Below are 144179 nucleotides of genomic sequence, written 5' to 3' on the forward strand. Positions count from 1 at the left end.
CTGTATGTGTAGGAAGCTAATAAAAATAGTGTATGCTACTAAAGTTGTAACTCGTGTCGTGAAGATTTATTTATGAAGAGTTATGTGAACTGATTAATAATATATTTGACAAGATTATTGATTCAGACAGCGTTGGCCAAAACTTTGAATCTAAAAAGTTTATTAAATGTGTGATTCTGATATCGATTAGATCAAGATAACGTGTGTCGATATAATTTTCTGAGGAAAAACAAACGAAATTTAAATTGGGAAAAAGTTACGAAAACCAATTGGCCCAAGTGATGTAATTCTTTGCACACGACTCAACTGATGTTTTGCAGTTTCGTTCAAGAACCATTCTAGGACAATTTAAAAAAGAATATAAATAATTTTTGAAGTGAGTGTAACTGACGTAGGTGACGAAGTCTGCACATGGTCATACATATATCAAACGAAAATTTAATATGTCGTTACAACCGCACCGTGGCGACCTTAGAAACAGGACTTGTGTGTAAATAAGGCACACAGGTACGAAACGAAACATCAAGAGTCCTTCGGAAGTCAATGCGAGTTTTCGTGGAGCCTTCACCAGCCAGCGGCGACTTCGCGGGTGTGGGCATCTGACGGAGTGCAGCCAAGCAGTACGGTCACGCAGTTGTTCCACGAGAAGGCGCGTCTGTTGGGCAGCAGCTGAACGCTGCAAACCCCGACAACCTTTTTTCTCCCTAAACTAATAGGCCCAGTACGTCAGCTGCGGGGCGTTCCTCCGGCTGGTATTAGAGGTGTTGCTGAGGGCTTCGCCTGTCTACGGCGGTGCCGGGCGTGGTTGCAGCCAGCGACGTTTTCGGTGTTCGACTCAGCGTCCTGCCGGTTGCGGAAGCGGGGTCGCAGCATCTCAGCGGCTGCATCGACGGCTGTTACATCTGCAGCCCATAGCAGCACACTGATCATCGAGAACTACAAATTACAATATTAGTGTCCGGTGAGTTTGTTTCAAGTTGGAAGTGGAGTGTTGTATATAGGGAGTGTGCTTTTACAGGATTGTTGATTACAAATCTGCGTGAGTAAATAGTTAATATTTTAAATAATGTCGGGAAGTGAAATGTCAGACGAAGAGCAATCTATGTCCGATAGGAGCATGAGAGCCCTTTTTAGGGCGATCGCTAAATTGAAACAATCTAACGAAGAATCTACTGCTAGATTAAAAGAGGAATTAAAACAGGCTAACGAAGAATCTGCTGCTAGATTGAAAGAGGAACTAAAACAGGAATTAAAACAGTCTAACGAAGAATCTATGGCTAGATTAAAACAGTCTAACGAGGAATCTACTGCTAGATTGAAACAGGAACTAAAACAGGAATTAAAACAGTCTAACGAGGAATCTACTGCTAGACTTAAAGGGGAGTTAACAAAATCAACAGACAGGTTGCAAGAATATCTTAATGAAACCAGTCGAGAATTAAGGGATAAAATAGAGTCTTCTAAAGTTGAAATGCAGGAAAAACTAGTAGGACTTAGTAATAAGATTGCTGATAATTGTAAAAGGTTAGAAGAACATATCCAGGAATCGCGCGAGGAAAAAGCTCGCATGCGACACGATATTACTGACTTATCCGAGAGACTAGATAGTGTCAATATCTTAGTTGTAAATGAAATACAGAAAAATAACGATATGTTACGAGATGAATTTTCTATGCAAACAGAAACTGTTCGCAGAGAATTATTGAAATCTATTAAAGAGGTCTCTACCAAACCTGTAGAGATTTCTTCAATAGATAATGTAGAATTAGAGACATTAACTCATCAAGTAGAAAAGGACCATACCGAAATCGAAAACATGAAATTTTTAATTACTGACATATGCAGTAATCTTGAGACTGCCAAAGATAATAACATTGATGAAGGTACAGAGCGTTCACATCGTAAACACAGTGAAGAATCGATATTAGCTAATCGCGTATCCAATACAGAAATGCGGATACAGGAAATTACTAAACGGTTATCGGAATTAGATAATAACGAGAACATTTCAGGTAGCAGAGGTAATAACACAATCAGAGACAACAGTCGCATCGAATTTGCTAGCACGGACGACAACAATATGAATAAAGCAATCACGGCAAGCCAATCCGATGCATTTCCATCTCTGCAATCTAAACAAAATCCGACTATTTCTCTCGCAGAATGTCTGGATGACATAACGACACATTCAAATGTAGCAAGTCGATTTCCTGTATTCAAACCAGGAGGCGAACTGCACCCTATAATCTTTATAAAAGCTTTTGAAACATCATTATCTCCTAAATGGAGTAATGAAAAACGCATTCAATTTGTAATAGGACATTTAGAAGCAGAAGCTGCGGAATGGGCAGTACTGCATAGAAATGAATTCAGGGATTGGGATGATTTTGTTAAGCAGTTTAAACAAAATTATTGGTCAAGAGGAAAACAACAACACTTAACTTTAGAGTTGTTAGACCCTCCTCCATATTCTAAACGGTGGGGAGGTTATAGGAATTATTTTGAATGGCATTTAAACCGTGCTAAGTTAATTGAAGAACCAATTATTGAAAGTCATTTAATACGAGTCCTAATTAGTAGGTTACCGTATTACGTAAAGGAAAGAATGATAGAAAGAGAATGGTCACAGCCGTGCGAATTGTTAGGATATTTAGAGCAGTTAGATATACTTAATAGAGAAAGGGAAGACGAGAAGTTTAGATTTGGTAGAAATGACAATCCTCGAAATAATAATAATAATAATTCAGAACCACGAAAAGCTAATAACAACAATCATAGCCGGTTCTGTTATATAAAACGTCAATCTAAAGATAAAGAGAGCCAACAAAATCGTGGTAATAACCCTAAAGTGCGGAAATTACACAGTAACGATCATGAGATAAAGCATCCTCAAGTAATTAATGAAGGTCAAGTGGTAGGTGACGTCATCATAGAACGTTCGGAAAACTAGTAAAGTCCTTTAGTACGGGTCAACTAAAGGGAACTATTGGTCAAGATTATCCAAGACCCAATTGCAATTTATCATTAAGCTGCCAAAAGGACGATGACTGGCAACAAGATTTACTTCAGGAAGAGAATCAGATAAGGGAGAATGTAACATATAAACCCGTTATTAAAGGTTATATTAAAGATACCGAAGTAAATATTATAGTTGATTCGGGTAGTGAAGTGAGTATTTTATCCAAAGAATTATTTCAGCTTAAAAGGAAATATTGGAATTTCCCGACTTTACCTGTAACTGGGGTGAAAATTATAGGAGTTACTGGTAAAAGAAGTCAAAATATTACTGAGGAAGTTTATGTAACTTTTGAAATTGCTAAACAATTAATTGCTCACTCTGTACTCGTCGTAGCCAACTTAAATGTGGCCATAATTTTAGGTATAGATTGGCTGTGTAAATATAAAGCTATATTAGATTTTAAAGATTCTTCCTTAACCATCCATAAGGAGGCATGTACTTTTAAGGTGAGGTTCTCTAACAGTCAAGTACCTGAAAATTGCTACGAGTCCTTACAGATTAAGTACGCACCGACCATGAATCTATTAACAGATTTTAGTGATCTTGGGTATGCAGTATACCAATGTCAGGCTAGTAATAGTATCGAAACCGAAGTGAAAGAAAAATGTTTATCTACGAATTGTCTATCCGAGCAAGAAAAGGAAGAGTTGGAATCTTTGATGTTAGAATTTAGAGCCGTCTTCTCAGATGAACCGGGGAGAATTAAAGATTACGTTTGTAAACTTAAGATTAAAGATAAGAAACCATTCTTTAAGAAACCTTATCCTATTCCAGTACAATTCAAAGAAGCGGCTAGTAGAGAAATAAGTAAGATGCTAGAGCAAAACATTATCGAACGATCATGTAGCGCTTTTAACAGTCCGTTGTGGGTAGTTAAGAAAGCCACTGGTGGGGTACGACTAGTTCTGGATGCCCGTGAATTAAATAAAATTATAGAGATGGAAAGAGACAGACCTATTCCTATGGAGGACGTACTTCTTAAGATCGCTGGTTCTCGTTATATGAGTACAATGGATTTAACCGCCGGCTACCATCAAGTAACATTACACCCGGATTCACGGCAATATACGGCTTTTCTTTTTGAAGGCAGATCATATCAGTTCCAAGTTTTACCTTTTGGACTTAATATATCAGTGTCAACTTTCATTAGGGCATTAGATTCTGCTTTGGGTCAGCAATTGTTACAAAAGATTATTTTATATGTAGATGATATTTTGGTAGCTACTAAAACGTGGGAAGAACACGTAACGATATTACGGGAATTGTTTAACCGTTTAATTGACAGAGGAATTACTTTAAAATTATCTAAGTCTTACTTCGGAAAGGAGGAAGTGAGATTTTTGGGGCATATAGTGGACAGTAAAGGTATTAGGCCAGACCCAGCACGTATTGAAGCTATTGCTCAATGCCCGAGTCCTAGAAATCGGAAACAATTGAAATCATTCTTAGGAATGGTAGGATTTCTGAGAAGATTTCTTCCAGGGCAGGATATTGTTAATCCTACATTACTAGATTTATTGAAAGAGAAGTCAGTATGGCTCTGGGGACAAAAGGAAGAGGAAGTTTTTAATAAGATAAAAGGAGCGTTAACAAAAGCCAAAATGTTATACCACCCAGATTTCAATCAGGACTTTGGTATGTGTACGGATGCCTCTGATTATGGTGTGTCTTGTGTAATATTCCAAGGTGATCTGACCAATGAAGAGGGATTATATCGGCCTATTGGATTCGCTAGTCGAACTTTAAATAAACATGAAAGAAATTATTTTGTATCCGAGAAGGAAGCTCTCGCAGTGGTATGGGGTTTTCAACGATTTAGAGGATTATTAATGGGAAGAAAAACAATTGTATATACTGATCATCAGGCTTTAATCTTTTTGAACAATTGCCGGTTACTTCACCGTAGGCTATTACGTTGGGTATTATACTTGCAAGAATTTCAGTACGAAATTAGGTATATAAAAGGATCTCAGAATGTAGTTTCAGATGCTTTGTCAAGGCTTCCCGTAGGAATGGAGAATATTAATATTGCAGAAGAACCAGGAACAAATTACCATGTTTATTTCCTTTTAACTAAGGAGAACGAACGTAAGGTTAAACGGATAGTAACTGCTGTTAGATGCAATCAAAGAAATGACGATCAATATAGGGACCTTATACAAAACCTTAATAATGGGGACGAAACAGTTAACACCCGGGGTGTGTGGTTATATTTTAACGACTTGTTGTATTGGAAAGCACAGAGGGAACACCAGAGATGGAAAATCTGCATTCCGGAAACTGTTGTGGACGAGTTAATTACTTATATTCATGAAGGTTACGGGCATTTTGGAATTCATAAATGTATTAAACATCTAATGAAGTATTATTATTTCAAAAATATGTCACGTATTGTGAGAAGTATTATTAGGGCTTGTGAAACCTGTCAAAAGGTTAAAGTTAATAACAAATCCAAGCGTTATAAATTATATGCTGTAATTCCTCGAGGTTTGTGGGATCTACTATCATTAGATTTTTTCGGCCCTCTGCCTCGGAGTTCAGGAGGATTAACATATGTGTTTGTTGTAATGGAATGTTGGTCCAAACATGTGAAACTGTATACTTTGAAACGAGCGAATACAGCAAGCGTTATACGCTGCCTCACCCGAAATTACTTTGTTAACTGGGGCATTCCTAAACGACTTATGTCTGACAACGGTAGTGCCTTTATTAGTCAAAGATTTCAAGACATGATAAGACAATATGGAATCAAACATATCTTAATTTCGAAATATCACCCTCAAAGTAATTTAGTAGAAAGAGTCATGAAAGAATTAGGACGATTATGTAGAACTTATTGTGCACATAAACATACTCGGTGGGCCAAACTAATGCCTGAATTCGAAAAGATATTAAATGAATTGCCTCACCTAACGACGGGATTATCACCTATAGAAATTTTAGGCAAACGAATTATAGGTGAGCCTTTACTAGCTGCTTTACCTTGGCCACCAGTAAATGAGATACAACAAGATATTCCAGACGAAAAAGTTTGCGAACAGATTGTAAAAAATGCCGAACGGAGAATTAAAAGTTATAATCAACAGGCTATAGAACCCTCATTTCAGGTAGGAGATCTTGTGCTAGTACGATCTCATCCTAAAAGTTCTAAGATCGATAAGGAATGTAGAAAATTCTTCTTTATCTTTGAAGGTCCATATGTTGTACATAAGATTGTACATCCCAAAGCATTACTTCTTGTGGAACCTTCATCAGGTGTAATTAAAGGATTATATAGTGTTGATCAAATGAAACCCTTCATTCCTAAATAAGTTAATATTTAGTATATGTTATACACGGAAGAGCATTCATAGTTTATTCATGTGGAGTTTTTCGTGATAGTGACGTGTTATTTTAAATAAATGACAGAAAGCTTAAACAAGTGTTCTACAATAATCTACTGGTACTTCAAAAAGAGAAAGATAACCCAAAGGGGGATTTATATGGAAGAAACTTTGCTCTTAGGTCAAAAGAAATTTTGCATATTTTAAATTTACTCGGATAGTAGGAACCAAAGGGGATGGTTAATAGTTTAGGGACCATGGGCGTCCAGAGCTATATGGCTCACGAGAACATAGCAGAGTGCCTTTAATAGAGGTTTGCAATAGTGTTAATATAGAACACACCAAACGGGGCTCTCTCGCTTGTTTCTCCTAAATAAATGGCCATTACCCAACAAGGGGTCCGAAGGTAAAGAAAGCCGTGCCAAGATTCTAAAGAGAGTTTTGCTTGATTTCTTCTTGACCTCAGGCATAAATAAGGCATTAGGGAAGAAAATGACGTAAAGTAAATAGTACTATTAGTTATTGTGAGAAACTTATTAGTAATATACATTCTTGAAAAGAATAACTCTAGTAAATAAATGAAGCTGAAACTAATCTATCACAATTTGAACGCTCTGTCCTAATGTACAACGTTAAAGAACGTACTAAATTAGTATTTATTAGCAACTATTAACTGAAGAGGAGCAATCTCCCTATATTCGGTTACGAATTACCATAAGAGCACAATTAAGAGTAAATGACAAATAGTCACAACGATATCGTATTAAAAGAATTAAATCTCTCTAATAGCAAGGACTCTAGGTTACGTAAAATGTGAGGAAAATGTATTAACAGTTAAATATTGTATATTGAACAGTTTTAATTTCGGTTAAAACCTGACAAACTGAGCTTGTGGGTGGGGTATGTAGTGGGACGAAATTAAACGTCACCCATCCACCAAGTCAGCCCAGTTTGCAGGTGACTATAAGTTTAATTTAGTTTTTGTTTATGTGTTTTCTTATTATTTGTAATAAATGTGAATTATCTAAAAGTTTTGTATTTTTTTATGTGTTTCATGTACGGAGAGATCGGCGCAACGAACGGGGACAGCATCTTCGTTGCCGCGACCAGAGAGGAAATTGCTGGCCGCTATACGTCGCGGGTCGACAGCCAAGGAGCAACAGCAGATCCTGGAACCGAGTTGTTGCGTCGTGTTTCTAAAAATTAAAAATGAATTTTTATAGTCTTTTTTGGTACAACAATGACGTCATAATGAGCTTAGTCTTATTGAAATGTTAGTCACTGTCTGTCAACGCTCAAGTTCACATCTGTATGTGTAGGAAGCTAATAAAAATAGTGTATGCTACTAAAGTTGTAACTCGTGTCGTGAAGATTTATTTATGAAGAGTTATGTGAACTGATTAATAATATATTTGACAAGATTATTGATTCAGACAGCGTTGGCCAACACTTTGAATCTAAAAAGTTTATTTAATGTGTGATTCTGATATCGATTAGGTCAAGATAACGTGTGTCGATATAATTTTCTGAGGAGAAACAAACGAAATTTAAATTCGAAAAAGTTACGAAAACCAATTGGCCCAAGTGATGTAATTCTTTGCACACGACTCAACTGATGTTTTACAGTTTCGTTCAAGAACCATTCTAGGACAATTTAAAAAAGAATATAAATAATTTTTGAAGTGAGTGTAACTGACGTAGGTGACGAAGTCTGCACATGGTCATACATATATCAAACGAAAATTTAATACGTCGTTACACCACAACTCACAGGAGAGGTTCAAATCATAGAAAGTTAGAGTGTCAGTCTTCTTGTACTTAAGTCGTCATTGTGCCATTTGTATTAAATTCGGATGCAATTCCTGTGTTTCATAGTCGTTAAGAAGATCCAAGGGATAAACTAAACCTGAAGTGAAACATTGGAATCTAAAACTGGACTCACAGGAGAGGTTCAAATCATAGAAAGTTAGAGTGTCACTCCTCTTGTACTTAAGTCGGTATTGTGCCTTTTGTATTAAATTCGGATGCAATTTCTGTGTTTCATCGTCAATAAGAAGGTCCAAGGGACGCAGTAAACCTGAAGTGAAGCATCGGAATCTAAAACTGGACTCACAGGAGAGGTTCAAATCATAGAAAGTTAGAGTGTCTGTCCTCTTGTACTTACGTCTGCATTGTGCCTTTTGTATTAAATTCGGATGCAAACTCTGTGTTTCATCGTCAATAAGAAGGTCCAAGGGATACAGTAAACCTGAAGTGAAGCATCGGAATCTAAAACTGGACCTACAGGAGAGGTTGAAATCATAGAAGGTTAGAGTGTCAGTCCTGTTGTACTTAAGTTGGCATTGTGCCTTTTGAATTTAATTCCGATGCAATTTCTGTGTTTCATCGTCAATAAGAAGGCCCAAGGGATACAGTAAACCTGAAGTGAAGCATCGGAATCTAAAACTTGACTCACAGGAGAGGTTCAAATCATAGAAAGTGAGAGTGTCTGTCCTCTTTTACTTAAGTAGGTAATGTGCCTTTTGAATTTAATTCCGATGCAATTTCTGTGTTTCATCGTCAATAAGAAGGTGCAAGGTATACAGTAACCCTGAAGTGAAGCATCGAAATCTAAAACTGGACTTACAGGAGAGGTTCAAATCATAGAAAGTGAGAGTGTCAGTCCTCTTGTACTTAAGTCGGCATTGTGCCTTTTGTATTAAATTCGGATGCAATTCCTGTGTTTCATCGTCAATAAGAAGGTCCAAGATATACAGTAAACCTGAAGTGAAGCATCGGAATCTAAAACTGGACTCACAGGAGAGGTTCAAATCATAGAAAGTTAGAGTGTCACTCCTCTTGTACTTAAGTCGGTATTGTGCCATTTGTATTAAATTCGGATGCAATTTCTATGTTTCATCGACAATAAGAAAGTCCAAGGGATACAGTAAACCAGAAGTGAAGCATCGGAATCTAAAACTGGACTCTCAGGAGAGGTTCAAATCATAGAAAGTTAGAATGTCAGTCCTCTTGTACTTAAGTCGGCATTGTGCCTTTTGTATTAAATTCGCATACAATTTCTGTGTTTCGTCGTCAATAAGAGGGTGCAAGGTATACGGGAAACCTGAAGTGAAGCATCGGAATCTAAAACTGGACTCACGGGAGACGTTCAAATCATAGAAAGTTAGAGTGTCAGTCCTCTTGTACTTAAGTCGGCATTGTGCCATTTGTATTATATTCGGATGCAATTTCTGTGTTTCATCGTCAATAAGAAGGTCCAAGGGATACAGTAAATCTAAAGTGAAGCATCGGAATCTAATACTGGACCCACAGGAGAGGTTCAAATCATAGAAAGTTAGAATGTCAGTCCTCTTGAACTTAGGTCGGCATTGAGCCTTTTGTATTAAATTCGGATACAATTTCTGTGTTTCATCGTCAATAAGAAGGTGCATGGTATACAGGAAACCTGAAGTGAAGCTTCGGAATCTAAAACTGGAATCACAGGAGAGGTTCAAATCATAGAAAGTTAGAATGTCAGTCCTCTTGTACTTAAGTCGGCATTGAGCCTTTTGTATTAAATTCGGATACAATTTCTGTGTTTCGTCGTCAATAAGAGGGTGCAAGGTATACAGGAAACCTGAAGTGAAGCATCGGAATCTAAAACTGGACTCACGGGAGAGGTACAAATCATAGAAAGTGAGAGTGTCAGTCCTCTTGTACTTATGTCGGCATTGTGGCATTTGTATTAAATTCCGATGCAATTTCTATGTTTCATCGTCAATAAGTAGGTGCAAGGTATACAGTAAACATGAAGTGAAGCATCCGTATTTAAAACTGGACTCACAGGAGACGTTCAAATCATAGAAAGTTAGAGTGTCAGGCCTCTTTTACTTTCGTCGGCATTGTGGCTTTTGTATTAAATTCCGATGCAATTACTATGTTTCATCGTCAATAAGTAGGTGCAAGGTATACAGTAAACATGAAGTGAAGCATCCGTATTTAAAACTGGACTCACAGGAGACGTTCAAATCATAGAAAGTTAGAGTGTCACTCCTCTTGTACTTAAGTCGGTATTGTGCCTTTTGTATTAAATTCGGATGCAATTTCTGTGTTTTATCGTCAATAAGAAGGACCAAATGATAGAGTGAACCTGAAGTGAAGCATCGGAATCTAAAACTGACCCCACAGGAGAGTTTCGAATCATAGAACGTGAGGTTTCAGTCCTCTTGTACTTAAGTCGGCATTGTGCGATTTGTATTAAATTCGGAAGCAATTTCTGTGTTTCATCCTCAATAAGAGTGTCCAAGGGGTAATGTAAACCTGAAGTGAAGCATCGGAATCTAAAACTGGACTCACAGGAGAGGTTCAAATCATAGAAAGTGAGAGTGTCAGTCCTCTTGTACTTAAGTCGGCATTGTGCCATTTGTATTATATTCGGATGCAATTTCTGTGTTTCATCGTCAATAAGAAGGTACAAGGGATACAGTAAATCTAAAGTGAAGCATCGGAATCTAAAACTGGACCCACAGGAGAGGTTCAAATCATAGAAAGTTAGAATGTCAGTCCTCTTGAACTTAAGTCGGCATTGAGCCTTTTGTATTAAATTCGGATACAATTTCTGTGTTTCATCGTCAAAAAGAAGGTGCATGGTATACAGGAAACCTGAAGTGAAGCTTCGGAATCTAAAACTGGAATCACAGAAGAGGTTCAAATCATAGAAAGTTAGAATGTCAGTCCTCTTGTACTTAAGTCGGCATTGAGCCTTTTGTATTAAATTCGGATACAATTTCTGTGTTTCGTCGTCAATAAGAGGGTGCAAGGTATACAGGAAACCTGAAGTGAAGCATCGGAATCTAAAACTGGACTCACGGGAGAGGTACAAATCATAGAAAGTGAGAGTGTCAGTCCTCTTGTACTTATGTCGGCATTGTGGCATTTGTATCAAATTCGGATCTAATTTCTGTGTTTCATCGTTAATAAGAAGGTGCAAGGTATACAGTAAACCTGAAGTGAAGCATCGGTTTTTAAAACTGGACTCACAGGAGACGTTCAAATCATAGAAAGTTAGAGTGTCAGTCCTCTTGTACTTAAGTCAGCATTGTGCCATTTGTATTAAATTCGGATGCAATTCCTGTGTTTCATAGTCAATAAGAAGGTACAAGGGATGCACTAAACCTGAAGTGAAACATCGGAATCTAAAACTGGACTCACAGGAGAGGTTCAAATCATAGAAAGTTAGAGTGTCACTCCTCTTGTACTTAAGTCGGTATTGTGCCTTTTGTTTTAAATTCGGATGCAATTTCTGTGTTTTATCGTCAATAAGAAGGACCAAATGATAGAGTGAACCTGAAGTGAAGCATCGGAATCTAATACTGACCCCACAGGAGAGGTTCGAATCATAGAACGTGAGAGTGTCAGTCCTCTTGTACTTACGTCGGCATTGTGCCGTTTGTATTAAATTCGGATGCAAACTCTGTGTTTCATCGTCAATAAGAAGCTCCAAGGGATACAGTAAACCTGAAGTGAAGCATCGGAATTTAAAACTGGACCTATAGGAGAGGTTGAAATCATAGAAGGTTAGAGTGTCAGTCCTGTTGTACTTAAGTCGGCATTGTGCCTTTTGAATTTAATTCCGATGCTATTTCTGTGTTTCATCGTCAATAAGAAGGTCCAAGGGATACAGTAAACCTGAAGTGAAGCATCGGAATCTAAAACTGGACTCACAGGAGAGGTGCAAATCATAGAAAGTGAGAGTGTCTGTCCTCTTTTACTTAATTAGGCATTGTGCCTTTTGAATTTAATTCCGATGCAATTTCTGTGTTTCATCGTCAATAAGAAGATGCAAGCTATACAGTAACCCTGAAGTGAAACATCGGAATCTAAAACCGGACTTTCCGGAGAGGTTCAAATAATAGAAAGTGAGAGTGTCTGTCCTCTTTTACTTAAGTAGGCATTGTGCCTTTTGAATTTAATTCCGTTGCAATTTCTGTGTTTCATCGTCAATAAGAAGGTGCAAGGTATACAGTAACCCTGAAGAGAAGCATCAGAATCTAAAACAGGACTTACAGGAGAGGTTCAAATCATAGAAAGTGAGAGTGTCAGTCCTCTTGTACTTAAGTCGGCATTGTGCCTTTTGTATTAAATTCGAATGCAATTTCTGTGTTTCATCGTCCATAAGAAGGTCCAAGGGATACAGTAAACCTGAAGTGAAGCATCAGAATCTAAAACTGGACTCACAGGAGAGGTTCAAATCATAGAAAGTTAGAGGGTCTGTCCTCTTTTACTTAAGTCGACATTGTGCCTTTTGTATTAAATTCCGATGCAATTTCAGTGTTACATCGTCAATCAGAAGGTGCAAGTTATACAGAAAACACGAAGTGAAGCTTCGGAATCTAAAACTGGACTCACAGGAGGGATTCAAATCATAGAAAGTGAGAGTGTCAGTCCACTTGTACTTAAGTCCGCATTGTGCCATTTGTATTTAATTCGGATGCAATTTCTGTGTTTCATCGTCAATAAGAAGGTCCAAGATATACAGTAAACCTGAAGTGAAGCATCGGAATCTAAAACTGGACTCACAGGAGAGGTTCAAATCATACAAAGTTAGAGTGTTACTCCTCTTGTACTTAAGTCGGTATTGTGCCATTTGTATTAAACTCGGATGCAATTTCTATGTTTCATCGACAATAAGAAAGTCCGAGGGATACAGTAAACCAGAAGTGAAGCATCGGAATCTAAAACTGGACTCTCAGGAGAGGTTCAAATCATAGAAAGTTAGAATGTCAGTCCTCTTGTACTTAAGTCGGCATTGTGCCATTAGTATTAAATTCGCATACAATTTCTGTGTTTCGTCGTCAATAAGAAGGTGCAAGGTATACAGAAAACCTGAAGTGAAGCATCGGAATCTAAAACTGGACTCACGGGAGAGGTACAAATCATAGAAAGTGAGAGTGTCAGTCCTCTTGTACGTATGTCGGCATTGTGGCATTTGTATCAAATTCGGATGCAATTTCTGTGTTTCATCGTTAATAAGAAGGTTGAAGGGATACAGTATACCTGAAGTGAAGCATCGGAATCTAAAACTGCACTCACAGGAGAGGTTCAAATCATAGAAAGTTAGAGTGTCAGGCCTCTTTTACTTACGTCGGCATTGTGGCTTTTGTATTAAATTGCAATGCAATTTCTATGTTTCATCGTCAATAAGAAGGTGCAAGGTATACAGTAAACCTGAAGTGAAGCATCCGTATTTAAAACTGGACTCACAGGAGACGTTCAAATCATAGAAAGTTAGAGTGTCAGTCCTCTTGTACTTAAGTCGGCATTGTGCCATTTGTATTAAATTCGGATGCAATTCCTGTGTTTCATAGTCAATAAGAAGGTACAAGGGATGCACTAAACCTGAAGTGAAACATCGGAATCTAAAACTGGACTCACAGGAGAGGTTCAAATCATAGAAAGTTAGAGTGTCACTCCTCTTGTACTTAAGTCGGTATTGTGCCTTTTGTATTAAATTCGGATGCAATTTCTGTGTTTTATCGTCAATAAGAAGGACCAAATGATAGAGTGAACCTGAAGTGAAGCATCGGAATCTAAAACTGACCCAACAGGAGAGTTTCGAATCATAGAACGTTAGGGTGTCAGTCCTCTTGTACTTAAGTCGGCATTGTGCGATTTGTATTAAATTCGGAAGCAATTTCTGTGTTTCATCCTCAATAAGAGTGTCCAAGGGGTAAAGTAAACCTGAAGTGAAGCATCGGAATCTAAAACTGGACTCACAGGAGAGGTTCAAATCATAGAAAGTGAGAGTGTCAGTCCTCTTGTACTTAAGTCGGCATTGTGCCATTTGTATTATGTTCGGATGCAATTTCTGTGTTTCATCGTCAATAAGAAGGTCCAAGGGATACAGTAAACCTAAAGTGAAGCATCGGAATCTAAAACTGGACTCACAGGAGAGGTTCAAATCATAGAAAGTTAGAATGTCAGTCCTCTTGTACTTAAGTCGGCATTGAGCCTTTTGTATTAAATTCGGATACAATTTCTGTGTTTCATCGTCAATAAGAAGGTGCATGGTATACAGGAAACCTGAAGTGAAGCTTCGGAATTTAAAACTGGACTCACAGGAGAGGTACAAATCATAGAAAGTGAGAGTGTCGGTCCTCTTGTACTTTAGTCGACATTGTGCCATTTGTATTAATTTTGGATGCAATTTCTGTGTTTCATCGTTAATAAGAAGGTCCAAGGAATACAGTATACCTGAAGTGAAGCATCGGAATCTAAAACTGGACTCACGGGAGAGGTTCAAATCATAGAAAGTTAGAGTGTCACTCCTCTTGTACTTAAGTCGGTATTGTGCCTTTTGTATTAAATTCGGATGCAATTTCTGTGTTTCATCGTCAATAAGAAGGTCCAAGGGACGCAGTAAACCTGAAGTGAAGCATCTGAATCTAAAACTGGACTCACAGGAGAGGTTCAAATCATAGAAAGTTAGAGTGTCAGTCTTCTTGTACTTAAGTCGTCATTGTGCCATTTCTATTAAATTCGGATGCAATTCCTGTGTTTCATAGTCGTTAAGAAGATCCAAGGGATAAACTAAACCTGAAGTGAAACATTGGAATCTAAAACTGGACTCACAGGAGAGGTTCAAATCATAGAAAGTTAGAGTGTCACTCCTCTTGTACATAAGTCGGTATTGTGCCTTTTGTATTAAATTCGGATGCAATTTCTGTGTTTCATCGTCAATAAGAAGGTCCAAGGGACGCAGTAAACCTGAAGTGAAGCATCAGAATCTAAAACAGGACTCACAGGAGGGGTTCAAATCATAGAAAGTTAGAGTGTCTGTCCTCTTGTACTTACGTCTGCATTGTGCTTTTTGTATTAAATTCGGATGCAAACTCTGTGTTTCATCGTCAATAAGAAGGTCCAAGGGATACAGTAAAACTGAAGTGAAGCATCGGAATCTAAAACTGGACCTACAGTAGAGGCTGAAATCATAGAAGGTTAGAGTGTCAGTCCTGTTGTACTTAAGTCGGCATTGTGCCTTTTGAATTTAATTCCGATGCAATTTCTGTGTTTCATCGTCAATAAGAAGGTCCAAGGGATACAGTAAACCTGAAGTGAAGCATCGGAATCTAAAACTGGACTCACAGGAGAGGTTCAAATCATAGAAAGTGAGAGTGTCTGTCCTCTTTTACTTAAGTAGGTAATGTGCCTTTTGAATTTAATTCCGATGCAATTTCTGTGTTTCATCGTCAATAAGAAGGTGCAAGGTATACAGTAACCCTGAAGTGAAGCATCGAAATCTAAAACTGGACTTACAGGAGAGGTTCAAATCATAGAAAGTGAGAGTGTCAGTCCTCTTGTACTTAAGTCGGCATTGTGCCTTATGTATTAAATTCGGATGCAATTTCTGTGTTTCATCGTCAATAAGAAGGTCCAAGATATACAGTAAACCTGAAGTGAAGCATCGGAATCTAAAACTGGACTCACAGGAGAGGTTCAAATGATAGAAAGTTAGAGTGTCACTCCTCTTGTACTTAAGTCGGTATTGTGCCATTTGTATTAAACTCGGATGCAATTTCTATGTTTCATCGACAATAAGAAAGTCCGAGGGATACAGTAAACCAGAAGTGAAGCATCGGAATCTAAAACTGGACTCTCAGGAGAGGTTCAAATCATAGAAAGTTAGAATGTCAGTCCTCTTGTACTTAAGACGGCATTGTGCCTTTTGTATTAAATTCGCATACAATTTCTGTGTTTCGTCGTCAATAAGAGGGTGCAAGGTATACAGGAAACCTGAAGTGAAGCATCGGAATCTAAAACTGGACTCACGGGAGACGTTCAAATCATAGAAAGTTAGAGTGTCAGTCCTCTTGTACTTAAGTCGGCATTGTGCCATTTGTATTAAATTCGGATGCAATTCCTGTGTTTCATAGTCAATAAGAAAGTCCAAGGGATACAGTAAACCAGAAGTGAAGCATCGGAATCTAATACTGGACTCTCAGGAGAGCATCAAATCATAAAAAGTTAGAATGTCAGTCCTCTTGTACTTAAGTCGGCATTGTGCCTTTTGTATTAAATTCGCATACAATTTCTGTGTTTCGTCGTCAATAAGAAGGTGCAAGGTATACAGAAAACCTGAAGTGAAGCATCGGAATCTAAAACTGGACTCACGGGAGAGGTACAAATCATAGAAAGTGAGAGTGTCAGTCCTCTTGTACGTATGTCGGCATTGTGGCATATGTATCAAATTCGGATGCAATTTCTGTGTTTCATCGTTAATAATAAGGTCCAGGGGATACAGTATACCTGAAGTGAAGCATCGGAATCTAAAACTGCACTCACAGGAGAGGTTCAAATCATAGAAAGTTAGAGTGTCAGGCCTCTTTTACTTACGTCGGCATTGTGGCTTTTGTATTAAATTCCGATGCAATTTCTATGTTTCATCGTCAATAAGAAGGTGCAAGGTATACAGTAAACCTGAAGTGAAGCATCCGTATTTGAAACTGGACTCACAGGAGACGTTCAAATCATAGAAAGTTAGAGTGTCACTCCTCTTGTACTTAAGTCGGTATTGTGCCTTTTGTATTAAATTCGGATGCAATTTCTGTGTTTCATCGTCAATAAGAAGGTCCAAGGGACGCAGTAAACCTGAAGTGAAGCATCGGAATCTAAAACAGGACTCACAGGAGAGGTTCAAATCATAGAAAGTTAGAGTGTCTGTCCTCTTGTACTTACGTCTGCATTGTGCTTTTTGTATTAAATTCGGATGCAAACTCTGTGTTTCATCGTCAATAAGAAGGTCCAAGGGATACAGTAAAACTGAAGTGAAGCATCGGAATCTAAAACTGGACCTACAGTAGAGGCTGAAATCATAGAAGGTTAGAGTGTCAGTCCTGTTGTACTTAAGTCGGCATTGTGCCTTTTGAATTTAATTCCGATGCAATTTCTGTGTTTCATCGTCAATAAGAAGGTCCAAGGGATACAGTAAGCCTGAAGTGAAGCATCGGAATCTAAAACTGGACTCACAGGAGAGGTTCAAATCATAGAAAGTGAGAGTGTTTGTCCTCTTTTACTTAAGTAGGTAATGTGCCTTTTGAATTTAATTCCGATGCAATTTCTGTGTTTCATCGTCAATAAGAAGGTGCAAGGTATACAGTAACCCTGAAGTGAAGCATCGAAATCTAAAACTGGACTTACAGGAGAGGTTCAAATCATAGAAAGTGAGAGTGTCAGTCCTCTTGTACTTAAGTCGGCATTGTGCCTTTTGTATTAAATTCGGATGCAATTTCTGTGTTTCATCGTCAATAAGAAGGTCCAAGATATACAGTAAACCTGAAGTGAAGCATCGGAATCTAAAACTGGACTCACAGGAGAGGTTCAAATCATAGAAAGTTAGAGTGTCACTCCTCTTGTACTTAAGTCGGTATTGTGCCATTTGTATTAAACTCGGATGCAATTTCTATGTTTCATCGACAATAAGAAAGTCCGAGGGATACAGTAAACCAGAAGTGAAGCATCGGAATGTAAAACTGGACTCTCAGGAGAGGTTCAAATCATAGAAAGTTAGAATGTCAGTCCTCTTGTACTTAAGACGGCATTGTGCCTTTTGTATTAAATTCGCATACAATTTCTGTGTTTCGTCGTCAATAAGAGGGTGCAAGGTATACAGGAAACCTGAAGTGAAGCATCGGAATCTAAAACTGGACTCACGGGAGACGTTCAAATCATAGAAAGTTAGAGTGTCAGTCCTCTTGTACTTAAGTCGGCATTGTGCCATTTGTATTAAATTCGGATGCAATTCCTGTGTTTCATAGTCAATAAGAAAGTCCAAGGGATACAGTAAACCAGAAGTGAAGCATCGGAATCTAAAACTGGACTCTCAGGAGAGGTTCAAATCATAGAAAATTAGAATGTCAGTCCTCTTGTACTTAAGTCGGCATTGTGCCTTTTGTATTAAATTCGCATACAATTTCTGTGTTTCGTCGTCAATAAGAGGGTGCAAGGTATACAGGAAACCTGAAGTGAAGCATCGGAATCTAAATCTGGACTCACGGGAGACGTTCAAATCATAGAAAGTTAGAGTGTCAGTCCTCTTGTACTTAAGTCGGCATTGTGCCATTTGTATTATATTCGGATGCAATTTCTGTGTTTCATCGTCAATAAGAAGGTCCAAGGGATACAGTAAACCTAAAGTGAAGCATCGGAATCTAAAACTGGACTCACAGGAGAGGTTCAAATCATAGAAAGTTAGAGTGTCACCCCTCTTGTACTTAAGTCGGTATTGTGCCTTTTGTATTAAATTCGGATGCAATTTCTGTGTTTTATCGTCAATAAGAAGGACCAAATGATAGAGTGAACCTGAAGTGAAGCATCGGAATCTAAAACTGACCCCACAGGAGAGTTTCGAATCATAGAACGTTAGGGTGTCAGTCCTCTTGTACTTAAGTCGGCATTGTGCGATTTGTATTCAATTCGGAAGCAATTTCTGTGTTTCATCCTCAATAAGAGTGTCCAAGGGGTAAAGTAAACCTGAAGTGAAGCATCGGAATCTAAAACTGGACTCACAGGAGAGGTTCAAATCATAGAAAGTGAGAGTGTCAGTCCTCTTGTACTTAAGTCGGCATTGTGCCATTTGTATTATATTCGGATGCAATTTCTGTGTTTCATCGTCAATAAGAAGGTCCAAGGGATACAGTAAACCTAAAGTGAAGCATCGGAATCTAAAACTGGACTCACAGGAGAGGTTTAAATCATAGAAAGTTAGAATGTCAGTCCTCTTATACTTAAGTCGGCATTGAGCCTATTGTATTAAATTCGGATACAATTTCTGTGTTTCATCGTCAATAAGAAGGTGCATGGTATACAGGAAACCTGAAGTGAAGCTTCGGAATCTAAAACTTGACTCACAGGAGAGGTACAAATCATAGAAAGTGAGAGTGTCGGTCCTCTTGTACTTTAGTCGACATTGTGCCATTTGTATTAATTTTGGATGCAATTTCTGTGTTTCATCGTTAATAAGAAGGTCCAAGGAATACAGTGTACCTGAAGTGAAGCATCGGAATCTAAAACTGGACTCACGGGAGAGGTTCAAATCATAGAAAGTTAGAGTGTCACTCCTCTTGTACTTAAGTCGGTATTGTGCCTTTTGTATTAAATTCGGATGCAATTTCTGTGTTTCATCGTCAATAAGAAGGTCCAAGGGACGCAGTAAACCTGAAGTGAAGCATCGGAATCTAAAACTGGACTCACAGGAGAGGTTCAAATCATAGAAAGTGAGAGTGTCAGTCTTCTTGTACTTAAGTCGTCATTGTGCCATTTCTATTAAATTCGGATGCAATTCCTGTGTTTCATAGTCGTTAAGAAGATCCAAGGGATAAACTAAACCTGAAGTGAAACATTGGAATCTAAAACTGGACTCACAGGAGAGGTTCAAATCATAGAATGTTAGAGTGTCACTCCTCTTGTACTTAAGTCGGTATTGTGCCTTTTGTATTAAATTCGGATGCAATTTCTGTGTTTCATCGTCAATAAGAAGGTCCAAGGGACGCAGTAAACCTGAAGTGAAGCATCGGAATCTAAAACTGGACCTACAGGAGAGGTTGAAATCATAGAAGGTTAGAGTGTCAGTCCTGTTGTACTTAAGTCGGCATTGTGCCTTTTGAATTTAATTCCGAAGCAATTTCTGTGTTTCATCGTCAATAAGAAGGTCCAAGGGATACAGTAAACCTGAAGTGAAGCTTCGGAATCTAAAACTGGACTCACAGGAGAGGTTCAAATCATAGAAAGTGAGAGTGTCTGTCCTCTTTTACTTAAGTAGGTAATGTGCCTTTTGAATTTAATTCCGATGCAATTTCTGTGTTTCATCGTCAATAAGAAGGTGCAAGGTATACAGTAACCCTGAAGTGAAGCATCGGAATCTAAAACTGGACTCACAGGAGAGGTTCAAATCATAGAAAGTTAGAGTGTCACTCCTCTTGTACTTAAGTCGGTATTGTGCCATTTGTATTAAACTCGGATGCAATTTCTATGTTTCATCGACAATAAGAAAGTCCAAGGGATACAGTAAACCAGAAGTGAAGCATCGGAATCTAAAACTGGACTCTCAGGAGAGGTTCAAATCATAGAAAGTTAGAATGTCAGTCCTCTTGTACTTAAGTCGGCATTGTGCCTTTTGTATTAAATTCGCATACAATTTCTGTGTTTCGTCGTCAATAAGAGGGTGCAAGGTATACAGGAAAGCTGAAGTGAAGCATCGGAATCTAAAACTGGACTCACGGGAGACGTTCAAATCATAGAAAGTTAGCGTGTCAGTCCTCTTGTACTTAAGTCGGCATTGTGATATTTGTATTAAATTCGGATGCAATTCCTGTGTTTCATAGTCAATAAGAAAGTCCAAGGGATACAGTAAACCAGAAGTGAAGCATCGGAATCTAATACTGGACTCTCAGGAGAGCATCAAATCATAGAAAGTTAGAATGTCAGTCCTCTTGTACTTAAGTCGGCATTGTGCCTTTTGTATTAAATTCGCATACAATTTCTGTGTTTCGTCGTCAATAAGAAGGTGCAAGGTATACAGAAAACCTGAAGTGAAGCATCGGAATCTAAAACTGGACTCACGGGAGAGGTACAAATCATAGAAAGTGAGAGTGTCAGTCCTCTTGTACGGATGTCGGCATTGTGGCATATGTATCAAATTCGGATGCAATTTCTGTGTTTCATCGTTAATAAGAAGGTCCAAGGGATACAGTATACCTGAAGTGAAGCATCGGAATCTAAAACTGCACTCACAGGAGAGGTTCAAATCATAGAAAGTTAGAGTGTCAGGCCTCTTTTACTTACGTCGGCATTGTGGCTTTTGTATTAAATTCCGATGCAATTTCTATGTTTCATCGTCAATAAGAAGGTGCAAGGTATACAGTAAACCTGAAGTGAAGCATCCGTATTTAAAACTGGACTCACAGGAGACGTTCAAATCATAGAAAGTTAGAGTGTCAGTCCTCTTGTACTTAAGTCGGCATTGTGCCATTTGTATTAAATTCGGATGCAATTCCTGTGTTTCATAGTCAATAAGAAGGTACAAGGGATGCACTAAACCTGAAGTGAAACATCGGAATCTAAAACTGGACTCACAGGAGAGGTTCAAATCATAGAAAGTTAGAGCGTCACTCCTCTTGTACTTAAGTCGGTATTGTGCCTTTTGTATTAAATTAGGATGCAATTTCTGTGTTTTATCGTCAATAAGAAGGACCAAATGATAGAGTGAACCTGAAGTGAAGCATCGGAATCTAAAACTGACCCCACAGGAGAGTTTCGAATTATAGAACGTTAGGGTGTCAGTCCTCTTGTACTTAAGTCGGCATTGTGCGGTTTGTATTAAATTCGGAAGCAATTTCTGTGTTTCATCCTCAATAAGAGTGTCCAAGGGTAAAGTAAACCTGAAGTGAAGCATCGGAATCTAAAACTGGACTCACAGGAGAGGTTCAAATCATAGAAAGTGAGAGTGTCAGTCCTCTTGTACTTAAGTCGGCATTGTGCCATTTGTATTATATTCGGATGCAATTTCTGTGTTTCATCGTCAATAAGAAGGTCCAAGGGATACAGTAAACCTAAAGTGAAGCATCGGAATCTAAAACTGGACTCACAGGAGAGGTTCAAATCATAGAAAGTTAGAATGTCAGTCCTCTTGTACTTAAGTCGGCATTGAGCCTTTTGTATTAAATTCGGATACAATTTCTGTGTTTCATCGTCAATAAGAAGGTGCATGGTATACAGGAAACCTGAAGTGAAGCTTCGGAATCTAAAACTGGACTCACAGGAGAGGTACAAATCATAGAAAGTGAGAGTGTCGGTCCTCTTGTACTTTAGTCGACATTGTGCCATTTGTATTAATTTTGGATGCAATTTCTGTGTTTCATCGTTAATAAGAAGGTCCAAGGAATACAGTATACCTGAAGTGAAGCATCGGAATCTAAAACTGGACTCACGGGAGAGGTTCAAATCATAGAAAGTTAGAGTGTCACTCCTCTTGTACTTAAGTCGGTATTGTGCCTTTTGTATTAAATTCGGATGCAATTTCTGTGTTTCATCGTCAATAAGAAGGTCCAAGGGACGCAGTAAACCTGAAGTGAAGCATCGGAATCTAAAACTGGACTCACAGGAGAGGTTCAAATCATAGAAAGTTAGAGTGTCAGTCTTCTTGTACTTAAGTCGGCATTGTGCCATTTGTATTAAATTCGGATGCAGTTCCTGTGTTTCATAGTCGTTAAGAAGATCCAAGGGATAAACTAAACCTGAAGTGAAACATTGGAATCTAAAACTGGACTCACAGGAGTGGTTCAAATCATAGAAAGTTAGAGTGTCACTCCTCTTGTACTTAAGTCGGTATTGTGCCTTTTGTATTAAATTCGGATGCAATTTCTGTGTTTCATCGTCAATAAGAAGGTCCAAGGGACGCAGTAAACCTGAAGTGAAGCATCGGAATCTAAAACTGGACTCACAGGAGAGGTTCAAATCATAGAAAGTTAGAGTGTCTGTCCTCTTGTACTTACGTCTGCATTGTGCCTTTTGTATTAAATTCGGATGCAAACTCTGAGTTTCATCGTCAATAAGAAGGTCCAACGGATACAGTAAACCTGAAGTGAAGCATCGGAATCTAAAACTGGACCTACAGGAGAGGTTGAAATCATAGAAGGTTAGAGTGTCAGTCCTGTTGTACTTAAGTCGGCATTGTGCCTTTTGAATTTAATTCCGATGCAATTTCTGTGTTTCATCGTCAATAAGAAGGTGCAAGGTATACAGTAACCCTGAAGTGAAGCATCGGAATCTAAAACTGGACTTACAGGAGAGGTTCAAATCATAGAAAGTGAGAGTGTCAGTCCTCTTCTACTTATGTCGGCATTGTGCCTTTTGTATTAAATTCGGATGCAATTTCTGTGTTTCATCGTCAATAAGAAGGTCCAAGATATACAGTAAACCTGAAGTGAAGCATCGGAATCTAAAACTGGACTCACAGGAGAGGTTCAAATCATAGAAAGTTAGAGTGTCACTCCTCTTGTACTTAAGTCGGTATTGTGATATTTGTATTAAACTCGGATGCAATTTCTAAGTTTCATCGACAATAAGAAAGTCCAAGGGATACAGTAAACCAGAAGTGAAGCATCGGAATCTAAAACTGGACTCTCAGGAGAGGTTCAAATCATAGAAAGTTAGAATGTCAGTCCTCTTGTACTTAAGTCGACATTGTGCCTTTTGTATTAAATTCGCATACAATTTCTGTGTTTCGTCGTCAATAAGAGGGTGCAAGGTATACAGGAAACCTGAAGTGAAGCTTCGGAATCTAAAACTGGACTCACGGGAGACGTTCAAATCATAGAAAGTTAGAGTGTCAGTCCTCTTGTACTTAAGTCGGCATAGTGCCATTTGTATTAAATTCGGAGGCAATTCCTGTGTTTCATAGTCAATAAGAAGGTACAAGGGATGCACAAAACCTGAAGTGAAACATCGGAATCTAAAACTGGACTCACAGGAGAGGTTCAAATCATTGAAAGTGAGAGTGTCTCTCCTCTTTTACTTATGCAGGCATTGTGCCTTTTGAATTTAATTCCGATGCAATTTCTGTGTTTCATCGTCAATAAGAAGGTGCAAGGTATACAGTAACCCTGAAGTGAAGCATCGGAATCTAAAACCGGACTTACAGGAGAGGTTCAAATCATAGAAAGTGAGAGTGTCAGTCCTCTTGTACTCAAGTCGGCATTGTGCATTTTGTATTAAATTCGGATGCTACTTCTGTGTTTCATCGTCAATAAGAAGGTCCAAGGGATACAGTAATCCTGAAGTGAAGCATCAGAATCTAAAACTGGACTCACAGGAGAGGTTCAAATCATAGAAAGTTAGAGGGTCTGTCCTCTTTTACTTAAATCGGCATTGTGCCTTTTGTATTAAATTCCGATGCAATTTCTGTGTTTCATCGTCAATCAGAAGGTGCAAGTTATACTGAAAACCCGAAGTGAAGCATCGGAATCTAAAACTGGACTCACAGCAGGGATTCAAATCATAGAAAGTGAGAGTGTCAGTCCTCTTGTACTTAAGTCGGCATTGTGCCATTTGTATTAAATTCGGATGCAATTTCTGTGTTTCATCGTCAATAAGAAGGTCCAAGATATACAGTAAACCTGAAGTGAAGCATCGGAATCTAAAACTGGACTCACAGGAGAGGTTCAAATCATAGAAAGTTAGTGTGTCACTCTTCTTGTACTTAAGTCGGTATTGTGCAATTTGTATTAAACTCGGATGCAATTTCTGTGTTTCATCGTCAATAAGAAAGTCCAAGGGATACAGTAAACCAGAAGTGAAGCATCGGAATCTAAAACTGGACTCTCTGGAGATGTTCAATCATAGATAGTTAGAATGCCAGTCCTCTTGTACTTAAGTCGACATTGTACCATTTGTCTTAAATTCGGATGCAATTGCTGTGTCTCATCGTCAATAAGATGGTGCAAGGGATACAGTAAACCTGAAGTGAAGCATCGGAATCTAAAACTGGACTCACAGGAGAGGTTCAAATCATTGAAAGTTAGAGTGTCAGGCCTCTTTTACTTACGTCGGAATTGTGCCTTTTGTATTAAATTCCGATGCAATTTCTATGTTTCATCGTCAATAAGAAGGTGCAAGGTATACATTAAACCTGAAGTGAAGCATCGAAATTTAAAACTGGACTCACAGGAGAGGTTCAAATCATAGAAAGTGAGAGTGTCAGTTATCTTGTACTTAAGTCGGCATTGTGCCATTTGTATTAAATTCGGATGCAATTCCTGTGTTTCATAGTCAATAAGAAGGTCCAAGGGATACACTAAACCTGAAGTGAAACATCGGAATCTAAAACTGGACTCACAGGAGAGGTTCAAATCATAGAAAGTTAGAGTGTCACTCCTCTTGTAATTAAGTCGGTATTGTGCCTTTTGTATTAAATTCGGATGCAATTTCTGTGCTTTATCGTCAATAAGAAGGTCCAAAGGATACAGTAAACTTAAAGTGAAGCATCGGAATCTAAAACTGACCACACAGGAGATGTTCGAATCATAGAAATTTTGAGTGTCAGTCCTCTTGTACTTAGGTCGGCATTGTGCCATTTGTATTAAATTCGGATGCAATTTCTGTGTTTCATCGTCAATAAGAAGGTCCAAGGGATATAGTAAACCTAAAGTGAAGCATCGGAATCTAAAACTGGACTCACAGGAGAGGTTCAAATCATAGAAAGTGAGAGTGTCAGTCCTCTTGTACTTAAGTCGGCATTGTGCCATTTGTATTAAATTCGGATGCAATTTCTGTGTTTCATCGTCATTAAGATGGTCCAAGGGATAAAGTAAATCTGAAGTGAAGCATCGGAATCTAAAACTGGACTCACAGGAGAGGTTCAAATCATAGAAAGTGAGAGTGTCAGTCCTCTTGTACTTAAGTCGGCATTGTGCCATTTGTATTAAATTCGGATGCAATTTCTGTGTTTCATCGTCAATAAGAAGGTCTATGGGATACAGTAAACCTTTCGTGAAGCATTGGAATCTAAAACTGGACTCACAGGAGAGGTTCAAATCATAGAAAGTGTGAGTGTCAGTCCTCTTGTACTTGAGTCGGCATTGTGCCACTTGTATTAAATTCGGATGCAATTTCTGTGTCTCATCGTCAATAAGATGGTCCAAGGGATACTGTAAACCTCAAGTGAAGGATCAGAATCTAATACTGGACTCACAGGAGAGGTTCAAATCATGGACAGTTAGAGTGTCACTCCTCTTGTACTTAAGTCGGTATTGTGCCTTTTGTAATTAATTCGGATGCAATTTCTGTGTTTCATCGTCAATAAGAAGGTCCAAGGGATACAGTAAACCTGAAGTGAAGCATCGGAATCTGAAACTGGACTCACAGGAGAGGTTCAAATCATAGATAGTTAGAGTGTCAGTCCTCTTGTACTTAAGTCGGCATTGTGCCTTTTCAATTTAATTCCGATGCAATTCCTGTGTTTCATCGTCAATAAGAAGGTGCAAGGCATACAGTAAACCTGAAGTGAAGAATCGGAATCTGAAACAGGACTCACAGGAGAGGTTCAAATCATAGAAAGAGAGAGTGTCAGTCCTCTTATACTTAAGTCGGCATTGTGCCTTTTGTATTAAATTCGGATGCAAACTCTGTGTTTCATCGTCAATAAGAAGGTCCAAGGGATACAGTAAACATGAAGTGAAGCATCGGAATCTAAAACTGGACTCACAGGAGAGGTTCAAATCATAGACAGTGAGAATGTCAGTCCTCTTGTACTTAAGTCGGCATTATGGCATTTGTATTAATTTCGGATGCAATTTCTGTGTTTCATCGTCAATAAGAAGGTCCAAGGGATACAGTAAACCTTAAGTGAAACAATGGAATCTAAAACTGGACTCACAGGAGAGGTTCAAATCATAGAAAGAGAGAGTGTCAGTCCTCTTTTACTTAAGTCGGCATTGTGCCATTTGTATTAAATTCGGATTCAATTTCTGTGTTTCATCGTCCATAAGAAGGTCAAAGGGATACAGTAAATCTGTAGTGAAGCATCGGAATCTAAATCTGGACTCACAGAAGAGGTTCCAATCATAGAAAGTTAGAGTGTCAGTCCTCTTGTACTTAAATCGGCATTGTGCCTTTTGAATTTAATTCCGATGCAATTTCTGTGTTTCATCGTCAATAAGAAGGTCCAAGGGATACAGTAAACCTGAAGTGAAGCATCGGAATCTGAAACTGGACTCACAGGAGAGGTTCAAATCATAGATAGTTAGAGTGTCAGTCCACTTGTACTTAAGTCGGCATTGTGCCTTTTCAATTTAATTCCGATGCAATTCCTGTGTTTCATCTTCAATAAGAAGGTGCAAGGCATACAGTAAACCTGAAGTGAAGAATCGGAATCTGAAACAGGACTCACAGGAGAGGTTCAAATCATAGAAAGAGAGAGTGTCAGTCCTCTTATACTTAAGTCGGCATTGTGCCTTTTGTATTAAGTTCGGATGCAAACTCTGTGTTTCATCGTCAATAAGAAGGTCCAAGGGATACAGTAAACATGAAGTGAAGCATCGGAATCTAAAACTGGACTCACAGGAGAGGTTCAAATCATAGACAGTGAGAATGTCAGTCCTCTTGTACTTAAGTCGGCATTATGGCATTTGCATTAATTTCGGATGCAATTTCTGTGTTTCATCGTCAATAAGAAGGTCCAAGGGATACAGTAAACCTTAAGTGAAACAATGGAATCTAAAACTGGACTCACAGGAGAGGTTCAAATCATAGAAAGAGAGAGTGTCAGTCCTCTTTTACTTAAGTCGGCATTGTGCCATTTGTATTAAATTCGGATTCAATTTCTGTGTTTCATCGTCCATAAGAAGGTCAAAGGGATACAGTAAACCTGAAGTGAAGTATCGGAATCTAAAACTGGACCCACAGGAGAGGTTCAAATCATAGAGACTTAGAGTGTCACTCCTCTTGTACTTAAGTCGGTATTGTGCCATTTGTATTCAATTCGGATGGAATTTCTGTGTTTTATCGTCAATAAGAAGGTCCACGGATACAGTTAACCTGAAGTTAAGCATCGGAATCTAAAAGTGGACTCACAGGAGAGGTTCAAATCATTTAAAGTTAGAGTGTCAGTCCTCTTGTACATAAGTCGGCATTGTGCCTTTTAATTTTAATTCCGATGCAATTTCTGTGTTTCATCGTCAATAAGAAGGTGCAAGGTATACAGTAAACCTGAAGTGAAGCATCGGAATCTAAAACTGGATCCACAGGAGAGGTTCAAATCATAGAAAGAGAGAGTGTCAGTCCTCTGTACTTAAGTCGCCATTGTGCCTTTTGTATTAAATTCGGATGCAATTTCTGTGTTTTATCGTCAATAAGAAGGTCCAAGGGATACAGTAAAAGTGAAGTGAAGCATCGGAATTTAAAACTGGACTCACAGGAGAGGTTCAAATCACTGAAAGTTAAGGTGTCAGTCCTCTTGTACTTAAGTCGGCATTGTGCCTTTTGAATTTAATTCCGATGCAATTTCTGTGATTCATCGTCAATAAGAAGGTCCACGGGATACAGTAAACATGAAGTGAAGCATCAGAATCTTAAACTGGACTCACAGGAGAGGTTCAAATCATAGACAGTGAGAATGTCAGTCCTCTTGTACTTAAGTCGGCATTGTGCCTTTTGAATTTAATTCCGATGCAATTTCTGTGTTTCATCGGCAATAAAAAGGTGCAAGGTATACAGTAAACCTGAAGTGAAGCATCAGAATCTGAAACTGGACTCACAGGAGAGGTTCAAATCATAGAAAGTGAGAGTGTCAGTCCTCTTGTTCTTAAGTTGCCTTTGTGCCCTTTGTATTAATTTCGGATGCAATTTCTGTGTTTCATAGTCAACAAGAAGGACCAAGGGATACAGTAAACCTGAAGTGAAGCATCGGAATCTTAAACTGGACTCACAGGAGAGGTTCAAATCATTGAAAGTTAGACTGTGAGTCCTCTTGTACTTAAGTCGGCATTGTGCCTTTTGTATTAAATTCGGATGCAAACTCTGTGTTTCATCGTCAATAAGAAGGTCCAAGGGATACAGTTAACATGAAGTGAAGCATCGGAATCTAAAACTGGACTCACAGGAGAGGTTCAAATCATAGACAGTGAGAATGTCAGTCCTCTTGTACTTAAGTCGGCATTATGGCATTTGTATTAAATTCGGATGCAATTTCTGTGTTTCATCGTCAATAAGGAAGTCCAAGGGATACAGTAAACCTTAAGTGAAACATCGGAATCTAAAACTGGACTCACAGGAGAGGTTCAAATCATAGAAAGTTAGAGTGTCACTCCTCTTGTACTTAAATCGGCATTGTGCCATTTGTATTAAATTCGGATTCAATTTCTGTGTTTCATCGTCAATAAGAAGGTCAAAGGGATACAGTAAATCTGTAGTGAAGCATCGGAATCTAAAACTGGACTCACAGAAGAGGTTCCAATCATAGAAAGTTAGAGTGTCAGTCCTCTAGTACTTAAATCGGCATTGTGCCATTTGTATTAATTTCGGATGCAATTTCTGTGTTTCATAGTCAACAAGAAGGACCAAGGGATACAGTAAACCTGAAGTGAAGCATCGGAATCTTAAACTGGACTCACAGGAGAGGTTCAAATCATTGAAAGTTAGACTGTGAGTCCTCTTGTACTTAAGTCGGCATTGTGCCTTTTGTATCAAATTCGGATGCAAACTCTGTGTTTCATCGTCAATAAGAAGGTCCAAGGGATACAGTTAACATGAAGTGAAGCATCGGAATCTAAAACTGGACTCACAGGAGAGGTTCAAATCATAGACAGTGAGAATGTCAGTCCTCTTGTACTTAAGTCGGCATTATGGCATTTGTATTAAATTCGGATGCAATTTCTGTGTTTCATCGTCAATAAGAAAGTCCAAGGGATACAGTAAACCTTAAGTGAAACATCGGAATCTAAAACTGGACTGACAGGAGAGGTTCAAATCATAGAAAGTTAGAGTGTCACTCCTCTTGTACTTAAGTCGGCATTGTGCCATTTGTATTAAATTCGGATTCAATTTCTGTGTTTCATCGTCAATAAGAAGGTCAAAGGGATACAGTAAATCTGTAGTGAAGCATCGGAATCTAAAACTGGACTCACAGAAGAGGTTCCAATCATAGAAATTTAGAGTGTCAGTCCTCTAGTACTTAAATCGGCATTGTGCCTTTTGAATTTAATTCCGATGCAATTTCTGTGTTTCATCGTCAATAAAAAGGTACAAGGTATACAGTAAACCTGAAGTGAAGCATCGGAATCTAAAACTGGACTCACAGGAGAGGTTCAAATCATAGAAAGTGAGAGTGTCAGTCCTCTTGTTCTTAAGTCGCCTATGTGCCCTTTGTATTAATTTCGGATGCAATTTCTGTGTTTCATCGTCAACAAGAATGTCCAAGGGATACAGTAAACCTGAAGTGAAGTATCGGAATCTAAAACTGGACCCACAGGAGAGGTTCAAATCATAGAGAGTTAGAGTGTCACCCCTATTGTACTTAAGTCGGTATTGTGCCATTTGTATTCAATTCGGATGGAATTTCAGTGTTTTATCGTCAATAAGAAGGTCCACGGGTACAGTAAACCTGAAGTTAAGCATCGGAATCTGAAACTGGACTCACAGGAGAGGTTCAAATCATAGAAAGTTAGAGTGTCAGTCCTCTTGTACTTAAGTCGGCATTGTGCCTTTTCAATTTAATTCCGATGCAATTCCTGTGTTTCATCGTCAATAAGAAGGTGCAAGGCATTCAGTAAACCTGAAGTGAAGAATCGGAATCTGAAACTGGACTCACAGGAGAGGTTCAAATCATAGAAAGAGAGAGTTTCAGTCCTCTTATACTTAAGTCGCCATTGTGCCTTTTGTATTAAATTCGGATGCAATTTCTGTGTTTCATCGTCAATAAGAAGGTCCAAGGGATACAGTAAACCAGAAGTGAAGCATCGGAATCTAAAACTGGACTCACAGGAGAGGTTCAAATCATTGAAAGTTAGAGTGTCAGTCCTCTTGTACTTAAGTCGGCATTGTGCCTTTTGTATTAAATTCGGATGCAAACTCTGTGTTTCATCGTCAATAAGATGGTCCAAGGGATACAGTAAACCTGAAGTGAAGGATCAGAATCTAATACTGGACTCACAGGAGAGGTTCAAATCATGGAGAGTTAGAGTGTCACTCCTCTTGTACTTAAGTCGGTATTGTGCCTTTTGTAATTAATTCGGATGCAATTTCTGTGTTTCATCGTCAATAAGAAGGTCCAAGGGATACAGTAAACCTGAAGTGAAGCATCGGAATCTGAAACTGGACTCACAGGAGAGGTTCAAATCATAGAAAGTTAGAGTGTCAGTCCTCTTGTACTTAAGTCAGCATTGTGCCTTTTCAATTTAATTCCGATGCAATTCCTGTGTTTCATCGTCAATAAGAAGGTGCAAGGCATACAGTAAACCTGAAGTGAAGAATCGGAATCTGAAACTGGACTCACAGGAGAGGTTCAAATCATAGAAAGAGAGAGTTTCAGTCCTCTTATACTTAAGTCGCCATTGTGCCTTTTGTATTAAATTCGGATGCAATTTCTGTGTTTCATCGTCAATAAGAAGGTCCAAGGGTTACAGTAAACCAGAAGTGAAGCATCGGAATCTAAAACTGGACTCACAGGAGAGGTTCAAATCATTGAAAGTTAGAGTGTCAGTCCTCTTGTACTTAAGTCGGCATTGTGCCTTTTGTATTAAATTCGGATGCAAACTCTGTGTTTCATCGTCAATAAGATGGTCCAAGGGATACAGTAAACCTGAAGTGAAGGATCAGAATCTAATACTGGACTCACAGGAGAGGTTCAAATCATGGACAGTTAGAGTGTCACTCCTCTTGTACTTAAGTCGGTATTGTGCCTTTTGTAATTAATTCGGATGCAATTTCTGTGTTTCATCGTCAATAAGAAGGTCCAAGGGATACAGTAAACCTGAAGTGAACAATCGGAATCTAAAACTGGACTCACAGGAGAGGTTCAAATCATAGAATGTGAGAGTGTCAGTTCTTTTCTACTTAGGTCGGCATTGTGCCTATTCAATTTAATTCCGATGCAATTTCTGTGATTCATCGTCAATAAGAAGGTCCAAAGGATACAGTAAAACTTAAGTGAAGCATCGTAATCTAAAACTGGACTCACAGGAGAGGTTCATATCATAGAAAGTTAGAGTGTCACTCCTCTTGGACTTAGGTCGGTATTGTGCCTTTTGTATTAAATTCGGGTGCAATTTCTGTGTTTCATCGTCAATAAGAAGGTCCAAGGGATACAGTAAACCAGAAGTGAAGCATCGGAATCTAAAACTGGACTCACAGGAGAGGTTCAAATCATTGAAAGTTAGAGTGTCAGTCCTCTTATACTTAAGTCGGCATTGTGCCTTTTGTATTAAATTCGGATGCAAACTCTGTGTTTCATCGTCAATAAAAAGGTACAAGGTATACAGTAAACCTGAAGTGAAGCATCGGAATCTAAAACTCGACTCACAGGAGAGGTTCAAATCATAGAAAGTGAGAGTGTCAGTCCTCTTGTTCTTAAGTCGCCTATGTGCCTTTTGTATTAATTTCGGATACAATTTCTGTGTTTCATCGTCAACAAGAAGGTCCAAGGGATACAGTAAACCTGAAGTGAAGTATCGGAATCTAAAACTGGACCCACAGGAGAGGTTCAAATCATAGAGAGTTAGAGTGTCACTCCTCTTGTACTTAAGTCGGTATTGTGCCATTTGTATTAAATTCGGATGCAATTTCTGTGTTTCATCGTCAATAAGAAAGTCCAAGGGATACTGTAAACCTTAAGTGAAACATCGGAATCTAAAACTGGACTCACAGGAGAGGTTCAATTCATAGAAAGTGAGAGTGTCAGTCCTCATGTTCTTAAGTCGCCTTTGTGCCCTTTGTATTAATTTCGGATGCAATTTCTGAGTTTCATAGTCAACAAGAAGGACCAAGGGATACAGTAAACCTGAAGTGAAGCATCGGAATCTTAAACTGGACTCAAAGGAGAGGTTCAAATCATTTAAAGTTAGAGTGTCAGTCCTCTTGTACTTAAGTCGGCATTGTGCCTTTTAATTTTAATTCCGATGCAATTTCTGTGTTTCATCGTCAATAAGAAGGTCCAAGGGATTCAGTAAACCCGAAGTGAAGCGTCGGAATCCAAAATTGGACTCACAGGAGAGGTTCAATTCATAAAAAGTGAGAGTGTCAGTCCTCTTTTACTTAAGTCGGCATTGTGCATTTTGAATTTAATTCAGATGCAATTTCTGTGTTTCATCGGCAATAAAAAGGTGCAAGGTATACAGTAAACCTGAAGTGAAGCATCGGAATCTAAAACTGGACTCACAGGAGAGGTTCAAATCATAGAAAGTGAGAGTGTTAGTCCTCTTGTTCTTAAGTCGCCTTTGTGCCCTTTGTATTAATTTCGGATGCAATTTCTGTGTTTCATCGTCAACAAGAAGGACCAAGGGATACAGTAAACCTGAAGTGAAGCATCGGAATCTAAAACTGGACTCACAGGAGAGGTTCAAATCATAGAGAGTTGGACTGTCACTCCTCTTGTACTTAAGTCGGTATTGTGCCATTTGTATTCAATTCGGATGGAATTTCTGTGTTTCATCGTCAATAAGAAGGTCCACGGGATACAGTAAACCTGAAGTGAAGCATCGGAAACTAAAACTGGACCCACAGGAGAGGTTCAAATCATAGAAAGTGAGAGTGTCAGTCCTCTTTACTTAAGTCGCCATTGTGCCTTTTGTATTAAATTCGAATGCAATTTCTTTGTTTTATCGTCAATAAGAAGTTCCAAGGGATACAGTAAACCTGAAGTGAAGCATCGGAATTTAAATCTGGACTCACAGGAGAGGTTCAAATCATAGAAAGTTTGAGTGTCAGTCGTCTTGTACTTAAGTCGGCATTGTGCCTTATGAATTTAGTTCCGATGGAATGTCTGTGTTTCATCGTCAATAAGAAGGTCTAAGGGATACAGTAAACCTGAAGTGAAGCATCGGAATCTAAAACTGGACTCACAGGAGAGGTTCAAATCATAGAAAGTGAGAGTGTTAGTCCTCTTGTTCTTAAGTCGCCTTTGTGCCCTTTGTATTAATTTCGGATGCAATTTCTGTGTTTCATAGTCAACAAGAAGGACCAAGGGATACAGTAAACCTGAAGTGAAGCATCGGAATCTTAAACTGGACTCACAGGAGAGGTTCAAATCATTGAAAGTTAGACTGTCAGTCCTCTTGTACTTAAGTCGGCATTGTGCCTTTTGTATTAAATTCGGATGCAAACTCTGTGTTTCATCGTCAATAAGAAGGTCCAAGGGATACAGTTAACATGAAGTGAAGCATCGGAATCTAAAACTGGACTCACAGGAGAGGTTCAAATCATAGACAGTGAGAATGTCAGTCCTCTTGTACTTAAGTTGGCATTATGGCATTTGTATTAAATTCGGATGCAATTTCTGTGTTTCATCGTCAATAAGAAAGTCCAAGGGATACAGTAAACCTTAAGTGAAACATCGGAATCTAAAACTGGACTCACAGGAGAGGTTCAAATCATAGAAAGTTAGAGTGTCACTCCTCTTGTACTTAAGTCGGCATTGTGCCATTTGTATTAAATTCGGATTCAATTTCTGTGTTTCATCGTCAATAAGAAGGTCAAAGGGATACAGTAAATCTGTAGTGAAGCATCGGAATCTAAAACTGGACTCACAGAAGAGGTTCCAATCATAGAAAGTTAGAGTGTCAGTCCTCTAGTACTTAAATCGGCATTGTGCCTTTTGAAATTAATTCCGATGCAATTTCTGTGTTTCATCGTCAATAAAAAGGTACAAGGTATACAGTAAACCTGAAGTGAAGCATCGGAATCTAAAACTAGACTCACAGGAGAGGTTCAAATCATAGAAAGTGAGAGTGTCAGTCCTCTTGTTCTTAAGTCGCCTATGTGCCCTTTGTATTAATTTCGGATGCAATTTCTGTGTTTCATCGTCAACAAGAAGGACCAAGGGATACAGTAAACCTGAAGTGAAGCATCGGAATCTAAAACTGGACTCACAGGAGAGGTTCAAATCATAGAGAGTTGGACTGTCACTCCTCTTGTACTTAAGTCGGTATTGTGCCATTTGTATTCAATTCGGATGGAATTTCTGTGTTTCATCGTCAATAAGAAGGTCCACGGGATACAGTAAACCTGAAGTGAAGCATCGGAAACTAAAACTGGACCCACAGGAGAGGTTCAAATCATAGAAAGTGAGAGTGTCAGTCCTCTTTACTTAAGTCGCCATTGTGCCTTTTGTATTAAATTCGAATGCAATTTCTTTGTTTTATCGTCAATAAGAAGTTCCAAGGGATACAGTAAACCTGAAGTGAAGCATCGGAATTTAAATCTGGACTCACAGGAGAGGTTCAAATCATAGAAAGTTTGAGTGTCAGTCGTCTTGTACTTAAGTCGGCATTGTGCCTTATGAATTTAGTTCCGATGGAATGTCTGTGTTTCATCGTCAATAAGAAGGTCTAAGGGATACAGTAAACCTGAAGTGAAGCATCGGAATCTAAAACTGGACTCACAGGAGAGGTTCAAATCATAGAAAGTGAGAGTGTTAGTCCTCTTGTTCTTAAGTCGCCTTTGTGCCCTTTGTATTAATTTCGGATGCAATTTCTGTGTTTCATAGTCAACAAGAAGGTCCAAGGGATACAGTAAACCTGACGTGAAGCATCGGAATCTAAAACTGGACCCACAGGAGAGGTTCAAATCATAGAGAGTTAGAGTGTCACTCCTCTTGTACTTAAGTCGGTATTGTGCCATTTGTATTCAATTCGGATGGAATTTCTGTGTTTTATCGTCAATAAGAAGGTCCATGGGTACAGTAACCCTGAAGTTAAGCATCGGGATCTAAAAGTGGACTCACAGGAGAGGTTCAAATCATTTAAAGTTAGAGTGTCAGTCCTCTTGTACTTAAGTCGGCATTGTGCCACTTGTATTAAATTCGGATGCAATTTCTGTGTCTCATCGTCAATAAGATGGTCCAAGCGATACAGTAAACCTGAAGTGAAGGATCAGAATCTAATACTGGACTCACAGGAGAGGTTCAAATCATGGAGAGTTAGAGTGTCACTCCTCTTGTACTTAAGTCGGTATTGTGCCTTTTGTAATTAATTCGGATGCAATTTCTGTGTTTCATCGTCAATAAGAAGGTCCAAGGGATACAGTAAACCTGAAGTGAAGCATCGGAATCTGAAACTGGACTCACAGGAGAGGTTCAAATCATAGAAAGTTAGAGTGTCAGTCCTCTTGTACTTAAGTCGGCATTGTGCCTTTTCAATTTAATTCCGATGCATTTCCTGTGTTTCATCGTCAATAAGAAGGTGCAAGGCATACAGTAAACCTGAAGTGAAGAATCGGAATCTGAAACTGGACTCACAGGAGAGGTTCAAATCATAGAAAGAGAGAGTGTCAGTCCTCTTATACTTAAGTCGCCATTGTGCCTTTTGTATTAAATTCGGATGCAATTTCTGTGTTTCATCGTCAATAAGAAGGTCCAAGGGATACAGTAAACCAGAAGTGAAGCATCGGAATCTAAAACTGGACTCACAGGAGAGGTTCAAATCATTGAAAGTTAGAGTGTCAGTCCTCTTGTACTTAAGTCGGCATTGTGCCTTTTGTATTAAATTCGGATGCAAACTCTGTGTTTCATCGTCAATAAGAAGGTCCAAGGGATACAGTAAACATGAAGTGAAGCATCTGAATCTAAAACTGGACTCACAGGAGAGGTTCAAATCATAGACAGTGAGAATGTCAGTCCTCTTGTACTTAAGTCGGCATTATGGCATTTGTATTAAATTCGGATGCAATTTCTGTGTTTCATCGTCAATAAGAAGGTCCAAGGGATACAGTAAACCTTAAGTGAAACATCGGAATCTAAAACTGGACTGACAGGAGAGGTTCAAATCATAGAAAGTTAGAGTGTCACTCCTCTTGTACTTAAGTCGGCATTGTGCCATTTGTATTAAATTCGGATTCAATTTCTGTGTTTCATCGTCAATAAGAAGGTCAAAGGGATACAGTAAATCTGTAGTGAAGCATCGGAATCTAAAACTGGACTCACAGAAGAGGTTCCAATCATAGAAAGTTAGAGTGTCAGTCCTCTTGTACTTAAATCTGCATTGTGCCTTTTGAATTTAATTCCGATGCAATTTCTGTGTTTCATCGTCAACAAAAAGGTACAAGGTATACAGTAAACCTGAAGTGAAGCATCGGAATCTAAAACTCGACTCACAGGAGAGGTTCAAATCATAGAAAGTGAGAGTGTCAGTCCTCTTGTTCTTAAGTCGCCTATGTGCCCTTTGTATTAATTTCGGATAGAATTTCTGTGTTTCATCGTCAACAAGAAGGTCCAAGGGATACAGTAAACCTATAGTGAAGCATCGCAATCGGAAACTGGATCCACAGGAGAGGTTCAAATCATAGAAAGAGAGAGTGTCAGTCCTCTGTACTTAAGTCGCCATTGTGCCTTTTGTATTAAATTCGGATGCAATTTCTGTGTTTTATCGTCAATAAGAAGGTCCAAGGGATACAGTAAAAGTGAAGTGAAGCATCGGAATTTTAAACTGGACTCACAGGAGAGGTTCAAATCACTGAAAGTTAAGGTGTCAGTCCTCTTGTACTTAAGTCGGCATTGTGCCTTTTGAATTTAATTCCGATGCAATTTCTGTGATTCATCGTCAATAAGAAGGTCCAAGGGATACAGTAAACCCGAAGTGAAGCGTCGGAATCCAAAATTGGACTCACAGGAGAGGTTCAAATCATAAAAAGTGAGAGTGTCAGTCCTCTTTTCCTTAAGTCGGCATTGCGCCTTTTGAATTTAATTCCGATGCAATTTCTGTGTTTCATCGGCAATAAAAAGGTGCAAGGTATACAGTAAACCTGAAGTGAAGCATCGGAATCTAAAACTGGACTCACAGGAGAGGTTCAAATCATAGAAAGTGAGAGTGTCAGTCCTCTTGTTCTTAAGTCGCCTTTGTGCCCTTTCTATTAATTTCGGATGCAATTTCTGTGTTTCATAGTCAACAAGAAGGACCAAGGGATACAGTAAACCTGAAGTGAAGCATCGGAATCTTAAACTGGACTCATAGGAGAGGTTCAAATCATTGAAAGTTAGAGTGTCAGTCCTCTTGTACTTAAGTCGGCATTGTGCCTTTTGTATTAAATTCGGATGCAAACTCTGTGTTTCATCGTCAATAAGAAGGTCCAAGGGATACAGTAAACATGAAGTGAAGCATCGGAATCTAAAACTGGACCCACAGGAGAGGTTCAAATCATAGACAGTGAGAATGTCAGTCCTCTTGTACTTAAGTCGGCATTATGGCATTTGTATTAAATTCGGATGCAATTTCTGTGTTTCATCGTCAATTAGAAGGTGCAAGGTATACAGTAAACCTGAAGTGAAGCATCGGAATTTGAAACTGGAACTACAGGAGAGGTTCAAATCATTGAAAGTTAGACTGTCAGTCCTCTTGTACTTAAGTCGGCATTGTGCCTTTTGTATTAAATTCGGATGCAAACTCTGTGTTTCATCGTCAATAAGAAGGTCCAAGGGATATAGTAAACATGAAGTGAAGCATCTGAATCTAAAACTGGACTCACAGGAGAGGTTCAAATCATAGACAGTGAGAATGTCAGTCCTCTTGTACTTAAGTCGGCATTATGGCATTAGTATTAAATTCGGATGCAATTTCTGTGTTTCATCGTCAATAAGAAGGTCCAAGGGATACAGTAAACCTTAAGTGAAACATCGGAATCTAAAACTGGACTGACAGGAGAGGTTCAAATCATAGAAAGTTAGAGTGTCACTCCTCTTGTACTTAAGTCGGCATTGTGCCATTTGTATTAAATTCGGATTCAATTTCTGTGTTTCATCGTCAATAAGAAGGTCAAAGGGATACAGTAAATCTGTAGTGAAGCATCGGAATCTAAAACTGGACTCACAGAAGAGGTTCCAATCATAGAAAGTTAGAGTGTCAGTCCTCTTGTACTTAAATCGGCATTGTGCCTTTTGAATTTAATTCCGATGCAATTTCTGTGTTTCATCGTCAACAAAAAGGTACAAGGTATACAGTAAACCTGAAGTGAAGCATCGGAATCTAAAACTCGACTCACAGGAGAGGTTCAAATCATAGAAAGTGAGAGTGTCAGTCCTCTTGTTCTTAAGTCGCCTATGTGCCCTTTGTATTAATTTCGGATACAATTTCTGTGTTTCATCGTCAACAAGAAGGTCCAAGGGATACAGTAAACCTAAAGTGAAGTATCGGAATCTAAAACTGGACCCACAGGAGAGGTTCAAATCATAGAGAGTTAGAGTGTCACTCCTCTTGTACTTAAGTCGGTATTGTGCCATTTGTATTCAATTCGGATGGAATTTCTGTGTTTTATCGTCAATAAGAAGGTCCACGGATACAGTTAACCTGAAGTTAAGCATCGGAATCTAAAAGTGGACTCACAGGAGAGGTTCAAATCATTTAAAGTTAGAGTGTCAGTCCTCTTGTACTTAAGTCGGCATTGTGCCTTTTAATTTTAATTCCGATGCAATTTCTGTGTTTCATCGTCAATAAGAAGGTGCAAGGTATACAGTAAACCTGAAGTGAAGCATCGCAATCGGTAACTGGATCCACAGGAGAGGTTCAAATCATAGAAAGAGAGAGTGTCAGTCCTCTGTACATAAGTCGCCATTGTGCCTTTTGTATTAAATTCGGATGCAATTTCTGTGTTTTATCGTCAATAAGAAGGTCCAAGGGATACAGTAAAAGTGAAGTGAAGCATCGGAATTTAAAACTGGACTCACAGGAGAGGTTCAAATCACTGAAAGTTAAGGTGTCAGTCCTCTTGTACTTAAGTCGGCATTGTGCCTTTTGAATTTAATTCCGATGCAATTTCTGTGATTCATCGTCAATAAGAAGGTCCAAGGGATACAGTAAACATGAAGTGAAGCATCGGAATCTAAAAATGGACTCACAGGAGAGGTTCAAATCATAGACAGTGAGAATGTCAGTCCTCTTGTACATAAGTCGGCATTGTGCCTTTTGAATTTAATTCCGATGCAATTTCTGTGTTTCATCGGCAATAAGAAGGTGCAAGGTATACAGTAAACCTGAAGTGAAGCATCGGAATCTAAAACTGGACTCACAGGAGAGGTACAAATCATAGAAAGTGAGAGTGTCAGTCCTCTTGTTCTTCAGTCGCCTCTGTGCCCTTTGTACTAATTTCGGATGCAATTTCTGTGTTTCATAGTCAACAAGAAGGACCAAGGGATACAGTAAACCTGAAGTGAAGCATCGGAATCTTAAACTGGACTCACAGGAGAGGTTCAAATCATTGAAAGTTAGAGTGTCAGTCCTCTTGTACTTAAGTCGGCATTGTGCCTTTTGTATTAAATTCGGATGCAAACTCTGTGTTTCATCGTCAATAAGAAGGTCCAAGGGATACAGTAAACATGAAGTGAAGCATCGGAATCTAAAACTGGACTCACAGGAGAGGTTCAAATCATAGACAGTGAGAATGTCAGTCCTCTTGTACTTAAGTCGGCATTGTGGCATTTGTATTAAATTCGGATGCAATTTCTGTGTTTCATCGTCAATAAGAAGGTGCAAGGTATACAGTAAACCTGAAGTGAAGCATCGGAATTTGAAACTGGATCTACAGGAGAGGTTCAAATCATAGAAAGAGAGAGTGTCAGTCCTATGTACTTAAGTCGCCATTGTGCCTTTTGTATTAAATTCGGATGCAATTTCTGTGTTTTATCGTCAATAAGAAGGTCCAAGGGATACAGTAAAAGTGAAGTGAAGCATCGGAAATTAAAACTGGACTCACAGGAGAGGTTCAAATCACTGAAAGTTAAGGTGTCAGTCCTCTTGTACTTAAGTCGGCATTGTGCCTTTTGAATTTAATTCCGATGCAATTTCTGTGTTTCATCGTCAATAAGAAGGTCCAAGGGATACAGTAAACCCGAAGTGAAGCGTCGGAATCCAAAATTGGACTCACAGGAGAGGTTCAATTCATAAAAAGTGAGAGTGTCAGTCCTCTTTTACTTAAATCGGCATTGTGCCTTTTGAATTTAGTTCCGATGCAATGTCTGTGTTTCATCGTCAATAAGATGGTCCAAGGGATACAGTAAACATGAAGTGAAGCATCGTAATCTAAAACTGGACTCACAGGAGAGGTTCAAATCATAGACAGTGAGAATGTCAGTCCTCTTGTACTTAAGTCGGCATTGTGACTTTTGAATTTAATTCCGATGCAATTTCTGTGTTTCATCGGCAATAAAAAGGTGCAAGGTATACAGTAAACCGGAAGTGAAGCATCGGATTCTAAAACTGGACTCACAGGAGAGGTTCAAATCATAGAAAGTGAGAGTGTTAGTCTTCTTGTTCTTAAGTCGCCTTTGTGCCCTTTGTATTAATTTCGGATGCAATTTCTGTGTTTCATCGTCAACAAGAAGGACCAAGGGATACAGTAAACCTAAAGTGAAGCATCGGAATCTAAAACTGGACTCACAGGAGAGGTTCAAATCATAGAGAGTTAGACTGTCACTCCTCTTGTACTTAAGTCGGTATTGTGCCATTTGTATTCAATTCGGATGGAATTTCTGTATTTCATCGTCAATAAGAAGGTCCACGGGATGCAGTAAACCTGAAGTGAAGCATCGGAATCTAAAACTGGACCCACAGGAGAGGTTCAAATCATAGAATGTGAGAGTGTCAGTCCTCTTTACTTAAGTCGCCATTGTGCATTTTGTATTAAATTCGAATGCAATTTCTTTGTTTTATCGTCAATAAGAAGTTCCAAGGGATACAGTAAACCTGAAGTGAAGCATCGGAATTTAAATCTGGACTCACAGGAGAGGTTCAAATCATAGAAAGTTAGAGTGTCAGTCGTCTTGTACTTAAGTCGGCATTGTGCCTTATGAATTTAGTTCCGATGGAATGTCTGTGTTTCATCGTCAATAAGAAGGTCTAAGGGATACAGTAAACCTGAAGTGAAGCATCGGAATCTAAAACTGGACTCACAGGAGAGGTTCAAATCGTAGAAAGTGAGAGTGTCAGTCCGCTTGTACTTAAGTCGGTATTGTGCCATTTGTATTAAATTCGGTTGCAATGTCTGTGTTTCGTAGTCTATAAGAAGGTCCAAGGGATACAGTAAATCTGTAGTGAAGCATCGGAATCTAAAACTGGACTCACAGGAGAGATTCAAATCATAGATAGTTACAGTGTCAGTCCTCTTGTACTTAAGTCGCCATTGTGCCTTTTGTATTAAAATCGGATACAATTTCTGTGTTTCATCGTCAATAAGAAGGTCCAAGGGATACAGAAAACCTTAAGTGAAGCATCGGAATCTAAAACTGGACTCACAGCATAGGTTCATATCATAGAATGTTAGAGTGTCAGTCCGCTTTTACTTAAGTCAGCATTGTGCATTTTGTATTAAATTCGGAAGCAATTTCTATGTTTCATCGTCAATAAGAAGGTCCAAGGGATACAGTTAACCTGAAGTGAAGCATCGGAATCTAAAACTGTACTCACAGGGGAGGTTCAAATTATAGAAAGTGAGATTGTCAGTCATCTTGAAATTAAGTCGGCATTAAGCCATTTGTATTAAATTCGGATGCAATTTCTGTGTTTCATCGTCAAGAAGAAGGTCCAAGGGATACAGTAAACCTGAAGTGAAGCATCGGAAACTAAAACTGGACTCACAGGAGAGGTTCAAATCATAGAAAGTGAGACTGTCAGTCATCTTGTAATTAAGTCGGCATTGTGCCTTTTGAATTTAATTCCGACGCAATTTCTGTGTTTCATCGTCAATAAGAGGGTGCAAGGTATACAGTAAACCTGAAATGAAGCATCGGAATCTGAAACTGGACTCACAGGAGATGTTCAAATTATAGAAAGTGAGAGTGTCAGTCCTCTTGTACTTAAGTCGGCATTGTGCCTTTTGTATTAAATTCAGATGCAATTTCTGTGTTTCATCGTCAATAAGAAGGTCCAAGGGATACAGTAAACCTGTAGTGAAGCATCGGAATCTAAATCTGGACTCACAGGAGAGGTTGCAATCATAGAAAGGTAGAGTGTCAGTCCTCTTGTACTTATGTCGGCATTGTGCCTTTTGAATTTAATTCCGATGCAATTTCTGTGTTTCATCGTCAATAAGAAGGTGCAAGGTATACAGTAAACCTGAAGTGAAGCACCGGAATCTAAAACTGGACTCACAGGAGAGGTTCAAATCAAAGAATGTGAGAGTGTCAGTCCACTTGTACTTAAGTCGCCATTGTGCCTTTTGTATTAAATTCGGATGCAATTTCTGTCTTTCATCGTCAACAAGAAGGACCAAGCGATACAGTAAACCTGAAGTGAAGCATCGGAATCTAAAACTGGACCTAAAGGAGAGGTTCAAATCATAGAATGTTACAGTGTCACTCCGCTTGTACTTAAGTCGGGATTGTGCCTTTTGTACTAATTCGGATGCAATTTCTGTGTTTCATCGTCAATAAGAAGGTCCAAGGGATACAGTAAACCTTAAGTGAAACATCGGAATCTAAAAACTGGACTCACCGGAGAGGTTCAAATCATAAAGAGTGAGAGTGTCAGTCCTCTTGTACTTAAGTCGCCATTGTGATTTTTGTATTAAATTCGGATGCTATTTCTGTGTTTCATCGTCAATAAGACGGTCCAAGGGATACAGTAAACCTGAAGTGAAGCATCGGAATCTAAAACTGGACTCACAGGGGAGGTTCAAATCATAGAAAGTTAGAGTGTCAGTCCTCTTGTACTTAAGTCAGCATTGTGCCTTTTGAATTTAATTCCGATGCAATTTCTGTGTTTCATCGTCAAAAAGAATGTCCAAGGGATACAGTAAACCTTATGTGAAGCCTCGGAATCTAAAACTGGAATCACAGGAGAGGTTCAAAACATAGAATATTAGAGTGTCAATCCTCTTTTACTTAAGACGGCATTGTGCATTTTGTATTAAATTCGGATACATTTTCTGTGTTTCATCGTCAATAAGAATGTGCAAGGGATACAGTAAACCTTAAGTGAAGCATCGGAATCTAAAACTGGACTCACAGGATAGGTCCAAATCATAGAATGTTAGAGTGTCAGTCCTCTTTTACTTAAGTTGGCATTGTGCATTTTGTATTAAATTCGGAAGCAATTTCTGTGTTTCATCGTCAATAAGAAGGTCCAAGGGATACAGTAAACCCGAAGTGAAGCGTCGGAATCCAAAATTGGACTCACAGGAGAGGTTCAATTCATAAAAAGTGAGAGTGTCAGTCCTCTTTTACTTAAATCGGCATTGTGCCTTTTGAATTTAGTTCCGATGCAATGACTGTGTTTCATCGTCAATAAGATGGTCCAAGGGATACAGTAAACATGAAGTGAAGCATCGGAATCTAAAACTGGCCTCACAGGAGAGGTTCAAATCATAGACAGTGAGAATGTCAGTCCTCTTGTACTTAAGTCGGCATTGTGACTTTTGAATTTAATTCCGATGCAATTTCTGTGTTTCATCGGCAATAAAAAGGTGCAAGGTATACAGTAAACCTGAAGTGAAGCATCGGATTCTAAAACTGGACTCACAGGAGAGGTTCAAATCATAGAAAGTGAGAGTGTTAGTCTTCTTGTTCTTAAGTCGCCTTTGTGCCCTTTGTATTAATTTCGGATGCAATTTCTGTGTTTCATCGTCAACAAGAAGGACCAAGGGATACAGTAAACCTAAAGTGAAGCATCGGAATCTAAAACTGGACTCACAGGAGAGGTTCAAATCATAGAGAGTTAGACTGTCACTCCTCTTGTACTTAAGTCGGTATTGTGCCATTTGTATTCAATTCGGATGGAATTTCTGTATTTCATCGTCAATAAGAAGGTCCACGGGATGCAGTAAACCTGAAGTGAAGCATCGGAATTTAAATCTGGACTCACAGGAGAGGTTCAAATCATAGAAAGTTAGAGTGTCAGTCGTCTTGTACTTAAGTCGGCATTGTGCCTTATGAATTTAGTTCCGATGGAATGTCTGTGTTTCATCGTCAATAAGAAGGTCTAAGGGATACAGTAAACCTGAAGTGAAGCATCGGAATCTAAAACTGGACTCACAGGAGAGGTTCAAATCGTAGAAAGTGAGAGTGTCAGTCCGCTTGTACTTAAGTCGGTATTGTGCCATTTGTATTAAATTCGGTTGCAATGTCTGTGTTTCGTAGTCTATAAGAAGGTCCAAGGGATACAGTAAATCTGTAGTGAAGCATCGAAATCTAAAACTGGACTCACAGGAGAGATTCAAATCATAGATAGTTACAGTGTCAGTCCTCTTGTACTTAAGTCGCCATTGTGCCTTTTGTATTAAAATCGGATACAATTTCTGTGTTTCATCGTCAATAAGAAGGTCCAAGGGATACAGAAAACCTTAAGTGAAGCATCGGAATCTAAAACTGGACTCACAGCATAGGTTCATATCATAGAATGTTAGAGTGTCAGTCCTCTTTTACTTAAGTCGGCATTGTGCATTTTGTATTAAATTCGGAAGCAATTTGTATGTTTCATCGTCAATAAGAAGGTCCAAGGGATACAGTTAACCTGAAGTGAAGCATCGGAATCTAAAACTGTACTCACAGGGGAGGTTCAAATTATAGAAAGTGAGAGTGTCAGTCATCTTGAAATTAAGTCGGCATTAAGCCATTTGTATTAAATTCGGATGCAATTTCTGTGTTTCATCGTCAAGAAGAAGGTCCAAGGGATACAGTAAACCTGAAGTGAAGCATCGGAAACTAAAACTGGACTCACAGGAGAGGTTGAAATCATAGAAAGTGAGAGTGTCAGTCATCTTGTAATTAAGTCGGCATTGTGCCTTTTGAATTTAATTCCGACGCAATTTCTGTGTTTCATCGTCAATAAGAGGGTGCAAGGTATACAGTAAACCTGAAATGAAGCATCGGAATCTAAAACTGGACCCACAGGAGATGTTCAAATTATAGAAAGTGAGAGTGTCAGTCCTCTTGTACTTATGTCGGCATTGTGGCATTTGTATCAAATTCGCATGCATTTTCGGTGTTTCATCGTCAATAAGAAGGTCCAAGGGATACATTAAACCTGAAGTGAAGCATCGGAATCTGAAACTGGACTCACAGGAGAGGTTCAAATCATAGAAAGTTAGTGTGTCAGTCCTCTTGTACTTAAGTCGGCATTGTGCCTCTTGTATTAAATTCAGATGCAATTTCTGTGTTTCATCGTCAATAAGAAGGTCCAAGGGATACAGTAAACCTGTAGTGAAGCATCGGAATCTAAATCTGGACTCACAGGAGAGGTTGCAATCACAGAAAGGTAGAGTGTCAGTCCTCTTGTACTTATGTCGGCATTGTGCCTTTTGAATTTAATTCCGATGCAATTTCTGTGTTTCATCGTCAATAAGAAGGTGCAAGGTATACAGTAAACCTGAAGTGAAGCACCGGAATCTAAAACTGGACTCACAGGAGAGGTTCAAATCATAGAATATGAGCGTGTCAGCCCACTAGTACTTAAGTCGCCATTGTGCCTTTTGTATTAAATTCGGATGCAATTTCTGTCTTTCATCGTCAACAAGAAGGACCAAGCGATACAGTAAACCTGAAGTGAAGCATCGGAATCTAAATCTGGACCTAAAGGAGAGGTTCAAATCATAGAAAGTTAGAGTGTCACTCCGCTTGTACTTAAGTCGGGATTGTGCCTTTTGTACTAATTCGGATGCAATTTCTGTGTTTCATCGTCAATAAGAAGGTCCAAGGGATACTGTAAACCTTAAGTGAAACATCGGAATCTAAAAACTGGACTCACCGGAGAGGTTCAAATCATAAAGAGTGAGAGTGTCAGTCCTCTTGTACTTAAGTCGCCATTGTGATTTTTGTATTAAATTCGGATGCTATTTCTGGGTTTCATCGTCAATAAGACGGTCCAAGGGATACAGTAAACCTGAAGTGAAGCATCGGAATCTAAAACTGGACTCACAGGAGAGGTTCAAATCATAGAAAGTTAGAGTGTCAGTCCTCTTGTACTTAAGTCAGCATTGTGCCTTTTGAATTTAATTCCGATGCAATTTCTGTGTTTCATCGTCAAAAAGAAGGTCCAAGGGATACAGTAAACCTTATGTGAAGCCTCGGAATCTAAAACTGGAATCACAGGAGAGGTTCAAACATAGAATATTAGAGTGTCAATCCTCTTTTACTTAAGACGGCATTGTGCATTTTGTATTAAATTCGGATACATTTTCTGTGTTTCATCGTCAAAAAGAATGTGCAAGGGATACAGTAAACTTTAAGTGAAGCATCGGAATCTAAAACTGAACTCACAGGATAGGTTCAAATCATAGAATGTTAGAGTGTCAGTCCTCTTTTACTTAAGTTGGCATTGTGCATTTTGTATTAAATTCGGAAGCAATTTCTGTGTATCATCGTCAATAGGAAGGTCCAAGGGATACAGTTAACCTGAAGTGAAGCATCGGAATCTGAAACTGTACTCACAGGAGAGGTTCAAATCATAGAAAGTGAGAGTGTCAGTCATCTTGTAATTAAGTCGGCATTGTGCCTTATGAATTTAGTTCCGATGGAATGTCTGTGTTTCATCGTCAATAAGAAGGTCTAAGGGATACAGTAAACCTGAAGTGAAGCATCGGAATCTAAAACTGGACTCACAGGACAGGTTCAAATCGTAGAAAGTGAGAGTGTCAGTCCGCTTGTACTTAAGTCGGTATTGTGCCATTTGTATTAAATTCGGTTGCAATGTCTGTGTTTCGTCGTCTATAAGAAGGTCCAAGGGATACAGTAAATCTGTAGTGAAGCATCGGAATCTAAAACTGGACTCACAGGAGAGATTCAAATCATAGATAGTTACAGTGTCAGTCCTCTTGTACTTAAGTCGCCATTGTGCCTTTTGTATTAAATTCGGATGCAATTTCTGTCTTTCATCGTCAACAAGAAGGACCAAGCGATACAGTAAACATGAAGTGAAGCATAGAAATCTAAAAATGGACTCACAGGAGAGGTTCAAACCATTGAAATTTAGAGTGTCACTCCGCTTGTACTTAAGTCGGTATTGTGCCTTTTGTATTAAAATCGGATACAATTTCTGTGTTTCATCGTCAATAAGAAGGTCCAAGGGATACAGTAAACCTTAAGTGAAGCATCGGAATCTAAAACTGGACTCACAGGATAGGTTCATATCATAGAACGTTAGAGTGTCTGTCCTCTTTTACTTAAGTCGGCATTGTGCATTTTGTATTAAATTCGGAAGCAATTTCTGTGTTTCATCGTCAATAAGCAGGTCCAAGGGATACAGTTAACCTGAAGTGAAGCATCGGAATCTAAAACTGTACTCACAGGGGAGGTTCAAATTATAGAAAATGAGAGTGTCAGTCCTCTTGTACTTAAGTCGGCATTGTGCCTTTGGTATTAAATTCAGATGCAATTCCTGTGTTTCATTGTCAATAAGAAGGTCCAAGGGATACAGTAAACCTGTAGTGAAGCATCGGAATCTAAATCTGGACTCACAGGAGAGGTTGCAATCATAGAAAGGTAGAGTGTCAGTCCTCTTGTACTTATGTCGGCATTGTGCCTTATGAATTTAATTCCGATGCAATTTCTGTGTTTCATCGTGTATAAGAAGGTGCAAGGTATACAGTAAACCTGAAGTGAAGCATCGGAATCTAAAACTGGACTCACAGGAGAGGTTCAAATCATAGAATGTGAGAGTGTCAGTCCACTTGTACTTAAGTCGCCATTGTGCCTTTTGTATTAAATTCGGATGCAATTTCCGTCTTTCATCGTCAACAAGAAGGACCAAGCGATACAGTAAAGCTGAAGTGAAGCATCGCAATCTAAAACTGGACTCAAAGGAGAGGTTCAAATCATTGAAAGTTAGAGTGTCACTCCGCTTGTACTTAAGTCGGTATTGTGCCTTTTGTACTAATTCGGATGCAATTTCTGTGTTTCATCGTCAATAAGAAAGTCCAAGGGATACAGTAAACCTTAAGTGAAACATCGGAATCTAAAAACTGGACTCACCGGAGAGGTTCAAATCATAAAGAGTGAGAGTGTCAGTCCTCTTGTACTTAAGTCGCCATTGTGATTTTTGTATTAAATTCGGATGCAATTTCTGTATTTCATCGTCAATAAGACGGTCCAAGGGATACAGTAAACCTGAAGTGAAGCATCGGAATCTAAAACTGGACTCACAGGAGAGGTTAAAATCATAGAAAGTTAGAGTGTCAGTCCTCTTGTACTTAAGTCAGCATTTTGCCTTTTGAATTTAATTCCGATGCAATTTCTGTGTTTCATCGTCAAAAAGAAGGTCCAAGGGATACAGTAAACCTTATGTGAAGCCTCGGAATCTAAAACTGGAATCACAGGAGAGGTTCAAAACATAGAATATTAGAGTGTCAATCCTCTTTTACTTAAGACGGCATTGTGCATTTTGTATTAAATTCGGATACATTTTCTGTGTTTCATCGTCAATAAGAATGTCCAAGGGATACAGTAAACCTTAAGTGAAGCATCGGAATCTAAAACTGGACTCACAGGATAGGTTCAAATCATAGAATGTTAGAGTGTCAGTCCTCTTTTACTTAAGTTGGCATTGTGCATTTTGTATTAAATTCGGAAGCAATTTCTGTGTTTCATCGTCAATAAGAAGGTCCAAGGGATACAGTTAACCTGAAGTGAAGCATCGGAATCTAAAACTGTACTCACAGGAGAGGTTCAAATCATAGAAAGTGAGAGTGTCAGTCATCTTGTAATTAAGTCGGCATTAAGCCATTTGTATTAAATTCGGATGCAATTTCTGTGTTTCATCGTCAATAAGAAGGTCCAAGGGATACAGTAAACCTGAAGTGAAGCATCGGAATCCAAAACTTGACTCACAATAAAGGTTCAAATCATAGAAAGTGAGAGTGTCAGTCCTCTTGTACTTAAGTCGGCATTGTGCCATTTGTATTAAATTCGGATGCAATTTCTGTGTTTCATCGCCAATAAGAAGGTCCAAGTGATACAGTAAACCTGAAGTGAAGTATCGGAATCTAAAACTGGACTCACAGAAGAGGTTTAAATCATAGAAAGTGAGAGTGTCAGTCATCTTGTAATTAAGTCGGCATTGTGCCTTTTGAATTTGATTCCGATGCAATTTCTGTGTTTCACCGTCAATAAGAGGGTGCAAGGTATACAGTAAACCTGAAATGAAGCATCGGATTCTAAAACTGGACTCACAGGAGATTTTCATATTATAGAAAGTGAGAGTGTCAGTCCTCTTGTACTTAAGTCGGCATTGTGCCTTTTGTATTAAATTCGGGTGCAATTTCTGTGTTTCATCGTCAATAAGAAGGTCCAAGGGATACAGTAAACCTGTAGTGAAGCACCGGAATTTAAATCTGGACTCTCAGGAGAGGTTCCAATTGTAGAAAGTTAGAGTGTCAGAACTCTTGTACTTAAGTCGGCATTGTGCCTTTTGAATTTAATTCCGATGCAATTTCTGTGTTTCATCGTCAATAAGAAGGTGCAAGGAATACAGTAAACCTGAAGTGAAGCATCGGGATCTAAAACTGGAATCACAGGAGAGGTTCAAATCATTGAATGTGAGAGTGTCAGTCCACTTGTACTTAAGTCGCCATTGTGCCTTTTGTATTAAATTCGGATGCAATTTCTGTCTTTCATCGTCAACAAGAAGGACCAAGCAAGACAGTAAACCTGAAGTGAAGCATCGGAATCTAAAACTGATCTCACAGGAGAGGTTCAAATCATAGAAAGTTAGAGTGTCACTCCGCTTGTACTTAAGTCGGTATTGTGCCTTTTGTATTAAATTCGGATGCATTTTCTGTGATTCATCGTCAATAAGAAGGTCCAAGGGATACAGTAAACCTTAAGTGAAACATTGGAATCTAAAACTGGACTCACAGGATAGGTTCAAATCATAGAAAATGAGAGTGTCAGTCATCTTGTAATTAAGTCGGCAATATGCCATTTGTATTATTTTCGGATGCAATTTCTGTATTTCATCGTCAATAAGAAGGTCCAAGAGATACAGTAAACCTGAAGTGAAGCATCTGAATCTAAAACTGGACTCACAGGAAAGGTTCAAATCATAGAAAGTTAGAGTGTCAGTCCTCTTGTACTTAAGTCGGCATTGTGCCATTTGTATTAATTTCGGATGCAATTTCTGAGTTTCATCGTCAATAAGAAGGTTCAAGGGATACAGTAAACCTGAAGTGAAGCATCGGAATCTAAAACTGGACTCACAGGAGAGGTCAAATCAAAGAAAGTTAGAGTGTCACTCCTCTTGTACTTGAGTTGGTATTGTGCCTTTTGTATTAAATTCTTATGCAAACTCTGTGTTTCATCGTCAATAAGAAGGTCCAAGGGATAGAGTAAACCTGAAGTGAAGCATCGGAATCTAAAACTGGGCTCACAGGAGAGGTTCAAATCATACAAAGTTAGAATGTCATTCCTCTTGTACTTAAGTCGATATTGTGCCTTTTGTATTAAATTCGGATTCAATTTCTGTGTTTCATCGTCAATAAGAAGGTGCAAAGTATACAGTACACCTGAAGAATCGGAATCTAAAACTGGACTCACAGGAGAGGGTCAAATCATAGAAAGTGAGAGTGTCAGTCCTCTTGTACCTAAGTCGGCATTGTGCAATTTGTATTAAATTCGGATACAATTTCTGTGTTTCATCGTCAATAAGAAGGTCCAAGGGATACAGTAAACCTGAAGTGAAGCATCGGAATCTAAGACTGGACTCACAGGAGAGGTCAAGTCATAGAAAGTTAGAGTGTCACTCCTTTTGTACTTAAGTCGGTATTGTGCCTTTTGTATCAATTTCGGATGCAATTTCTGCGTTTCATCATCAATAAGAAGGTCCAAGAGATACAGTAAACATGAAGTGAAGCATCGGAATCTAAAACTGGACTCAAAGGAGAGGTTCAAATCATAGAAAATTAGAGTGTCAGTCGTCTTGTACTTAAGTCGGCATTGTGCCTTTTGAATTTAAGTCCGGTGCAATTTCTGTGTTTCATCGTCAATAAGAAGGTGCAAGGTATACAGTAAACCAAAAGTGAAGCATTGGAATCTAAAACCGGACTCACCGGAGAGGTTCAAATCATAGAGAGTGAGAGTGTCAGTCCTCTTGCACTTAAGTCGCCATTGTGATTTTTGTATTAGATTCGGATGCTATTTCTGTGTTTCATCGTCAATAAGACGGTCCAAGGGATACAGTAAACCTGAAGTGAAGCATCGGAATCTAAAACTGGACTCACAGGAGAGGTTCAAATCATAGAAAGTTAGAGTGTCAGTCGTCTTGTACTTAAGTCGGCATTGTGCCTTTTGTATTAAATTCGGATGCAAACTCTGTGTTTCATCGTCAATAAGAAGGTGCAAGGTATACAGTAAACCTGAAGTGAAAAATCGGAATCTAAAACTGAACTCACAGGAGAGGTTCAAATCATAGAAAGTGAGAGTGTCAGTGCTCTTGTACTTAAGTCGGCAATGTGCCATTAGTATTAAATGCGGATGCAACTTCTGTGTTTCATCGTCAATAAGAAGGTCTCAAGGAATACAGTAAACATTAAGTGAAGCATCGGAATCTAAAACTGGACTCACAGGAGAGGTTCAAATCATAGAACGTGAGAGTGTCAGTCCTCTTGCACTTAAGTCGGCATCGTGCCATTTGTATTAAATTCGGTTGCAATTTCTGTGTTTCATCGTCAATAAGAAGGTCCAAGGGATACAGTAAACCTGAAGTGAGGCATCGGAATCTAAAACTGGACTCTGAGGAGAGGTTCCAATCATAGAAAGTTAAGGGTGTCAGTCCTCTTGTACTTAAGTCGGCATTGTGCCTTTTGAATTTAATTCCTATGCAATTTCTGTGTTTCATCGTCAATAAGAAGGGGCAAGGTATACAGTAAACCTGAAGTGAAGCATCGGAATCTGAAACAGGACTCACAGGAGAGGTTCAAATCATAGAAAGTGAGAGTGTCAATCCTCTAGTATTTAAGTCGGCATTGTGCCTTTTGTATTTAATTCGGATGCAATTTCTGTGTTTCGTCAATAAGAAGGTGCAAGGTATACAGTATACCTGAAGTGAAGCATCGGAATCTAAAACTATACTCACAGGAGAGGTTCAAATCATAGAAAGTTTGAGTGTCAGTCCTCTTGTACTTAACACGGCATTGTGCCTTTTGTATTAAATTCGGATGCAATTTCTGTGTTTCATCGTCAATAAGATAGTCCAAGGGATATAGTAAACCTGAAGTGAAACATCGGAATGTAAAACTGGACTCACAGGAGGGTTTCAAATAATAGAGAATTAGAGTGTCGGTCCTCGTTTACTTAAGTCAGCATTGTGCCCATTTGTATTAAATTCCGATGCAATTTCTATGTTTCATCGTCAATAAGAAGGTGCAAGGTATATAGTAAACCTGAAGTGAAGCATCGGAATCTAAAACTGGACTCACAGGAGAGGTTCAATCCTTAGAAAGTTAGAGTGTCAGACGTCTTGTACTTAAGTCGGCATTGCGCCTTTTATGTTACATTCGGATGCAAAATCTGTGTTACATCGTCAATACGAAGGTTCAAGGGATATAGTAAACCTGAAGTGAAGCATTGGAATCTAAAACTAGACTAACTGGAGAGGTTCAAATCATAGAAAGTGAGAGTGTCAGTCCTCTTGTACTAAAGTCGGCATGGTGCGTTTTGTGTTAAATTCGGATGCAATTTCTGTGTTTCATCGTCAATAAGAAGGTGCAAGGTATATAGTAAACCTGAAGTGAAGCATCGGAATCTAAAACTGGACTCACAGGAGAGGTTCAACTCATAGAATGTGAGAGTGTCAGTCCTTTTGTACTTGATTCGGCATTGTGCATTTTGTATTAAATTCAGATGCAATTTCTGTGTTTCATCGTCAATAAGAAGGTCCAAGGGATACAGTAAACCTGAAGTGAAGCATCAGAATCTAAAACTGGACTCACAAGAGAGGTTCAAACCATAGAAAGTGTGAGTGTCAGTCCTCTTGTACTTAAGTCGGCATTGTGCGTTTTGTATTAAATTCGGATGCAATTTCTGTGTTTTATCGTCAATAAGAAGGTCCAAGGGATACATTAAACATGAAGTGATGCATCAGAATCTAAAACAGGACTCACAGGAGAGGTTTAGATCATAGAGAGAGTGTCACTCCACTTGTACTTAAGTCGGTATTGTGCATTTTGTATTAAATTCGGATGCAATTTCTGTGTTTCGTCGTCAATAAGAAGGTCCAAGGGATACAGTAAACCTGAAGTGAAGCATCGGAATGTAAAACTGGACTCACAGGAGAGGTTCAAATAATAGAAAATTAGAGTGTCGGTCCTCTTTTACTTAAGTCAGCATTGTGCCCATTTGTATTAAATTCCGATGCAATTTCTATGTTTCATCGTCAATAAGAAGGTGCAAGGTATACAGTAAACCTGAAGTAAAGCATCGGAATCTAAAACCGGACTCACAGGAGAGGTTCAAATCATAGAAAGTGAGAGTGTCAGTCCTCTTGTACTTAAGTCGGCATTGTGCCTTCTGAATTTAATTCGGATGCAATTTCTGTGTTTCATCGTCAATAAGAAGGTGCAAGGTATACCGTAAACCTGAAGTGAAGCATCGGAATCTAAAACTGGACTCAAAGGAGATGTTCAAATCATAGAAAGTGAGAGTGTCAGTCCTCTTACACTTTAGTCGGCATTGTGCCTTTTCAATTTAATTCCGATTCAATTTCTGTGTTTCATCGTCAATTAGAAATCCCAAGGGATACAGTAAACCTGAAGTGAAGCATCATAATCTAAAACTGGACTCACAGGAGAGGTTCAAATCATAGAAAGTGAGAGTGTCAGTCCTCTTGTACTTAAGTCGGCATTGTGATATTTGTATTAATTTCGGATCCAATTTCTGTGTTTCTTCGTCAATAAAGAGGTCCAAGGGATACAGTAAACCTGAAGTGAAGCATCGGAATCTAAAACTGGACTCACAGGAGAGGTTCAAATCATAGAAAGTGAGAGTGTCAGTCCTCTTGTACTTAAGTCGGCATTGTGCCTTTCGTATTTAATTCGGATGCAATTTCTGTGTTTCATCGTCAATAAGAAGGTGCAAGGTATACAGTAAACCTGAAGTGAAGCATCGGAATCTAAAACTATACTCACAGGAGAGGTTCAAATCATAGAAAGTTTGAGTGTCAGTCCTCTTGTACTTAACACGGCATTGTGCCTTTTGAATTAAATTCGGATGCAATTTCTGTGTTTCATAGTCAATAAGATAGTCCATGGGATATAGTAAACCTGAAGTGAAGCATCGGAATGTAAAACTGGACTCACAGGACAGGTTCAATTAATAGAAAATTAGAGTGTCGGTCCTCTTTTACTTAAGTCAGCATTGTGCCCATTTGTATTAAGTTCCGATGCAATTTCTATGTTTCATCGTCAATAAGAAGGTGCAAGGTATATAGTAAACCTGAAGTGAAGCATCGGAATCTAAAACTGGACTCACAGGAGAGGTTCAATTCTTAGAAATTTAGAGTGTCAGTCGTCTTGTACTTAAGTCGGCATTGCGCCTTTTATGTTACATTCGGATGCAAAATCTGTGTTTCATCGTCAATACGAAGGTTCAGGGGATATAGTAAACCTGAAGTGAAGCATTGGAATCTAAAACTATACTAACTGGAGAGGTTCAAATCATAGAAAATGAGAGTGTCAGTCATCTTGTACTAAAGTCGGCATGGTGCGTTTTGTATTAAATTCGGATGCAATTTCTGTGTTTGATCGTCAATAAGAAGGTGCAAGGTATATAGTAAACCTGAAGTGAAGCATCGGAATCTAAAACTGGACTCACAGGAGAGGTTCAACTCATAGAATGTGAGAGTGTCAGTCCTCTTGTACTTGATTCGGCATTGTGCCTTTTGTATTAAATTCAGATGCAATTTCTGTGTTTCATCGTCAATAAGAAGGTCCAAGGGATACAGTAAACCTGAAGTGAAGCATCGGAATCTTAAACGGAACTCACAGGAGAGGTTCAAATCATAGAAAGTGAGAGTGTCAGTCCTCTTGTACTTAAGTCGGCATTGTGCCATTTATATTAAATTCGGATGCAATTTCTGTGTTTCATCGTCAATAAGTAGGTCCAAGGGATACAGTAAACCTGAAGTGAACATCGGAATCTAAAAGTAGACTCACAGGAGAGGTTCAAATCATAGAAAATTAGAGTGTCAGTCCTCTTGCACTTAAGTCGGCATTGTCCCTTTTGTATTAAATTCGGATGCAAACTCTGTGTTTCTTCGTTAATACGAAGGTCCAAGGGATACAGTAAACCTGAATTGAAGCAGCGGAATCTAAACGGAACTCACAGTAGAGGTTCAAATCATTGAAAGTGAGAGTGTCAGTCCTCTTGTACTTAAGTCGGCATTGTGCCTTTTGTATTGAATTCATTTGCAATTTCTGTGTTTCATCGTCAATAAGAAGGTCCAAGGGGTACAGTAAACCTGAAGTGAAGCATTAGAATCTAAAACTGGACTCACAAGAGAGGTTCAAACCATAGAAATTGTGAGTGTCAGTCCTCTTGTACTTAAGTCGGCATTGTGCGTTTTGTATTAAATTCGGATGCAATTTCTGTGTTTTATCGTCAATAAGAAGGTCCATGGGATACAGTAAACCTGAAGTGATGCATCAGAATCTAAAACTGGACTCACAGGAGAGGTTCAGATCATAGAGAGAGTGTCACTCCACTTGTACTTAAGTCGGTATTGTGCATTTTGTATTAAATTCGGATGCAATTTCTGTGTTTCGTCGTCAATAAGAAGGTCCAAGGGATACAGTAAACCTGAAGTGAAGCATCGGAATGTAAAACTGGACTCACAGGAGAGGTTCAAATAATAGAAAATTAGAGTGTCGGTCCTCTTTTACTTAAGTCAGCATTGTGCCCATTTGTATTAAATTCCGATGCAATTTCTATGTTTCACCGTCAATAAGAAGGTGCAAGGTATACAGTAAACCTGAAGTAAAGCATCGGAATCTAAAACCGGACTCACAGGAGAGGTTCAAATCATAGAAAGTGAGAGTGTCAGTCCTCTTGTACTTAAGTCGGCATTGTGCCTTTTGTATTTAATTCGGATGCAATTTCTGTGTTTCATCGTCAATAAGAAGGTGCAAGGTATACCGTAAACCTGAAGTGAAGCATCGGAATCTAAAACTGGACTCAAAGGAGATGTTCAAATCATAGAAAGTGAGAGTGTCAGTCCTCTTACACTTTAGTCGGCATTGTGCCTTTTCAATTTAATTCCGATTCAATTTCTGTGTTTCATCGTCAATCAGAAATCCCAAGGGATACAGTAAACCTGAAGTGAAGCATCATAATCTAAAACTGGACTCACAGGAGAGGTTCAAATCATAGAAAGTGAGAGTGTCAGTCCTCTTCTACTTAAGTCGGCATTGTGATATTTGTATTAATTTCGGATGCTATTTCTGTGTTTCTTCGTCAATAAGGAGGTCCAAGGGATACAGTAAACCTGAAGTGAAGCATCGGAATCTAAAACTGGACTCACAGGACAGGTTCAAATCATAGAAAGTGAGAGTGTCAGTCCTCTTGTACTTAAGTCGGCATTGTGCCTTTCGTATTTAATTCGGATGCAATTTCTGTGTTTCATCGTCAATAAGAAAGTGCAAGGTATACAGTAAACCTGAAGTGAAGCATCGGAATCTAAAACTATACTCACAGGAGAGGTTCAAATCATAGAAATTTTGAGTGTCAGTCCTCTTGTACTTAACACGGCATTGTGCCTTTTGTATTAAATTCGGATGCCATTTCTGTGTTTCATAGTCAATAAGATTGTCCATGGGATATAGTAAACCTGAAGTGAAGCATCGGAATGAAAAACTGGACTCACAGGACAGGTTCAAATAATAGAAAATTAGAGTGTCGGTCCTCTTTTACTTAAGTCAGCATTGTGCCCATTTATATTAAATTCCGATGCAATTTCTATGTTTCATCGTCAATAAGAAGGTGCAAGGTATATAGTAAAGCTGAAGTGAAGCATCGGAATCTAAAACTGGACTCACAGGAGAGGTGTCAATTCTTAGAAAGTTAGAGTGTCAGTCGTCTTGTACTTAAGTCGGCATTGCGCCTTTTATGTTACATTCGGATGCAAAATCTGTGTTTCATCGTCAATACGAAGGTTCAAGGGATATAGTAAACCTGAAGTGAAGCATTGGAATCTAAAACTAGACTAACTGGAGAGGTTCAAATCATAGAAAGTGAGAGTGTCAGTCCTCTTGTACTAAAGTCGGCATGGTGCGTATTGTATTAAATTCGGATGCAATTTCTGTGTTTGATCGTCAATAAGAAGGTGCAAGGTATATAGTAAACCTGAAGTGAAGCATCGGAATCTAAAACTGGACTCACAGGAGAGGTTCAACTCATAGAATGTGAGAGTGTCAGTCCTCTTGTACTTGATTCGGTATTGTGCCTTTTGTATTAAATTCAGATGCAATTTCTGTGTTTCATCGTCAATAAGAAGGTCCAAGGGATACAGTAAACCTGAAGTGAAGCATCGGAATCTTAAACGGAACTCACAGGAGAGGTTCAAATCATAGAAAGTGAGAGTGTCAGTCCTCTTGTACTTCAGTCGCCATTGTGCCATTTATATTAAATTCGAATGCAATTTCTGTGTTTCATCGTCAATAAGTAGGTCCAAGGGATACAGTAAACCTGAAGTGAACATCGGAATCTAAAAGTAGACTCACAGGAGAGGTTCAAATCATAGGAAATTAGAGTGTCAGTACTCTTGCACTTAAGTCGGCATTGTCCCTTTTGTATTAAATTCGGATGCAAACTCTGTGTTTCTTCGTTAATACGAAGGTCCAAGGGATACAGTAAACCTGAATTGAAGCAGCGGAATCCAAACGGAACTCACAGTAGAGGTTCAAATCATAGAAAGTGAGAGTCTCAGTCCTCTTGTACTTAAGTCGGCATTGTGCCTTTTGTATTGAATTCATTTGCAATTTCTGTGTTTCATCGTCAATAAGAAGGTCCAAGGGAACAGTAAACCTGAAGTGAAGCATCGGAATCTCAAACGGAACTCACAGGAGAGGTTCAAATCATAGAAAGTGAGAGTGTCAGTCCTCATGTACTTAAGTCGCCATTGTGCCATTTATATTAAATTCGGATGCAATTTCTGTGTTTCATCGTATATAAGTAGATCCAAGGGATACAGTAAACCTGAAGTGAACATCGGAATCTAAAAGTAGACTCACAGGAGAGGTTCAAATCATAGAAAATCAGAGTGTCAGTCCTCTTGCACTTAAGTCGGCATTGTCCCTTTTGTATTAAATTCGGATGCAAACTCTGTGTTTCTTCGTTAATACGAAGGTCCAAGGGATACAGTTAACCTGAATTGAAGCAGCGGAATCCAAACGGAACTCACAGTAGAGGTTCAAATCATAGAAAGTGAGAGTGTCAGTCCTCTTGTACCTAAGTCGGTATTGTGCCATTTGTATTAAATTCGGATGCAATTCCTGTGGTTAATAGTCAATAACAAGGTCCAAGGGATACAGTAAACCTGAAGTGAAGCATCGGAATCTACAACTAGACTCACAGGAAAGGTTCAAATCAAAGAAATTGACAGTGTCAGTCCTCTTGCACTTAAGTCGGCATTGTGCCTTTTGTATTAAATTCGGATGCAAACTCTGTGTTTCATCGTCAATAAGAAGGTCCAAGGGATACAGTAAACCTGAAGTGAAGCATCGGATTCTAAACTGAACTCATAGTAAAGGCTCAAATCATAGAAAGTTGGAGTGTCAGTCCTCTTGTACTTAAGTCGGCATTGTGCCTTTTGTATTAAATTCGGATGCAATTTCTGTGTTTCATCGTCAATAAGAAGGTGCAAGGTATACAGTAAACCTGAAGTGAAGCATCGGAATCTAAAACTGGACTCACAGGAGACGTTCAAATCATAGAAACTTTGAGTGTCAGTCCTCTTGTACTAAAGTCGGCATTGTGCCTTCTGTATTAAATTCGGATGCAAAATCTGTGTTTCATCGTAAATAAGAAGAACCAAGGGATACAGTAAACCTGAAGTGGAGCATCGGAATCTAAAACTAGACTCACAGTAGAGGTACAAATCTTAGAAAGTGAGAGTGTCAGTCCTCTTGTACTTAAGTCGGCATTGTGCCGTCTGTATTAAATTCGGATGCAATTTCTGTGTTTCATCGTCAATAAGAAAGTGCAAGGTATACAGTAAACCTGAAGTGAAGCATCGGAATCTAAAACTGGACTCACAGGAGATGTTCAAATCATAGAAAGTGAGAGTGTCAGTCTTCTTGTTCTTAAGTTGGCATTGTGCCTTTTGTATTAAATTCGGATGCAATTTCTGTGTTTCATCGTCAATAAGAAGGTCCAAGCAATGCAGTGAACCTGAAACGAAGCATCGGAATCTAAAACTGGACTCACAGGAGAGGTTCAAATCATAGAAAGTGAGAGTGTCAGTCCGCTTGTACTTAAGTCGGCATTGTGCCATTTGTATTAAATGCGGATGCAATTTCTGTGTCTCATCGCTAATAAGAAGGTCCAAGGGATACAGTAAACGTGAAGTGAAGCATCGGAATCTAAAACTGGACTCACAGGAGAGGTTCCAATCATAGAAAAATAGAGTGTCAGTCATCTTGTAATTAAGTCGGCATTGTGCCTTTTGAATTTAATTCCGATGCAATTTCTGTGTTTCATCGCCAATAAGAGGGAGCAAGGTATACAGTAAACCTGAAATGAAGCATCGGAATCTAAATCTTGTCTCACAGGAGATGTTCAAATTATAGAAAGTGAGAGTGTCAGTCCTCTTGTACTTAAGTCGGCATTGTGCCATTTGTATTAAATTTGGATGCAATTTCTGTGTTTCATCGTCAATAAGAAGGTCCAAGGGATACAGAAAACCTTATGTGAAGCATCGGAATCTAAAACTGGTCTCACAGGAGTGGTTCAAATCATAGAATATTAGAGTGTCAGTCCTCTTTTACTTAAGACGGCATTGTGCATTTCGTATTAAATTCGGATGCAATTTCTGTGTTTCATCGTCAATAAGAAGGTCCAAGGGATACAGTAAACCTGAAGTGAAGCATCGGAATCTAAAACTGGACTCACAGGAGAGGTTCAAATCATAGAAAGTGAGTGTGCCAGTCATCTTGTAATTAAGTCGGCATTGTGCCTTTTGAATTTAATTCCGATGCAATTTCTGTGTTTCATCGCCAATAAGAGGGAGCAAGGTATACAGTAAACCTGAAATGAAGCATCGGAATCTGAAACTTGTCTCACAGGAGATGTTCAAATTACAGAAAGTGAGAGTGTCAGTCCTCTTGTACTTACGTCGTCATTGTGCCATTTGTATTAAATTCGGATGCAATTTCTGTGTTTCATCGTCAATAAAAAGGTCCAAGGGATACAGTAAACCTGTAGTGAAGCATCGGAACATAAATCTGGACTCACAGGAGAGGTTCCAATCATAGAAAGTTAGAGTGTCAGTCCTCTTGTACTTAAGTCGGCATTGTGCCTTTTGAATTTAATTCCGCTGCAATTTCTGTGTTTCACCGTCAATAAGAAGGTGCGAGGTATACAGTAAACCTGAAGTGAAGCATCGGAAACTAAAACTGGACTCAAAGGAGAGGTTCAAATCATAGAATTTGAGAGTGTCAATCCACTTGTACTTAAGTCGCCATTGTGCCTTTTCTATTAAATTCGGATGCAATTTCTGCCTTTCATCGTAAACAAGAAGGACCAAGCGATACAGTAAACCTGAAGTGAAGCATCGGAATCTAAAACTGGACTCACAGGAGTGGTTCAAATCAAAGAAATCTAGAGAGTGACTCCGCTTGTACTTAAGTCGGTATTGTGCCTTTTGTGATAAATTTGGATGCAATTTCTGTGTTTCATCGTCAATAAGAAGGTCCAAGGGATACAGTAAACCTTAAGTGAAACATCGGAATCTAAAACTGGACTCACAGGATAGGTTCAAATCATAGAAAGTGACAGTGTCAGTCATCTTGTAATGAAGTCGGCATTGTGCCATTTGTATTATATTCGGATGCAAATTCTATGTTTCATCGTCAATAAGAAGGTCCAAGAGATACAGTAAACCTGAAGTGAAGCATCTGAATCTAAAACTGGACTCACAGGAAACGTTCAAATCATAGAAAGTGTGAGTGTCAGTCCTCTTGAACTTAAGTCGGCATTGTGCCATTTGTATTAAATTCGGTTGCAATTTCTGTGTTTCATTGTCAATAAGAAGGTCTAAGGGATACAGTAAACCTGAAGTGAAGCATCGGAATCTAAAACTGGACTCACAGGAGAGGTCCAACTCATAGAAAGTGAGTGTGTCAGTCCATTTGTACTTAACTCGCCATTGCGATTTTTGTATTAAATTCGGATGCAACATCTGTGTTTCATCGTCAATAAGAACGTCCAAGGGATACAGTATACCTTATGTGAAGCACCGGAATCTAAAACTGGACCCACAGGAGAGGTTAAAATCATAAAATATTAGAGTGTCAGTCCTCTTTTACTTAAGACGGCATTGTGCATTTTGTATTAAATTCGGATGCAATTTCTGTGTTTCATCGTCAATAAGAAGGTTTAAGGGATACAGTAAACCTTAAGTGAAACATCTGAATCCAAACCTGGACTCACAGGATAGGTTCAAATCATAGAAAGTGAGAGTGTCAGTCATTTTGTAATTAAGTCGGCATTATGCCATTTGTATTAAATTCGGATGCAATTTCTGTATTTCATCGTCAATAAGAAGGTCAAAGAGATACAGTAAACCAGAAGTGAAGCATCTGAATCAGAAACTGGACTCACAGGAAAGGTTCAAATCATAGAAATTGTGAGTGTCACTCCTCTTGTACTTAAGTCGGCATTGTGCAATTTGTATTAAATTCGGATGTAATTTCTGTGTTTCATCGTCAATAAGAAGGTCCAAGGGATACAGTAAACCTGAAGTGAAGCATCGGAATCAAAACTGGCCTCACAGGAGAGGTCAAATCATAGAAGGTTAGAGTGTCACTCCTCTTGTTCTTGAGTCGGTATTGTGCCTTTTAAATTAAATTCGGATGCAATTTCTGTGTTTCATCGTCAATAAGAAGGTGCAAAGTATATAGTATACCTGAAGTGAAGCCTCGGAATCTAAAACTGGACTCACAGGAGAGATTCAAATCATAGAAAGTGAGAGTGTCAGTCATCTTGTACTGAAGTCTGCATTGTGCCCATTTGTATTAAATTCCGATGCAATTTCTGTGTTTCATCGTCAATAAGAAGGTCCAAGGGATACAGTAAACCTGAAGTAAAGCATCGGAATCAAAAACCGGACTCACAGGAGAGGTTCAAATCATAGAAAGTGAGAGTGTCAGTCCTCTTGTACCTAAGTCTGTATTGTGCCATTTGTATTAAATTCGGATGCAATTCCTGTGGTTAATAGTCAATAACAAGGTCCAAGGGATACAGTAAACCTGAAGTGAAGCATCGGAATCTACAACTAGACTCACAGGAGAGGTTCAAATCAAAGAAATTTACAGTGTCAGTCCTCTTGCACTTAAGTCGGCATTGTGCCTTTTGTATTAAATTCGGATGCAAAATCTGTGTTTCATCGTCAATAAGAAGGTCCAAGGGATACAGTAAACCTGAAGTGAAGCATCGGATTCTAAACTGAACTCATAGTAGAGGTTCAAATCATAGAAAGTGAGAGTGTCAGTCCTCTTGTACTTAAGTCGGCATTGTGCCTTTTGTATTAAATTCGGATGCAATTTCTGTGTTTCATCGTCAATAAGAAGGTGCAAGGTATACAGTAAACCTGAAGTGAAGCATCGGAATCTAAAACTGGACTCACAGGAGACGTTCAAATCATAGAAACTTTGAGAGTCAGTCCTCTTGTACTAAAGTCGGCATTGTGCCTTTTGTATTAAATTCGGATGCAAACTCTGTGTTTCATCGTCAAAAAGAAGAACCAAGGGATACAGTAAACCTGAAGTGGAGCATCGGAATCTAAAACTAGACTCACAGTAGAGGTACAAATCATAGAAAGTGAGAGTGTCAGTCCTCTTGTACTTAAGTCGGCATTGTGCCGTTTGTATTAAATTCGGATGCAATTTCTGTGTTTCATCGTCAATAAGAAGGTGCAAGGTATACAATAAACCTGAAGTGAAGCATTGGAATCTAAAACTGGACTCACAGGAGAGGTTCAAATCATAGAAAGTGAGAGTGTCAGTCCTCTTGTTCTTAAGTTGGCATTGTGCCTTTTGTATTAAATTCGGATGCAATTTCTGTGTTTCATAGTCAATAAGAAGGTCCAAGGAATGCAGTAAACCTGAAGCGAAGCATCGGAATCTAAAACTGGACTCACAGGAGAGGTTCAAATCATAGAAAGTGAGAGTGTCAGTCCGCTTGTACTTAAGTCGGCATTGTGCCATTTGTATTAAATGCGGATGCAATTTCTTTGTTTCATCGCCAATAAGAAGGTCCAAGGGATACAGTAAACGTGAAGTGAAGCATCGGAAATTAAAACTGGACTCACAGGAGAGGTTCCAATCATAGAAAGTTAGATTGTCAGTCATCTTGTAATTAAGTAGGCATTGTGCCTTTTGAATTTAATTCCGATGCAATTTCTGTGTTTCATCGCCAATAAGAGGGAGCAAGGTATACAGTAAACCTGAAATGAAGCATCGGAATCTAAAACTTGTCTCACAGGAGATGTTCAAATTATAGAAAGTGAGAGTGTCAGTCCTCTTGTACTTAAGTCGGCATTGTGCCATTTGTATTAAATTCGGATGCAATTTCTGTGTTTCATCGTCAATAAGAAGGTCCAAGGGATACAGTAAACCTTATGTGAAGCATCGGAATCTAAAACTGGACTCACAGGAGAGGTTCAAATCATAGAATATTAGAGTGTCAGTCCTCTTTTACTTCAGACGGCATTGTGCATTTTGTATCAAATTCGGATGCAATTTCTGTGTTTCATCGTCAATAAGAAGGTCCAAGGGATACAGTAAACATGAAGTGAAGCATCGGAATCTAAAACTGGACTCACAGGAGAGGTTCAAATCATAGAAAGTGAGTGTTGTCAGTCATCTTGTAATTAAGTCGGCATTGTGCCTTTGGAATTTAATTCCAATGCAATTTCTGTGTTTCATCGCCAATAAGAGGGAGCAAGGTATACAGTAAACCTGAAATGAAGCATCGGAATCTAAAACTTGTCTCACAGGAGATGTTCAAATTATAGAAAGTGAGAGTGTCAGTCCTCTTGTACTTAAGTCAGCATTGTGCCTTTTGAATTTAATTCCGATGCAATTTCTGTGTTTCATCGTCAATAAGAAGGTCCAAGGGATACAGTAAACCTTAAGTGAAACATCGGAATCTAAAACTGGACTCACAGGATAGGTTCAAATCATAGAAAGTGACAGTGTCAGTCATCTTGTAATTAAGTCGGCATTGTGCCATTTGTATTATATTCGGATGCAAATTCTGTGTTTCATCGTCAATAAGAAGGTCCAAGAGATACAGTAAACCTAAAGTGAAGCATCTGAATCTAAAACTGGACTCACAGGAAACGTTCAATACATAGAAAGTGTGAGTGTCAGTCCCCTTGAACTTAAGTCGGCATTGTGCCATTTGTATTAATTTCGGATGCAATTTCTGTGTTTCATCGTCAATAAGAAGGTCTAACTGATACAGTAAACCTGAAGTGAAGCATCGGAATCTAAAACTGGACTCACAGGAGAGGTTCAATTCATAGAAAGTGAGAGTGTCAGTCCATTTGTACTTAACTCGCCATTGCGATTTTTGTATTAAATTCGGATGCAATTTCTGTGTTTCATCGTCAATAAGAAGGTCCAAGGGATACAGTAAACCTAAAGTGAAGCATCGGAATCTAAAACTGGCCTCACAGGAGAGGTCAAATCATAGAAGGTTAGAGTGTCACTCCTCTTGTACTTAAGTCGGCATTGTGCCATTTGTATTAAATTCGGATGTAATTTCTGTGTTTCATCGTCAATAAGAAGGTCCAAGGGATACAGTAAACCTTATGTAAGCATCGGAATCTAAAACTGGACTCACAGGAGAGGTTCAAATAATAGAATATTAGAGTGTCAGTCCTCTTTTACTTAAGACGGCATTGTGCATTTTGTATTAAATTCGGATGCAATATCTGTGTGTCATCGTCAATAAGAAGGTGCAAAGTGTACAGTAAACCTGAAGTGATGCATCGGAATCTAAAACTGGACTCACAAGAGAGGTTCAAATTATAGAAAGTGAGAGTGTCAGTCCTCTTGTTCTTAAGTTGGAATTGTTCCTTTTGTATTAAATTCGGATGCAATTTCTGTGTTTCGTCGTCAATAAGAAGGTCCAAGGAATGCAGTAAACATGAAGTGAAGCATCGGAATCTAAAACTGGACTCACAGGAGAGGTTCAAATCATAAAAAGTTAGTGTGTCAGTCCACTTGTACTTAAGTCGGCATTGTGCCTTTTGTATTACATTCGGATGCAAACTCTGTGTTTCATCGTCAATAAGAAGGTGCAAGGTATACAGTAAACCTGAAGTGAAGCATGGGAATCTAAAACAGAACTCACAGGAACGGTTCAAATCATAGAAAGTGAGTGTGTCAGTCCTCTTGTACTTAAGTCGGCATTGTGCCATTTGTATTAAATGCGGATGCAATTTCACTGTTTCATCGTCAATAAGAAGGTCCAAGGGATACAGTAAACCTTATGTGAAGCTTCGGAAACTAAAACTGGACTCACAGGAGAGGTTCAAATCATAGAATATTAGAGTGTCAGTCCTCTTTTACTTAAGACGGCATTGTGCATTTTGTATTCAATTGGGATGCAATTTCTGTGTTTCATCGTCAATAAGAAGGTCCAAGGGATACAGTAAACCTGAAGTGAAGCATCGGAATCTAAAACTGGACTCACAGGAGAGATTCAAATCATAGAAAGTTAGAGTGTCAGTCCTCTTGTACTTAAGTGGGAATTGTGCCTTTTGAATTTAATTCCGATGCAGTATCTGTGTTTCATCGTCAATAAGAAGGTGCAAGGTATACAGTATACCTGAAGTGAAGCATCGGAATCTAAAACTGGACTCACAGGAGAGATTCAAATAATAGAAAGTGAGAGTGTCAGTCTTCTTGTACTTAAGTCGGCATTGTGCCATTTGTATTAAATTCGGATGCAATTTCACTGTTTCATCGTCAATAAGAAGGTCCAAGGGATACAGTAAACCTTATGTGAAGCATCGGAAACTAAAACTGGACTCACAGGACAGGTTCAAATCATAGAATATTAGAGTGTCAGTCCTCTTTTACTTAAGACGGCATTGTGCATTTTGTATTAAATTGGGATGCAATTTCTGTGTTTCATCGTCAATAAGAAGGCCCAAGGGATACAGTAAACCTGAAGTGAAGCATCGGAATCTAAAACTGGACTCACAGGAGAGGTTCAAATCATAGAAAGTGAGAGTGTCAGTCATCTTGTAATTAAGTCGGCATTGTGCTTTTGAAATTAATTCCGATGCAATTTCTGTGTTTCATCGTCAATAAGAGGGAGCAAGGTATTCAGTAAACCTGAAATGAAGGATCGGAATCTAAAACTGGACTCACAGGACATGTTCAAATTATAGAAAGTGAGAGTGTCAGTCCTCTTGTACTTAAGTCGGTATTGTGCCTTTTGTATTGAATTCGGATGCAATTTCTGTGTTTCATCGTCAATAAGAAGGTCCAAGGGATACAGTAAACCTTAAGTGAAACATCTGAATCCAAAACTGGACTCACAGGATAGGTTCAAATCATAGAAAGTGAGAGTGTCAGTCATCTTCTAATTAAGTCGGCATGATGCCATTTGTATTAAATTCTGATGCAATTTCTGTGTTTCATCGTCAATAAGAAGGTCCAAGAGATACAGTAAACCTGAAGTGAAGCACCTGAATCTGAAACTGGACTCACGGGAAAGGTTCAAATCATAGAAAGTGTGAGTGTCACTCCTCTTGTACTTATGTCGGCATTGTGCCATTTGTATTTAAATCGGATGTAATTTCTGTGTTTCGTCGTCAGAAAGAAGGTCCATGGGATACAGTAAACCTGAAGTGAACCATCGGAATCTAAAACTGGCCTCACAGGAGATGTCAAATCATAGAAGGTTAGAGTGTCACTCCTCTTGTACTTGAGGCGGTATTGTGCCTTTTGTATTAAATTCGGATGCAATTTCTGTGTTTCATCGTTAATAAGAAGGTGCAAAGTATACAGTATACCTGAAGTGAAGCATCGGAATCTAAAACTGGACTCACAGGAGAGATTCAAATCATAGAAAGTGAGAGTGTCAGTCATCTTGTACTTAAGTCAGCATTGTGCCATTTGTATTAAATTCGGATGCAATTTCTGTGTTTCATCGTCAATAAGAAGGTCCAAGGGATACAGTAAACCTTATGTGAAACATCAGAATCTAAAACTGGACTCACAGGAGAGGTTCAAATCATGGAATATTAGAGTGTCAGTCCTCATTTACTTAAGACGGCATTGTGAATTTTGTATTAAATTCGAATGCAATTCCTGTGTTTCATCATCAATAAGAAGGTGCAAGGTATACAGTAAACCTGAAGTGAAGCATCGGAATCTAAAACAGGACTCACAGGAGAGGTTCAATTCATAGAAAGTGAGAGTGTCAGTCCTCTTGTTCTTAAGTTGGAATTGTTCCTTTTGTATTAAATTCGGATGCAATTTCTGTGTTTCATCTTCAATAAGAAGGTCCAAGGAATGCAGTAAACATGAAGTGAAGCATCGGAATCTAAAACTGGACTCACCGGAGAGGTTCAAATCATAAAAAGTTAGAGTGTCAGTCCTCTTGTACTTAAGTCGGCATTGTGCCTTTTGTATTACATTCGGATGCAAACTCTGTGTTTCATTGTCAATAAGAAGGTGCAAGGGATACAGTAAACCTGAAGTGAAGCATCTGAATCTGAAACTGGACTCACAGGAAACGTTCAAATCATAGAAAGTGTGAGTGTCACTCATCTTGTACTTAAGTCGGCATTATGCCATTTGTATTAAATTCGGATGTAATTTCTGTGTTTCATCGTCAATAAGAAGGTATAAGGTATACAGTAAACCTGAAGAATCGGAATCTAAAACTGGACTCAAAGGAGAGGTTCAAATCATAGAAAGTGAGAGTGTCAGTCCTCTTGTACTTAAGTCGGCATTGTGCCATTTTTATTAAATTCGGATGCAATTTCTGTGTTTCATCGTCAATAAGAAGGCCCAAGAGATACAGTAAACCTGAAGTGAAGCATCGGAATCTAAAACTGGACACACGGGAGAGGTCAAATCATAGAAAGTTTGAGTGTCACTCCTTTTGTACTTAAGTCTGTATTGTGCCTATGGTATTAAATTCGGATGCAATTTCTGCGTTTCATCGTCAATAAGAAGGTCCAAGAGGTACAGTAAACATGAAGTGAAGCATCGGAATCAAAACTGGCCTCACAGGAGAGGTTCAAATCATAGAAAGTTAGAGTGTCAGTCGTCTCGTACTTAAGTCGGCATTGTGCCTTTTGAATTTAATTCCGGTGCAATTTCTGTGTTTCATCGTCAATAAGAAGGTGCAAGGTATACAGTAAACCCGAAGTGAAGCATCGGAATCAAAAACTGAACTCACAGGAGAGGTTCAAATCATAGAAAGTGAGAGTGTCAGTGCTCTTGTACTTAAGTCGGCAATGTGCCATTTGCATTAAATGCGCATGCATTTTCTGTGTTTCATCGCCGATAAGACGGACTCAAGGGATACAGTAAAAATGAAGTGAAGCATCGGAATCTAAAACTGGACTCACAGGAGAGGTTCAAATCATAGAAAGTGAGAGTGTCAGTCCTCTTGTACTTAAGTCGGCATTGTGCCATTTGTATTAAATTCGGATGCAATTTCTGTGTTTCATCGTCAATAAGAAGGTCCAAGGGATACAGTAAACCTGAAGAGAGGCATCGGAATCTAAAACTGGACTCACAGGAGAGGTTCCAATCATAGAAAGTTAGAGTGTCAGTCCTCTTGTACTTAAGTCGGCATTGTGCCTTTTGAATTTAGTTCCGATGCAATTTCTGTGTTTCATCGTCAATAAGGAGCCCCAAGGTATACAGTAAACCTGAAGTGAAACAACGGAATCTAAAACTGGACTCACAGGAGAGGTTCAAATCATAGAAAGTGAGAGTGTCAGTCCTCTTGTACTAAATCCGGCATTGTGCCATTTGTATTAAATTCGGATGCAATTTCTGTGTTTCATCGTCAATAAGAAGGTCTAAGGGATACAGTAAACCTGTAGTGAAGCATCGGAATCTAAAACTGGACCCACAGGAGAGATTCAAATCATAGAAAGTTAGAGTGTCACTCCGCTTGTACTTAAGTCGGTATTGTGCATTTTGAATTAAATTCGGATGCAATTTCTGTGTTTCATCATCAATAAGAAGGTCCAAGGGATACACTAAACCTGAAATGAAGCATCGGAATTTAAAACTGGACTCACAGGAGAGGTTCAAATCATAGAAAGTGAGAGTGTCAGTCCTCTTGTACTTAAGTCGGCATTGTGCCATTTGTATTAAATGCGGATGCAATTTCACTGTTTCATCGTCAATAAGAAGGTCCAAGGGATACAGTAAACCTTATGTGAAGCATCGGAAACTAAAACTGGACTCACAGGAGAGGTTCAAATCATAGAATATTAGAGTGTCAGTCCTCTTTTACTTAAGACGGCATTGTGCATTTTGTATTAAATTGGGATGCAATTTCTGTGTTTCATCGTCAATAAGAAGGTCCAAGGGATACAGTAAACCTGAAGTGAAGCATCGGAATCTAAAACTGGACTCACAGGAGAGATTCAAATCATAGAAAGTTAGAGTGTCAGTCCTCTTGTACTTAAGTGGGAATTGTGCCTTTTGAATTTAATTCCGATGCAGTATCTGTGTTTCATCGTCAATAAGAAGGTGCAAGGTATACAGTATACCTGAAGTGAAGCATCGGAATCTAAAACTGGACTCACAGGAGAGATTCAAATCATAGAAAGTGAGAGTGTCAGTCTTCTTGTACTTAGGTCGGCATTGTGCCATTTGTATTAAATTCGGATGCAATTTCACTGTTTCATCGTCAATAAGAAGGTCCAAGGGATACAGTAAACCTTATGTGAAGCATCGGAAACTAAAACTGGACTCACAGGAGAGGTTCAAATCATAGAATATTAGAGTGTCAGTCCTCTTTTACTTAAGACGGCATTGTGCATTTTGTATTAAATTGGGATGCAATTTCTGTGTTTCATCGTCAATAAGAAGGTCCAAGGGATACAGTAAACCTGAAGTGAAGCATCGGAATCTAAACCTGGACTCACAGGAGAGGTTCAAATCATAGAAAGTGAGAGTGTCAGTCATCTTGCAATTAAGTCGGCATTGTGCTTTTGAATTTAATTCCGATGCAATTTCTGTGTTTCATCGTCAATAAGAGGAAGCAAGGTATACAGTAAACCTGAAATGAAGGATCGGAATCTAAAACTGGACTCACAGGAGATGTTCAAATTATAGAAAGTGAGAGTGTCAGTCCTCTTGTACTTAAGTCGGTATTGTGCCTTTTGTATTGAATTCGGATGCAATTTCTGTGTTTCATCGTCAATAAGAAGGTCCAAGGGATACAGTAAACCTTAAGTGAAAAATCTGAATCCAAAACTGGACTCACAGGATAGGTTCAAATCATAGAAAGTGAGAGTGTCAGTCATCTTCTAATTAAGTCGGCATTATGCCATTTGTATTAAATTCGGATGCAATTTCTGTGTTTCATCGTCAATAAGAAGGTCCAAGGGATACAGTAAACCTGAAGTGAAGCATCTGAATCTGAAACTGGACTCACGGGAAAGGTTCAAATCATATTAAGTGTGAGTGTCACTCCTCTTGTACTTGAGTCGGTATTGTGCCTTTTGTATTAAATTCGGATGCAATTTCTGTGTTTCATCGTCAATAAGAAGGTGCAAAGTATACAGTATACCTGAAGTGAAGCATCGGAATCTAAAACTGGACTCACAGGAGAGATACAAATCATAGAAAGTGAGAGTGTCAGTCATCTTGTACTTAAGTCGGCATTGTGCCATTTGTATTAAATTCGGATGCAATTTCTGTGTTTCATCGTCAATAAGAAGGTCCAAGGGATACAGTAAACCTTATGTGAAACATCGGAATCTAAAACTGGACTCACGGGAGAGGTTCAAATCATGGAATATTAGAGTGTCAGTCCTCTTTTACTTAAGACGGCATTGTGAATTTTGTATTAAATTCGGATGCAATTTCTGTGTTTCATCATCAATAAGAAGGTGCAAGGTATACAGTAAACCTGAAGTGAAGCATCGGAATCTAAAACAGGACTCACAGGAGAGGTTCAAATCATAGAAAGTGAGAGTGTCAGTCCTCTTGTTCTTAAGTTGGAATTGTTCCTTTTGTATTAAATTCGGATGCAATTTCTGTGTTTCATCTTCAATAAGAAGGTCCAAGGAATGCAGTAAACATGAAGTGAAGCATCGGAATCTAAAACTGGACTCACCGGAGAGGTTCAAATCATAAAAAGTTAGAGTGTCAGTCCTCTTGTACTTAAGTCGGCATTGTGCCTTTTGTATTACATTCGGATGCAAACTCTGTGATTCATTGTCAATAAGAAGGTGCAAGGGATACAGTAAACCTTATGTGAAGCATCGGAATCTAAAACTGGACTCACAGGAGAGGTTCAAATCATAGAATATTAGAGTGTCAGTCCTCTTTTACTTAAGACGGCATTGTGCATTTTGTATTAAATTCGGATGCAATTTCTGTGTTTCATCGTCAATAAGAAGGTCCAAGGGATACAGTAAACCTGAAGTGAAGCATCGGAATCTAAAACTGGACTCACAGGATAGGTTCAAATCATAGAAAGTGAGAGTGTCAGTCATCTTCTAATTAAGTCGGCATTATGCCATTTGTATTAAATTCGGATGCAATTTCTGTGTTTCATCGTCAATAAGAAGGTCCAAGAGATACAGTAAACCTGAAGTGAAGCATCTGAATCTGAAACTGGACTCACAGGAAACGTTCAAATCATAGAAAGTGTGAGTGTCACTCATCTTGTACTTAAGTCGGCATTATGCCATTTGTATTAAATTCGGATGTAATTTATGTGTTTCATCGTCAATAAGAAGGTATAAGGTATACAGTAAACCTGAAGAATCGGAATCTAAAACTGGACTCAAAGGAGAGGTTCAAATCATAGAAAGTGAGAGTGTCAGTCCTCTTGTACTTAAGTCGGCATTGTGCCATTTGTATTAAATTCGGATGCAATTTCTGTGTTTCATCGTCAATAAGAAGGTCCAAGAGGTACAGTAAACATGAAGTGAAGCATCGGAATCAAAACTGGCCTCACAGGAGAGGTTCAAATCATAGAAAGTTAGAGTGTCAGTCGTCTCATACTTAAGTCGGCATTGTGCATTTTGAATTTAATTCCGGTGCAATTTCTGTGTTTCATCGTCAATAAGAAGGTGCAAGGTATACAGTAAACCCGAAGTGAAGAATCGGAATCAAAAACTGAACTCACATGAGAGGTTCAAATCATATAAAGTGAGAGTGTCAGTGCTCTTGTACTTAAGTCGGCAATGTGCCATTTGTATTAAATGCGCATGCATTTTCTGTGTTTCATCGCCGATAAGACGGACTCAAGGGATACAGTAAAAATGAAGTGAAGCATCGGAATCTAAAACTGGACTCACAGGAGAGGTTCAAATCATAGAAAGTGAGAGTGTCAGTCCTCTTGTACTTAAGTCGGCATTGTGCCATTTGTATTAAATTCGGATGCAATTTCTGTGTTTCATCGTCAATAAGAAGGTCCAAGGGATACAGTAAACCTGAAGTGAGGCATCGGAATCTAAAACCGGACTCACAGGAGAGGTTCCAATCATAGGAAGTTAGAGTGTCAGTCCTCTTGTACTTAAGTCGGCATTGTGCCTTTTGAATTTAGTTCCGATGCAATTTCTGTGTTTCATCGTCAATAAGGAGGTGCAAGGTATACATTAAACCTGAAGTGAAGCATCGGAATCTAAAACTGGACTCACAGGAGAGGTTCAAATCATAGAAAGTGAGAGTGTCAGTCCTCTTGTACTAAATCCAGCATTGTGCCATTTGTATTAAATTCGGATGCAATTTCTGTGTTTCATCGTCAATAAGAAGGTCTAAGGGATACAGTAAACCTGTAGTGAAGCATCGGAATCTAAAACTGGACCCACAGGAGAGATTCAAATCATAGAAAGTTAGAGTGTCACTCCGCTTGTACTTAAGTCGGTATTGTGCCTTTTGTATTAAATTCGGATGCAATTTCTGTGTTTCATCGTCAATAAGAAGGAGCAAGGTATACAGTAAACCTGAAATGAAGCATCGGAATCTAAAACTGGACTCACAGGAGATGTTCAAATTATAGAAAGTGATAGTGTCAGTCCTCTTGTACTTAAGTCGGCATTGTGCCTTTTGTATTACATTCGGTCGCAATTTCTGTGTTTCATCGTCAATAAAATGGTCCAAGGGATACAGTAAACCTGTAGTGAAGCATCGGAATATAAATCTGGACTCACAGGAGAGGTTCCAATCACAGAAAGTTAGAGTGTCAGTCCTCTTGTACTTAAGTCGGCATTGTGCCTTTTGAATTTAATTCCGATGCAATTTCTGTGTTTCATCGTCAATAAGAAGGTGCAAGGTATACAGTAAACCTCAAGTAAAGCATCGGAATCTAAAACTGGACTTACAGGAGAGGTTCAAATCATAGAATGTGAGAGTGTCAGTCCACTTGTACTTAAGTCGCCATTGTGCCTTTTGTATTAAATTCGGATGCAATTTCTGTCTTTCATCGTCAACAAGAAGGACCAAGCGATACAGTAAACCTGAAGTGAAGCATCGGAATATAAAACTGGACTCACAGGAGAGGTTCAAATCATAGAAAGTTAGAGTGTCACTCCGCTTGTACTTAAGTCGGTATTGTGCCTTTTGTATTAAATTCGGATGCAATTTCTGTGTTTCATCGTCAATAAGAAGGTCCAAGGGATACAGTAAACCTTAAGTGAAACATCGGAATCTAAAACTGGACTCACAGGATAGGTTCAAATCATAGAAAGTGAGAGTGTCAGTCATCTGGTAATTAAGTCGGCATTATGCCATTTGTATAAAATTCGGATGAAATTTCTGTGTTTCATCGTCAATAAGAAGAACCAAGGGATACAGTAAATTTGAAGTGAAGCATCGGAATCTAAAACTAGACTCACAGTAGAGGTTCAAATCATAGAAAGTGAGAGTGTCAGTCCTCTTGTACTTAAGTCGGCATTGTGCCATTGGTATTAAATTCGGATGCAATTTCTGTGTTTCATCGTCAATAAGAAGGTCCAAGGGATACAGTAAACCTGAAGTGAGGCATCGGAATCTAAAACTGGACTCACAGGAGAGGTTCCAATCATAGAAAGTTAGAGTGTCAGTCCTCTTGTACTTAAGTCGGCATTGTGCCTTTTGAATTTAGTTCCGATGCAATTTCTGTGTTTCATCGTCAATAAGGAGGTGCAAGGTATACAGTAAACCTGAAGTGAAGCATCGGAATCTAAAACTGGACTCACAGGAGAGGTTCAAATCATAGAAAGTGAGAGTGTCAGTCCTCTTGTACTTAAGTCGGCATTGTGCCATTTGTATTACATTCGGATGCAATTTCTGTGTTTCATCGTCAATAAGAAGGTCTAAGGGATACAGTAAACCTGTAGTGAAGCATCGGAATCCAAAACTGGACCCACAGGAGAGATTCAAATCATAGAAAGTTAGAGTGTCACTCCGCTTGTACTTAAGTCGGTATTGTGCCTTTTGTATTAAATTCGGATGCAATTTCTGTGTTTCATCGTCAATAAGAAGGAGCAAGGTATACAGTAAACCTGAAATGAAGCATCGGAATCTAAAACTGGACTCACAGGAGATGTTCAAATTATAGAAAGTGAGAGTGTCAGTCCTCTTGTACTTAAGTCGGAATTGTGCCTTTTGTATTAAATTCGGATGCAACATCTGTGTTTCATCGTCAATAAAAAGGTCCAAGTGATTCAGTAAACCTGTAGTGAAGCATCGGAATATAAATCTGGACTCACAGGAGAGGTTCAAATCATAGAAAGTGAGAGCGTCAGTCATCTTGTAATTAAGTCGGCATTGTGCCTTTTGAATTTAATTTCAATGCAATTTCTGTGATTCATCGTCAATAAGAGGGAGCAAGGTATACAGTAAACCTGAAATGAAGCATCGGAATCTAAAACTGGACTCACAGGAGATGTTCAAATTATAGAAAGTGAGGGTGTCAGTCCTCTTGTACTTAAGTCGGCATTGTGCCTTTTGTATTAAATTCGGATGCAATTTCTGTGTTTCATCGTCAAGAAGAAGGTCCAAGGGATACAGTAAACCTGAAATGAAGCATCGGAATCTAAAACTGGACTCACAGGATAGGTTCAAATCATAGAAAGTTAGAGTGTTATTCCTCTTTTACTTAAGCCGGCTTATTGCCTTTTGAATTTAATTCCGATTCAATTTCTGTCTTTCATCGTCAAAAAGAATGTCCAAGGGATACAGTAAACCTGAAGTGATGCATCGGAATCTAAAACTGGACTCACAGGAGAGGTTCAAATCATAGAAAGTGAGAGTGTCAGTCCTCTTGTACTTAAGTCGGCATTGTGCCTTTTGTATTAAATTCGGATGCAATTTCTGTGTTTCATCGTCAAGAAGAAGGTCCAAGGGATACAGTAAACCTGAAATGAAGCATCGGAATCTAAAACTGGACTCACAGGATAGGTTCAAATCATAGAAAGTTAGAGTGTCAGTCCTCTTGTACTTAAGTCGGCATTGTGCCTTTTGAATTTAATTCCGATGCAAATTCTGTGTTTCATCGTCAATAAGAAAGTGCAAGGTATGCAGTAAACCTGAAGTGAGGCATTGAAGTCTAAATCTGGACTCACAGGAGAGGTTCAAGTCATAGAAAGTGAGAGTGTAAGTCCTCTTGTATTTAAGTCGACATTGTGAAATTTGTATTAAATTCGGATACAATTTCTGTGTTTCATCGTCAATAAGAAGGTCCAAGGGATACAGTAAACCTGAAGTTAAGCATCGGAAACTAAAACTGGACTCGCAGGAGAGGTTCAAATCATAGAAAGTTAGATTTTCACTCCTCCTGTACTTAAGTCAATATTGTGCCCTTTGTATTAAATTCGGATGCTATTTCTGTGTTTCATCGTCAATAAGAAGGTCCAAGGGATACAGTAAACCTGAAGTTAAGCATCGGAATCTAAAACTGGTCTCACCGGAGAGATTCAAATCATAGAAAGTTAGAGTTTCACTCCTCCTGTACTTAAGTCGTTATTGTGCCATTTGTATTAAATTCGGATGCGAAATCTGTGTTTCATCGTCAATAAGAAGGTCCAAGGTATACAGTAAACCTGAAGTGAAGCATCGGAATCTAAAACTGGACTCACAGGAGAGGTTCAAATCATAGAAAGTGAGAGTGTCAGTCCTCTTTTACTTAAGCCGGCGTTTTGCCTTTTGAATTTAATTCCGATGCAATTTCTGTGTTTCTTCGTCAATAAGAAGGTCCAAGGGGTACAGTAAACCTGAATTGAAGCATCGAAATCTAAAACTGGACTCACAGGAGAGGTTCAAATCATAGAAAGTGAGAGTGTCAGTCCTCTTGTACTTAAGTCGACATTGTGCATTTTGTATTAAATTCGGATGCAATTCATGTGTTTCATCGTCAATAAGAAGGTCCAAGGGATACAGTTAACCAGAAGTGAAGCATCGGAATCTAAAACTGGACTCACAGGAGAGGTTCAAATCATAGAAAGTGAGAGTGTCAGTCCTCTTGTACTTAAGTCGGCATTGTGCCTTTTGTATTAAATTCGGATGCAATATCTGTGTGTCATCGTCAATAAGAAGGTCCAAGGGATTCAGTAAATCTGAAGTGAAGCATCGGAATCTGAAACTGGACTCACAGAAGAGGTTCAAATCATAGAAAGTGAGAGTGTCAGTCCTCTTGTACTTAAGTCGGCATTGTGCATTTTGTATTAAATTCGGATGCAATTCATGTGTTTCATCGTCAATAAGAAGGTCCAAGAGATACAGTTAACCAGAAGTGAAGCATCGGAATCTAAAACTGGACTCACAGGATAGGTTCAAATCGTAGAAAGTTAGAGTGTCAGTCCTCTTGTACTTAAGTCGGCATTGTGCCTTTTGATTTTAATTCCGATGCAATTTCTGTGTTTCATCGTCAATAAGAAGGTCCAAGGGATTCAGTAAATCTGAAGTGAAGCATCGGAATCTAAAACTGGACTCAAAGGAGAGGTTCAAATCATAAAAAGTGAGAGTGTCAGTCATCTTGTAGTTAAGTCGGCATTGTGCCTTTTGTATTAAATTCGGATGCAATTTCAGTGTTTCATCGTCATTAAGAAGGCCCAAGGGATACAGTTAACCAGAAGTGAAGCATCGGAATCTAAAACTGGACTCACAGGAGAGGTTCAAATCATAGAAAGTGAGAGTGTCAGTCCTTTTTTACTTCAGTCGACATTGTGCCTTCTGTATTACATTCGGATGCAATATCTGTGTTTCATCGTCAATAAGAAGGTCCAAGGGATACAGTAAACCAGAAGTGAAGCTTCGGAATCTAAAACTGGACTCACAGGAGAGGTTTAAATCGTAGAAAGTTAGAGTGTCAGATCTCTTGTACTTAAGACGGCATTGTGCCCCTTGAATTTAATTCCGATGCAATTTCTGTGTTTCATCGTCAATAAGAAGGTGCAAGTTATGCAGTAAACCTGAAGTGAAGCATCGGAATCTAAAACTGGACTCACAGGAGAGGTTCAAATCATAGAAAGTGAGAGTGTCAGTCCTCTTTTACTTAAGTCGGCATTTTGCCTTTTGAATTTAATTCCGATGCAATTTCTGTGTTTCTTCGTCAATAAGAAGGTCCAAGGGGTACAGTAAACCTGAATTGAAGCATCGAAATCTAAAACTGGACTCACAGGAGAGGTTCAAATCATAGAAAGTGAGAGTGTCAGTCCTCTTGTACGTAAGTCGACATTGTGCAATTTCTATTAAATTCGGATGCAATTTCTGTGTTTCATCGTCAATTGGAAGGTCCAAGGGATACAGTAAACCTGAAGTGAAGCATCGGAATCTAAAACTGGACTTACAGGAAAGGTTCAAACCATAGAAAGTTAGAGTGTCACTCCTCCTGTACTTAAGTCGGTATTGTGAACTTTGTATTAAATGCGGATGCAATTTCTGTGTTTCATCGTCAATAAGAAGCTCCAAGGGATACAGTAGACCTAAAGTGGAGCATCGGAATCTAAAACTGGACTCACAGGAGAGGCTCAAATCATTGAAAGTGAGAGTGTCAATCCTCTTGTACTTAAGTCGGCATTGTGCCATTTGTATTAAATTCGGATGCGATTTCTGTGTTTAATCGTCAATAAGAAGATCCAATGGATACAGTAAACCTGAAGTGAAGCATCGGAATGTAAAACTGGACTCACAGGAGAGGTTCAAATCCTAAAAAGTTAGAGTGTCACTATTCCTGCACTTAAATCGGTATTGTGCCCTTTGTATTAAATTCGGCTGCAATTTCTGTGTTTCATCGTCAATAAGAAGGTCTAAGGGATACAGCAAACCTGAAGTTAAGCATCAGAATCTAAAACTGGTCTCACCGGAGAGATTCAAATCATAGAAAGTTTGAGTTTCACTCCTCCTGTACTTAAGTCGGTATTGTGCTCTTTGTATTAAATTCGGATGCTATTTCTGTGTTTCATCGTCAATAAGAAGGTCCAAGGGATACAGTAAACCTGAAGTTAAGCATCAGAATCAAAAACTGGTCTCACCGGAGAGATTCAAATCATAGAAAGTTAGAGTGTCACTCCTCCTGCACTTAAATCGGTATTGTGCCCTTTGTATTAAATTCGGATACAAAATCTGTGTTTCATCGTCAATATGAAGGTCCAAGGGATACAGTACACCTGAAGTGAAGCATCGGAATCTAAAACTGGACTCATAGGAGAGGTTCAAATCATAGAATGTTAGAGTGTCACTCCTATTGTACTTAAGTCGGTATTGTGCCTTTTGTATTAAATTCGGATGCAATTTCTGTGTTTCATCGTCAATAAGAAGTTCCAAGTGATACAGTAAACCTTAAGTGAAGCATCGGAATCTAAAACTGGACACGCAGGAGAGGTTCAAATCATAGAATGTTAGAGTGTCAGTCCTCTTTTACTTAAGTCGGCATTGTGGCTTTTGTATTAAATTCGAATGCAATTTCTGTGTTTCATCGTCAATAAGAAGGTCCGAGGGATACAGTGAACCTGAAGTGATGCATCGGAATCGAAAACTGGACTCACAGGAGAGGTTCAAATCATAGAAAGTAAGAGTGTCAATCCTTTTTCACTTCAGTCGGCATTGTGCCTTCTGTATTAAATTCGGATGCAATTTCTGTGTTTCATTGTCAATAAGAAGGTCCAAGGTATACAGTAAATCTGAAGTGAAGCATCGGAATCTAAAACTGTACCCACAGGAGAGGTTCAAATCATAGAAAGTGAGAGTGTCAGTCCTCTTGTACTTAAGTCGGCATTGTGCCTTTTGTATTAAATTCGGATGCAATTTCTGTGTTTCATCGTCAAGAAGAAGGTCCAAGGGATACAGTAAACCTGAAATGAAGCATTGGAATCTAAAACTGGACTCACAGGATAGGTTCAAATCATAGAAAGTTAGAGAGTCAGTCCTCTTGCACTTAAGTCGGCATTGTGCCTTTTGAATTTAATTCCGATGCAATTTCTGTGTTTCATCGTCAATAAGAAAGTGCAAGGTATGCAATAAACCTCAAGTGAAGCATCGGAATCTAAATCTGGACTCACAGGAGCGGTTCAAATCAAAGAAAGTGAGAGTGTCAGTCCTTTTGTACTTATGTCGGCATTATGCCATTTGTATTAAATTCGGATGCAATATCTGTGTTTCATCGTCAATAAGAAGGTCCAAGGGATGCAGTAAACCTGAAGTGAAGCATCGGAATCAAAAACTGGACTCACAGGAGAGATTCAAATCATAGAAGGTTAGAGTGTCACTCCTCTTGTACTTAAGTTGGTATTGTGACGTTTGTATTAAATTCGGATGCAATTTCTGTGTTTCATCATCAACAAAAAGGTCCAAGGTTTACAGTAAATCTGAAGTGAAGCATCGGAATCCAAAATTGGACTCACAGGAGAGGTTCAAGTCATAGAAAGTGAGAGTGTCAGTCCTCTTTTACTTAAGCCGGCATTTTGCCTTTTGAATTTAATTCCGATTCAATTTCTGTCCTTCATCGTCAAAAAGAATGTCCAAGGGATACAGTAAACCTGAAGTGAAGCATCGGAATCTAATACTGGACTCACAGGAGAGGTTCAAATCATAGAAAGTTAGAGTGTCAGTCCTCTTGTACTTAAGTCGGCATTATGCCATTTGTATTAAATTCGGATGCAATATCTGTGTTTCATCGTCAATAAGAAGGTCCAAGGGATGCAGTAAACCTGAAGTGAAGCATCGGAATCTAAAACTGGACTCACAGGAGAGATTCAAATCATAGAAGGTTAGAGTGTCACTCCTCTTGTACTTAAGTCGGTATTGTGCCGTTTGTATTAAATTCGGATGCAATTTCTATGTTTCATCGTCAATAAGAATGTCCAAGGGATACAGTAAACCTTAAGTGAATCATCTGAATCTAAAACTGGACTCGCAGGAGAGGTTCAAATCATAGAATGTTCGAGTGTCAGTCCTCTTTTACTTAAGTCGGCATTGATCTTTTGTATTAAATTCGGATGCAATTTCTGTGTTTCATCGTCAATAATAAGGTGCAAGATATACGGTAAACCTGAAGAGAAGCATCGGAATCTAAAACTGGACTCACAGGAGAGGTTCAAATCTTAGAAAGTTAGAGTGTCAGTCCTCTTGTACTTAAGTCGCCATTGTGCCTTTTGAATTTAATTCCGATGCAATTTCTGTGTTTCATCGTCAATAAGAAGGTGCAAGATATGCAGTAAACCTGAAGTGAAGCGTCGGAATCTAAATCTGGACTCACAGGAGAGGTTCAAATCATAGAAAGTGAGAGTGTCAGTCCTCTTTTACTTAAGCCGGCATTTTGCCTTTTGAATTTAATTCCGATTCAATTTCTGTCTTTCATCGTCAAAAAGAATGTCCAAGGGATACAGTAAACCTGAAGTGAAGCATCGGAATCTAAAACTGGACTCACAGGAGAGGTTCAAATCATAGAAAGTGAGAGTGTCAGTCCTCTTGTACTTAAGTCGGCATTATGCCATTTGTATTAAATTCGGAAGCAATATCTGTGTTTCATCGTCAATAAGAAGGTCCAAGAGATGCAGTAAACCTGAAGTGAAGCATCGGAATCTAAAACTGGACTCACAGGAGAGATTCAAATCATAGAAGGTTAGAGTGTCACTCCTCTTGTACTTAAGTCGGTATTGTGCCGTTTGTATTAAATTCGGATGCAATTTCTATGTTTCATCGTCAATAAGAAGGTCCAAGGGATACAGTAAACCTTACGTGAATCATCTGAATCTAAAACTGGACTCGCAGGAGAGGTTCAAATCATAGAATGTTCGAGTGTCAGTCCTCTTTTACTTAAGTCGGCATTGATCTTTTGTATTAAATTCGGATGCAATTTCTGTGTTTCATCGTCAATAATAAGGTGCAAGATATACGGTAAACCTGAAGAGAAGCATCGGAATCTAAAACTGGACTCACAGGAGAGGTTCAAATCTTAGAAAGTTAGAGTGTCAGTCCTCTTGTACTTAAGTCGCCATTGTGCCTTTTGAATTTAATTCCGATGCAATTTCTGTGTTTCATCGTCAATAAGAAGGTGCAAGATATGCAGTAAACCTGAAGTGAATCATCTGAATCTAAAACTGGACTCACAGGAGAGGTTCAAATCCTAGAAAGTTAGAGTGTCACTCCTCCAGCGCTTAAATCGGTATTGTGCCCTTTGTATTAAATTCGGATGCAATTTCTGTGTTTCATCGTCAATAAGAAGGTCTAAGGGATACAGCAAACCTGAAGTTAAGCATCAGAATCTAAAACTGGTCTCACCGGAGAGATTCAAATCATTGAAAGTTTGAGTTTCACTCCTCCTGTACTTAAGTCGGTATTGTGCTCTTTGTATTAAATTCGGATGCTATTTCTGTGTTTCATCGTCAATAAGAAGGTCCAAGGGATACAGTAAACCTGAAGTTAAGCATCAGAATCAAAAACTGGTCTCACCGGAGAGATTCAAATCATAGAAAGTTAGAGTGTCACTCCTCCTGCACTTAAATCGGTATTGTGCCCTTTGTATTAAATTCGGATACAAAATCTGTGTTTCATCGTCAATATGAAGGTCCAAGGGATACAGTACACCTGAAGTGAAGCATCGGAATCTAAAACTGGACTCATAGGAGAGGTTCAAATCATAGAATGTTAGAGTGTCACTCCTATTGTACTTAAGTCGGTATTGTGCCTTTTGTATTAAATTCGGATGCAATTTCTGTGTTTCATCGTCAATAAGAAGTTCCAAGTGATACAGTAAACCTTAAGTGAAGCATCGGAATCTAAAACTGGACACGCAGGAGAGGTTCAAATCATAGAATGTTAGAGTGTCAGTCCTCTTTTACTTAAGTCGGCATTGTGGCTTTTGTATTAAATTCGAATGCAATTTCTGTGTTTCATCGTCAATAAGAAGGTCCGAGGGATACAGTGAACCTGAAGTGATGCATCGGAATCGAAAACTGGACTCACAGGAGAGGTTCAAATCATAGAAAGTAAGAGTGTCAATCCTTTTTCACTTCAGTCGGCATTGTGCCTTCTGTATTAAATTCGGATGCAATTTCTGTGTTTCATTGTCAATAAGAAGGTCCAAGGTATACAGTAAATCTGAAGTGAAGCATCGGAATCTAAAACTGTACCCACAGGAGAGGTTCAAATCATAGAAAGTGAGAGTGTCAGTCCTCTTGTACTTAAGTCGGCATTGTGCCTTTTGTATTAAATTCGGATGCAATTTCTGTGTTTCATCGTCAAGAAGAAGGTCCAAGGGATACAGTAAACCTGAAATGAAGCATTGGAATCTAAAACTGGACTCACAGGATAGGTTCAAATCATAGAAAGTTAGAGAGTCAGTCCTCTTGCACTTAAGTCGGCATTGTGCCTTTTGAATTTAATTCCGATGCAATTTCTGTGTTTCATCGTCAATAAGAAAGTGCAAGGTATGCAATAAACCTCAAGTGAAGCATCGGAATCTAAATCTGGACTCACAGGAGCGGTTCAAATCAAAGAAAGTGAGAGTGTCAGTCCTTTTGTACTTATGTCGGCATTATGCCATTTGTATTAAATTCGGATGCAATATCTGTGTTTCATCGTCAATAAGAAGGTCCAAGGGATGCAGTAAACCTGAAGTGAAGCATCGGAATCAAAAACTGGACTCACAGGAGAGATTCAAATCATAGAAGGTTAGAGTGTCACTCCTCTTGTACTTAAGTTGGTATTGTGACGTTTGTATTAAATTCGGATGCAATTTCTGTGTTTCATCATCAACAAAAAGGTCCAAGGTTTACAGTAAATCTGAAGTGAAGCATCGGAATCCAAAACTGGACTCACAGGAGAGGTTCAAGTCATAGAAAGTGAGAGTGTCAGTCCTCTTTTACTTAAGCCGGCATTTTGCCTTTTGAATTTAATTCCGATTCAATTTCTGTCCTTCATCGTCAAAAAGAATGTCCAAGGGATACAGTAAACCTGAAGTGAAGCATCGGAATCTAATACTGGACTCACAGGAGAGGTTCAAATCATAGAAAGTTAGAGTGTCAGTCCTCTTGTACTTAAGTCGGCATTATGCCATTTGTATTAAATTCGGATGCAATATCTGTGTTTCATCGTCAATAAGAAGGTCCAAGGGATGCAGTAAACCTGAAGTGAAGCATCGGAATCTAAAACTGGACTCACAGGAGAGATTCAAATCATAGAAGGTTAGAGTGTCACTCCTCTTGTACTTAAGTCGGTATTGTGCCGTTTGTATTAAATTCGGATGCAATTTCTATGTTTCATCGTCAATAAGAATGTCCAAGGGATACAGTAAACCTTAAGTGAATCATCTGAATCTAAAACTGGACTCGCAGGAGAGGTTCAAATCATAGAATGTTCGAGTGTCAGTCCTCTTTTACTTAAGTCGGCATTGATCTTTTGTATTAAATTCGGATGCAATTTCTGTGTTTCATCGTCAATAATAAGGTGCAAGATATACGGTAAACCTGAAGAGAAGCATCGGAATCTAAAACTGGACTCACAGGAGAGGTTCAAATCTTAGAAAGTTAGAGTGTCAGTCCTCTTGTACTTAAGTCGCCATTGTGCCTTTTGAATTTAATTCCGATGCAATTTCTGTGTTTCATCGTCAATAAGAAGGTGCAAGATATGCAGTAAACCTGAAGTGAAGCGTCGGAATCTAAATCTGGACTCACAGGAGAGGTTCAAATCATAGAAAGTGAGAGTGTCAGTCCTCTTTTACTTAAGCCGGCATTTTGCCTTTTGAATTTAATTCCGATTCAATTTGTGTCTTTCATCGTCAAAAAGAATGTCCAAGGGATACAGTAAACCTGAAGTGAAGCATCGGAATCTAAAACTGGACTCACAGGAGAGGTTCAAATCATAGAAAGTGAGAGTGTCAGTCCTCTTGTACTTAAGTCGGCATTATGCCATTTGTATTAAATTCGTAAGCAATATCTGTGTTTCATCGTCAATAAGAAGGTCCAAGAGATGCAGTAAACCTGAAGTGAAGCATCGGAATCTAAAACTGGACTCACAGGAGAGATTCAAATCATAGAAGGTTAGAGTGCCACTCCTCTTGTACTTAAGTCGGTATTGTGCCTTTTGCATTAAATTCGGATGCAATTTCAGTGTTTCATCGTCAATAAGAAGGTCCAAGGGATACAGTAAACCTTAAGTGAAGCATCTGAATCTAATACTGGACTCGCAGGAGAGGTTCAAATCATAGAATGTTAGAGTGTCAGTCCTCTTTTACTTAAGTCGGCATTGAGCCTTTTGTATTAAATTCGGATGCAATTTCTGTGTTTCATCGTCAATAATAAGGTGCAAGGTATATAGTATATCTGAAGTAAAGCAACGGAATCTAAAACTGGACTCACAGGAGAGGTTCAAATCATAGAAAGTAAGAGTGTCTGTCGTCTTGTACTTCAGTCGGAATTGTGATATTTGTATTAAATTCGGATGCAATTTTTTGTGTTTCATCGTCAATTAGAAGTTCCAAGGGATACAGTAAACCTGAAGTGAAGCATTGGAATCTAAAACTGGACTCACAGGAGAGGTTTAAATCGTAGAAAGTTAGAGTGTCAGATCTCTTGTACTTAAGACGGCATTGTGCCCCTTGAATTAAATTCCGCTGCAATTTCTGTGTTTCATCGTCAATAAGAAGGTGCAAGGTATGCAGTAAACCTGAAGTGAAGCATCGGAATCTAAAACTGGACTCACAGGAGAGGTTCAAATCATAGAAAGTGAGAGTGTCTGTCTTCCTTTACTTAAGTCGGCATTGTGCCTTTTGAATTTAATTCCGATGCAATTTCTGTGTTTCATCGTCAATAAGAAGGTGCAAGATATGCAGTAAACCTGAAGTGAAGCGTCGGAATCTAAAAATGGACTCACAGGAGAGGTTCAAATCATAGAAAGTGAGAGTGTCAGTCCTCTTGTACGTAAGTCGACATTGTGCAATTTCTATTAAATTCGGATGCAATTTCTGTGTTTCATCGTCAATTGGAAGGTCCAAGGGATACAGTAAACCTGAAGTGAAGCATCGGAATCTAAAACTGGACTTACAGGAAAGGTTCAAACCATAGAAAGTTAGAGTGTCACTCCTCCTGTACTTAAGTCGGTATTGTGAACTTTGTATTAAATGCGGATGCAATTTCTGTGTTTCATCGTCAATAAGAAGGTCCAAGGGATACAGTAGACCTGAAGTGTAGCATCGGAATCTAAAACTGGACTCACAGGAGAGGCTCAAATCATTGAAAGTGAGAGTGTCAATCCTCTTGTACTTAAGTCGGCATTGTGCCATTTGTATTAAATTCGGATGCGATTTCTGTGTTTAATCGTCAATAAGAAGATCCAATAGATACAGTAAACCTGAAGTGAAGCATCGGAATGTAAAACTGGACTCACAGGAGAGGTTCAAATCCTAGAAAGTTAGAGTGTCACTCCTCCAGCGCTTAAATCGGTATTGTGCCCTTTGTATTAAATTCGGATGCAATTTCTGTGTTTCATCGTCAATAAGAAGGTCCAAGGGATACAGCAAACCTGAAGTTAAGCATCAGAATCTAAAACTGGTCTCACCGGAGAGATTCAAATCATAGAAAGTTTGAGTTTCACTCCTCCTGTACTTAAGTCGGTATTGTGCTCTTTGTATTAAATTCGGATGTTATTTCTGTGTTTCATCGTCAATAAGAAGGTCCAAGGGATACAGTAAAACCTGAAGTTAAGCATCAGAATCAAAAACTGGTCTCACCGGAGAGATTCAAATCAAAGAAAGTTAGAGTGTCACTCCTCCTGCACTTAAATCGGTATTGTGCCCTTTGTATTAAATTCGGATGCAAAATCTGTGTTTCATCGTCAATATGAAGGTCCAAGGGATACAGTACACCTGAAGTGAAGCATCGGAATCTAAAACTGGACTCATAGGAGAGGTTCAAATCATAGAATGTTAGAGTGTCACTCCTGTTGTACTTAAGTCGGTATTGTGCCTTTTGTATTAAATTCTGATGCAATTTCTGTGTTTCATCGTCAATAAGAAGGTCCAAGGGATACAGTAAACCTTAAGTGAAGCATCGGAATCTAAAACTGGACTCGCAGGAGAGGTTCAAATCATAGAAGGTTAGAGTGCCACTCCTCTTGTACTTAAGTCGGTATTGTGCCTTTTGCATTAAATTCGGATGCAATTTCTGTGTTTCATCGTCAATAAGAAGGTCCAAGGGGTACAGTAAACCTTAAGTGAAGCATCTGAATCTAATACTGGACTCGCAGGAGAGGTTCAAATCATAGAATGTTAGAGTGTCAGTCCTCTTTTACTTAAGTCGGCATTGAGCCTTTTGTATTAAATTCGGATGCAATTTCTGTGTTTCATCGTCAATAATAAGGTGCAAGGTATACAGTATATCTGAAGTGAAGCATCGGAATCTAAAACTGGACTCACAGGAGAGGTTCAAATCATAGAAAGTAAGAGTGTCAGTCGTCTTGTACTTCAGTCGGAATTGTGATATTTGTATTAAATTCGGATGCAATTTTTTGTGTTTCATCGTCAATTAGAAGTTCCAAGGGATACAGTAAACCTGAAGTGAAGCATCGGAATCTAAAACTGGACTCACAGGAGAGGTTTAAATCGTAGAAAGTTAGAGTGTCAGATCTCTTGTACTTAAGACGGCATTGTGCCCCTTGAATTTAATTCCGCTGCAATTTCTGTGTTTCATCGTCAATAAGAAGGTGCAAGGTATGCAGTAAACCTGAAGTGAAGCATCGGAATCTAAAACTGGACTCACAGGAGAGGTTCAAATCATAGAAAGTGAGAGTGTCTGTCATCTTTTACTTAAGTCGGCATTTTGCCTTTTGAATTTAATTCCGATGCAATTTCTGTCTTTCTTCGTCAATAAGAAGGTCCAAGGGGTACAGTAAACCTGAATTGAAGCATCGAAATCTAAAACTGGACTCACAGGAGAGGTTCAAATCATAGAAAGTGAGAGTGTCAGTCCTCTTGTACGTAAGTCGACATTGTGCAATTTCTATTAAATTCGGATGCAATTTCTGTGTTTCATCGTCAATTGGAAGGTCCAAGGGATACAGTAAACCTGAAGTGAAGCATCGGAATCTAAAACTGGACTTACAGGAAAGGTTCAAACCATAGAAAGTTAGAGTGTCACTCCTCCTGTACTTAAGTCGGTATTGTGAACTTTGTACTAAATGCGGATGCAATTTCTGTGTTTCATCGTCAATAAGAAGGTCCAAGGGATACAGTAGACCTGAAGTGGAGCATCGGAATCGAAAACTGGACTCACAGGAGAGGCTCAAATCATTGAAAGTGAGAGTGTCAATCCTCTTGTACTTAAGTCGGCATTGTGCCATTTGTATTAAATTCGGATGCGATTTCTGTGTTTAATCGTCAATAAGAAGATCCAATGGATACAGTAAACCTGAAGTGAAGCATCGGAATGTAAAACTGGACTCACAGGAGAGGTTCAAATCCTAGAAAGTTAGAGTGTCACTCCTCCTGCGCTTAAATCGGTATTGTGCCCTTTGTATTAAATTCGGATGCAATTTCTGTGTTTCATCGTCAATAAGAAGGTCCAAGGGATACAGCAAACCTGAAGTTAAGCATCAGAATCTAAAACTGGTCTCACCGGAGAGATTCAAATCATAGAAAGTTTGAGTTTCACTCCTCCTGTACTTAAGTCGGTATTGTGCTCTTTGTATTAAATTCGGATGCTATTTCAGTGTTTCATCGTCAATAAGAAGGTACAAGGGATACAGTAAACCTGAAGTTAAGCATCAGAATCAAAAACTGGTCTCACCGGAGAGATTCAAATCATAGAAAGTTAGAGTGTCACTCCTCCTGCACTTAAATCGGTATTGTGCCCTTTGTATTAAATTCGGATGCAAAATCTGTGTTTCATCGTCAATATGAAGGTCCAAGGGATACAGTACACCTGAAGTGAAGCATCGGAATCTAAAACTGGACTCATAGGAGAGGTTCAAATCATAGAATGTTAGAGTGTCACTCCTGTTGTACTTAAGTCGGTATTGTGCCTTTTGTATTAAATTCGGATGCAATTTCTGTGTTTCATCGTCAATAAGAAGATCCAATGGATACAGTAAACCTGAAGTGAAGCATCGGAATGTAAAACTGGACTCACAGGAGAGGTTCAAATCCTAGAAAGTTAGAGTGTCACTCCTCCTGCGCTTAAATCGGTATTGTGCCCTTTGTATTAAATTCGGATGCAATTTCTGTGTTTCATCGTCAATAAGAAGGTCCAAGGGATACAGCAAACCTGAAGTTAAGCATCAGAATCTAAAACTGGTCTCACCGGAGAGATTCAAATCATAGAAAGTTTGAGTTTCACTCCTCATGTACTTAAGTCGGTATTGTGCTCTTTGTATTAAATTCGGATGCTATTTCTGTGTTTCATCGTCAATAAGAAGGTACAAGGGATACAGTAAACCTGAAGTTAAGCATCAGAATCAAAAACTGGTCTCACTGGAGAGATTCAAATCATAGAAAGTTAGAGTGTCACTCCTCCTGCACTTAAATCGGTATTGTGCCCTTTGTATTAAATTCGGATGCAAAATCTGTGTTTCATCGTCAATATGAAGGTCCAAGGGATACAGTACACCTGAAGTGAAGCATCGGAATCTAAAACTGGACTCATAGGAGAGGTTCAAATCATAGAATGTTAGAGTGTCACTCCTGTTGTACTTAAGTCGGTATTGTGACTTTTGTATTAAATTCGGATGCAATTTCTGTGTTTCATCGTCAATAAGAAGGTCCAAGGGATACAGTAAACCTTAAGTGAAGCATCGGAATCTAAAACTGGACTCGCAGGAGAGGTTCAAATCATAGAATGTTAGAGTGTCAGTCCTCTTTTACTTAAGTCGGCATTGTGGCTTTTGTATTAAATTCGGATGCTATTTCTGTGTTTCATCGTCAATAAGAAGGTACAAGGGATACAGTAAACCTGAAGTTAAGCATCAGAATCAAAAACTGGTCTCACCGGAGAGATTCAAATCATAGAAAGTTAGAGTGTCACTCCTCCTGCACTTAAATCGGCATTGTGCCTTCTGTATTAAATTCGGATGCAATTTCTGTGTTTCATTGTCAATAAGAAGGTCCAAGGGATACAGTAATTCTGAAGTGAAGCATCGGAATCTAAAACTGGACTCACAGGAGAGGTTCAAATCATAGAAAGTGAGAGTGTCAGTTCTCTTGTACTTAAGTCGGCATTGTGCCTTTTGTATTAAATTCGGATGCAATTTCTGTGTTTCATCGTCAAGAAGAAGGTCCAAGGGATACAGTAAACCTGAAATGAAGCATTGGAATCTAAAACTGGACTCACAGGAGAGGTTCAAATCTTAGAAAGTTAGAGTGTCAGTCCTCTTGTACTTAAGTCGCCATTGTGCCTTTTGAATTTAATTCCGATGCAATTTCTGTGTTTCATCGTCAATAAGAAGGTGCAAGATATGCAGTAAACCTGAAGTGAAGCGTCGGAATCTAAATCTGGACTCACAGGAGAGGTTCAAATCATAGAAAGTGAGAGTGTCAGTCCTCTTTTACTTAAGCCGGCATTTTGCCTTTTGAATTTAATTCCGATTCAATTTCTGTCTTTCATCGTCAAAAAGAATGTCCAAGGGATACAGTAAACCTGAAGTGAAGCATCGGAATCTAAAACTGGACTCACAGGAGAGGTTCAAATCATAGAAAGTGAGAGTGTCAGTCCTCTTGTACTTAAGTCGGCATTATGCCATTTGTATTAAATTCGGAAGCAATATCTGTGTTTCATCGTCAATAAGAAGGTCCAAGAGATGCAGTAAACCTGAAGTGAAGCATCGGAATCTAAAACTGGACTCACAGGAGAGATTCAAATCATAGAAGGTTAGAGTGTCACTCCTCTTGTACTTAAGTCGGTATTGTGCCGTTTGTATTAAATTCGGATGCAATTTCTATGTTTCATCGTCAATAAGAAGGTCCAAGGGATACAGTAAACCTTACGTGAATCATCTGAATCTAAAACTGGACTCGCAGGAGAGGTTCAAATCATAGAATGTTCGAGTGTCAGTCCTCTTTTACTTAAGTCGGCATTGATCTTTTGTATTAAATTCGGATGCAATTTCTGTGTTTCATCGTCAATAATAAGGTGCAATATATACGGTAAACCTGAAGAGAAGCATCGGAATCTAAAACTGGACTCACAGGAGAGGTTCAAATCTTAGAAAGTTAGAGTGTCAGTCCTCTTGTACTTAAGTCGCCATTGTGCCTTTTGAATTTAATTCCGATGCAATTTCTGTGTTTCATCGTCAATAAGAAGGTGCAAGATATGCAGTAAACCTGAAGTGAAGCGTCGGAATCTAAATCTGGACTCACAGGAGAGGTTCAAATCATAGAAAGTGAGAGTGTCAGTCCTCTTTTACTTAAGCCGGCATTTTGCCTTTTGAATTTAATTCCGATTCAATTTCTGTCTTTCATCGTCAAAAAGAATTTCCAAGGGATACAGTAAACCTGAAGTGAAGCATCGGAATCTAAAACTGGACTCACAGGAGAGGTTCAAATCATAGAAAGTGAGAGTGTCAGTCCTCTTGTACTTAAGTCGGCATTATGCCATTTGTATTAAATTCGGAAGCAATATCTGTGTTTCATCGTCAATAAGAAGGTCCAAGAGATGCAGTAAACCTGAAGTGAAGCATCGGAATCTAAAACTGGACTCACAGGAGAGATTCAAATCATAGAAGGTTAGAGTGACACTCCTCTTGTACTTAAGTCGGTATTGTGCCTTTTGCATTAAATTCGGATGCAATTTCAGTGTTTCATCGTCAATAAGAAGGTCCAAGGGATACAGTAAACCTTAAGTGAAGCATCTGAATCTAATACTGGACTCGCAGGAGAGGTTCAAATCATAGAATGTTAGAGTGTCAGTCCTCTTTTACTTAAGTCGGCATTGAGCCTTTTGTATTAAATTCGGATGCAATTTCTGTGTTTCATCGTCAATAATAAGGTGCAAGGTATACAGTATATCTGAAGTAAAGCATCGGAATCTAAAACTGGACTCACAGGAGAGGTTCAAATCATAGAAAGTAAGAGTGTCTGTCGTCTTGTACTTCAGTCGGAATTGTGATATTTGTATTAAATTCGGATGCAATTTTTTGTGTTTCATCGTCAATTAGAAGTTCCAAGGGATACAGTAAACCTGAAGTGAAGCATTGGAATCTAAAACTGGACTCACAGGAGAGGTTTAAATCGTAGAAAGTTAGAGTGTCAGATCTCTTGTACTTAAGACGGCATTGTGCCCCTTGAATTAAATTCCGCTGCAATTTCTGTGTTTCATCGTCAATAAGAAGGTGCAAGGTATGCAGTAAACCTGAAGTGAAGCATCGGAATCTAAAACTGGACTCACAGGAGAGGTTCAAATCATAGAAAGTGAGAGTGTCTGTCTTCCTTTACTTAAGTCGGCATTGTGCCTTTTGAATTTAATTCCGATGCAATTTCTGTGTTTCATCGTCAATAAGAAGGTGCAAGATATGCAGTAAACCTGAAGTGAAGCGTCGGAATCTAAAAATGGACTCACAGGAGAGGTTCAAATCATAGAAAGTGAGAGTGTCAGTCCTCTTGTACGTAAGTCGACATTGTGCAATTTCTATTAAATTCGGATGCAATTTCTGTGTTTCATCGTCAATTGGAAGGTCCAAGGGATACAGTAAACCTGAAGTGAAGCATCGGAATCTAAAACTGGACTTACAGGAAAGGTTCAAACCATAGAAAGTTAGAGTGTCACTCCTCCTGTACTTAAGTCGGTATTGTGAACTTTGTATTAAATGCGGATGCAATTTCTGTGTTTCATCGTCAATAAGAAGGTCCAAGGGATACAGTAGACCTGAAGTGTAGCATCGGAATCTAAAACTGGACTCACAGGAGAGGCTCAAATCATTGAAAGTGAGAGTGTCAATCCTCTTGTACTTAAGTCGGCATTGTGCCATTTGTATTAAATTCGGATGCGATTTCTGTGTTTAATCGTCAATAAGAAGATCCAATAGATACAGTAAACCTGAAGTGAAGCATCGGAATGTAAAACTGGACTCACAGGAGAGGTTCAAATCCTAGAAAGTTAGAGTGTCACTCCTCCTGCGCTTAAATCGGTATTGTGCCCTTTGTATTAAATTCGGATGCAATTTCTGTGTTTCATCGTCAATAAGAAGGTCCAAGGGATACAGCAAACCTGAAGTTAAGCATCAGAATCTAAAACTGGTCTCACCGGAGAGATTCAAATCATAGAAAGTTTGAGTTTCACTCCTCCTGTACTTAAGTCGGTATTGTGCTCTTTGTATTAAATTCGGATGCTATTTCTGTGTTTCATCGTCAATAAGAAGGTCCAAGGGATACAGTAAAACCTGAAGTTAAGCATCAGAATCAAAAACTGGTCTCACCGGAGAGATTCAAATCATAGAAAATTAGAGTGTCACTCCTCCTGCACTTAAATCGGTATTGTGCCCTTTGTATTAAATTCGGATGCAAAATCTGTGTTTCATCGTCAATTTGAAGGTCCAAGGGATACAGTACACCTGAAGTGAAGCATCGGAATCTAAAACTGGACTCATAGGAGAGGTTCAAATCATAGAATGTTAGAGTGTCACTCCTGTTGTACTTAAGTCGGTATTGTGCCTTTTGTATTAAATTCTGATGCAATTTCAGTGTTTCATCGTCAATAAGAAGGTCCAAGGGATACAGTCAACCTTAAGTGAAGCATCCGAATCTAAAACTGGACTCGCAGGAGAGGTTCAAATCATAGAAGGTTAGAGTGCCACTCCTCTTGTACTTAAGTCGGTATTGTGCCTTTTGCATTAAATTCGGATGCAATTTCTGTGTTTCATCGTCAATAAGAAGGTCCAAGGGGTACAGTAAACCTTAAGTGAAGCATCTGAATCTAATACTGGACTCGCAGGAGAGGTTCAAATCATAGAATGTTAGAGTGTCAGTCCTCTTTTACTTAAGTCGGCATTGAGCCTTTTGTATTAAATTCGGATGCAATTTCTGTGTTTCATCGTCAATAATAAGGTGCAAGGTATACAGTATATCTGAAGTGAAGCATCGGAATCTAAAACTGGACTCACAGGAGAGGTTCAAATCATAGAAAGTAAGAGTGTCAGTCGTCTTGTACTTCAGTCGGAATTGTGATATTTGTATTAAATTCGGATGCAATTTTTTGTGTTTCATCGTCAATTAGAAGTTCCAAGGGATACAGTAAACCTGAAGTGAAGCATCGGAATCTAAAACTGGACTCACAGGAGAGGTTTAAATCGTAGAAAGTTAGAGTGTCAGATCTCTTGTACTTAAGACGGCATTGTGCCCCTTGAATTTAATTCCGCTGCAATTTCTGTGTTTCATCGTCAATAAGAAGGTGCAAGGTATGCAGTAAACCTGAAGTGAAGCATCGGAATCTAAAACTGGACTCACAGGAGAGGTTCAAATCATAGAAAGTGAGAGTGTCTGTCATCTTTTACTTAAGTCGGCATTTTGCCTTTTGAATTTAATTCCGATGCAATTTCTGTCTTTCTTCGTCAATAAGAAGGTCCAAGGGGTACAGTAAACCTGAATTGAAGCATCGAAATCTAAAACTGGACTCACAGGAGAGGTTCAAATCATAGAAAGTGAGAGTGTCAGTCCTCTTGTACGTAAGTCGACATTGTGCAATTTCTATTAAATTCGGATGCAATTTCTGTGTTTCATCGTCAATTGGAAGGTCCAAGGGATACAGTAAACCTGAAGTGAAGCATCGGAATCTAAAACTGGACTTACAGGAAAGGTTCAAACCATAGAAAGTTAGAGTGTCACTCCTCCTGTACTTAAGTCGGTATTGTGAACTTTGTACTAAATGCGGATGCAATTTCTGTGTTTCATCGTCAATAAGAAGGTCCAAGGGATACAGTAGACCTGAAGTGGAGCATCGGAATCTAAAACTGGGCTCACAGGAGAGGCTCAAATCATTGAAAGTGAGAGTGTCAATCCTCTTGTACTTAAGTCGGCATTGTGCCATTTGTATTAAATTCGGATGCGATTTCTGTGTTTAATCGTCAATAAGAAGATCCAATGGATACAGTAAACCTGAAGTGAAGCATCGGAATGTAAAACTGGACTCACAGGAGAGGTTCAAATCCTAGAAAGTTAGGGTGTCACTCCTCCTGCGCTTAAATCGGTATTGTGCCCTTTGTATTAAATTCGGATGCAATTTCTGTGTTTCATCGTCAATAAGAAGGTCCAAGGGATACAGCAAACCTGAAGTTAAGCATCAGAATCTAAAACTGGTCTCACCGGAGAGATTCAAATCATAGAAAGTTTGAGTTTCACTCCTCCTGTACTTAAGTCGGTATTGTGCTCTTTGTATTAAATTCGGATGCTATTTCTGTGTTTCATCGTCAATAAGAAGGTACAAGGGACACAGTAAACCTGAAGTTAAGCATCAGAATCAAAAACTGGTCTCACCGGAGAGATTCAAATCATAGAAAGTTAGAGTGTCACTCCTCCTGCACTTAAATCGGTATTGTGCCCTTTGTATTAAATTCGGATGCAAAATCTGTGTTTCATCGTCAATATGAAGGTCCAAGGGATACAGTACACCTGAAGTGAAGCATCGGAATCTAAAACTGGACTCATAGGAGAGGTTCAAATCATAGAATGTTAGAGTGTCACTCCTGTTGTACTTAAGTCGGTATTGTGCCTTTTGTATTAAATTCGGATGCAATTTCTGTGTTTCATCGTCAATAAGAAGATCCAATGGATACAGTAAACCTGAAGTGAAGCATCGGAATGTAAAACTGGACTCACAGGAGAGGTTCAAATCCTAGAAAGTTAGAGTGTCACTCCTCCTGCGCTTAAATCGGTATTGTGCCCTTTGTATTAAATTCGGATGCAATTTCTGTGTTTCATCGTCAATAAGAAGGTCCAAGGGATACAGCAAACCTGAAGTTAAGCATCAGAATCTAAAACTGGTCTCACCGGAGAGATTCAAATCATAGAAAGTTTGAGTTTCACTCCTCATGTACTTAAGTCGGTATTGTGCTCTTTGTATTAAATTCGGATGCTATTTCTGTGTTTCATCGTCAATAAGAAGGTACAAGGGATACAGTAAACCTGAAGTTAAGCATCAGAATCAAAAACTGGTCTCACCGGAGAGATTCAAATCATAGAAAGTTAGAGTGTCACACCTCCTGCACTTAAATCGGTATTGTGCCCTTTGTATTAAATTCGGATGCAAAATCTGTGTTTCATCGTCAATATGAAGGTCCAAGGGATACAGTACACCTGAAGTGAAGCATCGGAATCTAAAACTGGACTCATAGGAGAGGTTCAAATCATAGAATGTTAGAGTGTCACTCCTGTTGTACTTAAGTCGGTATTGTGACTTTTGTATTAAATTCGGATGCAATTTCTGTGTTTCATCGTCAATAAGAAGGTCCAAGGGATACAGTAAACCTTAAGTGAAGCATCGGAATCTAAAACTGGACTCGCAGGAGAGGTTCAAATCATAGAATGTTAGAGTGTCAGTCCTCTTTTACTTAAGTCGGCATTGTGGCTTTTGTATTAAATTCGGATGCTATTTCTGTGTTTCATCGTCAATAAGAAGGTACAAGGGATACAGTAAACCTGAAGTTAAGCATCAGAATCAAAAACTGGTCTCACCGGAGAGATTCAAATCATAGAAAGTTAGAGTGTCACTCCTCCTGCACTTAAATCGGCATTGTGCCTTCTGTATTAAATTCGGATGCAATTTCTGTGTTTCATTGTCAATAAGAAGGTCCAAGGGATACAGTAAATCTGAAGTGAAGCATCGGAATCTAAAACTGGACTCACAGGAGAGGTTCAAATCATAGAAAGTGAGAGTGTCAGTTCTCTTGTACTTAAGTCGGCATTGTGCCTTTTGTATTAAATTCGGATGCAATTTCTGTGTTTCATCGTCAAGAAGAAGGTCCAAGGGATACAGTAAACCTGAAATGAAGCATTGGAATCTAAAACTGGACTCACAGGATAGGTTCAAATCATAGAAAGTTAGAGAGTCAGTCCTCTTGCACTTAAGGCGGCATTGTGCCTTTTGAATTTAATTCCGATGCAATTTCTGTGTTTCATCGTCAATAAGAAAGTGCAAGGTATGCAATAAACCTCAAGTGATGCATCGGAATCTAAATCTGGACTCACAGGAGCGGTTCAAATCAAAGAAAGTGAGAGTGTCAGTCCTTTTGTACTTATGTCGGCATTATGCCATTTGTATTAAATTCGGATGCAATATCTGTGTTTCATCGTCAATAAGAAGGTCCAAGGGATGCAGTAAACCTGAAGTGAAGCATCGGAATCTAAAACTGGACTCACAGGAGAGATTCAAATCATAGAAGGTTAGAGTGTCACTCCTCTTGTACTTAAGTCGGTATTGTGCCGATTGTATTAAATTCGGATGCAATTTCTATGTTTCATCGTCAATAAGAAGGTCCAAGGGATACAGTAAACCTTAAGTGAATCATCTGAATCTAAAACTGGACTCGCAGGGAGGTTCAAATCATAGAATGTTCGAGTGTCAGTCCTCTTTTACTTAAGTCGGCATTGATCTTTTGTATTAAATTCGGATGCAATTTCTGTGTTTCATCGTCAATAATAAGGTGCAAGATATACGGTAAACCTGAAGAGAAGCATCGGAATCTAAAACTGGACTCACAGGAGAGGTTCAAATCTTAGAAAGTTAGAGTGTCAGTCCTCTTGTACTTAAGTCGCCATTGTGCCTTTTGAATTTAATTCCGATGCAATTTCTGTGTTTCATCGTCAATAAGAAGGTGCAAGATATGCAGTAAACCTGAAGTGAAGCGTCGGAATCTAAAACTGGACTCACAGGAGAGGTTCAAATCATAGAAAGTGAGAGTGTCAGCCCTCTTTTACTTAAGCCGGCATTTTGCCTTTTGAATTTAATTCCGATTCAATTTCTGTCTTTCATCGTCAAAAAGAATGTCCAAGGGATACAGTAAACCTGAAGTGAAGCATCGGAATCTAAAACTGGACTCACAGGAGAGGTTCAAATCATAGAAAGTGAGAGTGTCAGTCCTCTTGTACTTAAGTCGGCATTATGCCATTTGTATTAAATTCGGAAGCAATATCTGTGTTTCATCGTCAATAAGAAGGTCCAAGAGATTCAGTAAACCTGAAGTGAAGCATCGGAATCTAAAACTGGACTCACAGGAGAGATTCAAATCATAGAAGGTTAGAGTGCCACTCCTCTTGTACTTAAGTCGGTATTGTGCCTTTTGCATTAAATTCGGATGCAATTTCTGTGTTTCATCGTCAATAAGAAGGTCCAAGGGATACAGTAAACCTTAAGTGAAGCATCTGAATCTAATACTGGACTCGCAGGAGAGGTTCAAATCATAGAATGTTAGAGTGTCAGTCCTCTTTTACTTAAGTCGGCATTGAGCCTTTTGTATTAAATTCGGATGCAATTTCTGTGTTTCATCGTCAATAATAAGGTGCAAGGTATACAGTATATCTGAAGTGAAGCATCGGAATCTAAAACTGGACTCACAGGAGAGGTTCAAATCATAGAATGTAAGAGTGTCAGTCGTCTTGTACTTCAGTCGGAATTGTGATATTTGTATTAAATTCGGATGCAATTTTTTGTGTTTCATCGTCAATTAGAAGTTCCAAGGGATACAGTAAACCTGAAGTGAAGCATCGGAATCTAAAACTGGACTCACAGGAGAGGTTTAAATCGTAGAAAGTTAGAGTGTCAGATCTCTTGTACTTAAGACGGCATTGTGCCCCTTGAATTTAATTCCGCTGCAATTTCTGTGTTTCATCGTCAATAAGAAGGTGCAAGGTATGCAGTAAACCTGAAGTGAAGCATCGGAATCTAAAACTGGACTCACAGGAGAGGTTCAAATCATAGAAAGTGAGAGTGTCTGTCATCTTTTACTTAAGTCGGCATTTTGCCGTTTGAATTTAATTCCGATGCAATTTCTGTGTTTCTTCGTCAATAAGAAGGTCCAAGGGGTACAGTAAACCTGAATTGAAGCATCGAAATATAAAACTGGACTCACAGGAGAGGTTCAAATCATAGAAAGTGAGAGTGTCAGTCCTCTTGTACGTAAGTCGACATTGTGCAATTTCTATTAAATTCGGATGCAATTTCTGTGTTTCATCGTCAATTGGAAGGTCCAAGGGATACAGTAAACCTGAAGTGAAGCATCGGAATCTAAAACTGGACTTACAGGAAAGGTTCAAACCATAGAAAGTTAGAGTGTCACTCCTCCTGTACTTAAGTCGGTATTGTGAACTTTGTATTAAATGCGGATGCAATTTCTGTGTTTCATCGTCAATAAGAAGGTCCAAGGGATACAGTAGACCTGAAGTGGAGCATCGGAATCTAAAACTGGACTCACAGGAGAGGCTCAAATCATTGAAAGTGAGAGTGTCAATCCTCTTGTACTTAAGTCGGCATTGTGCCATTTGTATTAAATTCGGATGCGATTTCTGTGTTTAATCGTCAATAAGAAGATCCAATGGATACAGTAAACCTGAAGTGAAGCATCGGAATGTAAAACTGGACTCACAGGAGAGGTTCAATTCCTAGAAAGTTAGAGTGTCACTCCTCCTGCGCTTAAATCGGTATTGTGCCCTTTGTATTAAATTCGGATGCAATTTCTGTGTTTCATCGTCAATAAGAAGGGCCAAGGGATACAGCAAACCTGAAGTTAAGCATCAGAATCTAAAACTGGTCTCACCGGAGAGATTCAAATCATAGAAAGTTTGAGTTTCACTCCTCCTGTACTTAAGTCGGTATTGTGCTCTTTGTATTAAATTCGGATGCTATTTCTGTGTTTCATCGTCAATAAGAAGGTCCAAGGGATACAGTAAACCTGAAGTTAAGCATCAGAATCAAAAACTGGTCTCACCGGCGAGATTCAAATCATAGAAAGTTAGAGTGTCACTCCTCCTGCACTTAAATCGGTATTGTGCCCTTTGTATTAAATTCGGATGCAAAATCTGTGTTTCATCGTCAATATGAAGGTCCAAGGGATACAGTACACCTGAAGTGAAGCATCGGAATCTAAAACTGGACTCATAGGAGAGGTTCAAATCATAGAATGTTAGAGTGCCACTCCTGTTGTACTTAAGTCGGTATTGTGCCTTTTGTATTAAATTCGGATGCAATTTCTGTGTTTCATCGTCAATAAGAAGGTCCAAGGGATACAGTAAACCTTAAGTGAAGCATCGGAATCTAAAACTGGACTCGCAGGAGAGGTTCAAATCATAGAATGTTAGAGTGTCACTCCTCCTGCACTTAAATCGGTATTGTGCCCTTTGTATTAAATTCGGATGCAAAATCTGTGTTTCATCGTCAATATGAAGGTTCAAGGGATACAGTACACCTGAAGTGAAGCATCGGAATCTAAAACTGGACTCATAGGAGAGGTTCAAATCATAGAATGTTAGAGTGTCACTCCTGTTGTACTTAAGTCGGTATTGTGCCTTTTGTATTAAATTCGGATGCAATTTCTGTGTTTCATCGTCAATAAGAAGGTCCAAGGGATACAGTAAACCTTAAGTGAAGCATCGGAATCTAAAACTGGACTCGCAGGAGAGGTTCAAATCATAGAATGTTAGAGTGTCAGTCCTCTTTTACTTAAGTCGGCATTGTGGCTTTTGTATTAAATTCGAATGCAATTTCTGTGTTTCTTCGTCAATAAGAAGGTCCAAGGGGTACAGTAAACCTGAATTGAAGCATCGAAATCTAAAACTGGACTCACAGGAGAGGTTCAAATCATAGAAAGTGAGAGTGTCAGTCCTCTTGTACGTAAGTCGACATTGTGCAATTTCTATTAAATTCGGATGCAATTTCTGTGTTTCATCGTCAATTGGAAGGTCCAAGGGATACAGTAAACCTGAAGTGAAGCTTCGGAATCTAAAACTGGACTTACAGGAAAGGTTCAAACCATAGAAAGTTAGAGTGTCACTCCTCCTGTACTTAAGTCGGTATTGTGAACTTTGTATTAAATGCGGATGCAATTTCTGTGTTTCATCGTCAATAAGAAGGTCCAAGGGATACAGTAGACCTGAAGTGGAGCATCGGAATCTAAAACTGGACTCACAGGAGAGGCTCAAATCATTGAAAGTGAGAGTGTCAATCCTCTTGTACTTAAGTCGGCATTGTGCCATTTGTATTAAATTCGGATGCGATTTCTGTGTTTAATCGTCAATAAGAAGATCCAATGGATACAGTAAACCTGATGTGAAGCATCGGAATGTAAAACTGGACTCACAGGAGAGGTTCAAATCCTAGAAAGTTAGAGTGTCACTCCTCCTGCACTTAAATCGGTATTGTGCCCTTTGTATTAAATTCGGATGCAATTTCTGTGTTTCATCGTCAATAAGAAGGTCCAAGGGATACAGCAAACCTGAAGTTAAGCATCAGAATCTAAAACTGGTCTCACCGGAGAGATTCAAATCATAGAAAGTTTGAGTTTCACTCCTCCTGTACTTAAGTCGGTATTGTGATCTTTGTATTAAATTCGGATGCTATTTCTGTGTTTCATCGTCAATAAGAAGGTCCAAGGGATACAGTAAACCTGAAGTTAAGCATCAGAATCAAAAACTGGTCTCACCGGAGAGATTCAAATCATAGAAAGTTAGAGTGTCACTCCTCCTGCACTTAAATCGGTATTGTGCCCTTTGTATTAAATTCGGATGCATAATCTGTGTTTCATCGTCAATATGAAGGTCCAAGGGATACAGTACACCTGAAGTGAAGCATCGGAATCTAAAACTGGACTCATAGGAGAGGTTCAAATCATAGAATGTTAGAGTGTCACTCCTGTTGTACTTAAGTCGGTATTGTGCCTTTTGTATTAAATTCGGATGCAATTTCTGTGTTTCATCGTCAATAAGAAGGTCCTAGGGATACAGTAAACCTTAAGTGAAGCATCGGAATCTAAAACTGGACTCGCAGGAGAGGTTCAAATCATAGAATGTTAGAGTGTCAGTCCTCTTTTACTTAAGTCGGCATTGTGGCTTTTGTATTAAATTCGAATGCAATTTCTGTGTTTCATCGTCAATAAGAAGGTCCGAGGGATACAGTGAACCTGAAGTGATGCATCGGAATCGAAAACTGGACTCACAGGAGAGGTTCAAATCATAGAAAGTAAGAGTGTCAATCCTTTTTCACTTCAGTCGGCATTGTGCCTTCTGTATTAAATTCGGATGCAATTTCTGTGTTTCATTGTCAATAAGAAGGTCCAAGGGATACAGTAAATCTGAAGTGAAGCATCGGAATCTAAAACTGGACTCACAGGAGAGGTTCAAATCATAGAAAGTGAGAGTGTCAGTCCTCTTGTACTTAAGTCGGCATTGTGCCTTTTGTATTAAATTCGGATGCAATTTCTGTGTTTCATCGTCAAGAAGAAGGTCCAAGGGAAACAGTAAACCTGAAATGAAGCATTGGAATCTAAAACTGGACTCACAGGATAGGTTCAAATCATAGAAAGTTAGAGAGTCAGTCCTCTTGCACTTAAGTCGGCATTGTGCCTTTTGAATTTAATTCCGATGCAATTTCTGTGTTTCATCGTCAATAAGAAAGTGCAAGGTATGCAATAAACCTCAAGTGAAGCATCGGAATCTAAATCTGGACTCACAGGAGCGGTTCAAATCAAAGAAAGTGAGAGTGTCAGTCCTTTTGTACTTATGTCGGCATTATGCCATTTGTATTAAATTTGGATGCAGTATCTGTGTTTCATCGTCAATAAGAAGGTCCAAGGGATGCAGTAAACCTGAAGTGAAGCATCGGAATCTAAAACTGGACTCACAGGAGAGATTCAAATCATAGAAGGTTAGAGTGTCACTCCTCTTGTACTTAAGTCGGTATTGTGCCGTTTGTATTAAATTCGGATGCAATTTCTATGTTTCATCGTCAATAAGAAGGTCCAAGGGATACAGTAAACCTTAAGTGAATCATCTGAATATAAACTGGACTCGCAGGAGAGGTTCAAATCATAGAATGTTCGAGTGTCAGTCGTCTTTTACTTAAGTCGGCATTGATCTTTTGTATTAAATTCGGATGCAATTTCTGTGTTTCATCGTCAATAATAAGGTGCAAGATATACGGTAAACCTGAAGAGAAGCATCGGAATCTAAAACTGGACTCACAGGAGAGGTTCAAATCTTAGAAAGTTAGAGTGTCAGTCCTCTTGTACTTAAGTCGCCATTGTGCCTTTTGAATTTAATTCCGATGCAATTTCTGTGTTTCATCGTCAATAAGAAGGTGCAAGATATGCAGTAAACCTGAAGTGAAGCGTCGGAATCTAAAACTGGACTCACAGGAGAGGTTCAAATCATAGAAAGTGAGAGTGTCAGTCCTCTTTTACTTAAGCCGGCATTTTGCCTTTTGAATTTAATTCCGATTCAATTTCTGTCTTTCATCGTCAAAAAGAATGTCCAAGGTATACAGTAAACCTGAAGTGAAGCATCGGAATCTAAAACTGGACTCACAGGAGAGGTTCAAATCATAGAAAGTGAGAGTGTCAGTCCTCTTGTACTTAAGTCGGCATTATGCCATTTGTATTAAATTCGGAAGCAATATCTGTGTTTCATCGTCAATAAGAAGGTCCAAGAGATGCAGTAAACCTGAAGTGAAGCATCGGAATCTAAAACTGGACTCACAGGAGAGATTCAAATCATAGAAGGTTAGTGTGCCACTCCTCTTGTACTTAAGTCGGTATTGTGCCTTTTGCATTATATTCGGATGCAATTTCTGTGTTTCATCGTCAATAAGAAGGTCCAAGGGATACAGTAAACCTTAAGTGAAGCATCTGAATCTAATACTGGACTCGCAGGAGAGGTTCAAATCATAGAATGTTAGAGTGTCAGTCCTCTTTTACTTAAGTCGGCATTGAGCCTTTTGTATTAAATTCGGATGCAATTTCTGTGTTTCATCGTCAATAATAAGGTGCAAGGTATACAGCATATCTGAAGTGAAGCATCGGAATCTAAAACTGGACTCACAGGAGAGGTTCAAATCATAGAAAGTAAGAGTGTCAGTCGTCTTGTACTTCAGTCGGAATTGTGATATTTGTATTAAATTCGGATGCAATTTTTTGTGTTTCATCGTCAATTAGAAGTTCCAAGGGATACAGTAAACCTGAAGTGAAGCATCGGAATCTAAAACTGGACTCACAGGAGAGGTTTAAATCGTAGAAAGTTAGAGTGTCAGATCTCTTGTACTTAAGACGGCATAGTGCCCCTTGAATTTAATTCCGCTGCAATTTCTGTGTTTCATCGTCAATAAGATGGTGCAAGGTATGCAGTAAACCTGAAGTGAAGCATCGGAATCTAAAACTGGACTCACAGGAGAGGTTCAAATCATAGAAAGTGAGAGTGTCTGTCATCTTTTACTTAAGTCGGCATTTTGCCTTTTGAATTTAATTCCGATGCAATTTCTGTGTTTCTTCGTCAATAAGAAGGTCCAAGGGATACAGTAAATCTGAAGTGAAGCATCGGAATCTAAAACTGGACTCACAGGAGAGGTTCAAATCATAGAAAGTGAGAGTGTCAGTACTCTTGTACTTAAGTCGGCATTGTGCCTTTTGTATTAAATTCGTATGCAATTTCTGTGTTTCATCGTCAAGAAGAAGGTCCAAGGGATACAGTAAACCTGAAATGAAGCATTGGAATCTAAAACTGGACTCACAGGATAGGTTCAAATCATAGAAAGTTAGAGAGTCAGTCCTCTTGCACTTAAGTCGGCATTGTGCCTTTTGAATTTAATTCCGATGTAATTTCTGTGTTTCATCGTCAATAAGAAAGTGCAAGGTATGCAATAAACCTCAAGTGAAGCATCGGAATCTAAATCTGGACTCACAGGAGCGGTTCAAATCAAAGAAAGTGAGAGTGTCAGTCCATTTGTACTTATGTCGGCATTATGCCATTTGTATTAAATTCGGATGCAATATCTGTGTTTCATCGTCAATAAGAAGGTCCAAGGGATGCAGTAAACCTGAAGTGAAGCATCGGAATCTAAAACTGGACTCACAGGAGAGATTCAAATCATAGTAGGTTAGAGTGTCACTCCTCTTGTACTTAAGTCGGTATTGTGCCGTTTGTATTAAATTTGGATGCAATTTCTATGTTTCATCGTCAATAAGAAGGTCCAAGGGATACAGTAAACCTTAAGTAAATCATCTGAATCTAAAACTGGACTCGCAGGAGAGGTTCAAATCATAGAATGTTCGAGTGTCAGTCCTCTTTTACTTAAGTCGGCATTGATCTTTTGTATTAAATTCGGATGCAATTTCTGTGTTTCATCGTCAATAATGAGGTGCAAGATATACGGTAAACCTGAAGAGAAGCATCGGAATCTAAAACTGGACTCACAGGAGAGGTTCAAATCTTAGAAAGTTAGAGTGTCAGTCCTCTTGTACTTAAGTCGCCATTGTGCCTTTTGAATTTAATTCCGATGCAATTTCTGTGTTTCATCGTCAATAAGAAGGTGCAAGATATGCAGTAAACCTGAAGTGAAGCGTCGGAATCTAAAACTGGACTCACAGGAGAGGTTCAAATCATAGAAAGTGAGAGTGTCAGTCCTCTTTTACTTAAGCCGGCATTTTGCCTTTTGAATTTAATTCCGATTCAATTTCTGTCTTTCATCGTCAAAAAGAATGTCCAAGGTATACAGTAAACCTGAAGTGAAGCATCGGAATCTAAAACTGGACTCACAGGAGAGGTTCAAATCATAGAAAGTGAGAGTGTCAGTCCTCTTGTACTTAAGTCGGCATTATGCCATTTGTATTAAATTCGGAAGCAATATCTGTGTTTCATCGTCAATAAGAAGGTCCAAGAGATGCAGTAAACCTGAAGTGAAGCATCGGAATCTAAAACTGGACTCACAGGAGAGATTCAAATCATAGAAGGTTAGTGTGCCACTCCTCTTGTACTTAAGTCGGTATTGTGCCTTTTGCATTAAATTCGGGTGCAATTTCTGTGTTTCATCGTCAATAAGAAGGTCCAAGGGATACAGTAAACCTTAAGTGAAGCATCTGAATCTAATACTGGACTCGCAGGAGAGGTTCAAATCATAGAATGTTAGAGTGTCAGTCCTGTTTTACTTAAGTCGGCATTGAGCCATTTGTATTAAATTCGGATGCAATTTCTGTGTTTCATCGTCAATAATAAGGTGCAAGGTATACAGTATATCTGAAGTGAAGCATCGGAATCTAAAACTGGACTCACAGGAGAGGTTCAAATCATAGAAAGTAAGAGTGTCAGTCGTCTTGTACTTCAGTCGGAATTGTGATATTTGTATTAAATTCGGATGCAATTTTTGTGTTTCATCGTCAATTAGAAGTTCCAAGGGATACAGTAAACCTGAAGTGAAGCATCGGAATCTAAAACTGGACTCACAGGAGAGGTTTAAATCGTAGAAAGTTAGAGTGTCAGATCTCTTGTACTTAAGACGGCATAGTGCCCCTTGAATTTAATTCCGCTGCAATTTCTGTGTTTCATCGTCAATAAGAAGGTGCAAGGTATGCAGTAAACCTGAAGTGAAGCATCGGAATCTAAAACTGGACTCACAGGAGAGGTTCAAATCATAGAAAGTGAGAGTGTCTGTCATCTTTTACTTAAGTCGGCATTTTGCCTTTTGAATTTAATTCCGATGTAATTTCTGTGTTTCATCGTCAATAAGAAAGTGCAAGGTATGCAATAAACCTCAAGTGAAGCATCGGAATCTAAATCTGGACTCACAGGAGCGGTTCAAATCAAAGAAAGTGAGAGTGTCAGTCCATTTGTACTTATGTCGGCATTATGCCATTTGTATTAAATTCGGATGCAATATCTGTGTTTCATCGTCAATAAGAAGGTCCAAGGGATGCAGTAAACCTGAAGTGAAGCATCGGAATCTAAAACTGGACTCACAGGAGAGATTCAAATCATAGTAGGTTAGAGTGTCACTCCTCTTGTACTTAAGTCGGTATTGTGCCGTTTGTATTAAATTCGGATGCAATTTCTATGTTTCATCGTCAATAAGAAGGTCCAAGGGATACAGTAAACCTTAAGTAAATCATCTGAATCTAAAACTGGACTCGCAGGAGAGGTTCAAATCATAGAATGTTCGAGTGTCAGTCCTCTTTTACTTAAGTCGGCATTGATCTTTTGTATTAAATTCGGATGCAATTTCTGTGTTTCATCGTCAATAATGAGGTGCAAGATATACGGTAAACCTGAAGAGAAGCATCGGAATCTAAAACTGGACTCACAGGAGAGGTTCAAATCTTAGAAAGTTAGAGTGTCAGTCCTCTTGTACTTAAGTCGCCATTGTGCCTTTTGAATTTAATTCCGATGCAATTTCTGTGTTTCATCGTCAATAAGAAGGTGCAAGATATGCAGTAAACCTGAAGTGAAGCGTCGGAATCTAAAACTGGACTCACAGGAGAGGTTCAAATCATAGAAAGTGAGAGTGTCAGTCCTCTTTTACTTAAGCCGGCATTTTGCCTTTTGAATTTAATTCCGATTCAATTTCTGTCTTTCATCGTCAAAAAGAATGTCCAAGGTATACAGTAAACCTGAAGTGAAGCATCGGAATCTAAAACTGGACTCACAGGAGAGGTTCAAATCATAGAAAGTGAGAGTGTCAGTCCTCTTGTACTTAAGTCGGCATTATGCCATTTGTATTAAATTCGGAAGCAATATCTGTGTTTCATCGTCAATAAGAAGGTCCAAGAGATGCAGTAAACCTGAAGTGAAGCATCGGAATCTAAAACTGGACTCACAGGAGAGATTCAAATCATAGAAGGTTAGTGTGCCACTCCTCTTGTACTTAAGTCGGTATTGTGCCTTTTGCATTAAATTCGGGTGCAATTTCTGTGTTTCATCGTCAATAAGAAGGTCCAAGGGATACAGTAAACCTTAAGTGAAGCATCTGAATCTAATACTGGACTCGCAGGAGAGGTTCAAATCATAGAATGTTAGAGTGTCAATCCTGTTTTACTTAAGTCGGCATTGAGCCTTTTGTATTAAATTCGGATGCAATTTCTGTGTTTCATCGTCAATAATAAGGTGCAAGGTATACAGTATATCTGAAGTGAAGCATCGGAATCTAAAACTGGACTCACAGGAGAGGTTCAAATCATAGAAAGTAAGAGTGTCAGTCGTCTTGTACTTCAGTCGGAATTGTGATATTTGTATTAAATTCGGATGCAATTTTTGTGTTTCATCGTCAATTAGAAGTTCCAAGGGATACAGTAAACCTGAAGTGAAGCATCGGAATCTAAAACTGGACTCACAGGAGAGGTTTAAATCGTAGAAAGTTAGAGTGTCAGATCTCTTGTACTTAAGACGGCATAGTGCCCCTTGAATTTAATTCCGCTGCAATTTCTGTGTTTCATCGTCAATAAGAAGGTGCAAGGTATGCAGTAAACCTGAAGTGAAGCATCGGAATCTAAAACTGGACTCACAGGAGAGGTTCAAATCATAGAAAGTGAGAGTGTCTGTCATCTTTTACTTAAGTCGGCATTTTGCCTTTTGAATTTAATTCCGATGTAATTTCTGTGTTTCATCGTCAATAAGAAAGTGCAAGGTATGCAATAAACCTCAAGTGAAGCATCGGAATCTAAATCTGGACTCACAGGAGCGGTTCAAATCAAAGAAAGTGAGAGTGTCAGTCCATTTGTACTTATGTCGGCATTATGCCATTTGTATTAAATTCGGATGCAATATCTGTGTTTCATCGTCAATAAGAAGGTCCAAGGGATGCAGTAAACCTGAAGTGAAGCATCGGAATCTAAAACTGGACTCACAGGAGAGATTCAAATCATAGTAGGTTAGAGTGTCACTCCTCTTGTACTTAAGTCGGTATTGTGCCGTTTGTATTAAATTCGGATGCAATTTCTATGTTTCATCGTCAATAAGAAGGTCCAAGGGATACAGTAAACCTTAAGTAAATCATCTGAATCTAAAACTGGACTCGCAGGAGAGGTTCAAATCATAGAATGTTCGAGTGTCAGTCCTCTTTTACTTAAGTCGGCATTGATCTTTTGTATTAAATTCGGATGCAATTTCTGTGTTTCATCGTCAATAATGAGGTGCAAGATATACGGTAAACCTGAAGAGAAGCATCGGAATCTAAAACTGGACTCACAGGAGAGGTTCAAATCTTAGAAAGTTAGAGTGTCAGTCCTCTTGTACTTAAGTCGCCATTGTGCCTTTTGAATTTAATTCCGATGCAATTTCTGTGTTTCATCGTCAATAAGAAGGTGCAAGATATGCAGTAAACCTGAAGTGAAGCGTCGGAATCTAAAACTGGACTCACAGGAGAGGTTCAAATCATAGAAAGTGAGAGTGTCAGTCCTCTTTTACTTAAGCCGGCATTTTGCCTTTTGAATTTAATTCCGATTCAATTTCTGTCTTTCATCGTCAAAAAGAATGTCCAAGGTATACAGTAAACCTGAAGTGAAGCATCGGAATCTAAAACTGGACTCACAGGAGAGGTTCAAATCATAGAAAGTGAGAGTGTCAGTCCTCTTGTACTTAAGTCGGCATTATGCCATTTGTATTAAATTCGGAAGCAATATCTGTGTTTCATCGTCAATAAGAAGGTCCAAGAGATGCAGTAAACCTGAAGTGAAGCATCGGAATCTAAAACTGGACTCACAGGAGAGATTCAAATCATAGAAGGTTAGTGTGCCACTCCTCTTGTACTTAAGTCGGTATTGTGCCTTTTGCATTAAATTCGGGTGCAATTTCTGTGTTTCATCGTCAATAAGAAGGTCCAAGGGATACAGTAAACCTTAAGTGAAGCATCTGAATCTAATACTGGACTCGCAGGAGAGGTTCAAATCATAGAATGTTAGAGTGTCAGTCCTGTTTTACTTAAGTCGGCATTGAGCCTTTTGTATTAAATTCGGATGCAATTTCTGTGTTTCATCGTCAATAATAAGGTGCAAGGTATACAGTATATCTGAAGTGAAGCATCGGAATCTAAAACTGGACTCACAGGAGAGGTTCAAATCATAGAAAGTAAGAGTGTCAGTCGTCTTGTACTTCAGTCGGAATTGTGATATTTGTATTAAATTCGGATGCAATTTTTGTGTTTCATCGTCAATTAGAAGTTCCAAGGGATACAGTAAACCTGAAGTGAAGCATCGGAATCTAAAACTGGACTCACAGGAGAGGTTTAAATCGTAGAAAGTTAGAGTGTCAGATCTCTTGTACTTAAGACGGCATAGTGCCCCTTGAATTTAATTCCGCTGCAATTTCTGTGTTTCATCGTCAATAAGAAGGTGCAAGGTATGCAGTAAACCTGAAGTGAAGCATCGGAATCTAAAACTGGACTCACAGGAGAGGTTCAAATCATAGAAAGTGAGAGTGTCTGTCATCTTTTACTTAAGTCGGCATTTTGCCTTTTGAATTTAATTCCGATGCAATTTCTGTGTTTCTTCGTCAATAAGAAGGTCCAAGGTGTACAGTAAACCTGAATTGAAGCATCGAAATCTAAAACTGGACTCACAGGAGAGGTTCAAATCATAGAAAGTGAGAGTGGCAGTCCTCTTGTACGTAAGTCGACATTGTGCAATTTCTATTAAATTCGAATGCAATTTCTGTGTTTCATCGTCAATTGGAAGGTCCAAGGGATACAGTAAACCTGAAGTGAAGCATCGGAATCTAAAACTGGACTTACAGGAAAGGTTCAAACCATAGAAAGTTAGAGTGTCACTCCCCCTGTACTTAAGTCGGTGTTGTGAACTTTATATTAAATGCGGATGCAATTTCTGTGTTTCATCGTCAATAAGAAGGTCCAAGGGATACAGTAGACCTGAAGTGGAGCATCGGAATCTAAAACTGGACTCACAGGAGAGGCTCAAATCATTGAAAGTGAGAGTGTCAATCCTCTTGTACTTAAGTCGGCATTGTGCCATTTGTATTAAATTCGGATGCGATTTCTGTGTTTAATCGTCAATAAGAAGATCCAATGGATACAGTAAACCTGAAGTGAAGCATCGGAATGTAAAACTGGACTCACAGGAGAGGTTCAAATCCTAGAAAGTTAGAGTGTCACTCCTCCTGCGCTTAAATCGGTATTGTGCCCTTTGTATTAAATTCGGATGCAATTTCTGTGTTTCATCGTCAATAAGAAGGTCCAAGGGATACAGCAACCCTGAAGTTAAGCATCAGAATCTAAAACTGGTCTCACCGGAGAGATTCAAATCATTGAAAGTTTGAGTTTCACTCCTCCTGTACTTAAGTCGGTATTGTGCTCTTTGTATTAAATTCGGATGCTATTTCTGTGTTTCATCGTCAATAAGAAGGTCCAAGGGATACAGTAAACCTGAAGTTAAGCATCAGAATCAAAAACTGGTCTCACCGGAGAGATTCAAATCATAGAAAGTTAGAGTGTCACTCCTCCTGCACTTAAATCGGTATTGTGCCCTTTGTATTAAATTCGGATGCAAAATCTGTGTTTCATCGTCAATATGAAGGTCCAAGGGGTACAGTACACCTGAAGTGAAGCATCGGAATCTAAAACTGGACTCATAGGAGAGGTTCAAATCATAGAATGTTAGAGTGTCACTCCTGTTGTACTTAAGTCGGTATTGTGCCTTTTGTATTAAATTCGGATGCAATTTCTGTGTTTCATCGTCAATAAGAAGGTCCAAGGGATACAGTAAACCCTAAGTGAAGCATCGGAATCTAAAACTGGACTCGCAGGAGAGGTTCAAATCATAGAATGTTAGAGTGTCAGTCCTCTTTTACTTAAGTCGGCATTGTGGCTTTTGTATTAAATTCGAATGCAATTTCTGTGTTTCATCGTCAATTAGAAGGTCCGAGGGATACAGTGAACCTGAAGTGATGCATCGGCATCGAAAACTGGACTCACAGGAGAGGTTCAAATCATAGAAAGTAAGAGTGTCAATCCTTTTTCACTTCAGTCGGCATTGTGCCTTCTGTATTAAATTCGGATGCAATTTCTGTGTTTCATTGTCAATAAGAAGGTCCAAGGGATACAGTAAATCTGAAGTGAAGCATCGGAATCTAAAACTGGACTCACAGGAGAGGTTCAAATCATAGAAAGTGAGAGTGTCAGTCCTCTTGTACTTAAGCCGGCATTGTGCCTTTTGTATTAAATTCGGATGCAATTTCTGTGTTTCATCGTCAAGAAGAAGGTCCAAGGTATACAGTAAACCTGAAATGAAGCATTGGAATCTAAAACTGGACTCACAGGAGAGGTTCAAATCTTAGAAAGTTAGAGTGTCAGTCTTCTTGTACTTAAGTCGCCATTGTGCCTTTTGAATTTAATTCCGATGCAATTTCTGTGTTTCATCGTCAATAAGAAGGTGCAAGATATGCAGTAAACCTGAAGTGAAGCGTCGGAATCTAAAACTGGACTCACAGGAGAGGTTCAAATCATAGAAAGTGAGAGTGTCAGTCCTCTTTTACTTAAGCCGGCATTTTGCCTTTTGAATTTAATTCCGATTCAATTTCTGTCTTTCATCGTCAAAAAGAATGTCCAAGGGATACAGTAAACCTGAAGTGAAGCATCGGAATCTAAAACTGGACTCACAGGAGAGGTTCAAATCATAGAAAGTGAGAGTGTCAGTCCTCTTGTACTTAAGTCGGCATTATGCCATTTGTATTAAATTCGGAAGCAATATCTGTGTTTCATCGTCAATAAGAAGGTCCAAGAGATGCAGTAAACCTAAATTGAAGCATCGGAATCTAAAACTGGACTCACAGGAGAGATTCAAATCATAGAAGGTTAGAGTGTCACTCCTCTTGTACTTAAGTCGGTATTGTGCCTTTTGTATTAAATTCGGATGCAATTTCTGTGTTTCATCGTCAATAAGAAGGTCCAAGGGATACAGTAAACCTTAAGTGAAGCATCTGAATCTAATACTGGACTCGCAGGAGAGGTTCAAATCATAGAATGTTAGAGTGTCAGTCCTCTTTTACTTAAGTCGGCATTGAGCCTTTTGTATTAAAATCGGATGCAATTTCTGTGTTTCATCGTCAATAATAAGGTGCAAGGTATACAGTATATCTGAAGTGAAGCATCGGAATCTAAAACTGGACTCACAGGAGAGGTTCAAATCATAGAAAGTAAGAGTGTCAGTCGTCTTGTACTTCAGTCGGCATTGTGATATTTGTATTAAATTCGGATGCAATTTTTTGTGTTTCATCGTCAATTAGAAGTTCCAAGGGATACAGTAAACCTGAAGTGAAGCATCGGAATCTAAAACTGGACTCACAGGAGAGGTTCGAATGATAGAAAGTTAGAGTGTCAGTCCTCTTGCACTTAAGTCGGCATTGTGCCTTTTTAATTTAATTCCGATGCAATTTCTGTGTTTCATCGTCAATAAGAAGGTGCAAGGTATACAGTAAACCTGAAGTGAAGCATCCGAATCTAAAACTGGACTCACAGGAGAGGTTCAAATCATAGAAAGTGAGAGTGTCAGTCCTTTTTTACTTCAGTCGGCATTGTGCCCTCTGTATTACATTCGGATGCAATTTCTGTGTTTCATCGTCAATATGAAGGTCCAAGGGATTCAGTAAATCTGAAGTGAAGCAGCGGAATCTAAAACCGGACTCACAGGAGAGGTTCAAATAATAGAAAGTGAGAGTGTCAGTCATCTTGTACTTAAGTCGGCATTGTGCCTTTTGTATTAAATTCGGATGCAATTACTGTGTTTCATCGTCAATAAGAAGGTCCAAGGGATACAGTAGACCTGAAGTGGAGCATCGGAATCTAAAACTGGACTCACAGGAAAGGCTCAAATCATTGATAGTGAGAGTGTCAATCCTCCTGTACTTAAGTCGGCATTGTGCCATTTGTATTAAATTCGGATGCAATTTCTGTGTATCATCGTCAATAAGAAGGTCCAAGGGATACAGCAAACCTGAAGTGAAGCATCGGAATATAAAACTGGACTCACTGGGAGGTTCGAATCATAGAAAGTTAGAGTGTCAGTCCTCTTACACTTAAGTCGGCATTCTGCCTTTTGAATTTAATTCCGATGCAATTTCTGTGTTTCATCGTCAATAAGAAGGTGCAAGGTATGCAGTAACACTGAAGTGAAGCATCGTAATCTAAAACTGGACTCACAGCAGAGGTTCAAGTCATAGAAAGTGGGAGTGTAAGTCCTCTTGTACTTAAGTCGACATTGTACCATTTGTATTAAATTCGGATGCAATTTCTGTGTTTCATCGTTAATAAGAAGGTCTAAGGGATACAGTAAACCTGAAGTTAAGCATCGGAATCTAAAACTGGACTCACAGGAGAGGTTCAAATCATAGAAAGTTAGAGTTTCACTCCTCGTGTACTTAAGTCGGTATTGTTCCCTTTGTATTAAATTCGGATGCTATTTCTGTGTTTCAATGTCAATAAGAAGGTCCAAGGGATACAGTAAACCTGAAGTTAAGCATCGGAATCTAAAACTGGTCTCACCGGAGAGATTCAAATCATAGAAAGTTTGAGTTTCACTCCTCCTGTACTTAAGTCGGTATTGTGCCCTTTGTATTAAATTCGGATGCAAAATCTGTGTTTCATCGTCAATAAGAAGGTCTAAGGGATACAGTAAACCTGAAGTGAAGCATCGGAATCTAAAACTGGACTCATAGGAGAGGTTCAAATAATAGAATGTTAGAGTGTCTCTCCTCTTGTACTTAATTCGGTATTGTGCCTTTTGTATTAAATTCGGATGCAATTTCTGTGTTTCATCGTCAATAAGAAGGTCCAAGGGATACAGTAAACCTTAAGTGAAGCATCGGAATCTAAAACTGGACTCACAGGAGAGGTTCAAATCATAGAAAGTGAGAGTGTCAATCCTTTTTTACTTCAGTCGGCATTGTGCCTTCTGTATTAAATTCGGATGCAATTTCTGTGTTTCATCGTCAACAAAAAGGTCCAAGGGGTACAGTAAACCTGAAGTGAAGCATCGTAATCTAAAACTGGACTCACAGGAGAGGTTCAAGTCATAGAAAGTGAGAGTGTCAGTCCTCTTTTACTTAAGCCGGCATTTTGCATTTTGAATTTAATTCCGATTCAATTTCTGTCCTTCATCGTCAAAAAGAATGTCCAAGGGATACAGTAAACCTGAAGTGAAGCATCGGAATCTAATACTGGACTCACAGGAGAGGTTCAAATCATAGAAAGTTAGAGTGTCAGTCCTCTTGTACTTAAGTCGGCATTATGCCATTTGTATTAAATTCGGAAGCAATATCTTTGTTTCATCGTCAATAAGAAGGTCCAAGGGATGCAGTAAACCTAAAGTGAAGCATCGGAATCTAAAACTGGACTCACAGGAGAGATTCAAATCATAGAAGGTTAGAGTGTCACTCCTCTTGTACTTAAGTCGGTATTGTGCCTTTTGTATTAAATTCGGATGCAATTTCGGTGTTTCATCGTCAATAAGAAGGTCCAAGGGATACAGTAAACCTTAAGTGAAGCATCTGAATCTAAAACTGGACTCGCAGGAGAGGTTCAAATCATAGAATGTTAGAGTGTCAGTCCTCTTTTACTTAAGTCGGTATTGATCCTTTGTATTAAATTCGGATGCAATTTCTGAGTTTCATCGTCAATATTAAGGTGCAAGATATACGGTAAACCTGAAGTGAAGCATCGGAATCTAAAACTGGACTCACAGGAGAGGTTCAAATCATAGAAAGTGAGAGTGTCAGTCCTCTTGTACTTATGTCGGCATTATACCATTTGTATTAAATTCGGATGCTATATCTGTGTTTCATCGTCAATAAGAAGGTCCAAGGGATGCAGTAAACCTGAAGTGAAGCATCGGAATCTAAAACTGGACTCACAGGAGAGATTCAAATCATAGAAGGTTAGAGTGTCACTCCTCTTGTACTTAAGTCGGTATTGTGCCTTTTGTATTAAATTCGGATGCAATTTCTGTGTTTCATCGTCAATAAGAAGGTCCAAGGGATACAGTAAACCTTAAGTGAAGCATCTGAATCTAATACTGGACTCGCAGGAGATGTTCAAATCATAGAATGTTAGAGTGTCAGTCCTCTTTTACTTAAGTCGGCATTGAGCCTTTTGTATTAAATTCGGATGCAATTTCTGTGTATCATCGTCAATAAGAAGGTCCAAGGGATACAGCAAACCTGAAGTGAAGCATCGGAATATAAAACTGGACTCACTGGGAGGTTCGAATCATAGAAAGTTAGAGTGTCAGTCCTCTTACACTTAAGTCGGCATTCTGCCTTTTGAATTTAATTCCGATGCAATTTCTGTGTTTCATCGTCAATAAGAAGGTGCAAGGTATGCAGTAACACTGAAGTGAAGCATCGGAATCTAAAACTGGACTCACAGCAGAGGTTCAAGTCATAGAAAGTGAGAGTGTAAGTCCTCTTGTACTTAAGTCGACATTGTGCCATTTGTATTAAATTTGGATGCAATTTCTGTGTTTCATCGTTAATAAGAAGGTCTAAGGGATACAGTAAACCTGAAGTTAAGCATCGGAATCTAAAACTGGACTCACAGGAGAGGTTCAAATCATAGAAAGTTAGAGTTTCACTCCTCGTGTACTTAAGTCGGTATTGTTCCCTTTGTATTAAATTCGGATGCTATTTCTGTGTTTCAATGTCAATGAGAAGGTCCAAGGGATACAGTAAACCTGAAGTTAAGCATCGGAATCTAAAACTGGTCTCACCGGAGAGATTCAAATCATAGAAAGTTTGAGTTTCACTCCTCCTGTACTTAAGTCGGTATTGTGCCCTTTGTATTAAATTCGGATGCAAAATCTGTGTTTCATCGTCAATAAGAAGGTCTAAGGGATACAGTAAACCTGAAGTGAAGCATCGGAATCTAAAACTGGACTCATAGGAGAGGTTCAAATAATAGAATGTTAAAGTGTCTCTCCTCTTGTACTTAATTCGGTATTGTGCCTTTTGTATTAAATTCGGATGCAATTTCTGTGTTTCATCGTCAATAAGAAGGTCCAAGGGATACAGTAAACCTTAAGTGAAGCATCGGAATCTAAAACTGGACTCGCAGGAGAGGTTCAAATCATTGAATGTTAGAGTGTCAGTCCTCTTTTACTTAAGTCGGCATTGTGGGTTTTGTATTAAATTTGCATGCAATTTCTGTGTTTCATCGTCAATAAGAAGGTCCGAGGGATACAGTGAACCAGTGAACCTGAAGTGAAGCATCGGAATCGAAAACTGGACTCACAGGAGAGGTTCAAATCATAGAAAGTGAGAGTGTCAATCCTTTTTTACTTCAGTCGGCATTGTGCCTTCTGTATTAAATTCGGATGCAATTTCTGTGTTTCATCGTCAACAAAAAGGTCCAAGGGGTACAGTAAATCTGAAGTGAAGCATCGTAATCTAAAACTGGACTCACAGGAGAGGTTCAAGTCATAGAAAGTGAGAGTGTCAGTCCTCTTTTACTTAAGCCGGCATTTTGCATTTTGAATTTAATTCCGATTCAATTTCTGTCCTTCATCGTCAAAAAGAATGTCCAAGGGATACAGTAAACCTGAAGTGAAGCATCGGAATCTAATACTGGACTCACAGGAGAGGTTCAAATCATAGAAAGTTAGAGTGTCAGTCCTCTTGTACTTAGGTCGGCATTGTGCCATTTGTATTAAATTCGGAAGCAATATCTTTGTTTCATCGTCATTAAGAAGGTCCAAGGGATGCAGTAAACCTAAAGTGAAGCATCGGAATCTAAAACTGGACTCACAGGAGAGATTCAAATCATAGAAGGTTAGAGTGTCACTCCTCTTGTACTTAAGTCGGTATTGTGCCTTTTGTATTAAATTCGGATGCAATTTCGGTGTTTCATCGTCAATAAGAAGGTCCAAGGGATACAGTAAACCTTAAGTGAAGCATCTGAATCTAAAAGTGGACTCGCAGGAGAGGTTCAAATCATAGAATGTTAGAGTGTCAGTCCTCTTTTACTTAAGTTGGTATTGATTCTTTGTATTAAATTCGGATGCAATTTCTGAGTTTCATCGTCAATATTAATGTGCAAGATATACGGTAAACCTGAAGTGAAGCATCGGAATCTAAAACTGGACTCACAGGAGAGGTTCAAATCATAGAAAGTGAGAGTGTCAGTCCTCTTGTACTTATGTCGGCATTATGCCATTTGTATTAAATTCGGATGCTATATCTGTGTTTCATCGTCAATAAGAAGGTCCAAGGGATGCAGTAAACCTGAAGTGAAGCATCGGAATCTAAAACTGGACTCACAGGAGAGATTCAAATCATAGAAGGTTAGAGTGTCACTCCTCTGGTACTTAAGTCGGTATTGTGCCTTTTGTATTAAATTCGGATGCAATTTCTGTGTTTCATCGTCAGTAAGAAGGTCCAAGGGATACAGTAAACCTTAAGTGAAGCATCTGAATCAAATACTGGTCTCGCAGGAGATGTTCAAATCATAGAGTGTTAGAGTGTCAGTCCTCTTTTACTTAAGTCGGCATTGAGCCTTTTGTATTAAATTCGGATGCAATTTCTGTGTTTCATCGTCAATAATAAGGTGCAAGGTATACAGTATATCTGAAGTGAAGCATCGGAATCTAAAACTGGACTCACAGGAGAGGTTCAAATCATAGAAAGTAAGAGTGTCAGTCCTCTTGTACTTATGTCGGCATTATGCCATTTGTATTAAATTCGGATGCTATATCTGTGTTTCATCGTCAATAAGAAGGTCCAAGGGATGCAGTAAACCTGAAGTGAAGCATCGGAATCTAAAACTGGACTCACAGGAGAGATTCAAATCATAGAAGGTTAGAGTGTCACTCCTCTTGTACTTAAGTCGGTATTGTGCCTTTTGTATTAATTTCGGATGCAATTTCTGTGTTTCATCGTCAATAAGAAGGTCCAAGGGATACAGTAAACCTTAAGTGAAGCATCTGAATCTAAAACTGGACTCGCAGGAGAGATTCAAATCATAGAAGGTTAGAGTGTCACTCCTCTTGTACTTAAGTCGGTAATGTGCCTTGTGAATTTAATTCCGATGCAATTTCTGTCTTTCATCGTCAAAAAGAAGGTGCAAGGTATACAGTATACCTGAAGTGAAGCATCGGAATCTAAAACTGGACTCACAGGAGAGGTTCAAATCATAGAAAGTGAGAGTGTCAGTCCTTTTTTACTTCAGTCGGCATTGTGCCTTCTGTATTACAGTCGGATGCAATTTCTGTGTTTCATCGTCAATAAGAAGATCCAAGGGATACAGTTAATCTGAAGTGAAGCATCGGAATCTAAAACTGGACTCACAGGAAAGGTTCAAGTCATAGAAAGTGAGAGTGTCAGTCCTCTTGTACTTAAGTCGGCATTGTGCCTTTTGTATTAAATTCGGATGCAATTTCTGTGTTTCATCGTCAATAAGAAGGTCCAAGGTGTACAGTGAACCAGAAGTTAAGCATCGGAATCTAAAACTGGACTCACAGGAGAGGTTCAAATCATAGAAAGTTAGAGTGTCAGTTCTCTTGTACTTAAGTCGGCATTTTGCCTTTTGAATTTAATTCCGATGCAACTTCTTTATTTCTTCGTCAATAAGAAGGTCCAAGGGGTACAGTAAACCTGAATTGAAGCATCGAAATATAAAACTGGACTCACAGGAGAGATTCAAATCATAGAAAGTGAGAGTGTCAGGTCTCTTGTACTTAAGTCGTCATTGTGCCTTTTGAATTTAATTCCGATGCAATTTCTGTGCTTCATCGTGAATAAGAAGGTGCAAGGTATGCAGTAACCCTGTAGTGAAGCATCGGAATCTGAAACTGGACTCACAGGAGAGGTTCAAATCATAGAAAGTTAGAGTGTCACTCCTCCTGCACTTAAATCGGTATATTGCCCCTTGTATTAAATTCGGCTGCAATTTCTGTGTTTCATCGTCAATAAGAAGGTCCAAGGGATACAGCAAACCTGAAGTGAAGCATCGGAATCTAAAACTTGACTCACTGGGCGGTTCGAATCATAGAAAGTTAGAGTGTCAGTCCTCTTGCACTTAAGTCGCCATTGTGCCTTTTGAATTTAATTCCGATGCAATTTCTGTGTTTCATCGTCAATAAGAAGGTGCAAGGTATTCAGTAACCCTGAAGTGAAGCATCGGAATCTGAAACTGGACTCACAGGAGAGGTTCAAATCATAGAAAGTGAGAGTGTAAGTCCTCTTGTACTTAAGTCCTCATTGTGCCTTTTGTATTAAATTCGGATGCAATATCTGTGTTTCATCGTCAATAAGTAGGTCCAAGGGATACAGTAGACCTGAAGTGAAGCATCGGAATCTAAAACGGGACTCACAGGAGAGGTTCAAATCATAGAGAGTTAGAGTGTCAGTTCTCTTGTACTTAAGTCGGCATTGTGCCTTCTGAATTAAATTCGCATGCAATTTCTGTGTTTCATCGTAAAGAAGAAGGTCCAAGGGGTACAGTATACCTGAACTGTAGCATCGAAATCTAAAACTGGAATCACAGGAGATGTTCAAATCATAGAAAGTGAGAGTGTCAGTCCTCTTGAACGAAAGTCGACATTGTGCCATTTGTATTACATTCGGATGCAATTTCTGTGTTTCATCGTCAAGAAGATTGTCCAAGGGATACAGTAAACCTGAAATGAAGCATCGGAATCTAAAACTGGACTCACAGGATAGGTTCAAATCATAGAAAGTTAGAGAGTCAGTCCTCTTGTACTTAAGTCGGCATTGTGCCTTTTGTATTAAATTCGGATGCAATTTCTGTGTTTCATCGTCAAGAAGAAGGTCCAAGGGATACAGTAAATCCGAAATGAAGCATCGGAATCTAAAACTGGACTCACAGGATAGGTTCAAATCATAGAAAGTTAGAGAGTCAGTCCTCTTGTTGTTAAGTCGGCATTGTGCCTTTTAAATTTAATTCCGATGCAATTTCTGTGTTTCATCGTCAATAAGAAAGTGCTAGGTATGCAATAAACCTCAAGTGAAGCATCGGAATCTAAATCTGGACTCACAGGAGAGGTTCAAATCAAAGAAAGTGAGAGTGTCAGTCCTCTTGTACTTATGTCGGCATTATGCCATTTGTATTAAATTCGGATGCAATATCTGTGTTTCATCGTCAATAAGAAGGTCCAAGGGATGCAGTAAACCTGAAGTGAAGCATCGGAATCTAAAACTGGACTCACAGGAGAGATTCAAATCATAGAAGGTTAGAGTGTCACTCCTCTTGTACTTAAGTTGGTATTGTGCCGTTTGTATTAAATTCGGATGCAATTTCTATGATTCATCGTCAATAAGAAGGTCCAAGGGATACAGTAAACCTTAAGTGAAGCATCTGAATCTAAAACTGGACTCGCAGGAGAGGTTCTAATCATAGTATGTTAGAGTGCCATTCCTCTTTTACTTAAGTCGGCATTGATCCTTTTGTATTAAATTCGGATGCAATTTCTGTGTTTCATCGTCAATAATAAGGTGCAAGATATACGGTAAACCTGAAGTGAAGCAGCGGAATCTAAAACTGGACTCACAGGAGAGGTTCAAATCTTAGAAAGTTAGAGTGTCAGTCCTCTTGTACTTAAGTCGGCATTGTGCCTTTTGAATTTAATTCCGATGCAATTTCTGTGTTTCATCGTCAATAAGAAGGTGCAAGATATGCAGTAAACCTGAAGTGAAACGTCGGAATCTAAAACTGGACTCACAGGAGAGGTTCAAATCATAGAAATTGAGAGTGTCAGTCCTCTTTTACTTAAGCCGGCATTTTGACTTTTGAATTTAATTCCGATGCAATTTCTGTGTTTCATCGTCAATAAGAAGGTGCAATGTGTACAGTAAACCTGAAGTGAAGCATCGGAATCTAAAACTGGACTCACAGGAGAGGTTCAAATCATAGAAAGTGAGAGTGTCAGTCCTTTTTTACTTCAGTCGGCATTGTGCCTTCTGTATTACAGTCGGATGCAATTTCTGTCTTTCATCGTCAATAAGAAGATCCAAGGGATACAGTTAATCTGAAGTGAAGCATCGGAATCTAAAACTGGACTCACAGGAGAGGTTCAAATCATAGAAAGTGAGAGTGTCAGTCCTCTTGTACTTAAGTCGGCATTGTGCCTTTTGTATTAAATTCGGATGCAATTTCTGTGTTTCATCGTCAATAAGAAGGTCCAAGGTGTACAGTAAACCAGAAGTGAACCATCGGAATCTAAAACTGGACTCACAGGAGAGGTTCAAATCATAGAAAGTTAGAGTGTCAGTTCTCTTGTACTTAAGTCGGCATTTTGCCTTTTGAATTTAATTCCGATGCAATTTCTTTATTTCTTCGTCAATAAGAAGGTCCAAGGGGTACAGTAAACCTGAATTGAAGCATCGAAATATGAAACTGGACTCACAGGAGAGATTCAAATCATAGAAAGTGAGAGTGTCAGGTCTCTTGTACTTAAGTCGTCATTGTGCCTTTTGAATTTAATTCCGATGCAATTTCTGTGCTTCATCGTCAATAAGAAGGTGCAAGGTATGCAGTAACCCTGTAGTGAAGCATCGGAACCTGAAACTAGACTCACAGGAGAGGTTCAAATCATAGAAAGTGAGAGTGTCAGTCCTCTTGTACTTAAGTCGGCATTGTGCCTTTTGTATTAAATTCGGATGCAATTTCTGTGTTTCATCGTCAATAAGAAGTTCCAAGGGATACAGTAAACCTGAAGTGAAGCATCGGAATCTAAAACGGGACTCACAGGAGAGGTTCAAATCATAGAAAGTTAGAGTGTCAGTTCTCTTGTACTTAAGTCAGCATTGTGCCTTTTGAATTAAATTCGCATGCAATTTCTGTGTTTCATCGTAAAGAAGAAAGTCCAAGGGATACAGTAAACCTGAAATGAAGCATCGGAATCTAAAACTGGACTCACAGGATAGGTTCAAATCATAGAATGTTAGAGAGTCAGTCCTCTTGTACTTAAATCGGCATTGTGCCTTTTGTATTAAATTCGGATGCAATTTCTGTGTTTCATCGTCAAGAAGAAGGTCCAAGGGATACAGTAAACCCGAAATGAAGCATCGGAATCTAAGACTGGACTCACAGGATAGGTTCAAAACATAGAAAGTTAGAGAGTCAGTCCTCTTGTAGTTAAGTCGGCATTGTGCCTTTTAAATTTAATTCCGATGCAATTTCTGTGTTTCATCGTCAATAAGAAAGTGCAAGGTATGCAAAAACCTCAAGTGAAGCATCGGAATCTAAATCTGGACTCACAGGAGAGGTTCAAATCAAAGAAAGTGAGAGTGTCAGTCCTCTTGTACTTATGTCGGCATTATGCCATTTGTATTAAATTCGGATGCAATATCTGTGTTTCATCGTCAATAAGAAGGTCCAAGGGATGCAGTAAACCTGAAGTGAAGCATCGGAATCTAAAACTGGACTCACAGGAGAGATACAAATCATAGAAGGTTAGAGTGTCACTCCTCTTGTACTTAAGTCGGTATTGTGCCGTTTGTATTAAATTCGGATGCAATTTCTATGATTCATCGTCAATAAGAAGGTCAAAGGGATACAGTAAACCTTAAGTGAAGTATCTGAATTTAAAACTGGACTCGCAGGAGAGGTTCAAATCATAGAATGTTAGAGTGTCAGTCTTCTTTTACTTAAGTCGGCATTGGTCATTTTGTATTAAATTCGGATGCAATTTCTGTGTTTCATCGTCAATAATAAGGTGCAAGATATACGGTAAACGTGAAGTGAAGCATTGGAATCTAAAACTGGACTCACAGGAGAGGTTCAAATCTTAGAAAGTTAGAGTGTCAGTCCTCTTGTACTTAAGTTAGCATTGTGCCTTTTGAATTTATTTCCGATGCAATTTCTGTGTTTCATCGTCAATAAGAAGGTGCAAGATATGCAGTAAACCTGAAGTGAAGCGTCGGAATCTAAAACTGGACTCACAGGAGAGGTTCAAATCATAGAAAGTGAGAGTGTCAGTCCTCTTTTACTTAAGCCGGCATTTTGCCTTTTGAATTTAATTCCGATTCAATTTCTGTCTTTCATCGTCAAAAAGACTGTCCAAGGGATACAGTAAACCTGAAGTGAAGCATCGGAATCTAAAACTGGACTCACAGGAGAGGTTCAAATCATAGAAAGTGAGAGTGTCAGTCCTCTTGTACTTAAGTCGGCATTATGCCATTTGTATTAAATTCGGAAGCAATATCTTTGTTTCATCGTCAATAAGAAGGTCCAAGGGATGCAGTAAACCTAAAGTGAAGCATCTGAATCTAATACTGGACTCGCAGGAGAGGTTCAAATCATAGAATGTTAGAGTGTCAGTCCGCTTTTACTTAAGTCGGCATTGAGCCTTTTGTATTAAATTCGGATGCAATTTCTGTGTTTCATCGTCAATAATAAGGTGCAAGGTATACAGTATACCTGAAGTGAAGCATCGGAATCTAAAACTGGACTCACAGGAGAGGTTCAAATCATAGAAAGTAAGAGTGTCAGTCGTCTTGTACTTCAGTCGGCATTGTGATATTTGTATTAAATTCGGATGCAATTTCTGTGTTTCATCGTCAATAAGAAGGTCCAAGGGATACAGTAAACCTGACGTGAAGCATCGGAACCTAAATCTGGACTCACAGGAGAGGTTCAATTCATAGAAAGTTAGAGTGTCACTCCTCTTGCACTTAAGTCGGTAGTGTGTTTTTTGTATTAAATTCGGATGAAATTTTTTGAGTTTCATCGTCAATTAGAAGTTCCAAGGGATACAGTAAACCTGAAGTGAAGCATCGGAATCTAAAACTGGTCTCACAGGAGAGGTTCGAATGATAGAAAGATAGAGTGTCAGTCCTCTTTTACTTAAGTCGGCATTTTGCCTTTTGAATTTAATTCCGATGCAATTTCTGTGTTTCTTCGTCAATAAGAAGGTCCAAGGGGTACAGTAAACCTGAATTGAAGCATCGAACTCTAAAACTGGACTCACAGGAGAGGTTCAAATCATAGAAACTGAGAGTGTCAGTCCTCTTGTCCGTAAGTCGACATTGTGCCATTTGTATTAAATTCGGATGCAATTTCTTTGTTTCATCGTCAATAGGAAGGTCCAAGGGATACAGTAAACCTGAAGTGAAGTATCGGAATCTAGAACTGGACTCACAGGAGAGGGTCAAACAATAGAAAGTTAGAGTGTCACTCCTCCTGTACTTAAGTCGGTATTGTGAACTTTGTATTAAATGCGGATGCAATTTCTGTGTTTCATCGTCAATAAGAAGGTCCAAGGGATACAGTAGACCTGAAGTGGAGCATCGGAATCTAAAACTGGACTCACAGGAGAGGCTCAAATCATTGAAAGTGAGAGTGTCAATCCTCTTGTACTTAAGTCGGCATTGTGCCATTTGTATTAAATTCGGATGCGATATCTGTGTTTCATCGTCAATAAGAAGATCCAATGGATACAGTAAACCTGAAGTGAAGCATCGGAATCTAAAACTGGACTCACAGGAGAGGTTCAAATCCTAGAAAGTTCGTGTGTCACTCCTCCTGCACGTAAAACGGTATTGTGCCCTTTGTATTAAATTCGGATGCAATTTCTGTGTTTCATCGTCAATAAGAAGGTGCAAGGGATACAGCAAACCTGAAGTGAAGCATCGGAATCTAAAACTTGACTCACTGGGAGGTTCGAATCATAGAAAGTTAGAGTGTCAGTCCTCTTGCACTTAAGTCGCCATTGTGCCTTTTGAATTTAATTCCGATGCAATGTCTGTGTTTCATCGTCAATAAGAAGGTGCAAGGCATGCAGTAACCCTGAAGTGAAGCATCGGAATCTGAAACTGGACTCACAGGAGAGGTTCAAATCATAGAAAGTGAGAGTGTAAGTCCTCTTGTACTTAACGGCATTGTGCCTTTTGTATTAAATTCGGATGCAATATCTGTGTTTCATCGTCAATAAGAAGGTCCAAGGGATACAGTAAACCTGAAGTGAAGCATCGGAATCTAAAACTGGACTCACAGGAGAGGTTCAAATCATAGAAAGTTAGAGTGTCAGTTCTCTTGTACTTAAGTCGGCATTGTGCCTTTTGAATTAAATTCCCATGCAATTTCTGTGTTTCATCGTAAAGAAGAAGGTCCAAGGGGTACAGTATACCTGAATTGTTGCATCGAAATCTAAAACTGGACTCACAGGAGAGGATTAAATCATAGAAAGTGAGAGTGCGAGTCCTCTTGTACGTAAGTCGACATTGTGCCATTTGTATTAAATTCGGATGCAATTTCTGTGTTTCATCGTCAATAGGAAGGTCCAAGGGATACAGTAAACCTGAAGTTAAGCATCGGAATCTAAAACTGGACTCACAGGAGAGGTTCAAGTCATAGAAAGTGAGAGTTAGTCCTCTTGTACTTAAGTCGGTATTGTGACTTTTGTATTAAATTCGGATGCAATTTCTGTGTTTCATCGTCAATAAGAAGGTCCGAGGGATACAGTGAACCTGAAGTGAAGCATCGGAATCGAAAACTGGACTCACAGGAGAGGTTCAAATCATAGAAAGTGAGAGTGTCAATCCTTTTATACTTCAGTCGGCATTGTGCTTTCTGTATTAAATTCGGACACAGTTTCTGTGTTTCATCGTCAATAAGAAGGTCCAAGGGATACAGTAAACCTTAAGTGAAGCATCGGAATCTAAATCTGAACTCGCAGGAGAGGTTCAAATCATACAATGTTAGAGTGTCAGTCCTCTTTTACTTAAGTCGGCATTGTGCCTTTTGTATTAAATTCGAATGCAATATCTGTGTTTCATCGTCAATAAGAAGGTCCGAGGGATACAGTGAACCTGAAGTGAAGCATCGGAATCGAAAACTGGACTCACAGGAGAGGTTCAAATCATAGAAAGTGAGAGTGTCAATCCTTTTATACTTCAGTCGGCATTGTGCTTTCTGTATTAAATTCGGAAACAGTTTCTGTGTTTCATCGTCAATAAGAAGGTCCAAGGCATACAGTAAATCTGAAGTGAAGCAACGGAATCTAAAACTGGACTCACAGGAGAGGTTCAAGTCATAGAAAGTAGAGTGTCAGTCCTCTTGTACGTAACTCGACATTGTGCCATTTGTATTAAATTCGGATGCAATTTCTGTGTTTCATCGTCAATAGGAAGGTCCAAGGGATACAGTAAACCTGAAGTGAAGCATCGGAATCTAAAACTGGACTCACAGGACAGGTTTAAACCATAGAAAGTTAGAGTGTTATTCCTCCTGTACTTAGGTCGGTATTGTGAACTTTGTATTAAACGCGGATGCAATTTCTGTGTTTCATCGTCAATAAGAAGGTCCAAGGGATACAGTAGACCTGAAGTAGAGCATCGGAATCTAAAACTGGACTCACAGGGGAGGTTCAACTCATAGAAAGTGAGAGTGTCAATCCTCTTGTACTTAAGTCGGCATTGTGCCATTTGTATTAAATTCGGATGCAATTTCTGTGTTTAATCGTCTATAAGAAGATCCAAGGGATACAGTAAACCTGAAGTGAAGCATCGGAATGTAAAACTGGACTCACAGCAGAGGTTGAAATCCTAGAAAGTTAGAGTGTCACTCCTCCTGCACTTAAATCGGTATTGTGCCCTTTGTATTAAATTCGGATGCAATTTGTGTGTTTCATCGTCAATAAGAAGGTGCAAGGGATACAGCAAACCTGAAGTGAAGCATCAGAATCTAAAACTGGACTCACAGGAGAGGTTCAAATCATAGAAAGTTAGAGTCTCGTTCCTCCTGTACTTAAGTCGGTATTTTGCCCTTTGTATTAAATTCGGATGCAAAAACTGTGTTTCATCGTCAATAAGAAGGTCCAAGGGATACAGTAAACCTGAAGTGAAGCATCGGAATCTAAATCTGGACTCATAGGAGAGGTTCAAATCATACAATGTTAGAGTGTCACTCCTATTGTACTTAAGTCGGTATTGTGCCTTTTGTATTAAATTCGGATGCAATTTCTGTGTTTCCTCGTCAATAAGAAGGTCCGAGGGATAAAGTGAACCTGAAGTGAAGCATCGGAATGTAAAACTGGACTCACAGGAGAGGTTCAAATCCTAGAAAGTTAGAGTGTCACTCCTCCTACACTTAAATCTGTATTGTGCCCTTTGTATTAAATTCCGATGCAATTTCTGTGTTTCATCGTCAATAAGAAGGTCCAAGGGGTTCAGTAAACCTGAATTGAAACATCGAAATATAAAACTGGACTCACAGGAGAGTTTCAAATCATAGAAAATGAGAATGTCAGTCCTCTTGTACGTAAGTCGACATTGTGCCATTTTTATTAAATTCGGATGCAATTTCTGTGTTTCATCGTCAATAGGAAGGTCCAAGGGATACAGTAAACCTGAAGTGAAGCATCGGAATCTAAAACTGGACCCACAGGAGAGGTTCAAACCACAAAAAGTTAGAGTGTCACTCCTCCTGTACTTTAAGTCGGTATTGTGAACTTTGTATTAAATGCGGATGCAATTTCTGTGTTTCATCGTCAATAAGAAGGTCCAAGGGATACAGTAGACCTGAAGTGGAGCATCGGAATCTAAAACTGGACTCACAGGAGAGGCTAAAATCATTGAAAGTGAGAGTGTCAATCCTTTTGTACTTAAGTCGGCATTGTGCCATTTGTATTAAATTCGGATGCGATATCTGTGTTTCATTGTCAATAAGAAGATCCAATGGATACAGTAAACCTGAAGTGAAGCATCGGAATGTAAAACTGGACTCACAGGAGTGGTTCAAATCCTAGAAAGTTAGAGTGTCACTCCTCCTACACTTAAATCTGTATTGTGCCCTTTGTATTAAATTCCGATGCAATTTCTGTGTTTCATCGTCAATAAGAAGGTGCAAGGCATGCAGTAACCCTGAAGTGAAGCATCGGAATCTGAAACTGGACTCACAGGAGAGGTTCAAATCATAGAAAGTGAGAGTGTAAGTCCTCTTGTACTTAACGGCATTCTGCCTTTTGTATTAAATTCGGATGCAATATCTGTGTTTCATCGTCAATAAGAAGGTCCAAGGGATACAGTAAACCTGAAGTGAAGCATCGGAATCTAAAACTGGACTCACAGGAGAGGTTCAAATCATAGAAAGTTAGAGTGTCAGTTCTCTTGTACTTAAGTCGGCATTGTGCCTTTTGAATTAAATTCGCATGCAATTTCTGTGTTTCATCGTAAAGAAGAAGGTCCAAGGGGTACAGTATACCTGAATTGTTGCATCGAAATCTAAAACTGGACTCACAGGTGAGGATTAAATCATAGAAAGTGAGAGTGCGAGTCCTCTTGTACGTAAGTCGACATTGTGCCATTTGTATTAAATTCGGATGCAATTTCTGTGTTTCATCGTCAATAGGAAGGTCCAAGGGATACAGTAAACCTGAAGTTAAGCATCGGAATCTAAAACTGGACTCACAGGAGAGGTTCAAGTCATAGAAAGTGAGAGTTAGTCCTCTTGTACTTAAGTCGGTATTGTGACTTTTGTATTAAATTCGGATGCAATTTCTGTGTTTCATCGTCAATAAGAAGGTCCGAGGGATACAGTGAACCTGAAGTGAAGCATCGGAATCGAAAACTGGACTCACAGGAGAGGTTCAAATCATAGAAAGTGAGAGTGTCAATCCTTTTATACTTCAGTCGGCATTGTGCTTTCTGTATTAAATTCGGAAACAGTTTCTGTGTTTCATCGTCAATAAGAAGGTCCAAGGGATACAGTAAACCTTAAGTGAAGCATCGGAATCTAAATCTGAACTCGCAGGAGAGGTTCAAATCATACAATGTTAGAGTGTCAGTCCTCTTTTACTTAAGTCGGCATTGTGCCTTTTGTATTAAATTCGAATGCAATTTCTGTGTTTCATCGTCAATAAGAAGGTCCGAGGGATACAGTGAACCTGAAGTGAAGCATCGGAATCGAAAACTGGACTCACAGGAGAGGTTCAAATCATAGAAAGTGAGAGTGTCAATCCTTTTATACTTCAGTCGGCATTGTGCTTTCTGTATTAAATTCGGAAACAGTTTCTGTGTTTCATCGTCAATAAGAAGGTCCAAGGCATACAGTAAATCTGAAGTGAAGCAACGGAATCTAAAACTGGACTCACAGGAGAGGTTCAAGTCATAGAAAGTAGAGTGTCAGTCCTCTTGTACGTAACTCGACATTGTGCCATTTGTATTAAATTCGGATGCAATTTCTGTGTTTCATCGTCAATAGGAAGGTCCAAGGGATACAGTAAACCTGAAGTGAAGCATCGGAATCTAAAACTGGACTCACAGGACAGGTTTAAACCATAGAAAGTTAGAGTGTTATTCCTCCTGTACTTAGGTCGGTATTGTGAACTTTGTATTAAACGCGGAAGCAATTTCTGTGTTTCATCGTCAATAAGAAGGTCCAAGGGATACAGTAGACCTGAAGTAGAGCATCGGAATCTAAAACTGGACTCACAGGGGAGGTTCAACTCATAGAAAGTGAGAGTGTCAATCCTCTTGTACTTAAGTCGGCATTGTGCCATTTGTATTAAATTCGGATGCAATTTCTGTGTTTAATCGTCTATAAGAAGATCCAAGGGATACAGTAAACCTGAAGTGAAGCATCGGAATGTAAAACTGGACTCACAGCAGAGGTTGAAATCCTAGAAAGTTAGAGTGTCACTCCTCCTGCACTTAAATCGGTATTGTGCCCTTTGTATTAAATTCGGATGCAATTTGTGTGTTTCATCGTCAATAAGAAGGTGCAAGGGATACAGCAAACCTGAAGTGAAGCATCAGAATCTAAAACTGGACTCACAGGAGAGGTTCAAATCATAGAAAGTTAGAGTTTCGTTCCTCCTGTACTTAAGTCGGTATTTTGCCCTTTGTATTAAATTCGGATGCAAAAACTGTGTTTCATCGTCAATAAGAAGGTCCAAGGGATACAGTAAACCTGAAGTGAAGCATCGGAATCTAAATCTGGACTCATAGGAGAGGTTCAAATCATACAATGTTAGAGTGTCACTCCTATTGTACTTAAGTCGGTATTGTGCCTTTTGTATTAAATTCGGATGCAATTTCTGTGTTTCCTCGTCAATAAGAAGGTCCGAGGGATAAAGTGAACCTGAAGTGAAGCATCGGAATGTAAAACTGGACTCACAGGAGAGGTTCAAATCCTAGAAAGTTAGAGTGTCACTCCTCCTACACTTAAATCTGTATTGTGCCCTTTGTATTAAATTCCGATGCAATTTCTGTGTTTCATCGTCAATAAGAAGGTCCAAGGGGTTCAGTAAACCTGAATTGAAACATCGAAATATAAAACTGGACTCACAGGAGAGTTTCAAATCATAGAAAATGAGAATGTCAGTCCTCTTGTACGTAAGTCGACATTGTGCCATTTTTATTAAATTCGGATGCAATTTCTGTGTTTCATCGTCAATAGGAAGGTCCAAGGGATACAGTAAACCTGAAGTGAAGCATCGGAATCTAAAACTGGACCCACAGGAGAGGTTCAAACCACAAAAAGTTAGAGTGTCACTCCTCCTGTACTTTAAGTCGGTATTGTGAACTTTGTATTAAATGCGGATGCAATTTCTGTGTTTCATCGTCAATAAGAAGGTCCAAGGGATACAGTAGACCTGAAGTGGAGCATCGGAATCTAAAACTGGACTCACAGGAGAGGCTAAAATCATTGAAAGTGAGAGTGTCAATCCTTTTGTACTTAAGTCGGCATTGTGCCATTTGTATTAAATTCGGATGCGATATCTGTGTTTCATTGTCAATAAGAAGATCCAATGGATACAGTAAACCTGAAGTGAAGCATCGGAATGTAAAACTGGACTCACAGGAGTGGTTCAAATCCTAGAAGGTTAGAGTGTCACTCCTCCTACACTTAAATCTGTATTGTGCCCTTTGTATTAAATTCCGATGCAATTTCTGTGTTTCATCGTCAATAAGAAGGTGCAAGGCATGCAGTAACCCTGAAGTGAAGCATCGGAATCTGAAACTGGACTCACAGGAGAGGTTCAAATCATAGAAAGTGAGAGTGTAAGTCCTCTTGTACTTAACGGCATTGTGCCTTTTGTATTAAATTCGGATGCAATATCTGTGTTTCATCGTCAATAAGAAGGTCCAAGGGATACAGTAAACCTGAAGTGAAGCATCGGAACCAAATCTGGACTCACAGGAGAGGTTCAAATCATAGAAAGTTAGAGTGTCAGTTCTCTTGTACTTAAGTCGGCATTGTGCCTTTTGAATTAAATTCGCATGCAATTTCTGTGTTTCATCGTAAAGAAGAAGGTCCAAGGGGTACAGTATACCTGAATTGTTGCATCGAAATCTAAAACTGGACTCACAGGTGAGGATTAAATCATAGAAAGTGAGAGTGCGAGTCCTCTTGTACGTAAGTCGACATTGTGCCATTTGTATTAAATTCGGATGCAATTTCTGTGTTTCATCGTCAATAGGAAGGTCCAAGGGATACAGTAAACCTGAAGTTAAGCATCGGAATCTAAAACTGGACTCACAGGAGAGGTTCAAGTCATAGAAAGTGAGAGTTAGTCCTCTTGTACTTAAGTCGGTATTGTGACTTTTGTATTAAATTCGGATGCAATTTCTGTGTTTCATCGTCAATAAGAAGGTCCGAGGGATACAGTGAACCTGAAGTGAAGCATCGGAATCGAAAACTGGACTCACAGGAGAGGTTCAAATCATAGAAAGTGAGAGTGTCAATCCTTTTATACTTCAGTCGGCATTGTGCTTTCTGTATTAAATTCGGAAACAGTTTCTGTGTTTCATCGTCAATAAGAAGGTCCAAGGGATACAGTAAACCTTAAGTGAAGCATCGGAATCTAAATCTGAACTCGCAGGAGAGGTTCAAATCATACAATGTTAGAGTGTCAGTCCTCTTTTACTTAAGTCGGCATTGTGCCTTTTGTATTAAATTCGAATGCAATTTCTGTGTTTCATCGTCAATAAGAAGGTCCGAGGGATACAGTGAACCTGAAGTGAAGCATCGGAATCGAAAACTGGACTCACAGGAGAGGTTCAAATCATAGAAAGTGAGAGTGTCAATCCTTTTATACTTCAGTCGGCATTGTGCTTTCTGTATTAAATTCGGAAACAGTTTCTGTGTTTCATCGTCAATAAGAAGGTCCAAGGCATACAGTAAATCTGAAGTGAAGCAACGGAATCTAAAACTGGACTCACAGGAGAGGTTCAAGTCATAGAAAGTAGAGTGTCAGTCCTCTTGTACGTAACTCGACATTGTGCCATTTGTATTAAATTCGGATGCAATTTCTGTGTTTCATCGTCAATAGGAAGGTCCAAGGGATACAGTAAACCTGAAGTGAAGCATCGGAATCTAAAACTGGACTCACAGGACAGGTTTAAACCATAGAAAGTTAGAGTGTTATTCCTCCTGTACTTAGGTCGGTATTGTGAACTTTGTATTAAACGCGGAAGCAATTTCTGTGTTTCATCGTCAATAAGAAGGTCCAAGGGATACAGTAGAACTGAAGTAGAGCATCGGAATCTAAAACTGGACTCACAGGGGAGGTTCAACTCATAGAAAGTGAGAGTGTCAATCCTCTTGTACTTAAGTCGGCATTGTGCCATTTGTATTAAATTCGGATGCAATTTCTGTGTTTAATCGTCTATAAGAAGATCCAAGGGATACAGTAAACCTGAAGTGAAGCATCGGAATGTAAAACTGGACTCACAGCAGAGGTTGAAATCCTAGAAAGTTAGAGTGTCACTCCTCCTGCACTTAAATCGGTATTGTGCCCTTTGTATTAAATTCGGATGCAATTTCTGTGTTTCATCGTCAATAAGAAGGTGCAAGGGATACAGCAAACCTGAAGTGAAGCATCAGAATCTAAAACTGGACTCACAGGAGAGGTTCAAATCATAGAAAGTTAGAGTTTCGTTCCTCCTGTACTTAAGTCGGTATTTTGCCCTTTGTATTAAATTCGGATGCAAAAACTGTGTTTCATCGTCAATAAGAAGGTCCAAGGGATACAGTAAACCTGAAGTGAAGCATCGGAATCTAAATCTGGACTCATAGGAGAGGTTCAAATCATACAATGTTAGAGTGTCACTCCTATTGTACTTAAGTCGGTATTGTGCCTTTTGTATTAAATTCGGATGCAATTTCTGTGTTTCCTCGTCAATAAGAAGGTCCGAGGGATAAAGTGAACCTGAAGTGAAGCATCGGAATGTAAAACTGGACTCACAGGAGAGGTTCAAATCCTAGAAAGTTAGAGTGTCACTCCTCCTACACTTAAATCTGTATTGTGCCCTTTGTATTAAATTCCGATGCAATTTCTGTGTTTCATCGTCAATAAGAAGGTCCAAGGGGTTCAGTAAACCTGAATTGAAGCATCGAAATATAAAACTGGACTCACAGGAGAGTTTCAAATCATAGAAAGTGAGAATGTCAGTCCTCTTGTACGTAAGTCGACATTGTGCCATTTTTATTAAATTCGGATGCAATTTCTGTGTTTCATCGTCAATAGGAAGGTCCAAGGGATACAGTAAACCTGAAGTGAAGCATCGGAATCTAAAACTGGACCCACAGGAGAGGTTCAAACCACAGAAAGTTAGAGTGTCACTCCTCCTGTACTTTAAGTCGGTATTGTGAACTTTGTATTAAATGCGGATGCAATTTCTGTGTTTCATCGTCAATAAGAAGGTCCAAGGGATACAGTAGACCTGAAGTGGAGCATCGGAATCTAAAACTGGACTCACAGGAGAAGCTAAAATCATTGAAAGTGAGAGTGTCAATCCTTTTGTACTTAAGTCGGCATTGTGCCATTTGTATTAAATTCGGATGCAATTTCTGTGTTTCATCGTCAATAAGAAGGTCCAAGGGATACAGTAAACCTGAAGTTAAGCATCGGAATCTAAAACTGGACTCACAGGAGAGGTTCAAATCATAGAAAGTTAGAGTTTCACTCCTCCTGTACTTAAGTCGGTATTGTGACCTTTGTATTAAATTCAGATGCAAAATCTGTGTTTCATCGTCAATAAGAAGGTCCAAGGGATACAGTAGACCTGAAGTGGAGCATCGGAATCTAAAACTGGACTCACAGGAGAGGCTCAAATCATTGAAAGTGAGAGTGTCAATCCTCTTGTACTTAAGTCGGCATTGTGCCATTTGTATTAAATTCGGATGCGATATCTGTGTTTCATCATCAATAAGAAGATCCAATGGATACAGTAAACCTGAAGTGAAGCATCGGAATGTAAAACTGGACTCACAGGAGAGGTTCAAATCCTAGAAAGTTAGAGTGTCACTCCTCCTGCACTTAAATCGGTATTGTGCCCTTTGTATTAAATTCGGATGCAATTTTTGTGATTCATCGTCAATAAGAAGGTCCAACGGATACAGCAAACCTGAAGTGAAGCATCGGAATATAAAACTGGACTCACTGGGATGTTCGAATCATAGAAAGTTAGAGTGTCAGTCCTCTTACACTTAAGTCGGCATTGTGCCTTTTGAATTTAATTCCGATGCAATTTCTGTGTTTCATCGTCAATAAGAATGTGCAAGGTATGCAGTAACACTGAAGTGAAGCATCGGAATCTAAAACTGGACCCACAGGAGAGTTTCAAGTCATAGAAAGTGAGAGTGTAAGTCCTCTTGTACTTAAGTCGGCATTGTGCCCCTTGAATTTAATTCCGATGCAATTTCTGTGTTTCATCGTCAATAAGAAGGTGCAAGGTATGCAGTATACCTGAAGTGAAGCATCGGAATCTAAAACTGGACTCACAGGAGAGGTTCAAATCAAAGAAAGTGAGAGTGTCAGACTCTTTTACTTAAGTCGGCATTTTGCCTTTTGAATTGAATTCCGATGCAATTTCTGTGTTTCTTCGTCAATAAGAAGGTCCAAGGGGTACAGTAAACCTGAATTGAAGCATCGAAATATAAAACTGGACTCACAGGTGAGGTTCAAATCATAGAAAGTGAGAATGTCAGTCCTCTTGTACGTAAGTCGACATTGTGCCATTTGTATTAAATCCGGATGCAATTTCTGTGTTTCATCGTCAATAGGAAGGTCCAAGGGATACAGTAAACCTGAAGTGAAGCACCGGAATCTAAAACTGGACCCACAGGAGAGATTCAAACCATAGAAAGTTAGAGTGTCACTCCTCCTGTACTTTAAGTCGGTATTGTGAACTTTGTATTAAATGCGGATGCAATTTCTGTGTTTCATCGTCAATAAGAAGGTCCAAGGGATGCAGTAGACCTGAAGTGGAGCATCGGAATCAAAAACTGGACTCACAGGAGAGGCTAAAATCATTGAAAGTGAGAGTGTCAATCCTTTTGTACTTAAGTCGGCATTGTGCCATTTGTAATAAATTCGGATGCGATATCTGTGTTTCATCGTCAATAAGAAGATCCAATGGATACAGTAAACCTGAACTGAAGCATCGGAATGTAAAACTGGACTCACAGGAGAGGTTCAAATCCTAGAAAGTTAGAGTGTCACTCCTCCGACACTTAAATCGGTATTGTGCCCTTTGAATTAAATTCGGATGCAATTTCTGTGTTTCATCGTCAATAAGAAGGTCCAACGGATACAGCAAACCTGAAGTGAAGCATCGGAATATAAAACTGGACTCACTGGGAGGTTCGAATCATAGAAAGTTAGAGTGTCAGTCCTCTTACACTTAAGTCGGCATTGTGCCTTTTGAATTTAATTCCGATGCAACTTCTGTGTTTCATCGTCAATAAGAAGGTGCAAGGTATGCAGTAACACTGAAGTGAAGCATCGGAATCTAAAACTGGACCCACAGGAGAGGTTCAAGTCATAGAAAGTGAGAGTGTAAGACCTCTTGTACTTAAGTCGACATTGTGCCATTTGTATTAAATTCGGATGCAATTTCTGTGTTTCATCGTCAATAAGAAGGTCCAAGGGATACAGTAAACCTGAAGTTAAGCATCGGAATCTAAAACTGGACTCACAGGAGAGGTTCAAATCATAGAAAGTTAGAGTTTCACTCCTCCTGTACTTAAGTCGGTATTGTAACCTTTGTATTAAATTCGGATGCAAAATCTGTGTTTCATCGTCAATAAGAAGGTCCAAGGGATACAGTAGACCTGAAGTGGAGCATCGGAATCTAAAACTGGACTCACAGGAGAGGCTCAAATCATTGAAAGTGAGAGTGTCAATCCTCTTGTACTTATATCGGCATTGTGCCATTTGCATTAAATTCGGATGCGATATCTGTGTTTCATCGTCAATAAGAAGATCCAATGGATACAGTAAACCTGAAGTGAAGCATCGGAATGTAAAACTGGACTCACAGGAGAGGTTCAAATCCTAGAAAGTTAGAGTGTCACTCCTCCTGCACTTAAATCGGTATTGTGCCCTTTCTATTAAATTCGGATGCAATTTTTGTGTTTCATCGTCAATAAGAAGGTCCAACGGATACAGCAAACCTGAAGTGAAGCATCGGAATATAAAACTGGACTCACTGGGATGTTCGAATCATAGAAAGTTAGAGTGTCAGTCCTCTTACACTTAAGTCGGCATTTTGCCTTTTGAATTGAATTCCGATGCAATTTCTGTGTTTCTTCGTCAATAAGAAGGTCCAAGGGGTACAGTAAACCTGAATTGAAGCATCGAAATATAAAACTGGACTCACAGGAGAGGTTCAAATCATAGAAAGTGAGTATGTCAGTCCTCTTGTACGTAAGTCGACATTGTGCCATTTCTATTAAATTCGGATGCAATTTCTGTGATTCATCGTCAATAGGAAGGTCCAAGGGATACAGTAAACCTGAAGTGAAGCACCGGAATCTAAAACTGGACCCACAGGAGAGGTTCAAACCCTAGAAAGTTAGAGTGTCACTCCTCCTGTACTTTAAGTCGGTATTGTGAACTTTGTATTAAATGCGGATGCAATTTCTGTGTTTCATCGTCAATAAGAAAGTCCAAGGGATGCAGTAGACCTGAAGTGGAGCATCGGAATCAAAAACTGGACTCACAGGAGAGGCTAAATTCATTGAAAGTGAGAGTGTCAATCCTTTTGTACTTAAGTCGGCATTGTGCCATTTGTATTAAATTCGGATGCGATATCTGTGTTTCATCGTCAATAAGAAGATCCAATGGATACAGTAAACCTGAAGTGAAGCATCGGAATGTAAAACTGGACTCACAGGAGAGGTTCAAATCCTAGAAAGTTAGAGTGTCACTCGTCCTACACTTAAATCTGTCTTGTGCCCTTTGAATTAAATTCGGATGCAATTTCTGTGTTTCATAGTCAATAAGAAGGTCCAACGGATACAGCAAACCTGAAGTGAAGCATCGGAATATAAAACTGGACTCACTGGGAGGTTCGAATCATAGAAAGTTAGAGTGTCAATCCTCTTACACTTAAGTCGGCATTGTGCCTTTTGAATTTAATTCCGATGCAACTTCTGTGTTTCATCGTGAATAAGAAGGTGCAAGGTATGCAGTAACACTGAAGTGAAGCATCGGAATCTAAAACTGGACCCACAGGAGAGGTTCAAGTCATAGAAAGTGAGAGTGTAAGTCCTCTTGTACTTAAGTCGACATTGTGCCATTTGTTTATTAAATTCGGATGCAATTTCTGTGTTTCATCGTCAATAAGAAGGTCCAAGGGATACAGTTAACCTGAAGTTAAGCATCGGAATATAAAACTGGACTCACAGGAGAGGTTCAAATCATAGAAAGTGAGAACGTCAGTCCTCTTGTACGTAAGTCGACATTGTGCCATTTGTATTAAATTCGGATGCAAAATCTGTGTTTCATCGTCAATAAGAAGGTCCAAGGGATACAGTAAACCTGAAGTGAATCAACGGAATCTAAATCTGGACTCATAGGAGAGGTTCAAATCATACAATGTTAGAGTGTCACTCCTCTTATACTTAAGTCGGTATTGTGCCTTTTGTATTAAATTCGGATGCAATTTCTGTGTTTCATCGTCAATAAGAAGGTCCGAGGGATAAAGTGAACCTGAAGTGAAGCATCGGAATCTAAAACTGGACTCACAGGAGAGGTTCAAATCATAGAAAGTTAGAGTGTCAGTTCTCTTGTACTTAAGTCGGCATTGTGCCCCTTGAATTTAATTCCGATGCAATTTCTGTGTTTCATCGTCAATAAGAATGTGCAAGGTATGCAGTATACCTGAAGTGAAGCATCGGAATCTAAAACTGAACTCGCAGGAGAGGTTCAAATCATAGAATGTTAGAGTGTCAGTCCTCTTTTACTTAAGTCGGCATTGTGCCTTTTGTATTAAATTCGAATGCAATTTCTGTGTTTCATCTTCAATAAGAAGGTCCGAGGGATACAGTGAACCCGAAGTGAAGCATCGGAATCGAAAACTGGACTCACAGGAGAGGATCAAATCATAGAAAGTGAGAGTGTCAATCCTTTTATACTTCAGTCGGCATTGTGCCTTCTGTATTAATTTCGGATACCATTTCTGTGTTTCATCGTCAATAAGAAGGTCCAAGGCATACAGTAAATCTGAAGTGAAGCATCGGAATCTAAAACTTGACTCACAGGAGAGGTTCAAATCATAGAAAGTAGAGTGTCAGTCCTCTTGTACGTAAGTCGACATTGTGCCATTTGTATTAAATTCGGATGCAATTTCTGTGTTTCATCGTCAATAGGAAGGTCCAAGGGATACAGTAAACCTGAAGTGAAGCATCGGAATCTAAAACTGGACTCACAGGAGAGGTCAAACCATAGAAAGTTAGAGTGTCATTCCTCCTGTAATTAAGTCGTGAACTTTGTATTAAATGCGGATGCAATTTCTGTGTTTCATCGTCAATAAGAATGTCCAAGGGATACAGTAGACCTGAAGTAGAGCATCGGAATCTAAAACTGGACTCACAGGGGAGGCTCAACTCATAGAAAGTGAGAGTGTCAATCCTATTGTACTTAAGTCGGCATTGTGCCATTTGTATTAAATTCGGATGCAATTTCTGTGTTTAATCGTCTATAAGATGACCCAAGGGATACAGTAAACCTTAAGTGAAGCATCGGAATCTAAAACTGAACTCGCAGGAGAGGTTCAAATCATAGAATGTTAGAGTGTCAGTCCTCCTTTACTAAAGTCGGCATTGTGCCTTTTGTATTAAATTCGAATGCAATATCTGTGTTTCATCGTCAATAAGAAGGTCCGAGGGATACAGTGAACCTGAAGTGAAGCATCGGAATCTAAAACTGGACTCACAGGAGAGGTTCAAATCATAGAAAGTTAGAGTGTCAGTTCTCTTGTACTTAAGTCGGCATTGTGCCCCTTGAATTTAATTCCGATGCAATTTCTGTGTTTCATCGTCAATAAGAAGGTGCAAGGTATGCAGTATACCTGAAGTGAAGCATCGGAATCTAAAACTGGACTCACAGGAGAGGTTCAAATCATAGAAAGTGAGAGTGTCAGTCCTCTTTTACTTAAGTCGGCATTTTGCCTTTTGAATTGAATTCCGATGCAATTTCTGTGTTTCTTCGTCAATGAGAAGGTCCAACGGGTACAGTAAACCTGAATTGAAGCATCGAAATATAAAACTGGACTCACAGGAGAGGTTCAAATCATAGAAAGTGAGAATGTCAGTCTTCTTGTACGTAAGTCGACATTGTGCCATTTGTATTAAATTCGGATGCAATTTCTGTGTTTCATCGTCAATAGGAAGGTCCAAGGGATACAGTAAACCTGAAGTGGAGCATCGGAATCTAAAACTGGACTCACAGGAGAGGCTCAAATCATTGAAAGTGAGAGTGTCAATCCTCTTGTACTTAAGTCGGCATTGTGCCATTTGTATTAAATTCGGATGCGATATCTGTGTTTCATCGTCAATAAGAAGATCCAATGGATACAGTAAACCTGAAGTGAAGCATCGGAATGTAAAACTGGACTCACAGGAGAGGTTCAATTCCTAGAAAGTTAGAGTGTCACTCCTCCTGCACTTAAATCGGTATTGTGCCCTTTGTATTAAATTCAGATGCAATTTCTGTGTGTCATCGCCAATAAGAAGGTCCAGCGGATACAGCAAACCTGAAGTGAAGCATCAGAACATAAAACTGGACTCACTGGGAGGTACGAATCATAGAAAGTTAGAGTGTCAGTCCTCTTACACTTAAGTCGGCATTGTGCCTTTTGAATTTAATTCCGATGCAATTTCTGTGTTTCATCGTCTATAAGAAGGTGCAAGGTATGCAGTAACACTGAAGTGAAGCATCGGAATCTAAAACTGGACCCACAGGAGAGGTTCAAGTCATAGAAAGTGAGAGTGTAAGTCCTCTTGTACTTAAGTCGACATTGTGCCATTTGTATTAAATTCGGATGCAATTTCTGTGTTTCATCGTCAATAAGAAGGTCCAAGGGATACAGTAAACCTGAAGTTAAGCATCGGAATCTAAAACTGGACTCACAGGAGAGGTTCAAATCATAGAAAGTTAGAGTTTCACTCCTCCTGTTCTTAAGTCGGTAATGTGCCCTTTGTATTAAATTCGGATGCTATTTCTGTGTTTCATCGTCAAAAAGTAGGTCCAAGGGATACAGTAAACCTGAAGTTAAGCATCGAAATCTAATACTGGTCTCACCGGAGAGATTCAAATCATAGAAAGTTAGAATTTCACTCCTCCTGTACTTAAGTCGGTATTGTGCCCTTTGTATTAAATTCGGATGCAAAATCTGTGTTTCATCGTCAATAAGAAGGTCCAAGGGATACAGTAAACCTGAAGTGAAGTATCGGAATCTAAAAGTGGACTCATAGGAAAGGTTCAAATCATACAATGTTAGAGTGTCACTCCTCTTTTACTTAAGTCGGTATTGTGCCTTTTGTATTAAATTCGGAGGCAATTTCTGTGTTTCATCGTCAATAAGAAATTCCATGGGATACAGTAGACCTGAAGTAGAGCATCGGAATCTAAAACTGGACTCACAGGGGAGGCTCAACTCATAGAAAGTGAGAGTGTCAATCCTCTTGTACTTAAGTCGGCATTGTGCCATTTGTATTAAATTCGGATGAAATTTCTGTGTTTAATCGTCTATAAGAAGATCCAAAGGATACAGTAAACCTGAAGTGAAGCACCGGAATGTAAAACTGGACTCACAGCAGAGGTTCAAATCCTAGAAAGTTAGAGTGTCACTCCTCCTCCACTTAAATCGGTATTGTGCCCTTTGTATTAAATTTGGATGCAATTTCTGTGTTTCATCGTCAATAAGAAGGTCCAAGGGATACAGCAAACCTGAAGTGAAGCATCGGAATCTAAAACTGGACTCACTGGGAGGTTCGAATCTTAGAAAGTTAGAGTGTCAGTCCTCTTGCACTTAAGTCGGCAATGTGCCTTTTGAATTTAATTCCGATGCAATTTCTGTGTTTCATCGTCAATAAGAAGGTGCAAGGTATGCAGTAACACTGAAGTGAAGCATCGGAATCTAAAACTGGACTCACAGGAGAGGTTCAAGTCATAGAAAGTGAGAGTGTTAGTCCTCTTGTACTTAAGTCGACATTGTGTCATTTGTATTAAATTCGGATGCAATTTCTGTGTTTCATCGTCAATAAGAAGGTCCAAGGGATACAGTAAACCTGAAGTTAAGCATCGGAATCTAAAACTGGACTAACAGGAGAGGTTCAAATCATAGAAAGTTAGAGTTTCAATCCTCCTGTACTTAAGTCATTATATTGCCCTTTGTGTTAAATTCGGATGCAAGATCTGTGTTTCATCGTCAATAAGAAGGTCCAAGGGATACAGTAAACCTGAAGTGAAGCCTCGGAATCTAAATCTGGACTCATAGGAGAGGTTCAAATCATACAATGTTAGAGTGTCACTCCTCTTGTACTTAAGTCGGTATTGTGCCTTTTGTACTAAATCGTCAATAAGAAGGTCCAAGGGATACAGTAAACCTTAAGTGAAGCATCGGACTCTAAAACTGAACTCGCAGGACAGGTTCAAATCATAGAATGTTAGAGTGTCAGTCCTCTTTTACTAAAGTCGGCATTGTGCCTTTTGTATTAAATTCGAATGCAATTTCTGTGTTTCATCGTCAATACGAAGGTCCGAGGGATACAGTGAACCTGAAGTGAAGCATTGGATTCTAAAACTGGACTCACAGGAGAAGTTCGAATCATAGAAAGTGAGAGTGTCAGTCCTTTTTTACTTCAGTCGGCATTGTGTCTTCTGTATTACATTCGGATGCAATTTCTGTGTTTCATCGTCAATAAGAAGGTCCAAGGGATACAGTAAATCTGAAGTGAAGCATCGGAATCTAAAACTGGACTCACAGGAGAGGTTCAAATCATAGAAAGTGAGAGTGTCAGTCCTCTTGTACGTAAGTCGACATTGTGCCATTTGTATTAAATTCGGATGCAATTTCTGTGTTTCATCGTCAATAGGAAGGTCCAAGGGATACAGTAAACCTGAACTGAAGCATCGGAATCTAAAACTGGACTCACAGGAGAGGTCAAACCATAGAAAGTTAGAGTGTCATTCCTCCTGTAATT

Source organism: Schistocerca serialis, chromosome 11, assembly GCF_023864345.2.
Source record: "Schistocerca serialis cubense isolate TAMUIC-IGC-003099 chromosome 11, iqSchSeri2.2, whole genome shotgun sequence".
In the NCBI taxonomy this organism is placed as follows: Eukaryota; Metazoa; Arthropoda; class Insecta; order Orthoptera; family Acrididae; genus Schistocerca; species Schistocerca serialis.